Source organism: Vulpes vulpes, chromosome 5, assembly GCF_048418805.1.
Source record: "Vulpes vulpes isolate BD-2025 chromosome 5, VulVul3, whole genome shotgun sequence".
Taxonomy (NCBI): domain Eukaryota; kingdom Metazoa; phylum Chordata; class Mammalia; order Carnivora; family Canidae; genus Vulpes; species Vulpes vulpes.
Genome location: NC_132784.1, coordinates 120,863,476 through 121,007,654, shown reverse-complemented (window position 1 = coordinate 121,007,654; position 144,179 = coordinate 120,863,476). Strand labels below are relative to the sequence as shown.

The 144,179-nt window shown below is 37.2% G+C and overlaps 1 long non-coding RNA gene across 1 annotated transcript; it reads left to right on the top strand.

Annotated features, from left to right (window-relative positions):
- Nucleotides 1-54,709: 54,709 nt before the first annotated feature.
- On the top strand, nt 54,710-120,345 carry LOC140599099 (uncharacterized). The gene is made up of 3 exons (XR_012001832.1): nt 54,710-55,095; nt 118,245-118,455; nt 120,217-120,345. It is a non-coding gene; the product is annotated as an uncharacterized lncRNA (long non-coding RNA).
- Nucleotides 120,346-144,179: the final 23,834 nt, after the last annotated feature.

The following is a 144,179-nucleotide window of genomic DNA, read 5'->3' as shown; positions in this document are numbered from 1 at the left end:
ATTGCAAAATCTGGTTAATTTATTCAAATTATATCTTCTGGTCAAGAATTCCTTCTTTGGCTGAATTAAATATGCTTTTTTAACGCATTCTTTAGGTATGCAGTATCAACAGTAGTGTTTTGCTTTGCTAGAGTCTCCGTTTAGTTTTTTTTTTTTTTAATTTTTATTTATTTATGATAGTCAAAGAGAGAGAGAGAGAGGCAGAGACACAGGCAGAGGGAGAAGCAGGCTCCATGCACCGGGAGCCCGATGTGGGATTCGATCCCGGGTCTCCAGGATCGCGCCCCGGGCCAAAGGCAGGCGCCAAACCGCTGCGCCACCCAGGGATCCCCGTTTAGTTATTTTTTAACCGCCTGATGATACTTGATTTTCTTCTAATCTTTGTGATTCTATCTTCTGTTTATTTAAAGACTTCTTACATTTTTTATTCTATAATCTGTAGCTATATATTTTAATGTATGTATGTGAGAGTAAATCTGTTACTTAATATTCCTCTCCTGACTCCTACTTGTGGCTTGCCTCTTCTTGTGTTGCTGGTGGTGTTTAATTATGAGTTTATTGGATGATCAGACCTATAGAAATCACTTTTTTAAAGTTTTTTTTTTAAAGTAACCTCTACATCCAATGTGAGGCTCAAACCTATAACTTCAAGATCAAGAGTCACATGCTCTACCAACTGAGACAGCCAGGTGCCCCCAAAATCTTATTCTTAAATCGAGGTTTTTGCTTTTGACAGGGAAGAGGTAATGCCGCCAATCTGAGATTACTGTACAGCTCCCCAAAGGTCCCACCTTACTATGAGAGAAAAATATTTGCTCAATGATTTCACCATTGCCCAAGGCCTAGCATCTAGCTCAGTGTTGATAGCAGCTTTCAACTTCACAGAACCCTTTTTTTTCTAATCGACTCATGGCTCCCAACCTCAGCTCCAGATCACTGATTTTCACTGTTTTTATTTTTGTTTTTTTTGCTGTTTTTATCTGTGGTTGTTTTCCCAAGAGGGAAGGATAGTTTTCCTTGAAGAAATTCAGCAATCCATTGAAAAAGACTATAGCATATCAAGGACCTAATTGTTCCATTACAGAAAGATCCCTCTGAGCAACTTGTCATCTTGCCCAAAGTTCAGTTTTATCCTCTTCATCTCCCAGTATTTTTCGTATGTCATTCCTTCTCCTGTTTCCTTTGTCTTTTGAATTTATATTATATTTTATTTCCTTTACTTTCATTTAAAAATTACTGTAGTGGAACAGTGATAAATGAAAAAAATTATTATCTGCAATTTTGAACCAGAAGGTTTTCTTTTCATATAATTGTTTTTTAGAAATTGTACCAACACACACACATACACACACACACACACACACGTCCATAATCGTATGTGGTTCATATTAATGTTAACTTTAATTTATTAGTATTTCCTGCCTTTAAAAATATTTAAAAACATGATACTCATGTGCAAAATCTACTTCAGAACTTCTGAATTCTTATTTTGGCTATTTAAGTTTTTTCCCCCATTATGTAAGATTTACTGTAATAAATACTATGAATATCTTGGAACAATAATCTTTTTGCTTATCACTGATAAATTTTTACTACATAATTCTCAATTACTTTTAAATGGTTGAAAACAATATGTATTTCTATCAACAGAGTATAGTAATAGCTCTTCTACCATATTCTCCCTAGCATTTATTTCTATTATTTAAAAAATTATGAGACATCTAGGTGGTTCAGTTGGTTACTTGTTGGGCTCTTGGTTTTGGCTCAGGTCAGGATTTCAGGGTCCTGAGACTGAACCCTGCCTCAGGCTCCATGCTGGGCTTAGAGCCTGCCTAAGATTCTCTCTTTCTCTCTCTCTCCCTCTGTCCCTCCCTGCCCCCACCACCCGTGTACTCGGGCTCCATCTCTCGCTCTCTCTCTCACTAAAACAAAACAAAACAAAACAAAACAAAACAAAACAAAACACAAGTCTGATTACAAGTCTGATAGATATATATAGGGAGATACATATTGTGTGTGTGTGTCTTTACGTGTATAGTCATTATTTTATATTTCACAGTTTATGCTTCAAAAATTTTCTGAACTTCATTGATTTTTATATAAATTATCCCTTTCCATGATTAGAGATTTTCCCATTTTGTTTCTTAACCTTATATATTAATGCACTGCAGTTAGAAATGTATATATTATTGCATACAATGAATTTTTAAAAGTGAAAATCTTTGTGGAAATATTATTCAGCCACCATTAAATTTTAAAATTTCATTTAGCATCTGTTTTATGCAGTAAAAACCTACAAGTTAAAGTTATTCTTCCTGCTTTGGGTCTTATAAAACAAATGAAGGACTAAACATAACAATAAAGCATACATGTCCAAGTCATTATGAGACACAGAGAAATTAATGCCTAACTCAGACCTGGAGTTTAAGGAAAGCTTTAAGCAAAATAAGACATTTATTTATTCTGAGTTTGTAGAATTCATTTCAGACTATTTGAGTATTAAAAATCTAATCTGAAGGTAATACTTATTTTGAGAAGTAGACATAAAACCAGCTACATACAACTTTCTCACCTTCTGCTCATATATGTTCACCAAGCCACACAATAAAAAAGGGAATAAAATTTTAGGTCAAAACAATCATACTTCGTTTTTCTTAACCTAATGCATTAATTATTGTTGCCCAGAACCTATTCACTGTGAGTGATCATGGAAATCTACTCCATTTCAGCTACTAGCAAGGTAAGAGAACAATGCATCCTAAAACATAATAATAATAAAAATAATGATAATTTTCATGAAGCTGATAGCCCAATCTTATAATATCACAATGTTGAGGACTTAATAAAATTGATTTCACACATAACTCCGCTATTTAGTGGATTTATGTTTGTTGGAAACATTTAAGTGCATGTAAATACACTAAAAGTGTTTTACAGCAAATATCTTCTAATAACTAATTTGTGTTTCTAAGCATCCACTTTCTCCAGGGGAACAATTTCCAAGAGTTGTGCTGACTGAGAGGATTTCAGGTTTCCTGTTCCTTTCTGGGGAGGCTATGATTCTGGTCTCTTTATTGTTTACAATCTCAATACTGCCGCAGAGCAGCACTGAATAGTGGTAGCTGTGGATGTGCGTCCCATGTGGTCGCAAGTATATAGTAAAAGCATTCCTGTAGAACAGCAGCCAAATGCAGCCCTTGCCTCACCCACTTGCATTCAGTCAGGGCAATTTTATAAAATGTACTCTTAATAGAACTTGGTTAGACTCAATTTTTAAAGAGCACTAAAAGCAGAAGGTACTTTAGAAAAAGGCATTCCTTGCCTTACAGTGACTTCTAATTTTAAAAAGTCAAAAGAACTACCAAGAACATTCTGAACCAATGTTTGCCTTCTCTTAATATGAGTCCATTTAGGTCACACACGTAAACAAGAAATTCACCTGCACGGATCCAGAAAGGGATTTTTCTTTTTATAAGATTTTATTTATTTATTTGAGAGAGAGAGAGAGTGAGCGAGAGAGCAGGAGTGTGAGGAGGGGCCCAGGGAGAGAGAGAAGTGGGCTCCCCACTGAGCAGGGAGTCTGATGCCATGCAGGGCTCAATCCCAGGGTCCTGGGATCCTGAAAGATCTGAGTGGAGGGCAGACGTTTAATTGACTGAGCCACCCAGGCGCCCCAGCAAGAGATTTCTGAGAGGAGTATTCATTCAGCCCATCAGTGTTTTGAGCATCTTCAATATCTTGGGCAGCACAGTAACAATACACTATTTATCAAGGCAGACATCACCCCAAGCCTCATGGCAATTCAGCTTTGTGAGGAAAACAGGCAGCAAACAAAACAAACAGAAAAAGAATAATCACAAATCATGATACATGACATAAAGAAAATGAATGGCTTCTCATGATAGTAAGTATAGGGAGAACTAGTTTAGGTGTAACGGATTGGGACAACTACTTAAAGAGAAGTGTAACTTCTAGTGTGAAGAGGGTTGTGAGGAGGAGTGATCTGAGTAAGATGTGTAAAGGCCCTGGGGGTGAGGATAGGAACTAAAAGAGGAACAGGGAACAGTACAGCTGACACATGGGGATCATCGGGAAATTAAAAAAAAAAGAGAGAGAGAGAGAAATGAAATTGGGAAATCAGCTTTATTCTATTGGAGGTGGGGAGGCCTCTATACGAGTATATAATCTATTCTAAATATAAGAGAGAGCCATTGAAACATTTAAAGCAGAGAAATAAAATGATCAAATTTGCTTTAAAAATATCAATATGGTCACTAATTGAAAATTAATTGAGCTGACTAAAAGTTGGCAATTCTGAAAAATGGCTCAGAAAGGATGGCTTACGCTAGAATTACAGAAGTGCACAGATTTGTAATATATTTCAAAGGTACTAATTAACAGGCATTGTGGATTGGGTTGAGCATGAGGATGGTATGAGAATAGTTGAGAATTAATCTGAAGCTCCTAGCTTGAGAAACTATGGAAATGGTATTGTCATTGTTGGAAAAGAATAGACTTGAGAGGAAGATATTTGAAGAGGGGATTAAAGGTAAAAGTAAAAAAGTTTGATTCTGGGTATCTTATATTTAAGATATTTGTAGCACATCTAAATACAACTATTTGACTAACAGGACATCACATGGCTATTGTGTCAAAAAGAGAGTGTTGGACTACACATATGAAATAGTTTTTGAAGGCATGGAAATGAATGTGATCACCAAGGTAGAATTTAAATTAAAGAATCTTCCATCTCCAGATGGAAAATTTCCCACAGGGAGCCTGCCCTTCCCTCTGCCTCTCTCTCTCTGTGTCTCTCATGAATAATAAATAAAATCTTTAGACAAAAAAAAAAGAGAGAGAGAGAGAGACAGAGACAGAGAGAGACAGAGAGACAGATAGGAAGCCTTTGACAGGCCAAAAAATAAAAACGAAAACAAACTTAATGTTACCAAATATCAGCTTTCATAAGTGTTTAAGTCATATTTGTTTAAATAGTTCTTTTTCAATAAAATATAGCAAAGCAAGGATAGACAGAAAAAAAGCACTTGAAACTGCACATTTTTAACTTCAACACAGTGATTCCTGTCAGTGGACATTCGGAAACTAAGACGTTATCACCCATGACTCGACATGTATTTTTTTTCAGTTTTAAAAAGAATAAACATTTTGTGATTAAAGGTAAATGCATTTACTAATAAGGTTAAATTCTTTAGCTCTCTTTCTAGCTTCTAGCCAGACGTGTGTGTGAAAACCCCGGGACTACAACATCCGAGGGAAATAGCAAGTGTTAAAGGAAGGCAGAGTCATTCATTCTTCAGTCAGGAACAAATGGATGGTAGACAAAGAGGTTGGCAAAATCTTCATTTTCTTTCCCTTTTATGGACCTCCTCAAAAGGAAAAGCCCTCCTGAAAACAGGTGGTCCTGAAAATCTGTAGATAATTAAGCAAAATGAGGCTTGTTGACAGCTTGGCACGAAATATGAATCTTTAATTACATTTTAATGACAACTCATAGTATTTTACATAACTACGTTAGGTGGTATAATATGAGATTAGGAACTGCTGATACAGATTTGAATTGTTTTTCTCAACATTTATAAAACTGTAAGTAATAAAAAATGTTTAATGATTCAGTGGCTAGTGGAGATTCCTTTTGTATATGTAACATGTCTTTTTATCATTTTTGTTCTATAGTACTTACATAGTTATTAAAATATTATTATCTTACTTCAGGGACAGCTAAATTGAAAGAGTGTGTTCTGGCTAAAATCGCATCTGAAATCAGTTCTATTAGAATCCTCACTAACACGAGGCAGTCATATTATTTTTGAGCAAAGCACAAATTACAAAGACCTTTAAAAGTCTCTTTAAAGACTAACTTTATTTGACTTTTTTTGATTAAAGAGTTTCAGTTCTGCAGTAACTACACCAAGAATTATAATTAATGTATGTATTTTTTTAAGTTTAATGCTTTAAACTGCTGGTAAACTTATTTATTTTGAATTCCATGTAAATTATTCTAAGCAGCTTATATAGATGAACTTGAATCCAAGCTTTTCCCAAAGTGATTTCAACCATCTGTGAAAATATTGTACCATATCTTATCCCTCATTTATCCTAATTAGGTCTTATGTAATAAATCATCTCTTTGTCCAGTAAAAGTGCTGTGATTTTTTTTTTGAACAAGTCATACATTCCAAGATATTGAAATGAATATAATTTAATAGGCTATATTTTAATGGTATAAACATTAAACATTAAGAAATAATAGAAATCTGTTCCCTCTTTTGGCTAAATCATGAGGATATACTGTTTAGTATTTTAGTTTAAGGGAAGGATAAATTTGGAAAATACAAGTCCCTTTGGTGCTTAGCAAAATGGGCTGCACTTCATTTTTTTGTCTGGTTCTGACAATATAGAAATGGTAACAAATCAGCTAATCATTATTCCGAGAGAGAAAATAACCACATCAAAGTGCACATGTTCAAAATCAAGTTCAAGACTTTTCCTCTAAACCTGGTGCACCATTAAAACTCTCCATCTTGGTAAATTATACCACCGTCAACCATTTATTCATGCCTGAAACTTGGCTAATCCATCTCCTTTCCCCTAAATCCTGTCTACTAGCAAGTCTTGTTGATTCTATCTCCTAAATAAATCTTAATTATATTCATTCTTATCTCTTTCCACTAGCCCCTATTATGCCCAAACATTGCATTTGTCTTCTCTTATCTTCTGTTACCTATTTCCAAGCCATTCCCCATCCTGTAGACAGATTCATGGTAAAAACTATTAAGATGATGATATAACTCCTTTGGAATAAGCTCTCAATTAAAAATAATAATAATAAAACTAAGCATATACTTACCTCATAACTAAGAAATTCCAATTCTAGATATTCCCTTAAGAGTAATGAAGAATATATATATTTTACTAAAAGGCTGGTATAAGAATGTCCAGGGTAGCTTTATTTATAATAGCCAAAATTAGACACAGCTCAGGTAGGCACCAAGAGGAGGATGATAAACTGTCATATAATTATACAACAAAATACTACTCAGGAATTTAAAAAAAACTGCTAATAGGCTTAACATGTCTAAATCTCAAAAAAAGTTATGCTGACTGAAAAAAGCTTGACATGGAACATATTCTTTGATTCCATTTATCTGAAATTCTAGAATAGATGAGTCTATGGCTTAAAAACAATTAGAACACAAACTGCCAATGAAAAGGGGAGAATGGGAACAGGAGTGACTGCAAAGGAGCATATGGCAATTTCTGAGCAATAGAAATGTCCTACATCTTTTTTTATTTCACATATAACTTTATATTAGTTTCAAGTGTAATGATTTGATATTTGTATATATTGCAAAATGATCACCACAATAAGTCTAGTTAATATCCAACAGCTATGTAGTTACATTTTTTTTTCTCCTGATGAAAACTTACAAGATCATTGGATAGGAGTTTGCAGTTGCACAGGTTAGATTTATGCATTTGTCAATGCTCATAGAAAGGTTATCACTTGTGCATTTCACAGTATGGACATTTATCTCAAAAAGGATAAATAATATTAAATAAATCTTGAATTCTAACAATAGGGCTGAGATGTGCTCTGAAAAAACTTAGAAATGCATTAAAAAATAAGACTAAACTGTTGTGTATCTTGATTGTGGTGGCTACGTGACATCACGCCTTGTCAAAGTGCATAGAAATACATACTAAAAGAGCACCTGAGTAGATCAATCAGTTGGGTGCCTGACTCTTGATTTCCACTCTGTCACGGTCTCAGGGTAGTGGGATGGACCCCCTTCTGGGGTTCTGTGCTCAGTGTAGAGTTAGCTTGGGATTCTCTTTCTCCTTCTCCCTTTGCCCTACCTCCCCACTCCCCACCCCTGCTGGCAACCCAGGCACACACACATGGGTTCTCTCTCAAAAAAAGGAAGGAAGGAAGGAAGGAAGGAAGGAAGGAAGGAAGGAAGGAAGGAAGAAGGAAGGAAGGAAGGAAGGAAGGAAGGAAGGAAGGAAGGACGAAAAAGATAAAATTTTCTGTTGTAAATGTTACTTCAACTTTTAAAGTGCCTCAAAAGATAAGGTGGATCATTTTTACTCTATACCTCAATTTTCAAACTCAAAAATAAGGAGGGTCAATAGATGGCTAAATGATGAGGCACTTGAGCAGCTCAGATAGTTGGGCTTCAGGAGAAGCCCAGGTCATGATCTATAGTCCTCAGTGAGGAACCTGCTTCTCCCTCTCCCTCTGCCTCTCCCCACACTCGTGCTCTCTCTCTCTCTCAAATGAATAAGTAAAATCTTTAATTTTTTTAAATAGCTAAATGAATGGACAGATATTTACAGTTAAAGAATCAAGGTAGTGGATATTTGGGAGTTTACTGCATAATGATTTCTACGTTTCTGATGTTTGAGAATTTCCTATAACAATATGTGGGGGGGGGGATATGTAAATCTGGCAGGAATCCATTGTCCCCATACTTAAAAATCTATAATGGCTTAGATTTGCTCTAGAATTATTAACATGGTATAAAGTTTCCACATTCCTGGATCTCTCCCTGAGCTCTAAGTCTTATAGGTCAATTATTCCTCATGCACCAATTTCTAATCATATTCTTCTATGTAAGTTTTTACAAAATAATTTCTTCTTCCCAGGGATCTTGTAATTAATGACAGTGCAAATCATCATATGATTATCTGATTCCTCTGATATTTTTTAAAGCCCATTTGACCACAATCCATTAATATATCTCTAGTGCATATCTCCACACCCGGGACTTGGCCTAATGTAAGTACGAAATAATTACATAGCAAAGTACATATGAAAACTAACTAAAGAGATAGTCCCCTGAGTCATTTCAAAGCAAATCATGAATCATTTGTGTGATCTAATCATTGATTTTTTAAATATCGCCTAGTTACCTAAAAGGGTAGTAATTTCATACAGTGATAATGTAACCATGTTAAATGAGACACTAAGAAAATATATTTTTGAAAATTATCAATTGGCAAAATATCCCAGGTGCTTTATCTTACTAGGGTAAAATAAATAATTCTGACAAGCAGTTTACCTGATTATAATTTGTTGTCTTAATAGGTTTTTGAAGACTTATGTAAATAGGTGTTGACTCAAATATTAATTTTCATTCCACATAAATTTAATTGCTTATAAAATGGTGTAAGAAAACCACACATTTGCATTTTGACATAAAATAAGACAGAAGTTGTCCTTAAAGAGAACAGGTGGGGAGTAGGAGGAGGTTGAGACTCCTGCCTATTGGAATAGCTATAAAGCTTTTCTGATTATAGTATTAAAGCAAATCTGTAGGATAATGGTTAAATTGCTCTATAGACAAATTTCAGTGCTACTAGTACTGATTAATACTCCAGTGATTTTTACCACTAACTCAGCTAAGGGAAATAAGGATAGTACAGTCTCATTGCCCAATTTTCAGATGTATACATCAGGAAATTCAATAGACAGTTATTTACCTTCAAAAAATTAATAACTGGGATCCCTGGGTGGCGCAGCGGTTTGGCGTCTGCCTTTGGCTCAGGGCGCGATCCTGGAGACCCGGGATCGAATCCCACGTCGGGCTCCCAGTGCATGGAGCCTGCTTCTCCCTCTGCCTGTGTCTCTGCCTCTCTCTCTCTCTCTCTCTCTGACTATCATAAATAAAGAAAAATTTAAAAAAAATTAATAACTGAGGGCTCCTGATGGGTTAGGGAGTAGAACAAGAGATTCGATCTTGGGCTTGTAAGTTTGAGACCCATATTGGGTGTAGAGATTACTTCAAAATAAAATTCTAATTGGACATCCACATGCAGAAGAATGAAACTGGACCACTCTCTTTCACCATACACAAAGATAAACTCAAAATGGATGAGAGATCTAAATGTGAGACAAGAGTCCATCAAAATCATAGAAGAGAACACAAGCAACACCCTTTTTGAACTTGGCCACAGTAACTTCTTGCAAGATACATCCACAAAGGCAAAAGAAACAAAAGCAAAAATGAACTATTGGGACTTCATCAAGATAAGAAGCTTTTGCACAGCAAAGGATACAGTCAACAAAACTAAAAGACAACCTACAGAATGGGAGAAGATATTTGCAAACGACATATCAGATAAAGGGCTAGTTTCCAAAATCTATAAAGAACTTATTAAACTCAACACCAAAGAAACAAACAATCCAATCATGAAATGGGCAAAAGACATGAAGAGAAATCTCACAGAGGAAGACATGGACATGGCCAACATGCACATGAGAAAATGCTCTGCATCACTTGCCATCAGGGAAATACAAATCAAAACCACAATGAGATCCCACCTCACACCAGTGAGAATGGGGAAAATTAACAAGGCAGGAAACCACAAATGTTGGAGAGGATGCGGAGAAAAGGGAACCCTCTTACACTGTTGGTGGGAATGTGAACTGGTGCAGCCACTCTGGAAAACTGTGTGGAGGTTCCTCAAAGAGTTAAAAATAGACCTGCCCTACGACCCAGCAATTGCACTGCTGGGGATTTACCCCAAAGATTCAGATGCAATGAAACGTCGGGACACCTGCACCCCGATGTTTCTAGCAGCAATGTCCACAATAGCCAAACTGTGGAAGGAGCCTCGGTGTCCATCGAAAGATGAATGGATAAAGAAGATGTGGTTCATGTATACAATGGAATATTACTCAGCAATTAGAAACGACAAATACCCACCATTTGCTTCGACGTGGATGGAACTGGAGGGTATTATGCTGAGTGAAGTAAGTCAATCGGAGAAGGACAAACAGTGTATGTTCTCATTCATTTGGGGAATATAAATAATAGTGAAAGGGAATATAAAGGAAGGGAAAAGAAATGTTGGGAAATATCAGGAAGGGAGACAGAACATAAAGACTCCTAACTCTGGGAAACGAACTAGGGGTGGTGGAAGGGGAGGAGGGCGGGTGTTGGAGGGGAATGGGTGACGGGCACTGAGGCGGACACTTGAAGGGATGAGCACTGGGTGTTTTTCTGTATGTTGGTAAATTGAACACCAATAAAAATTAATTAAAAAAATAAAAATAATAAAAATAAAAATAAAAATTAATTTAAAAAAAATAAAAAAATAAAAAAAATAAATTAAAAATAAAATAATAACCAGAAAACAAAATTAAAAATATTAATAAAAGAGAGACTAAGTGTACGTAAAGCACTATGAAGTAGTCTTTCAGTTGAAATGTGTGATAAGATAAAGACCGTTTTGAGATTATTCTGTAGTTATGTGAGATTTCACAAATTCCTATAAAATATGAATAGTTAATATTTTTGTAACATGTGCTATAAACCTTCTAAATTTTATATAATCTCAGATGTTGGATTAGAGGGAGAAGAAAGGCATAAAAGCTTTTTTATGTCATTTAGAAAGTTCCTACAAAAGAACACCGTTGAAAGTATTAAAAATTATGTACACTTTAGTTCACATTGCAATTGTCTGTAATAACTACATATTTTTCCACTGGGTGGAAATGAGGTGCAGGGAGAACATTTAAAGTGAACACTGAGCCGTGCGATGCAAGTCCCAACAGCAATCTGTTGGAACTGCGTGAATGAACCAAGTTTAACCTAGTGATTCTAGACGAGGGACACTGGGAGTTATATTTGCAAGATTTAAGAAGAGAGTATAAGATATTTGCTCAGTGTAACTTCCTTTTATTCCTTTATTTTGCCAGAGTTCTGAGAAAAAGCAATAAAGGAAGACACCAACTCTCAAGTGAATAATCCCTTCTAGAGAGCCTGCTAAACATGGAGCTGACCACAAATGGCAAAAAATAAATTTACTTTCTTCTCAAAACCACAGAAATGCGCTCATTAGAAACAAGGCTGATGTTCTGACACAGATCTTTATATTGAATATGTTGCATTTTGAAGAGAAGCAAATAGAAAGATGGGGATTTGCCTGGGATATGTCTTGTAATGGTCTACCTAAAATCTCTCAGGGTAACATTTAAAGGGCGATTTCATTATGGTCTAGGTTTTGTTGAAACTTCTTTACCCAGAAAATCAGTTGTTTCTCAGATGTGACCCAACTCAGGGATGTTAAATTACTACAAATTGAGAGACTGGAATGTAATTCAGAATACCAATTTATTCATTTACAATAAGAATTATGAATTTGGGGATCCCTGGGTGGCTCGGCGGTTTAGCGCCTGCCTTCAGCCCAGGGTGTGATCCTGAAATCCCGGGATTGAGTCCCACATCAGGCTCCCTGCATGGAGCCTGCTTCTCCCTCTCCCTCTGCCTCTCTCTCTCTCTCTCTCTCTCTCTCTGTCTCTCATCAGTAAATAAATAAAAATAAAATCTTAAAAAAAAGAATTATGAATTTGGGGCACCTGGGTGGCTCAGGCAGCTCGTGGTCCCCAGGGTCCAAGGATGGAGCCCTGAGTCAGACTCCCTGCTCAGCGGAGGACCTGCTTCTTCCTCTCCCTCTACCATCCCCCCATTTGGGCTTTATGGCTTTCTCTATCTCCCTGTCAAATACATAAATAAAAATCTAAAAAAAAGAATTATGAATTTATTCTGACCAAATGCAATGCACATGTTGCCATGATCAATATATGCTTTATTTCAGAATTACATAAAAACTAAAACAGAAATTTATTTATTACCCAAGGAATCAGCACTAGTTTCTCTGTACCTAATACATTCTATCTCTCAAAAGAAATAACCTTGCTAGACAATATTGGTCCTGGTGTTTGACAAAATATTCTTCTATCTCATGCTGTATACATTGACAATTATATTTTATGTTCATTGTTTTCCAGGTCCCTATGATGAAAAATGAACCTTTCTTCAAATATGTTTATAAAGCTTATTTGACCAGTCTATATTAGTAGTCACTAAATGTGACTTTACATATTTTTTATTTCATCCACTAAGTGTTTTTTTTTTCTCACAAAGGCTATCTGATTTTATTTCCAAATCTTTCAAAAAGATGGGCTCAAAGGGCATTTTACACTCCCCACACCTGTCACAATCTTTAGCCATATGAAAATCCTTTAGTTCCTATAATCGGATTTAGTTTGGAAGACACCTTGTCCTCAGCAGCCGTCGACACTGCCATTTCTGACTGATCCTTCTCTGTGTAAGCTTCAAGTGTGCCAATGAGAAGAATTTTAGACCAAAGCAGTAGCCGGAATTGCTGAAAAGATACCAGGCTTAGCAAGAAAGCAAGATGAGATTTAATTCTCTGTGAAGAATTTCTGCAAGATATTAACAGTTGTCCCTTACTAAGAAGTTTCCAGAGTCAGAGTCTTGGGAAGCCTTTTTAAAACAAAGCTACAGAGTTCTGTGTGCTGGCCTGTGTCTGTAACTCTGATAAATGACAAAGTATTACATACTATGTCAGCTACTTGACCATGGGATTCTCTTCTTGTAGCATACCCACTAACAGCTAATGGAATGAAGGTTTGGTGCCTATAAGCTAAAATCAAATATTCATATTTAAATATAAATACAAAAATGAACTCACAGTAATATATAAAATGCTTTGGACCTACTTTATTATTGTTCTCTCATTTGGAAGTACAACAGAGAGTTGATTGGAAGAGCAACTATTAGTAGATAAATAATAATAGTAGTAGTAGTAATAGTAGTAATAAGTGATAGTGATATTACTTATTACTTATTACTGTAACTTCTAAGAAGAGTGTTTCTTTAAGTGTGACCTGTAGAGCACAATTATCACAGTCATCTGTGCTGTTTTACAAAGGTGCAAATTCCTAGATCCCTCTGAAGACTTACATCAGAATCTCCCCACAGTGCCTACGTGGCTCAGTGGGTTGGGCACCTGCCTTCAGCTCAGGTTGGGATCTTAGGGTCCTGGGATCAAGTCTCACGTCGGGCTCCCTACTCAGTGAGGAGTCTGCTTCTCCCTCTGCCTCTCCTACCAGCTCATGCTTTCTCTCTCCCTCTCCTTCTCAAATAAATGAATGAAATCTTAAAAAAAAAAATCTCCTGGGGATGGACCACAAGAATCTGGTTTTTAAAGACATACCATGAAATCCTTATGTACACTTGAGTTTGAGAATTATTGAATTGAGGTCTCTATTTAACTTAGAAAAAGATATGGCAAAAACATTTTAGAAGATTTGATAGACCCCCTGGCATCCACCATGCCATGAGATTCAGAAAATGTCTTCATCAAAAAAAGAGAGAGAGAGAGAGAGAAATACTTTTGTAATGATTTTGTAAGCTCCAGTATGTATTAGATTCTCCAATATCTCTCCAATTGTGTCATGCACATCTCTAAAGAGGCCAGGACAGCCTCTTTACAATAATGACACACATGAAAATCTTAGAGTAGGTGGACATATATACCAAGCAGAGAAAGAATATACATTCATATTTCTTTCCTGTTTTCCTAGTTTCTTTCCTATTTCCATAATTCACAAGAGAACTGTTAAGGACCCCAAAGTTATAACAAAACTGAACAGACTTTCAAATCTGATTGTTTGGTAATAAAGGAGGAAATAAATGAAATTTCTAGCCATTCAGGACAACCTAAAAGAAAATGACACATTGGCCAATTTAAACATTTCTTTCAAAAAACATAAAAAGAATTTTTAAAAATAAACATTTCTTTCAGCATTTACTTTAATCAAGCTGAAGTATGACACCTCCTATTATTAATATTAAAGCTCTGTGAGCTCACATCTCTCGAAACTTAACTTTATATACATATCTCAAGGATAAGTATATCCCTTTCTATTCCCCTCAGCCCTTCAAAATTTACAAACATTGCAAACATTACAAATATTTCAACTTGCAAGAACTTTCTGTTTGGCATTCAGAAAATTTGTGATTTTTCCATTGGTGAGTCATTGAAACTATATCTAGATCTGGCTATACCCATTTTCTGTCCTTTCTCAAACCCCTAACTTTTAACATCATTAAAATAAGCTATCTGAAATGAATATTGCTTCATAGTTCCATGCGCTGAAAGAAAAATAAAGAGCATGTTTGAGAAAGATAAGTATTTTTTAAACTTATAACCAATAAGTTTTGGTTCTAAGAAAAGTAATTTCATGTTGAAGAAAACTAGTGTTTAAATGGGATCAGTGGTGAGTTTAGATGTGTCTTTGGTTCAAGTGCAAATATATTTTTTATAAAGCCAATTATAAAGGTGTTTAAATACAAACATGAAATATGAGATGCGTTGATCCTACGAATATGTACCTCTATATTGATAATGGTCATTGCTAACATTAGTTGAAAAATTACTATAGCCCCACATTCTGTTAAGCACTGAATATGCATTAATTTATTTAATCTTCATAATAATTCGAATATATTGATATTATTATCCCCATTTTAAAAAAATATAAAACTATATTGAGAAATGTTAAAGAACTTGTTCAGGTGATTTAGCAAGACTTCCTATTGTAAAAGAACAAATCTACTCTGTCTTACTAAGAAATCAGCATAGCAACTCATAAAAATATTTAATGTGATTAATTTTTTAGTAACTTTAGCTCACAGCTACACCTACTGTTTTCTAAAGTACATCTGCATGTCAAGCCATTTTGCAAGCCATTGACATTTTCCTTTAACTCAGACTTATCATCTTCAGGTAGACAATTATACCACTAGTGTTTGTGAAATATGGTGTGCAACACATCCATTTATATCTCTTCAGCATCCACCCAGGTTTTTTTGGGTAAAGTTTCCCTTTTTAAGGTTTTTGTGGGAATAGCATATCAATTAGACTAAAAACCAAGGGAATGCCCAAATGGCCCAAAATAGGCATTCACACTCTCTGTCCTAAAAATGTAGCTCTTCCGTGGGTGGCACAAAAACAGAAAGTGTTGAAATGAATCATGAGATTGATCTTCCTAGAGAAGCCTGTGATTGAATAAGAGCTGCTCTATCTTTCCTTTGGCTTTTCCTTCAAGTTAGTTTCTGTTTCAACAAAGAACCCCAACTGTAGTCATCATAAACTCATCTAACCATAATTACCTCCCAAAGGCCACTATCTCCAAATATCAACATATTGGGGGGTTAGGGCTTCAACTTATGAATTTGGGAGATATGCAAAATTCAGCCCATAACAGAACTGCACCTATGCCAGAAATCACATTTGCAGATTTGGGGAATAAACACAGAGAATGCCATTGTGTAATCAATAATCATAAAAGTAAAACAAGTGAAGCTCCCAATTCAGAAAATTATTTCAACTCTAAATATGCTATGACCCTGAAAAAGCCAATCCCATTTCTAAAGTAATTATATGTGTGGAAGGAGATATAGAAGTCTGATGATTTTCTCATCCAATTCTAGATAGGAATTCAAATAAACCATTAGGGACAATGAGGAATATAATTCTCATTATTTTGGGGGCATATAGTATCAAAGTGTAATATTTAATGGCACTAATATATCTCTCAGCCTTCAGCCCATGATCCTTAGCTGTGCTGAGAAAAGAAATAGTGGATGATAAAGTATTAAATGGACCTACTGTCTTTTTAAAGAAGGAAGAAGTAGGAAACCTATGTACTAGATGTTGGATACTGCTTACACCTATTTTAAAAATTAATATAGTTTTAAGGTAAACCTTCTTCCCAAAAATTTCAGTGGAGAAGAAACCAAGTTAGCTTGAATTTTTAAGCATCCGTTGCTCAAAGTTACAGAACATACATCTTTTCTTTTTAATTATAAACCTGCTATGTTTCACCAAGCCATTATGAGTTTGAGGATGGGGAATATAATGCTAAAATAACTCAAGCCTTCAGATGCTTTTCAAAGGCTCAAATTTCAACTGCCCTTTGAAGTTGAGCCAGTGAAGAGTTCAGTCAAGCAATTTGGTCGTGAAGCCAGTGACTTGAACCATAAATTATTGAATATTAAATAGATGGCTTGTGTAAAATGTCACAATTTCTACTGTTAATTAAGACTTTGAAAGCAAATTTCAGTAACAACTTAAAGGAAGACTTTGGATGAGAGTAACTGGATTCTAAAATACCAGAAGTTTATCACCCCAAAGGGCAAGTAAACTTTACAGTTTAGTGCTTCTTCCCTCCACAATGCTTTAATATAGCAATATTGTTTTTTAAAGATTGATAGTTGGTATTATTTCCTCTTTGTCGTCGGGAAAATCAGTTCACTCTGAGTATGGAAAAAGTCCTACTGAATGATCCTAGCAGAAAATGGATCTGCCTATAATTATAGTTTTCCTTTCTGTGTGGGTTGAGAGCATTTTTCAGGTGAAATCAGGAAGTTTAAAACTAAAGAGGAAAAATCATCAAAAGTATTAAGTGAACCCGGTCAGATCTAAGCATCTACACAGTGGAGATTAACAATAATTTAAGGATGCTTTTATCTGTGAACTCTATGGTATATCAAGGGAATTGGTGTTCTCAACTAAGTTCCTAATGAAAAACTATGTTCTTTAATAAACACTTACATTGACAATACTTACTTATATGATTTGAAAGAGATTAAAGTTAAAAACCATTTGCCTTTTTGTTTTCAAGCTTTAATATTTTGACATAAAGTGTGAAATAGAGTAGTTATATACAGTGAGTGCCACATACTTTTAGCTATTACTTATAGCTGCTGGATTAATTGTATTTTATTTCCAAAGAATGGACAATTATTTAAAGCAAAAAAACATTTAGCCATGTGGTTCAAAGGCTCCACTTAGAAGCCAGCCTCCTAGACAACCCACAAAAATCCCAGCTTCCCAGAGTTCACACTCTTGTGTTGTCCCCTCACACACCACATCAGGGCTGGTCTATGTAACTACTGGAATAGATCAGAGGTGATGATAGGTCATTTTACAGGCTTCTTCCTTGCTCTCTACCACTTGTTCTGAGGAAAGTCATTTCAAAAGGACATTCCAGGAGCCCAGCAGAGAGGCCCAAAAAGACCAGAAGCTGAGCCACACAATGACCAGAAGCTGAGTAATTTTATTTTATTTTAATTTTATTATTGCTTCAAATCTTGGTATTAAAAACCTATCCTTGATAATAGCTTGAAAATATTCAATCATTTACTCATAATTACCCTTATGGAATATTTATTGCCACTGTATATATTGGAGAACTGCTTTAAATATGTAAAATCTAATTTTAAATTTAAGTGCATATAATAATCTAAATTGTATTTCCTAGTTAAACCTAACTATCATGACCCTAAAAATACATTAGAATATAATTAAATTGTAAAGCCTCAGTCTAAAGCCTTTAATGTGTACTTTGAATCAAGATATTCAAGTAAATATTGTGCATTATGTTATTAATTTTAAAAGTTTGATCTAATAATTCCTTAAACATTTACCTTACTTGCAATTCTAATAATATTGTCTTGAGTAGCAAAAGATTTGTCTTCAGAAACAAATAATTTAGAAATTAATCTAGTCCCAATTTTTTAACATAGTTTCACCCAAACCTTTATTTTCAGAGTGTAGTTCTAGTAACATTAATCATTCTGCTGGACTTGACAGAGAGGATGTGAGGGTCACCATCTAACTGAGCACCTGCCTAAAGAGCGAACATCAAATGCCCACATATCCACAGGACTTCTTTAAGAAACCCAGAAAAGGGGGGGGTTATCATGAAACTCCTAATGAGAACATTTCCTGCCAGATGGATCTTCCCCCTTGCAGGGACTGTTAGAATTAGCTCCAAAGAATCTTCAGCAAGGAATCTCAAGAGGAATATTTAATATACACTTTTGAATTGAATTTTGAAAGCTACAAAGTTCTGGCACTTTGCTGTCTGTCACTCTTCTGACATACTGGCCTCTGGGGCATTTAAATAAAGCAAGCATAGGATTATCCCCGAGTTAGAATGGTACAGTAATAGATTGCTCTCAAGCAGCTAAGAACTTGCAGTGGGCAGTGATCAAGCAGGGTCATGCATCTTAGGAGAAATTTTCTGTCTAATTTGCTTAGTTAGCTAAGATACGGGCTAAAAAATATTAAGTGTACAAAGTGTTCAAGGATTATGGTTCTACTCTAACTTTGGGGCTAGCTAGTTTTATTAATGAGTAGCCTTTTTCTTTTAGAACACTTTTAGTTTACAGAAAAATTGAGCAGAAATTAGAGAGTTCCCACAGTATCACCTCATCCTCACCACACACACACACACACACACACACACACAGTTCTATTATTTACATCATTCATTAGGTGGTACATTTAGTAGAATCAATGATTCAGTGTTGATATGTTATTATTAGCTAAAGTCTGTGGTTTACATTAGGGTCTACTCAGGTGTTGTGTTCTATGAGTTTTGACAAATTTATGATTATGTATCCGTATCATGGTATCACAGAGAGCATTTTCAGTGCCCTAAATCCTCTGTGTTTCCCCCATTCATCCCTTCTCCTCCTCCACTTCCTGTAATCACTGACCTTTACTGTCGCCACAGTTTTGCTTTTTCCAGAAAGTCATGTAGTTGGAATTATGCAGTATGTAGCCATTTCACAGCCATTTCAGATTGGCTTTTTTTTCCCACATAGCAATATGTATTTAAGTTTCCTTTATGTCTTTTTATCAATGAGTAGTAATATTTCATCATCTGGGTGTGCCACAGCTTGTTTATCCATTCATGTATTGAAAGACATCATGGTTGCTTGCAAGTTTGAGTAATTATGAATAAAGTGGCTATAAACACTTATGTGCAGGAGTTTATGTAGACATGTTTTCAGCTTCTTTGGGTAAATAGCAAGGTACATGTGGATCATATGATAAGAGTATGTTGCCTTTTCTAAGAAACCACCAAACTATTTTCTAAAGAGCTATATCATTTTACATTCCCACCAACAATGAATGAGAGTTCCTGTTGCTTCACATCTTTGTCAGCATTTGAGAGTTTTAGATTTGAGGAATTTTTAATAGGTGTGTAGGAGGTATCTTATTGTATTAATTTGCAGTTCCTGATGGTTCATGATGATAAGTATCTCTTCATATGCTTTTTGCCATGTGTCTATCTTTCTGGGGGTGTGCCTGTTCAGATCATTCGCCCAATTTTAAATTTAGTTGTTTGTTTTCTTGACTGAGGTTTAAGAGGTTTTGTTTTGTTTTGTTTTGTTTGGTATATTCTGGATACCAGTCTTTCTCAGATATGCAGTTTACAAAGACTTCCTCCCAGTCTGTGGCTCTGACAAGTTTCGAAAATATCACCTTAAATTTTTTATTTTGTGCTTTCTGGAAAAATTATTGAGTTCATAATACCAGAAGTAATGACTCACCAAGTTTGATCAAATGAGTTGATTATCAAAAACATAGAGTCTGGCATATAGCAAGGATGATGTAAATGTCAACTATCTTTTATATTGCTTCCATCTAAGATTGTGTCTTTATATAAGCAAACCTTGTCTCATAATTTTCATAAAACTAATACAAATAAAATTGACAAACTCATGTGACAAAGTACTTCCATTTTGATGAAATTAATTTAAAAGAACACGATGAAAACATCTAGATGTGACATTTTGTCTTCAAACCTTACAAGGAAGCTCATCTCATAATGCTAATCTAACATAAATAATGTTTCACTTAAATTTAATTGGGTAGTTACGTCCTTTTGTAGTTTCATAAAGATCGGGAGCAGTGATCACACTCTATTGACAAGCAAAAGTGTTTATGAATGTCGAATCAATACATGGTTTAGGAAAAAGCCAATTTCACATATTTCATTTGTAAATTGTCCACAAAGGATTTTATTTACTCTTTTATGAAAGCACTTTAGCTTTGGGGAAAAAATCAATATTTTGTCATCTAAATGCTTATCTCCTAGTTCCCGATGACCTCAATTTATTTCTGAGTGTTCCTATTAATATAGATGTTGAACAGAAAGACACCAGGAAATAAGATTCTTTCTGCCGGAGGAAGTTACAACTCCATAGTTTGGGAAGGGACTAGGGAGATCAATTTCTCCCAAGGACCCTGCCACGGACCCCATGGTAAAAAGCCTGATACCTTATCTTTGCTTGAAATACCACAATAGATTTCCGTTGGTTACAATGAGGCCCTTTCCAACTCTTTGTGGGATAGAGTTATAAGATACTGGAAATAAACGGCAAGGCAGGTTGTAAAAGGACTTATGCCATTCTAAGGAGTTTCAGTGGTATTTTGAATGAAAATAAGAAGCAGCACGTTTTTCCAGTAGGCAAACAACAACTTCAGTCTTTTAAAAGTCTCTTGGATGTCAATTTATAGAATGTGCTAGATGAAGACCGAGAAGCCAGTTAAAGTAATGCTCCCGTATTCTAGCCAAGGGCATTAATGCCTCCAACTACCAAGGCAGTAGAATGGAACTTAGAGGAGATGACAGATCCAAAAGGCATGAAATATGTGGAATGTGCTGGATTTGGCAACTGACTGTGGAGGAAATGAGGGGTGGGAGGGGAAAATGAAATTTAAGATGATTCTGAGTTTTGTAATATGGATCCTGAAATGACTGAAGCTGCCCTTAGCTAATATTGATAATAAAACTAATACAATTAATCTAAGAAATACAGGTTTGATGGCAACACATCTTAAGTCCTAAAAATATTGACATGTACTTGGAATATAAACTATTAGTTATTTCCCCTTTCCACTTGGTAAAGTTTGTAGGGAAAAGTCTACTTAAGAACCTTGGAATTTTTCTGTTGTATGTAATAGGAATTGTTGACTTTAAGTTGAGCCTTATGAAAATGTTAATCAGTAAATGGATAAAATAAAGTGGCAGAAACTGTCTACTTTCTTAAAGGTATTTCTCATGAACAAATATTATTTTTAAATATAAGAGAATAAAGTCCACTCTCCAATCACTGGATCCAATGTGACTCAAGGATAGCTTTTCCACCCACCCCCAATTCTGTTTAATACATGAGATCGACCCAGAATTTATTTCATAGGAACCAAGATTCAACATACTTTATTACTTGTCAAGTTCTCATGCTGGTAGAAACTTTATGCAAACTATGAATATAATTTCTAAAAATCCATTATTACTTTTTAATATGTATCCTAAAAATCTTTTCAAATTACCACTGTACCAGTGGCTCATAGCCTTAGGATGCATAAGAACTATCTCATGCACTTATTAAAATACATATTCCTGGGTTCTACTTGTCAGATTCTGATTCAGTAAATCCTACAGGGATCCTACAAATCTGTATTTTTAACAAGTGCCTCAAGGATTTCTAATGTATATGTTCCCTGTATGACATGGGAGCAACATCCTTAAAGAATGACCTTAGAGGGCATTATGCCTTCGTTAGAGTTTCTGTTTTGAAGTTGTAACTTAGCAAAAGTTTCATTCATTCATTTATCCATTCAATCATTTATCTTGATCATAAACTCTTCCCTTTTAGTTTTAATTTTTTTGGATGGGAAGAGGCACTCACGTGGAACTATTTTCTTTTTCTGCCAAGAGGAAAATTAATGTCTCCTGTGGGCCACATGACAGGTTAACATATTATCTCACTTCCATCCTATTTCCCATAAACATACATAACCTGTACCTACTCTATAACTACATTTTCGAACTGGCCCTCAATGTGTGTGGATTTTTTTTCCTAAATTTGATAGCCCAGGTTAAACCTATTAAGTCCTCAACACCCATATCCAAAGTGTGATTGCAACTTTCCCCGCCCCCTACCCCCTTTTTTTTGTATGACTAAAACTTTACTTCTTGTTTCAAGGTCATGTAAATGCAGCTCTTTCATCCTTGGGGTCAAGAATGTTGCAGCATCTTTCAATGAGGAGAACCACCTGCAAATTCCTTTGAATAGTGAAAGCAGCTGTTCTCAAACTGATGTTTCTCAGAATCATCTGGAAGCTGATAAAAATACAGAGAATCATGTTTGCGGAAGAAGTCTTAGGGTCTGAATCTATGTGTCTTTATCATGTTTTCTGAGTGACCCTGATAGACACCTTAGTTTAAGAACCTGGAGTTGGGGATCCCTGGGTGGTGCAGCGGTTTGGCGCCTGCCTTTGGCCCAGGGCGCGATCCTGGAGACCCAGGATCGAATCCCACATCAGGCTCCCGGTGCATGGAGCCTGCTTCTTCCTCCGCCTGTGTCTCTGCCTCTCTCTCTCTCTGTGACTATCATAAATAAATAAAAATTAAAAAAAAAAAAAAAAAAAAAAACCTGGAGTTGAAGCATGGCTCTTGAAGTTGGCTGCTCACTAGAATCTTTGGGGAGTTAAAACCTACTGATTGCTGAATCCTCTCAGTGATTTTAATTCAATGAGTATGGGGGGAAGCCTGGGTGTTGCAGGGTTTTTATCTTCCATTTCTTTGCTGACACTTTTTTTTTTCATTTGTTTTAAGCATATTCATAATTGCTTGTTGAAGCATCTTTATGAAGTCCACTTTAAAATACTTGTCAGATAATTCTAATGTATTTGTCATATTGGCATTGGCATCTGTTGCTTGTCTTCTCATTCATGTTGGGATTTTTCTGGTTCCTGTAGGATGATTGATTTTTAAATTGAAACCTGAACATTTGGGGTCTTATGTCATAAAATTCTCAATCTTAATTAAATCTCCTCTTTTAGCACAACACTTTTGTCAGTGGCGGGTGGAGGGGAGGAGAGCTACTTCATTACTGACCGGTGGAGATGGAAATCTAGATTATTTGTTGACCTCAGCTGATAGCACTCTGGGGCGGGACAGGTGTGCCTCATTACTCTCACTCATGTGGCCTCCATGGATGCTCTATTTTTTTAATGGCTGTGTGGTGGTGAAGGTTCTAACACTACAGGAGGCTTCCTCGGGGACTCCAGCCTACCACTTTTCCACTCAGCCTTCTCTGGTGCCACCAGGAGTGAGGTAAGGTTGGAGAATCTCCTTATAGGCCTGGTGAAGACATTTAGTTTCCCAACTCTTCCAGTGGGAGCAGTGGGGAGGGTTGGGCGGGTGGGGAGAGCCGTTACTGTCAAAAACTTCCTGATCTGCAAGGTTGCCTCTTTCCCAGACCTTTGGCTAGAGAAAACAAGATTTTCAGGGACTTCTTTGTTTATCGCAGTGGGCAGTCCTCCACCAACCTGTCTGGGACGTGTGAGGCAAAAAGAGAACTCGGAATTCCCATCATTCCCTGGGTGTTGAGGTCCCTGGATGATTTGCCTTCTTTTCTCCATCGTGTAGTCTTTTTAGGCTTGTTTTACATATAATGCCTAGAGTTTGGGGTTGTTGTTAGCAGGGGGAATAGGGACAAGTATGTCTACTCCAGCTTTTTAGAACCTCACTTATTTTTGTTATGCTTTTAATCATGCAAATATTTTCATTGTATGTGTTCTACAAATCTTACTATGACTTTAGACTTAACGTACAGGATATCTTGGTCCTAAAGCAGATGGCTGTAATACCATATTTGCTTTCTAAAACATTTTTCCGAGATGGCAAATCCCTCACTTTTTGTTAAGAGTATGAAAAATTGGATAAAATAGTTGTGAACAATTGGAGAGATTAGTCATTATTTTACCTGATGTAGCTTTTAAATCTTATTTGCCTGAATTTTTTTTCAGCAAAAGTAAAAAAGGTGAATGCATTTCATTTTAGATTCAGCAGTGCTATATTTGGGAGGTAAACAACAGCAATGTCCACCCACTCAGATCTTTGAGTGGAGATCCATTGTAAAAGAAGAAATTTACAGGATCATCGACAAAAACCTTCCTGGTTATCTTAATTCTTTTCAAAAATCTTCTACTTTCATCACTCTTCCTAGTGTATATCTCCCCAAGAAATGTATGCTATTAAAGTATACAGAAAGTAAACCTCTCCTTCAATGACTCAGGACCTCAGACTCCACCACATTCCCCCAGCTCCATGATTCTCTGCACGTTCTCTGCACAGGTGCTGGTTTGCTCTGACTCCTCAGACTAGTAGTTAGAAAGCTTCAGCTGATAAATACCCAACCTTTCTCTGGCCTTAGTAGTGGCTGCCAGAATAATGCAACATCTGGCATCTTCTTTTACTGATTAAACAGGTCATTCCACAGACTTGTCTTTCAGACTGTGAGCATAAAGACCTCAGCCTATGCTGTTAGTCTGTCTTTCTTTCTCTCTTCATTCATGTATTGCAGATGTTGGGGCATTCTACAGATGAATTTGTTAAAATGCATATCATAAATGATAAAAGGCTTACTACATTATTCAGCAAGACATTAAACCAAACTTGAAAATGGTTTAAACACTATGCAGTGGAGGGAGGGGAAGGGTGAAATCTAGACGAAATATGATTTTGTTAAGATTTGAGGGTATCAACAACAAATCAATAAATTTAACATGTTCTCATGTCAAATTAGAATTCTAAAACATTTGTAGAAATCTTTTTAACTTATAAGAATATTAGGATGATAAATTAGAAGCTAGAATGTCCTCTTTTTTTTTAATTACTAAACAAATGATCAGTAAAATGTAAATATTCTCTGAAGAGAATAAGTGGTTTTCTGGAATATCCAGTCATGTTCAGGTGTAATAGGATATTAAAAGAGATTCTTTATTTTAAGGCTTTACTTGTAAACTAAATTTGCTAGTAGATTTAATTAACAATCTGGAAACATGATAAAATTTCAGTGTAAGTAATAGCACATGATTCATTCAGGAAAACAAATCCAAATCTTAATTCCAGTGTGATGGAATTTGGGCTCTCTGTTACAGCACAGGAAATGAATCAGAGATTGAGATTATGTTACACTTTCAATAAAACACTGCAGCTGGGAAATAGAACTTTGCAAAGGAAATAGAAAATATTTTGCTACCCTTTAAAACATGGTTCTGCACTTGAAAAATCTATGTGAAGTTCTGGTCATCACTACTTATGAGAGAGAAAATGGAAATGGAATTGAATTTAAATTAAAAGAAGAAACAGCGGTGGGGGCGGGGGTTGCCTGGGTGTCTCATCTGCCTTGGGCTCAGGGCATGATCCTAGGGTCCTAGGATTGAGGCCCCATCAGGCTTCCCGTGGGGAGCCTACTTCTCCTTCTGCTTGTGCCTCTGCCTCTCTCTGTGTGTCTCTCATGAATAAATAAATAAATCTTAAAAAAGAAAAAAACTGAAATGAAGAGGTGATAAAAATTAACATAAGAGTATAATTTCATTAACAGACTATAAAGTTGTTTTCCTACATGCAGGAGCAACGATTGAGAGACTAAAGTCTTCAGAATAAATCAAAGAAATAAACTGGATAAATCGATCCTCTTTGATACTAAAATTGGGGAAAAAAAACTATTTCATACTTAAAATTACAAGATGTAACATTACATAATAAAAATAAAAATTTTGATCTGTCCCAAACTTTCTGATAAATCATTGCTGGCAGAGGGAGATGCTGCATTGGAACAGTGTGACAATTATATACCTAGTATTGCACTTTTGAACAGGTGACAGGTCAAATCTTCAACAATAAAACTTTGTAGGAAAGTAGATAAAGGTCTATTTACATATCAGGATTCTAAAACTTGCTCAGTGGACACGAGGTCCATTGGATGTTAATGTCTACTGGGACACCAAAGGACTGACCAAGTAGATTTAAGAAATTCTAAGATGAACTGACTTTTCTATTGGAGAGTTCTCAGCACTCTTAATACCCTAAAATATTTTTAACGTACAGAATTTTTGTACATCGTCATTTAAAAAATTCCTTTGATCACAAAATACTTTTATCAGCTATCCTTTAGAACTAGTTATCTACAGTACAGAATTGGGGAAACATCATCAAAAACTAAGAAACATTCCCTATTATAAGATATTTAAATTTCAGAATGTTGTACCATCAATTCCTTGCTTTTCCTGTAACTGAGTGTATACCATATTTTAAGGGAAGGTGGCCCACCATTTCTGTGATAGACACATCGACAATATGTTAATTATAACAATTCTCAGAGATTTAACTAAACTTATGATGAAGTATATTACAATTTTCTGGGATACTCCTTATGTTTATTAAAGCTAGGAGGATGAAGGAATTACCAGTTTCCCATTATTTTACATTACATAAGCTTTAATGCTTCAAAAATGAATGAATTTTGACTGGCTGCAATTCACTCTCATTTCAAAAATTCCCAAAATCTGTAACAGATCTGTTTAGCAAACTTTCAAGTGTATAAATACAGTAATAACTATAGGCACTATGGTGTACAGTGGGTAGAGCTATAACATCTTGCATAACTCTATATCTGTAGGAAACCCCCCCCCCATCTCCCTTCCTCCAGCCCCTGTCATCAACCATTTTACCTTCTGTTTGTATGAATTTGATTGTTCAATATCCCACATATGGAATCAAGCAGTAGTTGTCCTCCTGTGATTGGTTTATTTCACTGAGCATAATGTCTTTCAGGTTCATCCATGTTGTCACAAATGGCAAGGGTGCCTTTCTCGTGGCTCAACGATATTCCATTCCACGTATATCACATTTTCTTTATCCATTCATCTGTTGATAAATGCTTAGATTGTTTGCATATCTTGGCTATTATGAGGCTGTAATGACCATGGAGGTGCAGATAACTCTTTGAGATAGTGATTTTGTTTCCTTTTGATGGATACTCAAGTGGAATTGCTGGATCTCATGGTAGTTCTACTTTTAATTTTATGAACTTTTATACTGCTTTCCACATTGGTTGCACCATATTACATCCCCACCAATGGTATACAAGGATTTCAATTTCTCTACATCCACGTTAAATGTTTTCACCCCAATAGAAGATAAGTCTTCAAAATCTGTCTGGAAAAAAATATTATAGGAATCCTTTCCTAAAACAAACCATACCTAGATAGTTGAGACTGGAGGAAGGTAAATCAGAGCTCTGAGGTTTGTTCATTATCTACGTCCTTCCTATTTTATTGTGCTGTGACAAACTGAAACAATACCCAAGCAGACTTACTTTAAAGTTTTTGGTTAAGGAGATTCTCGACCTCAGAACTGTATGATGAAAGCCTGTGTTCCCATCACTAACTTCTACAGTGAAAACACTTGTCAACTTGTCAGTTTTGTTCAATGAAAATAGTACATCTAAATATCTTAAACTTCTTGGAAACTCTAGTAGTTAGACATTTTTATGAGAAAGGCCCCCAAATCCCTACAAGTTTACTGACAGATAATGTTTAACAGGTAATAAAGTCTTAAAAGTTTTAGGTACAAAATGTGCTGCCTTTCCTAACTTAATGAACTGTAACTTCTATTCTTGTGCTGGCAGAAAGAGAAACCAATTACTTAGCAAAACTCCTTTGTGCCCTTCCTGAAAAAATGTGAGGACTGGTTGTAATAAAGCTTTCTTGCTTTTGGAATAACCTTCTCATTAAAACTCTTCCATAGATTGGTGTATAATCCTCATAAATAATCTTATGTAATACTGGTTTTTTACATAGACTCTAAAATCTTTACTTTGTAAAAACAAAACAAAAAATCTTGATTAAAAAAATCTTTAAGCTGACAAAATTGAAGTATATCCTGTATAATGATGAAGAATGACATTTGAACACTGTACAGATGAGATCTCAAAATTTTAATGAATATTACCCTGTAAAAATGCTGATAAAATGTATTTCTAAGATTCCTGTGGTAACCAAAACCTCTAATTAGCTTTGACTAGAGACACAGGTTACTACATTATCCTCTCCAGAAGATGAGTTCCATAGCATTTATTTTCTAGTGTTTATTTCTATAAAACCTGACTTGGGAACTCTCCGTACAACTCTTCAGTTTGAAGATCATTACTTCCCTTATCCTAATCACGGGTTGTATATTTCAGCGCATTTTATAGAAACTAATAGCACTCAGGAGGTCTAGGATTTTTTATGCTCATCAAAAGAAAAAATCTTGGAGACAACTGATGATTTAGAAACTTAGAAACAGCTATGAAATAGTAGCTCATTTTTAAAAACCTGCTTGTCTGAACTGCAGTCAGTTCAGCATTACTAATATACTCTTATCTCAAGGAAATAGATACTAAGTGATTTGCATAAAGTGGTAATAAACAGTAAAGTGTGTACATTGGCTATCTGATTTTTAGAACTCAAGCTGTTAATTAGTTATTATACAGATAATGTTAATAATCCTCATATTAGGCAGCCCTGGTGGCTCAGCGGTTTAACGCCGCCTTCAGCCCAGGGTGTGATCCTGGGGACCCAGGATTGAGTCCCACATCGGGCTCCCTGCATGGAGCCTGCTTCTCCCTCTGCCTGTGTCTGTCTGTCTGTCTGTCTCTCTCATTCTTGCTCATGAATAAATAAATAAAATCTTTAAAAAAAATCCTCATATTAACTAAGGCTATCTACTGGAACAGCACTCACATTTCAGCTGAATACAATTCAAGCTTATTGTACACTCTTGTGGTAGGTTGTGGTGGAGGAGAATTCTGTGTCATCCTCCAGGGACGTAGAATCCTTCCACAGAATGTCCCCATGATCCTCAACATGAGTCCTCCCTTCAGGTTTGACATGAAAGGGGAAGGATGAAGAATCTCTATAGGGAATTTTTATTGCCAGATGTAGAAATTACATACATAATTTCCTGCCCATCTAGCATTAGCCAGAGCATAGCAACATGGTTCCTAGCTTGAGGGGCTTTGGAATATACTCTAACTGCATAGAAAGAATGAATGATTAAACAAAGTATGTATATATAATCAATGGAATATTATCCAGCCTTTTAAAAGGAAATTCTGACATTTGTGACAATATGGAGGACGTGATGTTTAATGAAAGAAGCCAGGCACAGAAAGACAAACGCTACATACTCTTACTTAAATGTGAAATCTAAGCTAGCCCAACTTCTAGAAGCAGAGCAGAATGGTGGTTGTCAGGGGTGAGGGGGAAATGGGGTGATTTTAGTCAAGAATGTAGAGTTTCAGTTATATGAGATAAGTTCTAGAGATCTAATATATAGCAATATGACCCTATGTAACTGTGTACTGTCTTATACGCTTGAAATTTACTAAGAGGATAACAAATCTTATGTGTTCTTACCAAACCACGGGGGAAAAAAAAAAACTATGTGAGGTGATGGGTAATTTAATTAGCTTGATGGTGGTGATTTTTTCACAATGTATATGTATATGCAAACATCAAGGTGTACATCTTAAATACAGTTAACCCTTGAACACAGGCCTGAGCTGTGCAGGTCTTATATCTGGATTATTATAGCTACAGTACTGTAAATGATTTTCCCTTATGAATTTCTTAACATTTTATCTAGTTTGCTGTGTTGTTAGAATACACTATGTAAGCCATATACAGAGTAGGTTAATTGTTTATCAGTAAGACTTCTGGTCAACAGTAGGCTATTAAGTTTTGGGAGAATCAAAAGTTATACATGGATTTTTCAACTGTGGGCTCCCCTAACCTTTGCATTTTCAAGGGTCAAGTTTATATACAATTCTTTTGTCCACTATACTTCAATAAAATATTACATGTTTGTATTTCAAACATCAAAAGGCTAAAGTGAGCTGTGCCAATATTCACAGAACATTAATTACCTGAAAACTAGATGATTTTTAATTAAAATAATCCAAGTTGATAAAGTTCTATCAGTGTTATTTACTGTAGTTTTTAATATTTGTAGGTAAGTTAGCTGAATTGCAGTATCCTGAATAATCTACCTCCTCCGTACTTCTCACTGTTCCTTTTTCTGGAAGAAAATGTGTATATACAACGGACAAAAATCAAAAACTATGACCCAGGATTTAAAAACCATCTAGATACAGAAGGATATAAAAGGATCAAAATGATTCAGAGTAGGCCTTAAAATGGAAATTATAGATCCCATAGGGCATAAAGTGTGGAAAAGGAAATCAGAATTTGTGTAATTCTGTAGGTTTCATTATACTGAGTTCATTGAATCAAAGTTAACTATAATACATTGTACTACATTGTATGTTGAAACTTAAACATCTTAAGGCTGGAGGGGGGAACCAAGTTACCTTGACTTCTTTACCAACCTGAAAGCTCTCTGGTAGATGAGCTATGCAGCATTTGGCATCTGTTCATGAAGTGCTACTGAATGATCAGATGTTCTCCTCTCTCGTTCTCTAAGTTTGTCCTCACAAGTAAGCATCCTCAGGATTAATTTAGAGAGTAACTTTTCAAAATGTTTGGTTGAATTCCTATACTGCATTCACATGAGAAAATAGAATTAGTCTTTGCTTTAACATAAGCTCTTAAAACATCTTTCTACCTGCTAATAGGAAACCTTATCTTAATAGGAACTTTGAATTTGTGAAGATTAGATCACGTGACCTCTTTCCCCCAAAATACTCTTTCATCTGTAAACATATCATTTTCCAGGTATGTATGTATGTATGTATTTATAAAAATTTTATTTATTCATGACAGAGAGAGAGAGGCAGAGACACAGGCAGAGGGAGAAGCAGGCCCCATGCAGGGAGCTCGATGTGGGACTCGATCCTGGATCTCCAGGATCACGCCCTGGGCCAAAGGCAGACGCTAAGCCCCTGAGCCACCCAGAGATCCCCCTCATTTTCCAGATATTTAAAATTGAGATATTGTCAATGGTTTCTATCAAAATACTGTAAAAGCACAAGTTTCACAAAGTTAACCTCAGGTCTCTCTCAGCTGCTTTGTTCCTTTCCTCATTAGTCTTCAAGTTCCTCCTGCTCACAGTCTGACAGCGATAGCCTAGATCCACCCTCCTCTGGAGGGACAAGCATCGGATGGTGCATGTACTTGATGCCTGTGACTTTAACACTTGATCCCTGAGGCAACGAGACCGAATAATGAAGTGTCAGAGCTGTTCCCCTTATTCTTTTTCTTGGTAATATCAGGAAAAATGCAGAGGTATTTCAATGCCACAAAAGCATGATTAGATCCTTACCCACCCTTTACCCCAAATGTCTGATCCAGATGGATGATTTTATTTCACACATTAAGAGCTCTGACCAGCCACACACTGAGGAGGAGATTTTTTGATAACTCATTTAAACTAAGTAGAACATGGGTACATAGATGAAGAGTGATACAGGTTGGGAAATAAGATCTGGTGCTGTGAACCAAACCACTCCACTCAACCAAAAGCAATCTCAAAAAATCTAGTCTTCAAATAGGCAACTAAGAAGCTCAGTTTATAAGCTCAGTTATAATATTCTCATTTATATTCCTAAATATAATTTAGGAATTATATTTCTAAACTTTTATTTTTGTACATTTTAGTTAAGCCATCTATAATTTGTTTTTGTAGGTTATAGAAGGTAAATGTTTGGGACACCTGGGAGGCTCAGTAGGTTAAGTGTCTACTTTTGGCTTCAGTCCATGATCTCAGGCTTCTGGGATGGAGTCCTGCCTCGGGCTCTCTGCTCAGTGGAGAATCTGCTTCTCCCTCTCCCTCTGTGGCTCTCTCTTGCTCTCTCCCAAATGAAATCAGGACACCTGAGTGGCTCAGTCGTTTAAGCATCTGCCTTTGGTTCAGGTTATGATCCCAGAGTCCTGGGATTGAGCCCCACGTCAGGCTCCCTGTTCAGTGGAAGCGTGCTTGCTACTCTCCCTGTTTGTGTTCTCTCTCTCTACCAAATAAAATATTTAAATAAATCTTAAAAAAAAATGTTTGACTTTTCTTCTAGATGAGTGGCAGCCAGTTGTGCCAGCATAATTTATAAAATATCCTTTCCCACTCAATACCAACTTTTATCTATACTAAATTTCTGTAAATGTCAAGAGCTTTTTCTACTCCATTGGACAATTGGCCCACTTCCATTACCTTCCATTTCTTGATTATAGTAATTTTTGAAAAATGTCTTAATACACAGCAAAACTACCCTCCCTCCCAATTTCAAAAGCATAGAAGACAACATTCTTATGAGGCTGAAAGCCAAACAGGTTTATAGTCCTATTACGTAAAGCCAGGAAACTGTAAAACCCCTCTTGACTAGTGATAACTAGCTTTCATATTTCAAAAGGCAATATGCCATGAAAACTAAAAAAAAAAATTGCAGATGAGGCATGTCCTGCATATTAGGAGGCTGTGAGACTGGCTTTTTCTTTAAGGACATTGGCAAATGTAACTGTATAGTACAAATGGACTCCCAAAGCTCCTGGCTTTAAATCACTGGAAGACCAGTTATTTGTAAGAAGTATAAAATAGTGTATCTTTCAATATAAATGCACATAAAAAAAGTTTTATGTACTGATCTATTGATGAAAAGGCTGATAGGAACCTAACCCTGTATTTCCCTGAGGAGCCTTCATTCCATAGTAGCTAACTCAGTGTTTATAGCAACTTTATAGAACATAACTATAACGAATAACAAGGGTAAGCTGAAATGTTTTATCTCTAGTTGATTTTGAGACATCCCTTCTCTCTTCTCTAGATTCGCTAGATATGTATAGGCCTAGCATTTTATTTAATTGGAGTTCATTATGTTTCTGAATCTAAGGATTCTTAGCCTTTGTTAATTTTGATAAATTCTCAATCTTTTCAAATATTCCCTTTCTCTTATTCTATTTTCCCCATCCAGGATTACAGTTACATGTAACTTGACCTTCTCCATCTTTCAACTTCTTTTACACATTTTTTTTCCTTCTGTTGCATCCTGGGTAATTTCAGCTATTCCGTATTCTAACACCTCCTTCCTTCCCTTTTCACTGTTTCTAATCTGTTTTCCTAATCTGAGTTTTCGTGTTGAGTAATGTCTTGAAGTTCTACTTTATCTTATTTTTTTGTGTACTTAATGATTTTAACAATACTTAGTCCTATTTCTACTTTTTCCAATATGGTAGCCTCTAGCCACATGTAGCTATTCACGTGAAATAGGACTAGTCTGAACTGAAAAGTACTAAAGGTGTGAAATGCCCGCTGATCTCAAAGATGTAGTATTTAAAAATGTCTAATTTCATTCATTGTATGTTGAAATAGTTATGCTTGGAGTGAATTTTCTAGTCATTATTTTGTTCCTTTGCTTTATTTTTTTGTTTCAAGTTTTTATTTAAATTCTAATTAACATATAGTGTAATACTGGTTTCAGGGGTAGAATTTAGTAATTTATAACTTTGATATAACAGGTAGTGCTCATCGCAACTAGTGCTGCCCTTAGTACCTATCTCAACCCATTAGTCCATCCCCATTCACCTCCCCTTCTGCTTGGAGTGAAATTAAATTAAAATCTTACCTGTTTACTTTTAATGAAACTACTTAATAAATTTAAAATATGTACCTTACATTATATTTCTTTATTAGGCAGTGCTGGTCTATAACCTGAAAATCTATTAGCTCAAATGCTTAGCAATCTTATTCTGCTCTTTATTGTTTCCACTAACACATATTTATGGTGATTTATTTCCTCCGATGTCTTGTGGTTTGTGGTTCTTAGCATGTTTTCCTGCCTATTGTGTTAACTACTTCATGTTACTCAGTTTGTGGTACCCCAGCCAAGTAAAAATAGTGTAAATCTTAATCTTAATCCTTGTGTTGACAGGACAGTGGCTACAAACTCCCAGAGGAGACATTCATCCATACATATGGCTCGAGTCAGGGCAAATAACTTTTAGGTGACCTTTTCTATTGAGCACATTTTCTTAATCCATTTTCATCATATAGTTCTTTATTGGGTTCTAATCTATCCAGAATTTTCAGCTCAAACACAGATTCTTAACATACTGCTTTGTTTCCTGGCTTCATACTGTCCTCAAAATGTAAGCCTTTTTTTTTTTTTTTTTTTTTTTTTTAAATACCAAGATGAATGAATGCCTCCAGAGTAAGGGCACTGTCACTAGCTGACTTTTTTTAAAACCAGTTGTCTCCTTGTTTTTGGTTCCTACTGATTTCCTTTTCTTAATTTCAAGCTCTTATTCATTTATAAGAATGCCTTACAGTGTATATAATATTTTAAGTGCTTTCTACTGGAAAGAATTTTATATAATCTTAGGCTGTCATAGTGCTATAAGCAAAAGCCTTTGTAGTTATTTATCTATTAGGTATTTGATCCATCAAATCTGTCTAATGTTGATATATATATTAAAATCACCCATATTAATTGCCTTGTGATGCCTGCCTTTCATTAAAATGACTTTTCCATATATTTGACTGTTTGGGAGACCACAAGTTTATTTCTCATAGCTTAATCATAAATTGTGCTTTTTATCACATTTTTCTAACCTTCAAGTCTATCACTTTCATATTATCTTGTTAGTTTTTTTTTCTTTTTTAGATTGTATTTATTCATGAGAGATGCAGAGAGAGAGAGAGAGAGGCAGAGACATTGGCAGAGGGAGAAGCAGGCTCCATGCAGGGAGCCCAACATGGGTCTTGATCAGAGGACCCCAGGATCATGCCCTGAGCCAAGAGCAGGTGCTCAACCACTAAGCCACCCATGCACCTCTCCTATTATCTTGCTCATCCTTTTTGCTTGGCATCTACTTGCCCATCCCTTTATTTTGAAATAGCTTTGGCTTTAAATATGTATCTTAGAAACTATGGTTCAGTTTGTAGCACACAACTCTGAAGCTTATCCAGACTGAGGCCCTGAATCCTGTTGAATGCAAAAGAAAAAAATACTTAGGTAATGACATGCAACTTTAGATGTCTCAATAAAAAGGGATAAGAACTAAAATAATGGAGGAGAGTTGAGATTATACATAAAACTCAAGGAATAGGATGACAAAAGGATAATGCATCCTCATTGTTATCTTAAACAATATTCCATCATCTTTCAAGCTGATAACAAATATTTCCATTGTTAGGACAACAAGTCGGATCCTCTTGTAGCCTGTCATCCATCATCTTGGAGCCATTCTTTACTTGATAAACTATTTAGTGAATAGAAGCTGCTATGTTCTATAGATAAGAATTGAAGGGAAAATATTATCATTTCCTCCAAACTGGTGCCTAAAGTTGTAATAGAAATTTCTAGTTTGTTCTCAAATTAATGTTCAGAAAACTTTTAGAAGTCAGTCTCGGCCTTAATCAATTTTAAATCTTCTTTTAGGTTCTGAATTTTTGTTTGCTTCTCACTTTGTGTAAAGGGAATGAGATAAGAACAGAGTTCTGATGGGTTGCTCTCTTGATTAGGAGCTATTATCTTGACCTAACGTGTGCCAAAATTTACCTAATAACTTTGGAATAACCTTTCACAGCCAAGAACTGTGCCATGCATCCTAGAAAACTTTCTCCCCCCTGTGTTCTATTCCCTACCCCTGCCGTAAACAGGGATGATTAAAGAAGGAAAAATTATATTTACCAAGTAGGATCCAAGCTAAGTTGACTACTTTCCCTCACACTGAAAATTGTTGCACTAAGAATTTCTATGGGGTACCATTACTTACTCCATCACTGCCATTATTGAGGGCTGTCTGTGTTTAAACATTTGATGCAACATGTCATGTAGCTATACTGAAATATATGGAGGTATTTACCAATATAGGATATCGGTAATATTTCCTCTAGAAGTAAAGATTGATGTACTAAAATATTGAATCCATAGTAGTTCATTAAAGCAGTAAGACATTCTTGAGATTAATTTGGGATGAAATTGTGAGAAAGGAATGACGTTAAAACTTAATACCATCCACCACCTCCACGCTTTGCCCTTCATAGGCTTCCCTTTTCCCCAGGATTTGTTGCCAAACTACATTTTATCTGGGCAAATACTACTAGGTTTTTACCAATTAATACAAATCCATCAAATTTTGTTAGTACACTGAAAACCACTTTTTCTACATCAGAGTCTCTTGGAGTTATAGGCAGACCTTTAAAAGTATAATGTGTTTCATTCATTAATGATCCCCTAAGTGTCAAGTACAGTGTCTGAAATATGAGACATTCAATAAATTTTTATGTTAGAGGGGACATGAATGTTTTTATGTAGTTATTTATGACCAAAGGAAAATGATGTCTAGGACATCTGGCCTGCATTACACTGAAACCTGTGGTAAAACATTTTTCTCTGAGCAATAGTAACTTCCCTATCTAGATACTTGTATATATTTCTGGTTAAGGATTATGTTGCCTAGATTAAGTACAGTTCTGTCCTGTTCAATCAGGTATTAAATTCTGCTCACCTATTTAACCCCTAAATCTAATACTATACCTGGCAATTAGATACATAAGTGAGAGCATATATTAATACAAAATAAAGACAGTATTGAAATCAGTTAGTGCTTGGAATATTGATAATCCAAGGTAATTCTCACTTTGTTAAAAAAAGTGAGTCTCATTTGAATGCCAAGTGTTGATTCCTTTCTTAAAAATCGGTGTATTATATGAATGAACATGCAAAGAAGAGTTCTTATTTGAGAAAGTGCTAAATACAGGGACGCCCAGGTGGCTCAGGGGTGGAGCATCTGCTTTCGGCCCAGGGCGTGTTCCTGGATTCCTGGAATCGAGTCCCACATCAGGTTCCCGGCATGGAGCCTGCTTCTCCCTCTGCCTGTGTCTCTCATGAATAAATAAATAAAATCTTAAAAAAAAAAAAAAAGAGGGGCTAAATACAGACCAGGCCTTCATCCATGTGGTGAGACCTATGAAGGGGTAGTAACCAGGTGTTTAGGATGTAGGCAAAGAACTAGCAGTAATAATGTCAGACGTGTTGGACAGAGGGACCCCCTGCAGGGAGCCTGACACTGTATTAGGTTTTTGAAGAGATTAATGTCACTTAATCCTTTTCCTCAAAGAAGTCACTGCCAGGGATATTTGACTATGAACCTGAAAGAAATCAGTTTATTGCTAATATACAAACCTTAGATTTTTTTTAATGTCCTATCTTAAATTGTCTATATTTCGAGGATGATATCAGCCTAGTTATTCATCCTGAACTATTGAAAACCTTTGATATTTATGAAGAATAGTGTGCATGTGTGTGTGTACACAAAATTTTAAAGTTTGGTGTGAATGTCAACGTAGTTTTGATTAGCTGTATGACAAAACACTGGACTTCAGAAGTCGTAGAGAGATGCTGTTATCTTCAATTGGCCACATTAATATAAAGATTTGGCTAAATTATCTATTAAGTAAAACTTCGTAATTCTACATTTGGGATGTCCTCAAGACCTAATCCATTTTGATTATGAATTGTCCAAGTCTGTTACTGTAAAGCATGAACATTCTCTTTGCTGTGTCTGTGTGAGGAAATTCTCTGTACAGTTTCTAGCATAATCACAAGGTTCTTTATTGAAACTGGAAAGAAAACCCCTTGCACAGAAGTTCGGGGGCTGTTAAGGATTTTCTCCACACCACTGACCCATGCTTACAAACAACCATCTCGCGGGCAGTAGCTAGCCCATCCAGGGCAGAGGATCCTGGCTTTGGAAGTTTATCAGTCTAGAGGCGGAAAGTTGGCGAGCTGTGATTACAAATCAGAAATATCTTCAGCAGAATAGGAGAATCTCCACACTTTTCTAGGAGGTGGAAGTGTTGACCAGACTCTCATCCTCTTAAACAGATATGCAGTCCTGTCTGACTGGGGCAGCTCCGGGGGAATTGAGTGCTTCTCTGAGCACAAAGAACTCTGATTAATACAGAAAATAAATATCGGCTTCTAGGGGATGTCAATGCTGGTCTTTAGATCTTTATCACTCAGATATAGAAGTCAAATTCAGAATAGTATTAACAATTCTGACTTCTGAATTTATCATACTTCCCACATATATTGGTTTATTGCTTCAGTGAGACTTGGATATTTGTAACGACAGAAAATAACAATTTTTAAGAAACTGGCAAAATTAAAGTTAAAATTGAAGATGACTGGGTTGCTCAGGGGTTGAGCATCTGCCTTTGGCTCCTGGGATCGAGTCCTGCATCAGGCTTCCTGGAGGAACCTGCTTCTCCCTCTGCCTATGTTTCTGCCTCTCTCTGTGTGTCTCTCATGAATAAATAAATAAAAATCTTTAGTTAAATTCAATTCTAACTTTTTAAAAAGTTTATTGGACAAGGTAGAAAATTGAAATTGTCCGTGTTACACTAAACACCATTAGATTTACCTTTTTTTCCTTTTCTGCACATGGAATTGTAGGAGTTGGATTTTTTTTTTAAGATTTTATTTATTTATTCATGAGAGACTCTGAGACAGGCAGAGACACAGGCAAAGGGAGAAGCAGGCTCCATGCAGGGAGCCTGATGTGGGACTCGATCTCAGGTCTCCAGGATCACACGCTGGGCCAAGGCGGCACTAAACCACTGAGCCAGGCAGGCTGCTCTAAGAGTTGGATTGATGAATCCTCCTCCTATGCTACTGGTAGCACATAATTAACTACGGCTTTATCTTCATCTCATTTATCTCAATTTGCCTTCCCTTCCCTTCTCCAACCCATGGACACTCACTATCTTGTATTTGATGTGTCCTTCTAAGACATTCTGCGTACTTGCCCTTTAAATATAGCATTTTGTGTATAAGTCACATGAGCTTAACACTTCATTAATTTCCAATCAACATTGTTCTTGAATTCATGAGGTGAGAAATGTATATCCATTCCTTTCCTAATGTATATGAAGATTATTTTGAAATTTTTAATGTTGTCTTATGGATTTTGATTTTGATCTCTGCTGTGTATTCCATACTTTTCCTAATGCACTGCTTAATTTTTCACATAGCATAAAAAACATCTAATCAAACCTGGACTTTTTCTGATATGGTTGGTGTGGTCTTTCATTTTCCTAAGTCCCTGACAACTCTAAGATCGTAAAGATCTCCTTCTAGATTTTCTTATAGTTTTAAAGTTACTGTATCTCTTTTATTTGAGCACACAACACTTCAAGATGAATACTATTATGCCTGCTACATAGATGAAGAGAAAGAGGGCAAACTCGAAGTGGTAATTAGACACTACTTTTGTTGGATTGCTGTGCACATCTCAACATTTTAACAAGCAAGTAATACAGAGATGTGTCTACATGATCACAGTAAAGCTATGTGACACACACGCGCTCTGTACATCATTGCCTTCAAAATCCCATATAGTTACAGGCACAGAAAAATAAAATTTCTGAATGTAAATAAATAGTAAAGATTTGTGTTATGCCTGGAAATGAACTTGCTTAACCTGTTCTTATAACTATTATTACAATCAGATAAAAATCATCGCTTTTGGAAAGGCTTAGAAATTTTTCAGCCAGAAATAAAGGGCCAGTAAGTCTTTATAATCAGCACACATACTTGTCTAGGCATTTTGAGAAATATGTTCCCAATAATTATGCATAAACAATCAAAATTGGAGGAAAATCATAAAATTCTATCTGAAGTAAATTCTATACATTTAAGGTGTTTTTACTTACCTAAATACATTTACTCATAAAATGTGAATGATACTTTACAATTTATGAAATACTATATTTTGCATTCTCTTAGAAACAATGAGGTATTTTTTTCAATTGACATGAGAAAGATAACTTTCTGAGTGCTAATGTAACCTATTCAAAGTCACACAGCTTTTAAAAGGTGGAGGCAAGTATTGAAGTATTGAACTAGTAACAACCACTTGGTTTTGTTTTGTTTGGTTTTTTTCTCCCCTACCGTAAGCCTTTCTCCATTGCATTAGACATTTTAAGCGTAGGCTAGAAGTAGTACAACTTTGTGTTAAAGTAAAACAAAGGTGTGCTAATCTCGGATTTTCCTGAATGTGATTACAAAACTTTCAAAGAGCAAATATAACTTCCACTTAACTACAGTTATTACATAAGGAAAGTTGAGAAAAATATTTGCCATTTAATGAGTTGGAAAGCAGGAGAATGACATTTTTGTTCTAGATGTACAAAAGTATAGGTGTAATTAACTTCTATATAAGGATGCCGTGTTTTAGGAAATATTTTTTTCTATTAACATACACCTATGAAAGAGTGAGTGAAGTTCAGAGTACCTGTTTAAGAATAGCAGTGACCATGAGTTCTCCCTTTCTTAGTATTACTAGCAAGAGTCAACCCCCTGGAATAGTAAGATTGAAACACTTATGTCTTAAGTTGCTCTATTGTCTAACACTTAACCTTGGTCATTTATTCAGTCATTTGGAGTCAGATACTGTAACAGATGTTCTCTCTGGAGAGTAGATATCTGGCAACTCTTTTATGTGAACCAATGTAACTCAACCTTCTGTAACTAAATAATATTTAGGTATTGATTGGTCATTAATTCAATAATCAGGATTTTCCAAATCTCACCCATTTTGGTTATCACCATCTTGGTATTTGCTGAGTACCATTTCTACTATTATTTCTCATACGTGTTACAATGAAGATCCTAACTTTTAACGTGTCTGCCCATGCCTGACCTAGAATCATTTTACTTGCAATTGCAAAAACACCAGCCACATATTTTGGAAACTCTAGAGTTGTAGGTTTTTTGCTCTGCTTTTAAAGGTTCCTGGTTGCAGCAGAATTTAACCCTACATATTTCTTTTACAACCAACCATTAATCATGGCCAAATTACCACCTTGGTAGCAGCAAGACTTTGACAGAGTTGTTATATCTAGTCTTTCAATATTCAGTACCAGTATTTAATAATGAAAACAAGATGGATTATTGCTTGTTACATGTGACGGGGATGATGAAATAAGAATTATCCTAGCTATTTACTACTTCTAAAAGAAGAAATGTGATGGGAAATAAAACTGCTCAATGTGATACTTTAGAAAGGTTGATCAACAGCACCTCATAAAAGTGTCCATTGGAAATGCCTGAAATAATTCTTCCCAAATGCATTTACTTTAATGTTACTTGTAGGATATAAAACTTTTACGCTTTTATTCTGTGCAAAATTTCCCAATATTTTATTAAAAGTGACTCTATGATCTGGGCTTTGGCGTGGAAATAATTTTATTCCTGGTTTCCGAAGTTGGCTCACACAATCAATATAAGAGTTGAGAAAAGTGCTACTTAATGTCCTGATTTGTGACCTCTCATTAAATAACAAAGTATTATGATCCAACTTCCATAGGAAACAAAGCAACATTACTGAAAGTATGGTGAATAATAAAAGTAATACTTAGGTAATTTATATATTAGGAGAAAGGAAACAAAAACAACTGAACAGATTAAAAATCTATAGAAGAATGTAACTTGAGATGTGTCTAAAACCTAAATAAATACAGATTTTTTAAAGCATTAATTTTAATGCATTCAACAAAATTTAGCACTTACCATATGTTAGGCAATGTTCTAGATTTAGGGGCTAGAACAGTAAAAAAAAAAAAAAATCAGGAAAAAAACCTTACTCTTGTTAAAGATTACATCTAGCATCTAGTTTATGGAAACCTATACTAAACTAAGGAAATAAAAATAAACCAGAGTAAAAGATAGGGATGCAGGGGGAAGTGAGCACTGTGATTTATAAAAGGATCTGGAAAGTCCTTACTAGGACAACTATGTAGGGCAAGCTTTTATGGGAGTGGACCTTGAATATCTGGAGGAATAGTATTCCTGGAAATGGAAAAAACACATGGAAATTTCCTCAGGTAAGTATGTACCAAGCATATTTGAGGAAGTCTCAGAAGCTGGAATAGCTGGTGAGCAGTATAGAGAGCAATGGGAAAAAGATCACACAGAACTCTTAAAATATCACAGACCTTTTGCTTTTACTCTGAGATGGGAATCCTGAAGAGTTTTGAGCAGGAGAGAAAAAGTCTGATGCTGCTCAATCAGTATCACTTTGGCTACTGTGTTCAGGTGGATAAGGGTGATAGGCCAGTTAGAAAGCTATTTTTGATAATCTAAGAAACTTCATGATTTGCACCAGGAATATATTAATGGACACACTGTGGATATATTTTGAAGATATAACCAAGAGGATTTGCTAGCCAGTTAAATATAAAGTAGAAAAAGGAGAAGTTAATTAAATATGACTCTTAGGTTTTTGGCCTAAGAAATTAGAAGTTTCCATAAAATGACAGAGATTGTGGGAGAAACCTACTTGGAGAAGATGACTTTCCATCTTGGACATGGTAAATTTAAGATGACTCCAAGTAAGAATGTCCAGTCAGCAATTAGGTGGAGGGATCTGTAGCTCAGGGGGAGGTGCTAGTTGAAGATAAGTTACTATACTGGTTACATTTAAATGTTACTTGAAGCCATAAACATGGCTAAGACCCTCTAGGGTCTAGATATTCAGTTAGGAAAAAAAAAAATCAGACTAAAAGCAACTATTGGTTTTAGTAATATGGAAAAGTTCTAACTGGCGTGGATTTAAGATAGAAAGGTATACATGGCACACAGATGATAACCCTTTAAAAAAAAATTTTTTTTAAAGATTTTGAGAGCAAGTGAGAACACAAGCAGGAGGGAGGAGTGGTTCTCCACTGAGCAGGGAGCCCAATACTGGGCTCAATCCCAGGTCCCCAGGATCATGAGCTGAAGGCGGATGCTTAACCAACTGAGCCACCCATGTGCCCCTAAAAAAACTTTTTTTTTTTTTAAAGATTTTATTTATCCAGGGGAGACAGAAAGAGAGGCAGAGGTAGAGGGAGAAGCAGGCTCCATGCAGGGAGCTGGGCACGGGACTCTATCCCAGGCCTCCAGTTTCATGCCCTGGACTGAAGGCGGCGCTAAACTGCTGAGCCACCCAGGCTCCCTAAAAAAACCCTTTTAATGAGATAACCTCTTAAAAAGAACAGAGAAATGGGATGCTTGCTGAAGGAAAATGGGATGCTAAGAAACCTTGGCTTGCTTGGTATTTTTAATGGGAGAAATAATAGCATGTTTGTATATTGATGTGAATAAATGAGTAAAAGTAGAGATGGGATGATATAATTTTACTCTAGAGAAGAAAAGATTTTGTTAAAATGCTGGTAGGTGAGTAAATGTGGTATGGAAACTGAAGAAGGGGTTTCTTGTTGCTTCAAGTTGCTCAGTGAACTAGGAGTACTCAATTGAGAAGGGAATGTTTGAACTCTGAGGAGAGAGGGGGTGGTTGGATAGAAGAATGTGAGAGTTAGTGAATTGAGGCAACAGAGAATATGCTCCAGGCAACAGTAAGGACCAACTTCAAGATTTTTAAGAAAATTAAAATGTAATTGTTCCACATGGGTGTGTGTCACAAGCCATCCTTTCCTAGGTCTGAGGACAGGAGAATTAGATTTGATGAGTGTTGTTAATTTTCCAAGTAAATGTGATCATATATGTGGGAGCTTTGATATTGGGGGAGGGGGGTGATTTTGACCAGAGAACTGAAGCTAGATATGGAGAGAATGAGATCAAGAGATGGTGAAGGATAGTGAATAGTTATTAGATCAATGGATTTAAGTTTTCCCTGGAGTTGTAGGGTTGATGGAGTTGGCGTGGAGGGAGTATTTTGTAATAGCTTCAGAGGGTAGAAAGCCTGAAGTTAGCATCATGGGTGAATTGTGTTAAAGTCTCCAAGATATCAAAACATCAGCAAGAAAACTAAGTTTATTAGAACTCCTTGCAGTAAGAGAGAACATGAACTTCACAGTCTCAGCCATGCTTCCCAAGGAGGAAGTCCGGAAAGCGTCTTTGGAAGGATAGGAGTGTGGGCTTAAGCTTTAAAGTGAAGTTTTCAAGGCTGAGAATTGAACAAAACTGGTTGATAGACAAAACAAGGGTGGGTCTTGAAGCAGGACCAGATAAATAATTGTTGTAGGGAGATTTTTACCCCAGTGAGCTGACTTAGATAAAGATATTAGATAAACTGATCCACAGGAATTTCCTGAAGAAAACAGTCATTTGACAATATATAATTTAGTCTTAGCAAAGTTTTGCTGAAACAAACAACACACTTCTGTGGATAGTGGTGATCTAAGTCCCAAGTTCTAATAGTGCCATCTTGATCACGTGATTGCAGTGCTAAATTAGTTATACTAATGGCAAAGGCAAGATTTTCTCATGGAGTGAGTAGCTGATGGAGAATAGAGGATTAAATGCTTGGAGAAGTGGATTCAAAGAACCGAGAGGATATTAAAGTGACAAAGAACTAAGTCAAGAACAGTGTTAGAGTGACAGTCAGAAGCCATAAATACTGAGGAATAAGAATGAGGTATCAATAAACAGTCAGGTAAAGGACCTGATACCCTGAGTTTCAAAGCTGAGAAGTTGAGAAAGGAGGGAGGAACACTAAGGAGGAAGGGGAACTCCTAGAGCCGTTTCTAGATCTTATGGTATTAGGTACAGAAGAGCATCGTATTGATATCCTTTATAAAATCGATAGGGAAGCAGAGTCCTAGAGGCAGCTGCACAAAGCAGAGCAGTAAACCAAGCAGCTGAAGTAGGGATCTAGTGTGGGAGGATGATGGAGAAGCTCAGGAGCCAGAGACCTAGGGGCAGAACTAACCAAAACCAGAAAGAGTAGCCAAGCTGAAGAGGCAATGAAAGTTCCCTCTTCCCATTGTGTACTTATTTAAAAAAAAAATTAGAGATGTAAAGAGCAAGGTTAAAGTTTCTTGAATTTCTATCATGAGTCAACTGTCTGATGATGAAGTAAAAACCTCATGCATATTAGAAATAATTCAAGATGTCAGTGAACAACTTGCCTATAGGTGAAACTGTCTCTTTTTGCTTAAATGTTCCATGTGATTAAGTAGAGGATGTGCTATGCATCTCCACTGAGAGCTACTAAGCTATCATTTGCCAAATGGAAAAGCACTTAGAGAAAGTGATTAACAGTTGTGATGGGTAGTGGATGATGGGAGATTCTCATGGCCATTATCATCTTATGAATGCTTAACAAAACATTTGAAGGCTTTCTCTCTTCAAAACCATGTTTTCCACTCTATTTTTGAAGCAAGAGCATGTTCCTAAATTTTTTTTTCCCCTCAAATGATCAGGAGAAAATTGGCTTAGCCCTCCTCTGAAAACAAACAACAAACACCACACACACAAGAACAATTGCATTTATACAACTTCTACTAATATACAACCTACAATCTAATTGTAAAGAGTGCTAAAAACATTAACAAATTCAGTGCAAAAATACACAAGCCAATTCATGATAAAAACTCTTAGCAAGCTAGGAATATAGGGGGACTCCCTTAATACAGTGAAGAATATCTCCCAAAAAAACCCTAGCGTTAATGCCATACTTGTGAGAAACTAAAATTCCCATTAAGCTAAGGAACAAGGCGAAGATGTTCCATCTCAATAGTCCTTTTCAACATCATACTGGAAGACCTACCTAACGTAGTAGGACAAAAGGAAATAAAGAATACAAATGAGATGGAAAAGAAAAGTGTCTTTATAGATGACCTAGTTGTGCATGTAGAAAATCCAGAAGAATCCATAAACTTCTGAAGCTAATAAGCAATTATAATAAAGTTGCAGGATATTAGGTTAATCTACAAGTCTGCAGCTTTCCCATATACTGATAAGGAATAATTAGAATTTGAAATTAAAAACACAATACCAGGGGCACCTGGGTGGCTCAGTGGTTGAGCGTCTGCCTTTGGATCAGGTCATGATCCCAGAGTTCTGGAATCACATCTTGCTTGCATCAAGCTCCCTGAGGGGATGCTGCTTCCTATGTCTCTGCCTCTCTCTGTGTCTTTCATGAATAAATAAATGACTAACCTTTTTTAAAAAATCACAATATCATTTACATTAGCACTAAAAATACCGGAGTATAAATCTAATAAAAATATGTCTATAACAAGATAACTACAAAATTTGACAAAAGAAATCAAAACTAAATAAATGGAGAAATATTTCACCATCACGATCAGAAGATTCAATATTGCTAAAAATGTCAGTTCTATTTTTGATCAACTGTTTCGATGTATTCCAAGTCAACAGCCCAGCAAGTTATTTTGTGGATATTGCCTAACAGACTCTAATGTTTATATGGAGCGGCAAAAGACTTAGGATAGCCAACCCAATACTGGAGGCAGGAGCAACCTTCAGGACTTAAATAAGGCTATGGTACTCAAGTGTGGTATTGGCAAAAGAATAGGTAAATTAATGGAACAGAAGAGCCCAAAAATAGACCCACATAAATATAGTTTTTGTCAAAAGCACAAAAGCAATTAAAGGATAGTCTTTCCAACAAATGATGCAAGAACAACTGGGCATCTGTATGTGACAAAAAAAAAAAAAAAGCTAGACATAGATTTTACACCCTTCACAAAAATTAACTCAAAATGGATCATAGGTCTGTTGCATTTAAAATTAAGCTCCTATGGGCATGTGGGTGGTGTAGTCAGTTAAGTTTCCAGCTCTTGTTTCAGCTCCAGTCCTGATCTCGGGGTCATGTGATCAAGCCTTTCCTTGGGATCTGTGCTCAGCACAGAGTCTGCATCTGTTTCTCTCTCTCCCCTTCGGCTCCTTGTCCCTGCACACTCTCTCACAGGCATGCACATTCTCAAATCTTAAAAAATTCCTAGAAACGGCATGGAAAATCTGGATGGCCTTGGGTTTGGCAATGACTGTTTAGACACAATACCAAAATCATCTATGAAATAGAAGTTGTACTTAAAGAAGTTCTCTGTGAAAGACACTATGTAGAGAATGAAAAGACCAATATTTTTTTAAGATTTTATTTTAGGTTTTTGCAGCGACTAACCAGAAGGAAATAAACTTGACTTAAAAGTACTTGAATTTTACCATGTTGTTTGTTTCAAATCTACTTTCAAATTTCAATAGTCAAACTATTTTTTTCCTGGCAAAAGTATTATGTAAAAAGTCCTCCCAAACTCTTCAAGGTCCTGTTTATGCTTTCTATAAGCACAAGAAAAAAATTCCATTCTGAAATTAGAAATGCATTGTTGCAATTTGCTTTTTTTGCTTCTTACACATCAAATCTCAATAGATTTCTCACATGCATCTCTAAGTGGTTTCCTTGTTTTATTTACAGTATTTAACACAAGTAAAGGAGACTTGATATCACTCGTAGCCTTTTCTGTGCTTAAAAGTACTTTTGAGTCTCTTTGGTGTATTTTTGCCCTTGATGGGCTACACTAATGTATCACTCCTAGCTGCGCTTTGTGGAATGCGTGTTTATGTGTACAAAAAGGAACTTCTTTAGAATTTCTATTGTGAACCCCCAAAACTTGTAACTTCAACTAAGATTTCACTTTTTCATTAGGATGTTTCCTTACCATCAAACTTGAGAAAAAGCTTCAAGGCAATGATGAACCTACATGAGCAAGATCTAATTGTAGGGTAAGATTGCTTTGGGACCTGTATGAACTGTGGGAAGAAGGAGTGAGGGAATTGGAGGGGAAGCGTGAAAGATACTGGGGAAACACCTTTTCTTTTTTCTTATTCAAAACGGACCAAAATGACTATTACTAAGGTCCTTAAAAAAAAAAAAAGGAAACTTAGAGACTCGAAATCTCAATGCTGGATTGTGAGGTCAGCACTTATGTGTACTGCCATCCCTGTGTTTCACTTTTAGCAAAGGGTTTCCGTTAACTTTTAAAGAGAAGAGTCCCATTATCAGGGATTCAAAAGCCACCCAGTTATAAAGAAAAGACAGAGAAAAAACTCGGCCTTAGAAAACATTTTTTGACTTTAGTTAGGGAGAGTGTATACTCCTTAAATTTTGATAAATTCATAGAAGTTATTTATTCCTGGGCCGCTTTTGGACCTACTGTTAGCTCCTGAAGGGTTTTGGATGTTTTTAAAATCCTTTTTCTGCATTTATATCAAAGTGATGTTGCTTCTCCTTTTGTGCATCTCACTATTAAAGGATATTCACCTCAATAGTATGGAAAACTAGCAATTAAAAATTCCTAGATCAGGATCCGAGATAACGGTTTCCTCATTTAAACCACTTTATTTCATTTTATTTGCATTATATAAGTCTTAAAAAAAAATTTAACTTTTAGAGCATGCTGGTGAGTGGGGGGAGGCAGAGCAAGAGGGAGAGAATCCCAAGCCCACTGCCCACTGAGTGCGGGCCTGGCCCAGGACTCCATCCCAGGACCCTGAGATCTTGATCTGAGCCGAAATCAAGGGTCTGCTGCTTAACCCGACTGAGCCACCCAGGCGCTCCCAGCCACTTTATTTTAAAATTGCCTATAGCCCAGACCTACTTCAAGTGCATTTAGTTTGTAGAAATACTAAAAGTCACCAATACTTGAATTTTAAAATCAAAAGTGCTCCAAATTTTCCTATGAAAGAAATGGTCCACATACATCCTCAAAATGGACCTGGTTTCCCCCAAGTGAGTGATGCCTTTGCGGGGAAATCACCTTCTCCAATGTTTCTCTCCCTCACTGGCCATGAGTTAATTTGTCCTAAAATGCAGTGAGCTCTGCTTCAGTAACTTCCACCCTGCAAAGTAAATGAAAATTTTCGGTGTAACGGGCAGGAATTTTGCCACCAATCATCTCTTCGTATTAATTGGATTTGCAAAATGAAATTCCTGCATAGCCTAATGAGAATAATATGCTAAAAACCTCATTGAACTCTTCAGGCAGACAGGCTTCACTAGACAAAGGGCGGAAAACCCTTGCTACCCCTCGCACTCTGGGCCCTCTAATCAGCAGCGTGCACGGCAGCGACGTGCCTGGATGCCCATTCTTTTCACTTTGGGTTAGACGTGTGTTGAAAGAGAAAAATAGGGCCCGTGCTCCCCTTATTTATCAATGAGATAAATACTTCACTATTCCAGTGCATGAGACTCTGGAAAATCAACATAATTCATGAATATTTCTCTCTTTAAAGTTGTGATGAATAACTTTATGTAGTTTACCATATTAGAAACTTATGTCAGCCAATACATTTTTAATCGTTAAAAATACTGCTTCTTGGGCAACACAAAGGTCTAGATCCAGCAGGTATCCTCACAAAAATACGCAACAGCGTTATCCTATGTGTTATGCCATTCACACTGTTTTATGCTCAATGTATGTGAAATAAACTATTTTGTTGTGGAATCTCCAGTTGCAGATTTTAAGGACCTTTTGGGCAAATTTAAAGCCTGCATTTCTGCAACATTCATAAGACTGAAAAATAAGTGAATTTGTGCCTGTATGGTAGGCAGTGTTTCAGTAGCCCATGCTTAATCACTTACTGGAATCACCCATCAGTGAATCCTGAGCAAATCTCCAAACAATTACTTTGAAGTTCCCATGCTAAGCCCTTTAGGCCTATTTATAAGGCTGCAGACATGAACGGTGTCTAGGAGTTGTGGTCCTGAGTCTGTTGGGAGATAAAGACACATAAAGCAAATATTTGTGACCTAATATAGCACATATGAAGTGCTGTTGAGATAGAGAATTGCACCTTTTGAATGTAGGAAATTCTAGATAAATTATATTACATGGAAGGTATTGTTCAATCGCAAATGAGAAATAGGTGCTTCATGAGGTAGTGAAAATGTTTCATCATTGAGTGTCATGCATGGACGCTCTCAGCATGTGTCTTAAATTAGGACCTCAACTTGACAAAATCTTTCCTGGCATAGAAACAGTATTTCCAAATTATTAAAACCAAACCAGGAGGGTAAAAATCATAAAAGTTGAAGATGATAAAATTAATAGAACAAGAAGTTTTTGCTTTGGAGTAACAGAATTGGCAGTTAGCAAACGAGTACATGAACAAACATTTTGCACACATTTTTTCCCATAAAATTATTTGGTGGTCAGAAGGCCACAGAAAGGCCTTCTCCACCTGGTCCTCCCACCTCTGTGGTGGGGCTCTTCTTTGGCAGCGCCACCGTCATGTACATGGCCCCCAAATCCAACCACCCAGAGGAGCAGCAGAAAATTCTTTCCCTATTTTATAGCCTTTTCAATCCTATGCTGAACCCACTGACCTACAGTCTGAGGAACACAGAGGTCAAGGGTGCCCTGAGGAGAGCCTTATACAGGCAGAGGCATATATGAGGGATGGGGAAAATCAACATGCTTGGGGCACTTTGCTCCCCATGAAATATGGTAGATGGCATTTTTCACCTTATGCTATAATAGATGCATTAAATAGATTATTTTAGACCTAAACATTCAACTTGAAGCCATAGAGACTTTAGAAAATAAAAAAGATGAATACCTTCATGCCTGTGGGTATGCAAGGTTCTTGGATCTCTGGAAAAAAACAAGACACAAAATTAGACTTGATAGAGATTAGGTTTAAAAAAAAAAAAAAAGCCTACAAAACAGGCAAAGCAGTAATTCCGACCTCCCATTTAAGATAATAAAACTTAAGCTAAGACACTTTAAAACAAAATTGACCAAAGTCACATAGGCAGTGAGTGACTGGTTAGGGACCCAAATGTGTCTTTTACTATCAAAGGCGGCCACTTTCTACCACATCATACCTCTTTTCCCTGTATCTCGCTCATGGATTCAAATTTCAAGGTGTCTGGAGAGAAAAAAAAAATGTGTTTAAGACAGATAAGTGAGAATTGGAAACCCTATTTTACCTTGAAACATATTGCAAAATCCCATGTCAAAACCAGGGATGGTTCTTTGCGTAGATACGGAATGGAAGAGTGTATAGTATGCTTCAGGATCAAAATGAGCCCCTGATAATTGGCCATGAAACAACCCATTTCCCTCTAAGCAGAGAACCATAGAATTGGAAAACAGTAATTGTAACTGCGTAAATCCTTGAGTTTTTTCTTAATCTTCCTCCAGTGAACAAATTCATTTATCAGATTAGTCCTGCTAATATTCTCTTAACAGGCTCAGAAAGCCCAGCAGTGATGGAATCCAGGTCATTAACCACAAGATCTACTGAGGGTCTCAGTGATGGACTAGGAGTGAGCAAGCAGTGGGAAGGCCATATTGTGTCCCAGACTGGAAGAGGACAACCTAGCAAGGTATCCCCGAATGGGACCAGGGCATTACCAGGAGCAAGTGCTGATGATAGAAAGGCAGAAGGTAAGTTGGAAAGAAAGGGCAAAGCTGGACAAATTGTTAGCGAGGTGATTTCATGTATGCCCAACCACACGTAAGATGTGAAAAACGAGTGCAGGCAACAGAACATTCTGAGCAAAGGATCATAAAATAGAATATTCTTTGGGTTAAAAAAGCCATGAATCAATTATGCTTTGTTAGGTAAGCCACAGTGGATAATGTCTGAAATCAATCAATCGTGAAATCTCCCCAGTATCATAGTTCCTCAAGCCAGACCAGAACCAAGGTTAGCAAGGGTTAACCAATGGATTGCCTTGCTGGCATGGTACCTTTTGAAGTTAAACCACAAACACTATATTAAAAAAAAAAAAATTGACAACGATGACAAGGAAGTCAAGAATAGGTTGTATTTAGGAGCAACAGTTTCTGAAGACCGTTTCCAGAGCTGACGCTTTCCAGAAAGGTTTAGCTGTTGTGATGAGGCTGAAATTGTTCTGACCGCTTTTAGCATCTGTTATTCTGCTGAGAGTTAGGCTCAACTGGGCAACTGTTTGAGGCTTTGCCTTGGTATAAGAAAAGGTGAAATTCATTTATTTATGAAACAAGTATGTATTCATAGCCAACAACATGCTAGGCACTGAGAATGTGAAGGCAAAAAGTTTTTACCTTTAATGAGTTCAAAGTCTAGTGGGAAAAGAAGCATCCAGATGATCACTAAACTACACAGTAGGGGCAGCAATGGGTCATGACTATCTTTAAGTGTGCAAGGCATAAGTACAGACGGGGCCAGGACTCCAGCCTAATTGGTCAGGGAAGTTTTCTAGGAGGGTAATGTCCCGAAACTGAGCCTTTAAAAATGAATAGGCATTACTGCAACAGAGAGGAGGGCGAGAGAAACTCCCAATACACGGATGTCCTATGGATGGGGTCAATCTTTCCACCAATGGGAATGTGACCATGGACGTTTGCTGCTGGTTGAGTCAAGAGGTACCTTGAAGCCCTGAGCACAGGCCACGGCTGAAATCGTTGCTTTTAGAACCAGCTGCAAACAAGGAAATGGGAAATAAAGTTATCTATACGTACCTCTAGATGATTATTTTGATGATTTTAAGTCTACTTCGGAATAAACTTCCCTGTGACTTTGAAGTTACCCGACCAAAGGCTGTCCCAAATAGTCACAATATTTTCCTGTTTTAAGTGCAATATATCTCATCTGCACTGCCGTGTTCACTGCAGCATTATTCACAGTAGCTGAGGAATGGAAGCAACCCAAGCATCTATGGATAGACCAATGGGTCAAGAACGTGGTATACGTTATAGTGGGGACTCAGTCTTATCAAAGAAGAAAATCCTGCCCTTATCAATAACATGGATAAAACTGGTCAGCATTAAGCTATGTAAAATAACCAGGTGGAAAGAAATATACTGCATGGTATCATTTTTTTTTAAGTTGAACTCCTAGAAATGATAGAAGATGGGTTGTTTGGGGGTGGAGGAAATGGGGAGAGGTTGATAAAAGACTACGAAGTTTCAGCTGGAAGATGAATAAGAGCTGAGGATGTAATGCATGGCACTATCCCTGGAGTTGATAAGGATGAACTGTCTAATCGAGACTTGCTAAGAGCAGAACTTTAATGGTCTCACACACAGAAGTGTAAAATGTGAGGTGACGGATGGGTTAATTAACTCGGGGACTCCTTTCTCAATGTACATGCAGATAAAATCCTCATGTTCTATACTTCAAATATCTTATAACTTGTCTGTCCTTCAGTAAGGTTGGGGGGAAGAAAACCTTAAACTACTGAGTATCTAGGAAACTCATAACTAAAAAAATTTTAAACTCCTGGGAAGATTCACAGCAAAAAATTATAAAAGAATGTTATTTGATCCAGTCATTCAAGGCGTATTTTCTGAGAAGGCATACATCTTACAAGTATGTATTTTATACTTTCCTTGTAGTGACTAGCGCTCCAGAATAAATGAGAATAGTTTGGCAGAATGCCCAGAGGCAGAAACTAGCAAGTGTTTAAAAAAAATAATGCTTGGGGATCCCTGGGTGGCTCAGCGGTTTGGCACCTGCCTTTGGCCCAGGGTGTGATTCCTGGAGACCCGGGATCGAGTCCCATGTCGGGCTCCCTGCATGGAACCTGCTTCTCCCTCTGCCTGTGTCTCTGCCTCTCTCTCTCTCTATGTCTATCATGAATAAATAAAAAATCTTTAAAAAAAATAATGCTTTATAAGTGTAACTCCTCATTTCCACATCAGCCTCTGCCCATCTACCTTCCACATTTGAACTGGGGTACGTTACACACCATACACTGTATGTCCACCGCAAACCTGTTCATGCCTTCACATACCTGCTCCTGGCCCCTTCTGAGTTACTTCCCCTCTGCCCACTCCCTGTGGGGAGTGACTCAGAATAAATCGTACTGCATCTGGGTTTCTGTTCCTGCGTGTGTGGCAGTGTAACTCCCTGTCATTAGGTTTATATGAATGCTTTTGGGATTGGGGTATTGGAGTTGTTAATTTGTTAATCTAATTATTTTGATTAAAGTTGGTCATTCCAATTGTTTACCATATTCAAATCACTGTTCCTGCTTTAAAAGGAAAAATTGAAATCTTAGATGTTAAGTTTTTAAGGTACATTATCAGAATTAATGTTAAAGTGTTGTTGCTCCTTGGGGTTAGTGAGATCCTATGAAGCAGTGGGACCCTATTAAGAGATTATCTTCAGGGCACCTGGCTGGCTCAGTCAGTTGAGCATCTGCCTTCGGCTCAGATCATGAGTTCAGGGTCCTGGGATTGAGCCCTGCATTGGATCTCTGCTCAGCAGGGAGTCTGCTTGTGTGCTCTCTCTCTCTCTCTTTCTCATGCTCTCTTTCTCTTGCAAGTAAATAAATACAATCTTTTTAAAAAGGGCTTAAAAAGAGGTCATCTCCTTGAGAACTTGTAAGGAAGTTAAAAAACTCTTGAATTTTTCCAAGGCGTGAATAGATATAAATGTCTCACTGGCTACAGAAGAACGGCAAACACTGGAGTTTACCCAGCACTTTCTTGGCTGGTAATAGAAGTCTAATTCTGGAGAGCATTTGAGAATAGCGATGCTGGGATAAAATGTGTAGCCGGATCAATACCATGATTACTAGAAGGAAAAATTAATGTGAACAATTAACAGAACATCATTCCAGCTTGTATTTTCCCACCTTTCTTTGTGGGGGTGCTGTGAGGTTTTCCTCACTAGATTAGGCTTGGGAGAGTCCAGCCCATTGCAAGTGCTCAAGAACCATCGGCCAAAACTACCCAGAAGCCAGAGGACAAGGGAGCCCATTGGTGGAGCTCATTTCTTTAGCCTGAGGAGCGCAGAGCAGAGTGGAGAAGGGTAGAGAGAAAATATAGAGTCCCGTTCCATAGAAAAGCTAGCAGGCACAATGGTAAGTAATGATGTGTTCATATACATTTATTTAAAGCATATATATTCTATATTAAGCTTCTTAAAAATTATTTACTAGGCTTATTTGGGGTGGGAAGTCTCTTGATTACCGATTTCTAAAATAGTGCATGGCTACATTTGTAAATGTCCCTTTAAAATGAGATAGAAAACATTTAAATGCTCAGTACGTTTCATAGACTTGACTAATCTGTTTAGGTGATATCTTTTAAAATCATCTTATTTTTCTAAATTATTTTAAATAGCCAATAAAATATTTAAGATGGAAAGGTCTATATTGACCAAGGTAAAAATGAAGAGGTGCTGTTTTTCTGCTGTGTGCTTTGCAGAGTTTTGCCTGGGTAGGTTTTTACCTACCTAGTACCAAATCTGAAAAATATTCAAGTTTTCCTCCTATTTCTATGTCCATTGTGACCAGAAAAGGTAAAAATAGCACCTGGTTAATTTCATACCTCATATCACATAAGATAGTGTGGTTTCCTTTTTTTTCCCCCCATGAAAGAGTTTTCATTAAAAGGATAATGAAAAACTCACTAAAGATTTTCTTAAAAAAAATATGACTGTGGAGTACATCTCAGTTATTACACATATTAGCAAAAAGTATGTAGAAGGATCTGTCTAAAAAGCACCTTTGGTTAATTCATCAGAGTAGCAAGCTTTTAAAATAGCATTTGTGGTTTTTTTATTTTTCCCTTCCTTGCAGTAATTCTAGATCAGATGTTTAATTTTGACATGATAGTATGTGGCTCACTGTATAGATAGAAACAGTGTTTTGATTTTTTAGCAGAATATATAAAAGTACTTACAGAGATGCTGGTCTCAAAGGATATAGTTCTGTAGTGGTTTTTAAATTATATTAAATTATATCCTGATCTATATTATGCTATCCTTGCCTATTAAGGAAAAATGGCATAATATTCTTTTTTTATACATAAGTACAATAATTGGGAAATATACAAAAAGCTGCTTTATGCAAATTCCATTTAAACACAAATGGTTTTTGACAATGATACAGGTGTTCATTTTTTTGTTTTATTGGGAAATAATTGGCATACATTAATGTAGAAGTTCAAGGTAGACGGTGTGATAGTTCGGTTTACATATATTGTGAAATGATTACCACAGTAGGCTCAGCTTCCCATACAGATACAGTATAAAGAAAAGAAAAAGCATATTTTCCTCTTGTGAAAACTCATAGGAATTGTTCTCAGCAGCTTTGCTACATAGCATACAGTAGTGTTAACTATATTTATCATGTTGTACATTATATCCCTAGTTCTTATTTCTCTAATAAGTACAAGTTTATACCCTTTTGACCACATTCTTCTAAATTTCTCCTATACTTACTATCTGCCTCTGGCAACCGGAAGTAGTCTAAGCTCTTTTTTTCTATCATTTTCTATCAGTTATTATTATTTTTGTTTATTTAAATTCTGTAGGCAAGTGAGATCATGTGGTATTTTTCTTTAACTTTTTACACTTACCATAATACCTTTCTTTGTTCTTCTTTCTCATCATTTCTTTGGCTCTTCAGTGTCTTTTATGGCTCCATATAAATTTTAGGAGTGATTTTTCTATTTCTATAAAAAATGATATATTGGAATCTTGATGGGAATTTCATTAAATCTGTATGTGAATTTTAGCCCTATTGACATTTTAACAATATTAGTTCCTCTAAGCCATGAACACAGGATACCTTTCCATTTGCGTTGTCTTCACTTCTCTTCATCAGTGTCTTGTAATTTTCTGAGTAGATATTTTTCTCTTTTAGTTTATTTCTAAGTATTTTGTTGTTTTTGATCATATTGTAAATGCTTTTTTTTATTTTGCACCAAACCTGCTGTTAGTGTGTAGAAACACTACTGACATTTGTATGTTAATTTTGCTGAAATTTAACTGAATTCATTGATAAGATCTAATGGTTTTTTAGTTGAGTCTAAATTTTAGTTCCTCTTTTCCTGATACCTTTATTTTTTAATCTTGCCTGATTGCTCTGGCTAGGGTTTCTAGTACTATGCTGAATAAGACTAGTCAGTATGAGCATCCTTCTCTTGTTCCTTCACTTAGAAGAAAAGCATTCTACTAATGCGGTGTATCACACTGGTTGAATTGCACATGTTAAACCATCTTTGCATTCTGGAGACAAATCCCACTTGATCATGGAGTATGATGCTTTAATGTGCTACTGGATTCAGGGATCTATATTCATCTATATTCATCTATCTATATTCATCAGGGATATTGGCCTGTAATAGTGTCCTTTTCTAGTTTTGGTGTCGAGATAATGGTGGCCTTATAAAATAAGTTTGGAAGTATTCCCTACTCTCTGACTTTTTAAAAATGCTTGAGAAGGATTGTTTGTTAATTCTTCTTTAAATGTTTGGTAAAATTCACCTGTGAAGTAATGTGGTCCAGAGATTTTTTGATTACTGATTCAATCTAATTGCTAGTAATTGGTCTATTTCGATTGTCTGTGTCTTCCTGATTTACTCTTAGTAAGTTGTATGTTTCTAAGAATCTTTCCATTTCTTCTAGGTTGTCTTGTTTGTTAACAGGCTCTTATGATCCTTTGTATTTCTTTGGTATCAGTTTTAATGTCATCTTTTTCTTTTATTTTGTTGATTAGGGCCCCTTTTTCCCCTTGGTTAGTCTAGCTAAGAGTTTATCAATTTGCATGTTTTTTAAAAAGACAACTATTAGTTTAAATAATATTTTCTATTCCCTATTTCATTTATTTCTGCTCTAATCAGTTTTTCTTTTTTCTGCTAAGTTTGGGCTCTGTGTTTTCCTTTTTCTACTTCCTTAGTGTTGTGTTTGCATTCCATTTGTCTCAAGAAATTGAGTTCCTCTTTAATTTCTTCTTTGATTCATTGGTCATTCAGGAGAGTGTTTAATTACCATGTGTTCATGAAATTTCCATGTGCTCCTCTATGTTACTGATTTCTAGTTTTATGTTATTGTGGTCAGAGAAGGTACATGGTATGATTTAATCTTCTTGAATTTGCTAAGAGGTATTTTGTGATTAACATATGACTTACAAAATGTTCCATGTGTACTTGAGAAGAATGTGCATTATGCTGTGGATAGAATGTTCTATATATGCCTATCCAGTCCTTTTGGTCTGTAACAATGTTTAAATATGCTGTTTACTTATTTATCTAATATACCCATTGAGAGTAGAGTATTAAAGTCCCTAGCTATTACTGTATTGCTGTTTATATTTCTGTTTCACTCTGCTAGTTTTTGCTTTATGTATTTAAGTGCTCCAATATTGGGTGCATAAATATTTACAATTATATCTTTTGATAACTAATTATAAAATGACATTATTTGGCTCTTTTTTCCATTTTTAGTTTAAAGTCTATTTTTCTGATGTAAGTGTAGATAACCCTGCTTTGTATGGTTACTATTTGCTTGAAATATCTTTTCCATCTCTTCATTCTCAGTCTGTGTCTTTTAAGCTTAAATTAGTCTCTGGTTGGGAGCATATTATTAGATCTTATTTTATTCATTCAGCTATTCCATAATTTGTAAATGGAAAATTCTGTGTACATTTAAAGTAATTTTTGATATGTAAGGACTCACCGTTGCCATTTTGTTGTTTCCTGGTTGTTTTGTAGATCTGTTGTTTTTTATCCTGCTGCCTTTGGTTGTGTTTTGATGTCTTCTGGTATCTGTATGCTTCGACTTTATCACGTTCTTTGTTATAATTAACTACTGCAAGATTTTTCCCTTGTGATTACTATGTGACTTACATAAAATATCTTGAAATTGTAACACCCCTTTTTAAACTGAAAACAACTTTAATAGAATTTGTATGCTTTATACTTCTACATCTTCTTCCCCTCATATTTTAGGTTATTGCTATTAACCATAATTCTAATAATCTGATTGTAGTTACATATAGAAAACACATGTAAATGGTATTTTACTATATATATTTAAACTTTTTGATTAAAGTTAAGAGTGAATTATGTGCCACTATTACCTTATTGCAGAATGTAGTTATGACTCTATATTCACCAATACCACTGAGACTTACACTATCTTTTAATGTTTTTATGGTGTTAATTAGTATTCTTGTACTTCCACTCAAAGAACTCCCTTTGGCGTTTTTTTGTAAGGTGAGTGGTAATCTAGCATCTTCTGTTTGGGAAATTCTTTATCTCTGCTTCACTTCTGAAGGACAACTTCACTATATATTGAATTTTTGATTGACAGTTATTTCAATATTTTGAATATATTATCCCCTACTTTCCTGGCCTGAAAAGTATCTTTTGAGAAATATCCCAATAGTATGAGATTTCCCATGTATGCAAGTTCTCTTTCTGCTCTTAAAACTCCTTGTCTTTGACTTTTGACAATTATAATGTGTCTTGGTGTAGCCCTCTTTGGATTCAATTTATCTAGGACTTTTTTTTTAAGGCCTCATGTATTTTGATGACCATTTCTCTTGTAAGCTTGAAAAATCCTCAGCCATTATTGCTTTAAAAAATACATTCTATCCCTTTCTATTCTCCTGGAATTCTCATAATGTTAACGTTTCTTTCATTGTATCTAAATTTCCATGGGCTTTCTTCATTCTTCTCTATTTCTTTTTCTTTTTTTTTTTGTTCTTCTGACTGGGTAATTTCTAACATCCTGTATCTTCCAGGTCACTAAATATCTCTTCTGCATTGTCAAATCTACTCTTGAAATTCTCCATTGAATTCTTCAGTTATTGTATTTTCAACTCTAGCATTTCTGTTTGGGATTTTTTTTATTGCTTTCATTTTTTTCAAACTTCTCATGTGTTTGTGCATTGCTTTCCTAATTTAATTTAGTTGTCTGTTTTTGTGTTCTTGTAGTTCACTAAACTTCCCTAGGTGTATTACTCTGGATCTGGACAGTTCACAGATCTCTATTTTTTTAAGATCAGTTCTTGGAGCCTTATCGCTTTCTTTTGGTCCTGTTATATTTGCCTGATTGCTTATGTTGAGGTGTACACATTTCGGCAACTGATCTACTGTCCCAGACTTTACAGGTTTGTTTTGGTAGGGTGATTTCTTTACCAGTCAGTTCAGTTTGGGTTTCTGGGTATGTTGCTAGCAACATTATTGGGCAGGTGGGCCTGTTATTGTCTCTTTTGAGGTGAGGCAACCACTTGTGTTCTGAGGATGGGAATGGGAGAGAGAGCCAAGAGCTGAGAACAGTTCAATGGAACTGCTGCCCAAGTGAGGTTATAGGCTATATTCCATGGTTGACTGAATTATATGGTCAGGTCTTACTAGACAATCAGGACTCAGTCTTATATTAATTAGTAGATGGGACTATGAATTAGCTTTTCTGCCCTGATAGGCAGTATGATGGGACCTACAGTCTTCACAGCACATTTTTAGGGCCCTTGAATCAGGCCAGAGTGTGCACGAAATTCTCTGGTCAGATGAGGCTGCCTGTTTTGCTCTGAGGGGGCTGTACTCTCTGTTTAAGTGCCATTGTACATAGGGCTGTTGAATGGGTTACGTAGCTTCTGGTGTGCTCTGGTTAGGTTCCCTGGTCAGACAGGCTGAAAGCTGGATTCAGTAATAAGTGTGGCTGTGAGTTAAATTCCCTGCCTGGGAGTAGCAGGAGAAGCAGCTCATTAACCAAAAAAGCTCTCTATTTTTTGCCTTCATTAAAGCCAACCCACACCCCACATTCCATGACTGAACAGAGCTACGGTTTTATTATGAAAACTGTTGGCTCTGTCACCTGCCTCTTGACTTGAGTACTGCTGGGCCACACAGCCTCCAGGGGTTGTTACCAGCCCTTCTGGTCAGATGGGGCTGGAAGGTCTCTCTACAGTGGGTAGCGTTGTGTTTTAGCTCCCTTCCCTGAGTGGGAGGGTACGAGGCTGCTCCAGAGCTACTCATAATTTCCCAAACAGGCTCTCCAGTTGGGAGAGGCTGGGAGCTACACTCAGCCTTGGCTATGAATTAACTCCCCTGCCTGTACTTAGCATGAGAAGACTCCTGGCACCATACTACTGCCTTTGTTCTGGGGGTGATCAGCTCCGTCTGCCTGCCTCTTCACTCAAGTGCCACTGGACTGCACTGCTTCCAGGAATCCTCGCCAGCCCTTTCAGTCAGACGGGGCAGGAAGTCAGAGCACTGCAGATGGGAGTGTGATTCAGCTCATTGCCTGGGCATGGGTAAGCCAGGATCTAGGGCCAGCAGAGCTTCTTGTTTGATTATCCAAATTAGGCATGTGTGCACCACACCAGTTCCCAGTCAGAGCATACCCTGACCTGCTATTGCAGATGAGCAATACCCCAGGTAAGGATTATTACTTGAGCACAGCAGGTATGAACTCGGTCTGCCAAATCCATATGTGGGTTGCAGTAAGGCCCTTCTCCCTCACAATCAGATTTCCAGTGTTTGAGCCTTGTACATTCCTTCATAATCCCTGTGGTGCAAGATCTGAATGCCGCCTATATGCTAGGGTGCTCCACTGTCTCCCCAGGTTCTCTTTTCTCAGGGAAGAAACTGAAGACTCAGGGGAGACCTCTTTCTGTCATGTTGTACTGGCCTGGAGGAGTGATCGTGCCTTTGTTGGGCCACTTCCCTTACCTTCTAATGCCATCTGTTTTGGTCTCTGGTATAGGGGAGGTGCTTCAGCCCTTGTTTTAGGATTATGTCAGTGGTGTCTTTTTCAATAGTTGTCAGATCTTCTTCCCATGATGGGGAGCAAGGTCAGGAGCAGCCTATGTCACCCTCTTGTGACATCACAGCATTTATTTTTGATCAAAAAATTTTGCTACCGCCAGCCAAAAAAAAAAAAAAAAAAATTTTTTTTTGCTACCCAGTACTGTTGAAAACAAGTATCCTAAAATCTGAAACTGTGATGCTGTATGTTAACTAAACTGAAATTAAAATTAAGAAAATAAAATGAAAAATAAACATCACAGAAAATGATTTGTTCTAAATAACCACTCTGTTCAACTCATATTTATGATCAATTGTTATGCAAGATTCCAGGTAATGCATATTGATGAGATAAATGTAACACAGTAAAGTACCATGCAATTGTGTGGATTTGAAATTTGCAACTACTGTCTAGTTTTACTAATTCTTAAAAATGTTAAAAAAGGAAAAATAAATAGGACTACAGATGACACAAACATTCTAGATGTCAGTCTTTGAATATTAATGATTTATAAACATTAACATTAGAATGAAAATATTAGAATTATTTCCATTTTATGTCTCTTCTTAGTTTACCCTTACATATAAGTGCTGGAAATCGAAAGGCAAGGACTAATCCATATTCTAGATTATTTTTAATTATTTAAAGAGGGAGAGAAAGGTGGGGGGAAAGGCAGAGGGGGAGGAAGAGAAAAAATCTTAAACAGGCTCCAAGCCTAGTACAGAACCCAACACAGGGCCCTATTTCATGACCCTGAGATCATGACCTGAGATGAAACCAAGAGGCAGGTGCCTAACCACCTAAGCTACCCCCCTCTTCTATATTATTAATAGCTCTGTCAAATATTTGATATTTTATGTAAGCCTACAAAGGGTTTATTGTTAAACTGGACACATTATAGATACCATACTAAGAGACCAATTTTCTTAGTTTGTACTTTTGCTATGTTGTCACTTCTGGATAAGGAAAACATTTCATTAATACCTAGGGTTTTTCTAAGTTGTATCTTGGTTTAAATGTATTCATTGACAGTAATTGTACTACATTTATTTAAATGATGAATATATACACCCTTTAATCAACTGCATTCCCAGAATGTAGTCAAAAGAAGAAAAAACAAACTACCAATACATAAAGTTACAAGTAGAGGATATTTATTACTGTGATATTTGTATTAACAAAAAAAATTTGAGAATAAGCTAAATGTCTACCAATAAAGGAATGCTTTATCATGATATAGGCATTGCTTAACCTGTTTCTTCAGAGAGGCAGATAGAGGGAATGTCCTAAAGAAAAGTGCATATGGGGGGGGGGCAAATTGGGAGGGAGACAGATAAAACTGTGAGAGCCTTCAGGCTGCAAAGCAAGTCTGACTCCAGTCAGAAGACCGGGAGAGCAGATTGGGTGGAAGCATCAGACTTCCACACCGTCTAAGGTAGGTTTGGCAAAGCCATCAGTCTTCCAGCCGGTCAGCCTTCAGGGGCGCCCATGTCTAGCAGGAACAGATAAACTGTCCTTGCCACACTCAATCACTGGCAGGGAGCAGCTTGTGGAAGACCTGGCCTCTGTGCAAACACGGTGATGAATTTAAGATAGATACAAGGACTTTTGGTCAATCACACCTGCTACAGCTGGTGGACTACAGCCATCTTCTCAAGGCCATTGCAAGCATCCCATACAATGAACCTATTATAAAAAAAAAAAAAAGATAATGACTTGGAGTATGGATTTATTGGAAGGATTTCTATAATCCGTAAAAATAAATTATAGTGTGCAATGACCTCATTAAAAATTATATATGTGACATTTCCATAGCTTCTCATAAAGTGAAACCATATAAACACCAAGAACAATTAATAGACCTATTTTAACTAAAATGTGGAAGAGAACTAAAAATAATGCTGATGCTAGGTATCAGTCATCAGAGATAGAAATGCCCCACCCTGTATAGATATAGTTTTTCTCCAGCTTAGTTTTTCAGGTCTTTCAAAGACGATTTCTAGCCTGGAAATCTTCCTAGACCCACCTCTCCTTTCTTCCCCTCCTTATCAGTTCTTTGCTTTTTTTTCCCTCAGGATTGGTCCCATATGTTCTCTCACTTTTCTTTTTCCATCTCCTTTTATTACAAACATCATCCCTCTACTAAAATAGAAGTTCATTCATTCATTTGCTTATTCATTTCTTTTTTTTTTACATCTATTTTTAACTGGGGGAAATTTTGTTTTACTTATGTGTGGTCTGAGCAGGACCAATGACCCCTAAAAGCTAGTGTTTCCATAATCGTGTGACCTCTGACTTTTTTTTTTTTTTGGTTAGAAAAGAAGGGTTTTATGTTTTGTGTTTTTGTAAAATTCCTTATTGAAGAAGAAAATAACAAGAATAATGAAGATATCCAGACCTTTAGAATTGGAGTCCCTATGGATATAAATATTGACAACCAGTAGGATGAGTATCTGTTTCCCAGAGTCCTTGAGAGACTTTGGAGTTCAGGTGAAAAAATATATATATTTTTAAGAGGCAAAAGGTAACTATCCCTTCTTGAACTGAGTGACAGGGTGCCACTGCCTGACTGTAACTGAGAGACCCATTTATAATCAAGAGAGTGATCATAGAAACTGTGGACATTTGTTACTGATAGTCATCTGACTACATGTGTTCTCCCAAGCTGCTGAATAAAAAGAAAATCTAACCTGATGCCATCTCAATGTCTGCCTTTTCAAGTTTATTGCCTCACTTTTGTGTAACTATTTACAATACAAACTGAAGATTTTACAATTCCACAGATAATTCCCAGTTTACCTACCTACACAACTGATAAAAAAAATGGACCCTACTAGAGAAGATGGTATTTTTTTTAAGATTTTATTTATTCACGAGAGACAGAGAGAGAGGGAGAAGCAGGCTCCATGCAAAGAACCCGATGCAAGTTTCGATCCCGGGTCTCCAGGATCACACCCTGGGCTGAAGGCAGGTGCCAAGCCACTGAGCCACCCAGGGATCCCTGCTAGGGTCCATTTTTATTCCTACAAACACTACTCAGCCTTCAGGGTTCAGCGCAGATATTATCCACATGCTGGCTTCTTAGAGTGGTTTCTGAAGCAGCAGTGTCAAGGGATACAGAATAAGTGTAGAAGACTGAAGAGTCCACATCCCAACATACTAACTCAGATTAGTAAGATCCTCAGGTGACTCATAAGCACGTTTGAGTATAAGAAGTGCAGTCCTACCCTAAAAAGGTTCCTTTGATATAAAATAACCTTTTCCTGGTGACTGAGAAGATTGCACATACATTTTCTTTTTAGTGGGCTTCTCCTATCTCTAAATGATAATTCTCAACTTGTCTTGAGGCCAGAGTTGATCCTGAAGACTTTTTGTAGAGTCTGGAGTCTTTCAAAAGTGGCGTCTCCACTTACAAATCAGATTTCCTACTTAGAAACTGCACTTTAGGGATGGTTTGCTGTTCCCAGAAAAATCAGGACATGGACAGCACAGCTGGAATGGCTGCCCGGAGACATGGTAACTTTAGCCAGGCTTGTGCTTTCCAGTGGGCCACAGTCCCCACCACCTTTGCAGATGCCCTGATTCACTGCCAGCTTTACTCATTTATGTCGCCTGCCTGGCCTCTGACATTTGGATTGGCAGCAGCTGCATGCAAATAGACCTAGAGCTCCTGCCTGGAGGAGAGGCATGTCTTTGTCCTGTTTGATATCCTGGTTATAGCAAATATCCAAAAAGGTCCCATTAAATCAATGTTACTCTGTAATATCAACATGTTTTGAAGGTGACATAACACCACACCCGACCACAAAAAATTTACAACCTAGTCGTGACCTTAAGATTACATTTGACACCAAATGCTAATGAGGCTGCTAAGAACCTAGATCACTCATACGTGGCTGGTGGGGATATAAAATGGAACAGCGCCTCTGGAAATTGTTTGGCAGCTTCGTAGAAAGCTAACCATGCCCTTACCGTATGCCACCCAGCAATTGTGCTCTCGGGTATTCATCCTAGAGGAATGAAAACTTGTGTTCACCCAAAAGCAGTACAGGAATGTTCCTAATAGCTTTGGCCACAACAGCCAAAAACTGGAAACCATCTAAATGTCCTCCAGCTGGTCAATGAGTCAAAACCTGGTAAACCTACACCTTAAAATACTATGCGGCAATAAAAAGGAATACCACATGGAAAAGCACAAGAACTTGGTTGGCTTTCAACGGATTTGTGCCGCATGGATATAAGCCAGTCACACAAGGTTGTATACTGTAGGATTCCATTTATATAATATTTTTGAAATAAATTGATAGAGGACATATTGGTGGTTGTCAGGAGTTAGGGAAGGGGAGGATGTGGCTATCAAAGAATAGCGCAAAAGAGATTTATGGTGATGGAACAGTTCTCTCTCGTGGTGGTGGTGGTGGTGGTAGTAACAAATCTGTGCACCGGTTAAAATTGCGTAAAACTACACACAGACACAGAATAAATGTGTATAAAATTGAAATCTGAATAAGCTCTGTGGATCGTACCAATACAATCTCCTGGCTTCTATTATACTATAGTTTTCATTTTTTGAAACTGTGTAAAGGATACATAGGACTGTCCTGCAGAATTTTTTTACAACCTCTTGTGAAGCTATAATAACTCAATATTAAATGTAAAAAAAAAATACCCTGTAAAACATACGACATCGGAAAGTATTCATGATTAAAATGGCTATTTTGAGGTCAGAGGACTATTTTTACTTTTTGAAGGGTGGCCCAGGAATCTAAAGGAAGTGAGACAAAAACATAAAAATACATATGTACTTGTGTATCTAGTCTATGACTTCTGTGTCCAGTTACAAAACTCCTACTAGGCTTTGATAAACTACCATTAATGTGACCATCGTTTCTGGGGAGCCCCAGCTGGGTGAAGTGCAGCTGAAGATGTTTATTGCCACACATTAGCATTACATGTGATTCATGCAGCTTAAGAAATGCTGATGCAGGAAAGCTTTCTCAGTTGAGGTAAGGCAATAGAGTTTATTCACTGTATAATAGCTGGTGATAAAGTCCATATTAGGTACGAATAGTTTATTTTGATATGCTTCTTTCAGACAATGCAGTAGGATTTGTTTATTGGTATATGCTTAGCCAGATATTTTATAGCTTTAATAGCAGTGCAGATTTATAGAGTATAAGTAACATTCTTAAGATCCTCACTACAGTATGTTCCTGCTTAAAAAAATTAAAGCCCCAAATCACAAGAGGTCTACCTCTGACTAAAAGGAAAGGCAATTTTGATACAGAATTAATAGTAAATAATCACCCAGATAGTGAGGGTTTGGACCCTTGTCTCTGAGATGTTACCTTGTTTCACATGATTATTTCTTAAGCACCCAAGGTAAAATGGGGCAGGGAGGAGGAAATACATTGAGAGTCCAGATATCTAATATTTTATAACCAGTTTTATCACTATTCTGGTGTCCCCGATTTTTTTAAGATTTTATTTATTTATGAGAGACACAGAGCAAGGCAAAGACACAGGCAGAGGGAGAGGAGGCTCCCTGCAGGGAGCCCGATGTAACACTTGATCCCAGAACCCTGGGATCATGCCTTGAGCCAAAGGCAGATGCTCAACCACTGAGCCACCCAATGCCCCCCAAGTTTCTTTCTTCTATAAATATCAACACATTACTTTACGGGGTTACTAATGAGTGGTAAGTGACAGAAAGGTAGTAGAGGTGGAGTTTTTGTTTCAACAAAGCATTTACTTCATTTCCACAGCAGTGAGTACAATGCAAAAATACTGACTGAATGATAGAAGAGCTTACTGGTTTGCACTTCGGTTGAATGAAGAAACATGAATTAGAAAGCTGATTGGTGTTCCCACTAACATCACTGTGGAACCTCAGGTGGAAGAGCTTTTTTCATGGCCCATCGCTGAAAACCTCAACCATCAATGGCTCATATGACAATACGGTAATAATTCTCAAACTGAGAGTTGGCAGGAAGTTAAGAGGTAAAGCATATATAGGAGATGATGTGAGCTACTCAAAAGATCTGGACAGGATTGATAGGAAAGGTAATTGAAATCAAACAGAATGAACCTTAAACTCTTAAGGAAATAGAAATTTTATGTATCATTCCACAGAAATCAAATAAAAATCTAACGTGAGCATATCAAAATTCATGGTAGTAGATTTCCAAAAAATAACGTAGGGAATTTTGGATGAGTTAGGCCTAACCCATCAACAGAGTAATGTGGCTATTTAAAAAGCCAGCAATAGAGACGCCTGGGTGGCTCAGTGGTTTAGGGCCTGCCTTCGGCCCAGGGCGTGATCCCGGAGTCCAGGGATGGAGTCCCACATTGGGCTCCCTGCATGGAGCCTGCTTCTCCCTTCTCCCTCTTCCTGTGTCTCTGCCTCTGTGTGTGTGTGTCTCATGAATAAACAAATAAGTCTTTAAAAATAAATAAAAGGCCAGCAATAGTCATTGTATTGTGTCCAAGAGAAGGAGGTTAATAGTCCTATCCTACACTGGTTGGACCACATCTGGAGTAGGGAGATTAGTTTTTAGATAGACCAATAAAGTCTATAGTGTATCAAACTGGTGAGTATGGTGATCCCACTGAAGCCACACCATACACAAGACTGTTGAGGTACCTGAGGGTGTCTGGGAGAAAAGACATGATAGGTCCTCAAATACTTCATGGTAACTATCAGGACCACAAGAGACTCAATCAGGAAGCCCCAGGGTCAAGTTCTAGGAAGGTAGCTTTGGGGTGGATATAACTTTAAAATTGCTAACTATTAGAGGTGTCAGGCTAAATGAACTACCTTGAAGAAAAAAGATGGCCTGTTAATAGGTTCTGCGTCAGCTGAAGAAGATGCCTCTTGAAAGATGTTAATACAGCCAAACCTCATGTATAAGTTATGACTCCTAGGCCTTTCTAAATCAACTCTCAATAAATGATGTGATCTCACAGCTACGTGGCTTCTGTGACCACAGGCCATACCATCTAGCTAAAGAATGATTGTTGAATTAACACAGGAGCTCTGTTATGTCTAGTACTCACCCAGCTCAAGACAGGACAATGAATATTGTATGTCGTCATAAAGGCATTGGTGAAAGTTCAGGCTAATTTGCATTGTGTATTAATAAAGTTTAGACTCTAAATGGTAATATTTATAATTATTATTCCAATTGTTTAAAACTCCCAATACCATCAGTAGCACTCTACCTGTAAGACGAATAGCACAGTAGATTGCAGAGAATACCTCCCTGCAAAGGTCTTTTCAGCTACCTGAAGAACAAAACCATTTTTTTTACATATATAAAAGAAAACCTAAGAAATCAGCATGACAATATACAGACTCTCTTCTTGTATCCCTGTTTATCTGTATTTAGCGCCATCGATAGAGCTAGCCTTGTTTTTCTTTCCCTGTTTTCCATGAAACCACACATTTCAGACTTTCTCCTCCTCTTCTAACCAATTATTTTGAGTAAAGTAAGAATTTCTCCTCCTCTTCCCAAACTTTCATTGATTCTATCCATCCAAAACATTTTTCTCTCTATTCTGTACTCTCACCATGGGGTATGGGCATCGCCAACAGGCTTTAAGTGACATCCATATGCTTGTGGTTCCTGAACTTAAGTCTGACCCTAACCTTCATTTTCATCATCATATAATATATACCTTTCCATTGGATACTATTGATTGCATTAACTATATTTTGGGGGGTTTGGGTTTTTAATTTTCTGTATTCTGGTGTTTTGACATCTGGGGACTCCTACACAAAGGAACTGCCCCTCCAAAGGTTAGCTAATTCTAGAGATAACTCACTTATGAGCATGTCTTTGAAATGCAAGCCCACCAACCCAGAGCCCATACTCCCAGCCACCTCCTTTAACAGTTCTTAAATTCCAGGCCCCTATTTCTCTGCCCTAATCACCTCAGGGCCAGATGAGTAGAAGCAACCCTATATTCCAGAGTCTGCTGAGAGTATTTAAACTAGCAACTCCTAAACCTCTTTACCCTGCCTCGCCCATTACCTTCTAAGGAAACCACACTAAACACCTGCCCTCCCCCCACCCTTTGCCGACTGACCCTGCCCTCCTGTGTGGCCCTGGTTGGTGTGCCTTGCCTCCTCTTCCATAACGCTTATGTATGTTTCAGAGCTTGTCTACGTGTCACTTTCTCGGGTGAGACTAACTAGGTTAGATCTTCTTGTATCTTTAGTATTCAGTGCCTCTTTCAGAAGAAATACATATTTTAAAATCTTTTTTTTTTAAAGGGGGGGGGATCCCTGGGTGGCTCAGCGGTTTAGCACCTGCCTTCAGCCCAGGGCGTGATTCTGGAGTCCTGGGACCAAGTCCCACATCGGGCTCCCTGCATGGAGCCTGCTTCTCCCTCTGCCTGTGTGTCTGCCTCTCTCTCTCTCTCTCTCTCTCTCTCTCTCTCTCTCTCTCTGTCTCTCATGAATAAATAAAATCTTAAAAAAGAAATACATATCTATATATTTTCTGTCTCTTGGCCCAGACTGTAAGCCTCATGTTGCCAAGAACAAGGTATGTTTTCTCTGTCTCACCTAGAGTAGATGCAAATACGTTTCTGGAATAAATGTATTAATAATACTTTAAGAATTTTCTGCCATTTGGGGTTAATGACATATAGGTCTTTAACTGGGTAAGATTCTCCTTGGTTTCCAACAAAGTTCAAGAGGCAGGAGTAAAATTGTTTACTGGAGTTACTGGCAGGAGTATTTACTGTTTCTCATGAAGAAGGTGTTGCAAATGTCATAATTATTTTGTGAGGGCTCATTCGCTTAGTGAGGTATGGTGCATCTATTTTAGCCTTATTGCTCAAATTGCGATTCACCGACCAACATCAGCAACACATGGAAGGTTGAGCCCCCAGACCTGCTGAATCATAATCTGCCTTTTAACAAAATGTCCAGGGGGTTCATAAGCATGCTAAAAAATCGACAAGCACTGAGCCCTAGTACCTTCATATTCATGATATTAACTATTTAAAATTTGAAATTTTCCAGTATAACAGAGCACGTGCCTAGGAGAGAATACAGGGAACAACTGATGGTTGGTTTCTATCACCCTCAGTGGATGTCCCTGAGGAGGAAATGCACAGTCTGTGTTTGGCCTCCTCGTGATCAGCTTTTCTCTGGACCAGAAAACAAACCTTTCAAAGTCAAACCAATAGAGAAAGCAGATGGCGAACCAGCTCAGAGTTTAGAATTCAGTGTGGAGGCCCATTTTACATGAGGATGTGCGAGACGAGCAGAGAGTTCGCAGCCTGTCATTTGGAATATACCTGCAAACCAGGTGTCTCTGAAGGTTCATCCCAGTGGCTGCAGTTATTGGGGGTGATTTATAATGATTCTGCTTCCTTCGGGTCAATTGCCAGAGAGCAGCCTCGTTTGCCACATGGTGCGCTGGTCCGCTGATGTTCAGGGGCCTCTACAGGTGCGGTTCACCTGCAGTCAGGTGCGCTGGTCGCTCAGGCCTATGGGACCCACCACTGATCACTAGCTTGAAGAGACTGGTTAATTTTATTAGCCACCAAGAATCTGTGAATGATCATATTTGCTCCATGTGACCATTTATCCCAGAATGTGTATCACAAATAATATTTTTTTAAATGCAGCATCCCCTTGCAACTCACACCAACACTGGTCACCAAATTCCAGGGAAGGGATGGGGTTTTGTTCTGAGTCTGCAATCCGGGGGTGAAGGCCCCCCCTTCTCCACCATGTTTGTGCTAAGCGTTCCAGTAGGTTCTGACCACCTCCCTGGGAAAGCTATCAGTACGCCCCATGGGGCTCAGAATCCAAGCCAAAGTGTTTCTAATAACCGTGTAGAAGCTCGGTGACACGATTCTTTTTCCATTTGTCGGGAACTATACACGGGCATTTTGATCATTGTCACAATTTAGAGAATGGGTAACAGTGAGTGTGCGGAGCACCCCCTTCCTGGGCGCTGAGAGACTCAGCTGGAGGCTCAAAGATCCAATGGAAACAGGGAGCTGGGGGTCGAACCCATTTCCCACTTTCTCCTGCATCTCCTTTTCCTCTGAGCCTCTGGGAGGTTTTTCTTCTTTTTCCCAAAAAGAGTGACATAGACAGGTCAAGAGAAAATTTAGATATTTTAGAATAGATAGCATTCTCAAAATAACCTCTGTCTAGATTCTCTAGAGATCACTTTAAACATTGTGAGCATTTTCCCCCCATAATTTTACCACACCATGAATTGTTGCTTATAAGAAAAGAGATTGCATAATCCTGGGAGGTAGGAGTTCTATTCCAGGCCTCAGATACCTAGATTTTTGTCCCACATCACATGTATCTTGTTGTTATAATAATTCTCTGGACTCTTTGAAAATATTGCCAAGAATGGAAAGAAATTTTGAGGTTTGGTATATACCTATCACTAAGGTGGGAGGTGTTGCTATAGAATAATGGGAGTGATTTCAAGGCCTACATCTGTCAGGCTGCCCTACCTGTGTTGGTGCAGAGACATAACCCGTACCTCGTGTGTGCACTGCATGTGCATGTGCACTGCGGTAACATGTGTACTAAGATGGCACTTGTGAAGAGCACATACTTTGGAGTCCAAGAGAACCGAGGGTGACTTCTACTCACTTACCACCATGACCTTGGACAGAAGCTTTTAACCTCTAGACACCCTGGTCTCCCTCTGTACTGTGGGGGTGCGTAAGATCTCCTTTACAGAGCTTTTAAATGACAGGCACACCTACAAAACCATTAATGCCATATCTGGCTGCAAAGTAAAAAAAAATGTAGCTCTTGATATTGCTTGTGTAGACATATTTCGAAACAAAAATACCTTTATTTGCCTATCTTCAGAAGAGCACAACATGTCACAATGCGGGCTTGCTGGAATCACTGGAATCAAACAATGCTGGCTCACTGGAATCAAACAATGGCTCATTTGGTGACCCAAAGGTCCTTTAGGGGGAAACAAAACGACCCACAGGTGCTGTACTGAGGATCTGTGATCCACGCAACACTGTGTTAGGTTTCGGTTGGAGGATGCAGTGGGAATATAAAAACAGCCTACAAGTGTGACTGAGCTTTGGTGTATGCAAGCTTTATTCCTGATAATAAAAAACATTAAATATAATACATGTTTATAATTCTTTCATAATTTTTTTCTATGAAAAGGGAACAATATATGATTTTTGAAACCAGAATAAAGGTCAGTAAGTGAAGAGCTGATAATTTCATAATTTTTCATTGAAGAGGGGTTTGCTTCAGAGGTGATACCAAATATATGTATGTGTGAATATATACGTATATATGCACGTGCCTACTAGTAAGCAAGCTGTTACCAAGCCTTCACAGTAGGCACATTTCTACTTGTTACAAGTAAAAATGTGTGAGAGATGAAAAACGGTGGTTTCCTCCATTTTCATTATTATCTTGAATCCATTTTTGAAATGTATATCCATTTCCCCCTTGGCAGTTGCAGGCTAATATCCTTCAAAATCAAACAGGCCATGACAGTGAAAGTAGTATTTTTACAATAAACGATTATGTTGAAGAAGTACAACTATGTGAATCACTAATATAAGTTTTTTAACCTTCACATAAGAGAACTTTGTTACACCTGGTCTTAAAATGAGAGCGTACAAACACAGTGATTCTAAACGATATACGAAATGTTCTCTATGTGCATATTCTGGTGGCCCATAGGAAGATAATATGCACATTAAACATTAATACTCACCACCTGCAAAAAAATATCACAAAGGCTTGGTATTCTGGTAATTGCTGAAAACTACAAATTAAAAATATAATTGTGCTTGTTAGAATATTTGAGTGGTGTTTGCTGCATAAAATGGACTCTGGAGTAGCAATGACTGGAGGTGTGCACAATATTCCTGAAAATAATTAATATCCAGGGACTAACAGTCCAGACTCATACTGATTATTTTTCCATCTTCGCACTTGATCAAATAACTTCATTTTACTCCTATCACATTTTTATGGAAAATTCATGTCGATTATACTTCAATAATTTCAAAAAATAAAATTAGATTTCAAGTAATTTTTTTCTAATTATATATATATATATATATATTGCACTATAATGCAATTATAGTTGCATTATAGTTGCATTATAGTGCATTATGTTAGGGTGCAAAGTGATGAGCAACCAAAACAGCCCCATGAAATATTCTGAGTCTTTACCAGACTGTTACACATACCATTTTTTAAATGGGTGATAGACAAGACAGTAGTTAAGAGAAGTTAAAATGTATGTATTTTCACTCTAGTTAAAATAAGGTTTTAACTCCTGTAATTTCAATTAGCTTTTTAGTGTGAATGAGATGGTAATCGGTTGAGATCCGAGGATTGGGTACAGTGTTCTGGATGGTAAAGTGATAAATTCTGGAGCTTTTAAAAGTGTTCAGGCCCATAAAACCTGCAACTTCTATTCATTGTTTAAGCTGAACGGTTTAATTTCCCTGAGACTCCATAAGTGTTAGCTATTACCATGCTGAAATAAAAACTCTGCTTGCAAATTGTCAATATTCCGATACTGAAGTAATTCCATCAGCCTTCATGTTTAAATGATAGTGGCTATAAGGATGTTTAAAGGGGACTATCTCGTTGTTGACTTTCTTCCAAGAGGCCTCCTGGGATCAGATATTCCTTGATCTTTGGTTTGGTCTTTCCTTTTGCAGCCTCAGAAGTTGGATTTTCATCATATCACAGATGACTGTAAGGATTCATACAAACTCACATAAAACAAGCTATAGCTGAATTGCCTAATTTAGTAACTTAGAATGAGAAGTACATCTGCCACGGGGTTGAAAGATGAAGTTAGGCACCCTCTGACCAGAATGTTCCCTTCCGTGTCAGAAAAACCACGAGAAGCCAAATTGTAATCAAAAGATTGCTTGATGATCATCTAAGCAGAACAAGAAAAATCATTTGTGTGATTTGTATATTTAATGGCACCAGGCTACACCAGAGGCAGCAGTCTCCACATTCATGTGTTATCCATCACTGAGAGAGCCCATCCCCGTCCGAGCCCCTGGCCTCCTGAAGAAGTCAGTCTATCTGACTGGCACTCTGCCCCTGTCTCTCTCCTGAATGAGCCAGTCATTCTCGAACTTTCTTCTTCACTTGTGCTCACAGGGCCAAATTGTGCTTCCAAGTGAGTTTCCTGACCTTCAGATCAGGCTCTTTACATAATGCTGGAGTAGAAGCCCTTCCATCTCCCTGCTGTCAGGCTCCTGAGGGCATATCCCTTACACCCAGCAGAGTCTTCTGAATAGATCCACAAACTCACCTGCACTCTCTTAAATGAATCACAGATTCATTTAAATGATAAAATAATAACTTAAATTTGAATAGCACCTTAAAATTAAATTAACTTGGTTCCTTTCTGTATGGTTTTTTTTTTTTTTTTTTTTTTTTTTTTTTTTTTTTTTTTTTTTTTTTTTTTTTTTACTGAAAAGAGCCTAGTAGAACGAGAAATGCATTAAGGGTTGCCATCTAATAACAAAATTCAAGGAAGGAGATGAACTGATGTTTGTTTCCATATGCACTGAGCACCCACAGGAATCAAATTTAAGGTAAAGGTACATGATATACCAGCATGAAAGCTCTGCTAGACGCCTTGTTCCTTCCACCATAAGAAGTAGTGCTACATTTGTCCTAGATTTTTGGCTTTGATTTTGACTTTAATTTTAATTGTGTTTTTTTTTTTAACATGACAGCCATGAACAAAGCAATCACTTGATAAAGAGTATTATTAGAATTTGAGAGGCCACTCTAGTCCCAGACAGGAGGTACAGCACTGTGAAGAAGAATTGTGTAGAATTCGCAATCAGCGTAAGGGGCAGTTTCCTTTAGCTTCAGAGAAATTACAGCAGAACATTTATGTAGCATGTAAGGAAAAGCATTGCTTGTAGAATGCAGCAGAGTCTGTAAGCGCAGAGGTAGATGTGAGGGGAAGTAGAGAGCTTCCCACACAATGGTCACAGGCCCTCAGAATCACCTGCTGACCACCGTTCTCATCATTCCCACTATAGTGAAAGCCTCCATTTGCTAAATTCTTCCCATTTGTCAGATGGGAGACTAGTCTTTTGAATGAATCACGTGATCAAGTCCCCATGGCAACTTGAACGAAAAAGGTGATGTTATTATTATTGCCAACAAAGAAAGTCCTATTTTTAAGTTTTCAGAGGCAGGAGAACTGGGACCTGCAGAATCCATCTTCTCCTGTTCCAAGGCCTCTCCTTGGGTGTTTGCTTCTGCCCTCCTGGCCATGGACCATTGGTTGATTGCCATGTCGCTCAAGAAGCACACCTCATGAGTGCCCCTAAGATTCACATCTGTGGCCTCAGTCTCCCACTGCATGTTTCCACTCAGATGTCCTGCGAATACTAACAACTCACCATTTCTAAAATGACTCCTCTTTTTCATGTATGATCCTGCTTCACCTGACACACCTTTACTTTAACGGCATCACCATCAGTACATTCTCTCAGTAAAATGCTCAGTTGCTTTCTACCGTTCTGCGTGCCTCAGTTCAGTAGGTAGTCACTAAATCTAATTGATTATATCTCAGAAATATTTTCTGTATTTTCCCTCTATTTTCCTCAGATGCTACCACTGTCTTTCTGTTCAACTCATCAGCTTCCATGAACTAGCTTCCCCCTTACTAGTCTTATGCTATTGCACTAATCCTCACACTATATTCATGTGATCTTCACTAACAGCACACCTGACTGTGAAGCTCCCTGACATGAGAAAACCACCAGCCTTCACTAGCATCGCATGCCAGGCCTGCGGCAAAGGTACACCAGCTCCTTACCATTTTTCCATTCATCCTGGGAAGATGGCTAGACTACACGGCCAAGCCTCCCTTGCAATAGGACACGGCCAGGTCACCAAGTTCTGGACAAGAAAATGTGGGCAGAAGTGAGATGGACCATTTCTAGGCCTGGCTTCAAGCTGTATGTTGATTCCAGGGCTATCTCAGAAGGTCTGTGCTAAAGATGAGGGAGCTTCCACCATGTAGGACCCCAAAAGGTCAACCTCATCAGAGCCACTCCCCACCACATCCAGGAAAAACATTTTGTACTACAGGAGAATGACTGAAGGTGTATATATGTGTATTTACATGTATTGTGATAGCTGATGTTGCCAATACAAAACTTAATAATCTTTCCTACTCACACATATCCAACGTCTTCTCACATCATCCTTCAAAGCCCTGTGCTCTGCATCATTGCTGCACTGAACCTGTTGCTCACCACTTTGCATGTTCTGTTCCCTTAACCTAAATGCTTAAAAAATTGCCAGTTTAGGTCCTTCAAACCTGAACTCAAATATTACCTTGTGATGGTTTCCTAGTGTTTTCAGGATTCTGTTAATACGCGTATCTCTGCATTTATGGGCTGAACTGTGTTTGTGAGAACTATGTCAAAAAAAAAAAAAAAAAAACACTCTTGCAGGCAAAGACTATGTGATGGGTTACTATAGAACCAGTGTCCTGTATTTGTCTTTCAAGAAATTTGGTTAAATGAATAAAATTTGGTCCTACATACTATAATTAAGAAAAACAACCACCCAGTAATTAGTTTTTCTACAAAAATCATTCTCCATTTAAGTAGACATAATGGAATAAATTATTTTCTGAGAAAGTTATTTATTGAATTTTCATCATTCAAAATCTTCCCCAGCTTCTCACGCAAATAGCTGTTTGTTTGCATGTTTGCTTATTTGTTTTCTAGGGATGGTTAAGGCTACACTACATCTTTCCCTGCTCCTACAATTTTCAGATTTTCAAAACTACTGAGATTGGCTTTCCTAAGCCTGGCCATACACTGTTAAGCAGAGAGATGAAGAAAGTAGGTCAGTTTTCTGACCTGTTTATCTTGCTTTAGTTATATTTTTACTCAGAGGCACTGGCAGGCATTTAAAATGCAGATGTATGAACAGGAAGCACAATACGAATGGCAAAATCTCTCCCCATTTACATCTTTTCATTGTTCTCACAGCGGGATGATTCTGACAATGTGTTGTACACAGGGAAAAATAGTTTAAATTGCTGCTACTGGCTAGAGGTTCATACAAAACAGACCCTGGCTCCAGGTCTAAGACATTTCAGTTCGCTTTCCCATTGAGCTTCAACAAAATAATCATATGAAGTACCATTTCTTTTCAGAAACCATGATTCTTTCATCCTAACAGGAAATATATAGGAATCATAACACAGTTAATCTTCAGCGGTCTCCTTAGGTGCCACCCATGGAACTAAGCCCCCAGGAGTACGTTGCCAGTTTTTCCAGGATAGTAACTTTGTCTGACTTCCATTGTTTATGTAGCTTTATATACATAGGAAATATATATACAGCTACTTACTCAATTATTTTAATATTACTTGTTTTAGATAAAATCTCTAATGCAAACAATTCAGAATAAAGAGTGTACAGTATATAGCTTTTTTTTAATAGAAGTCATTTAATACTCAAATGCATATCAAATGCCTTAAAAGATGATCCATCTTTTTTGTGTGTTTGCCCGAAATATCAAGAAGATCCTCATTGTGAGGACCTGACAGTTAAGCATCTGACTCTTGGTTTCAACTCAAGTCATGATTTCAGGACCATGAGATCAAGCCCAGCACCAGGCTCCATGCTGGGCATGGAGCTTGATTAAGATTCTCTTTCTCTCTCTCCCTCTGCCCACCCACTGCTCATATCTGCTTGTGCGCTCTCTCTCTCTCTTTCTCTCTCTCTAATTGAAAGAAGAAGAAGAAGAAGAGGAGGAGGAGAAGAGGAAGAAGAAGATCATCATCATCATCATCTTTATCATGGCTTAGATAATTTCTGAAGGCTTAAGGGGTTTGCTTACTGTATTTTTGGCTGAGAAAAAGGGAAATCGGGCCTCTTTATTTTATTTTTTTTTATTTTATTTTATTTTATTTTATTTTATTTTATTTTATTTTATTTTATTTTATTTTATTTTATTTTAATTTTTTGAAATCAGGTCTTTATCCCCATCCAAATTGTGTTTCATCCTACACTGGGCATCATCACAGATTGAAGAATTTTTATTTTAAGACCGTAAAGACTTGGGCTGATGTATACATGTCCTTTTATGATGTTCCCCGGGGTCTTCATATTCTTGCACGTTCTCTCCATTTCTTCCTGAAAGTACTCTCTTGAAATCCAATTAAGTCTCAAAATACTTAAACAGCTATTTAATCTCTTCATGTTTATTGTCCAACATGAGTAAAAGTCCCTCATACCAGAACTTAGTGTGCAGTGGATATTATGCTCCAAACATATGTACATATTCTGTGGATGCTGTTGAGTCTTAAAGCTAATACACTCATAAGGTCATAGGTTAGCCCCACATATGGAGATGGAGTTCCCGGTAGCGAGCAATGCCTAGAGAGCGTAACTCTTAAATTTCTCATAGATAGAACTGTTCAAACAATCACATACAAATTTTAGATATTATATATGACTTCTCAATATTAAAAGAACTAAGCCATATGTGTGTGAATAGATACGTATGTATATGCATTTAAGTCTAGAATTCCATAATAAATTTACAGACATGGGGATTAAAGTGTATAGATATAGATATATTCACTTAATTCAAAATGATGTTCTTAAAAGTACCTAGTTTGTGGTTCTAAGCTCTGCTAAATGATCTTTCTTTAGAGTTATCCAAGATTCTTCTTACTCTGTGTTCTTCTTACGGCAATAAGGGGAAATACACAAAAAATGATGTGTGTAGTACAAATAAATGAGGAAACATTGGATCTCTATGTTAAGCTCTGGACCATTTGAAGGGAAGGATAATTTTTCACAAGTCTGTAGGTTTACGTGATTTCAAATGGGGGTCAGAATCTGCTTTAAGAAGTCCTACCCATAGGGAACAGGAAAAACTTAGTGTATGCGGACCAGAGAGTTAAGGTGAGGAGTAACAGCATTTGCTATTGGCAGTAGCATTAAGGTGCAGAAAGGACCCTCGTTTTGTTTTTAAAGTTAATCACCTGTTATGTGTGCTTGACGTCATAAGCGCCCTAAACCCATTTCTATATTTTCTATTTAGATTTTCAATTCTGACAGTATATTTGAAGTTCAGTTTCTTCTAGAGGACATTCTACCCAGGTCTGAAAGAAATACCTCCTTGGAGACGCCCAGGTGGCTCAGCGGTTGAGCATCAGCTCAGGATGTGATCCTGGAGTCCAGGGATCAACTCCCATGTCGGGCTCCCTGCTTCTCCCTCTGCCTGTGTCTCTGCCTCTCTCTATATCTCCCATGAATAAGTAAATAAAATCTTTTAAATAGTGAAAGGGAATATAAAGGAAGGGAAAAGAAATGTTGGGAAATATCAGGAAGGGAGACAGAACATAAAGACTCCTAACTCGGGGAAACAAACTAGGGGTGGTGGAAGGGGAGGAGGGCGGGGGGTGGAGGGGAATGGGTGACGGGCACTGAGGGGGGGCACTTGACGGGATGAGCACTGGGTGTTTTTCTGTATGTTGGTAAATTGAACACCAATAAAAATTAATTTAAAAAAATCTTAAAAAAAGAAAAATACCTCCTAAATATTTGTACTACATTGTTTCATAATTGATATTTAGAGAACAAAATCCTTACTCTTAGGCAATATAATGAAGAGTGTAACTTATGTATCTTTCCTCTTTACCACCTGTACATCATGAGCACTGTTCCATGGAAGACTTCGGAGAGAGTTGATAATGCCATGATTTCTCAAGCAATGTTCCCCACCCCACCCCGACCCCCACAGGGGGAATGCAGAGGGGGTGGGGGCTTCCGGGCAGGCCATTCCCTCCTTCCTTCAGCCAGAGGATACTATCCTTTCTCTGACTCATCTGCCTGTGATTTCTGAAGAAACAACTTTGTGGCTAGAAGTTTTATGACTACTGCTCTTGTCCAGTCATAGTACCTTTCCCTTAAGGAGACTATAACTTAAAGGACTAAATAACTACCAGGGCCGACAGACCACTTATGACTGAATCAGGACCAGATTTGTATTCCCTGTCTAATGTTTCTTCCATATCGTCACTTGTTCTGCAATCTCTTTCCTAAAAAGGAATAATTCAATATTTAACCAGACTTGGTGCTCAAATGAAAACAGGCAACAGTTTGGCTCGAGAATTTTGGTACATGTAATTTTGATGGTCCTGGGTGGTGCCAAGTGGCTACCCTTGGCTGTTGACCCAAGAGAGTCCAGCAGCCCAGATAAATGGTGCTTTGTACTTTGTAATCATGGTATTGTGGGGAGACTTTTAGAATGGTGGATGCTAATATACTCAGAAGGTCAAATGTGAGCTCAATAAATGAAAAAGCAATAGTTCTTACCAATGAGCAAAAAGATCAGGATTCTTAAACTTCTCTTAGATATTTGTTATTCACTGGGCTACTTCAGGAAGCCCTGACTCAGTTGGAAGCTTCAGGGAAGCCTCAGGACTTTAGGGAGGTAGAGGCTCCATAGGAGAACTTCTCAGGATATGATGGAAAGCATCTCTGGGGTGTGTTAATAAACTTGATAATTTGCACTTTGATGAGAGAAAAAAATGAGAGTCTAATCGTGTATTAGGGTTTTTTTTTTTTAATTCTTTCTGTGACAAAGTGCTACAAACTTTATAGCTTACAAGAACACAAATTTATTACCTTGCAGAGCTGTAGATAAGATCCAAAATGGGTCTCACTGACTAAAAGCAAGATGTGGCCAGGGCTGTGTTCCTTCCAGAGGATCAAAGGGGAGAATTTGTTTTGATGCGTTTTGCAGCTTCCAGAGGCCACTCACATTCTGTGGTTTGGGGCCCTTTCTTCTGTCTTCAAAGCCAGCAGTAACAGACGGAGGTCTTCCCATGCTGCCTCTCTCTGCTTCTGCCCTGCCTCCCTCTTCTCCCGTTAAGAACCTTTGTGATTACATTAGTCTCAACTGGATAATCCAGGATAATCTCCCTATTTTAAAGTCAGCTGGTTAACAACCTTAATTCCATCTGCAACCCTAATTCCTCTTTGCCATGTAATGTAACATTCATGGGTTCTGGGGACTAGGACCTAGAGGTCGTTAGTGGGGGGTTATTATTTTACCAACCACGAGTAGTATGGGCACGGATTGGGAAACCCACATATGTGGATTAGAACTCACTCAGAATTTGCTAGCATTTTTTGAGGCCTGTTAGGTGATAGAATTTGACGGACATCATTGTTTTTTAATAACTTTTTAAATCGATCTGAAGTTTTTAGGATAGAGCTTATACATAGTAGCTTTCAAATGTTAGCTAATAGGAAAATCTGAGTACTCTCCTGGAGTACTTAACTTTTTTTAACAAAGCAATTGAGCAAAAGTTCTTTCTTAGGTTCAACATGAGTGATGAACAGTTAATGGTTACTTCAAAGTCTTAAAAATTTTTTAGTAAAAAATTTAATCATGCAGTTCCAGAAACAAAATATTTTGAAACACAGCACTTCTAATGAAGAATATTCTCTGAAGGACTTACTCCCTGTGCTTAATCATATTGGCCTTTTAAGGAAACCTAAATCCCTTTAGCATTGTCACTCCCAGAGGTGTAAACCACAGCGTTCCTTGACAAGGAATACCATTCTTCTGGCTACAAAATAAGTGCTCTGTGTTAAACTCTGGGGATTTTCCTTCCTGTTATAGAAATCACTTAATTTCATAAATACTTGTGGTGGTCTTGAAATACTTTACCTATAACCAGAGTCTCTTTCAAGCCCTGATACCCAAAGCAGGATCTTATAAGGTGCTTCATTTATTTAATGTAGAGAAAATTTTGCCAGCTTTAATCTGTAAGTAAACAGCCCAGCCAGCTGCTCTTATTGCACAAAGCTGTGTACCAACACGGCTTCATGGTCTCTAAATTCCCTTATTTGTCATATTTGCCATTCATGCTGCCAAACTAAGCTTTCTCTGTGATTGTTGCAGAAAATGATGTATTCGCTTCTCTGGCGCCTTTGGTGCTTTGCTGATCCTGGATTTCTCAGAGCATGTATATGCTTTCTTTTTAAAAAACATTTCCATTGAGTTTCACCTACTTCAAAACTCTGGAAAACTCAATGCTTCTATCGCACTTATGACATCCTCTTACATTTTCTAGCAATGCGGCGGATCCTGTTCATTTTTGTTTCTTTTATCATTTTTATGGGATTTGGAGAAAGTGAGTTTCATCTGTCATTGGATCCAGAGTCTAAACCTCCATATTTTATTCCCATGAATGCACAAGTTAAAAATTTACTTACAATAAGCGAACTCACATTTTTAAAGTGAGTAATGTATTTTCATTGATGTAATTGAATGGCATCGAAAGTACAGTATATATCAAAGCATCTCCACTTAGTTTCTGACATCATTGTTGAGTATCACACTCAGTAATAAATACATGCTACCTTTACATTTAACAAATAAGTAAAAAGAAATAAATTGTGATTATTAACTATAGTTAAAACTTACAGATAATTATTTAATTTCACAAAGGAAAATACCAAACTAAGGTGGAATATAATTCAGAAATTCTTTCTACCATAACATTGGCTTTTTGCCTCAGAATCTTTCCTTTTGGTGAGATTTAGTGAAAGCTATTATGAAACATATAATTTTAAAATTACTCAGGTTATATTTCATATTGAGTTCAAAGACTTATACTGCTCTCTAGTGGCCACATTGAGTAATTTTAAATTATTAGCTACAAATGCATATCACAGCATTGCTGTTTCAATTTTGAAAATGATTAGGGTTGACATATTGTTAATCTCTTAGAAAAACCAATGCAAAAAAAATGCAATTGCTTATAAGCAATGAGGTAAGAACTCTTCCACTGTGAATGCAGTATGCGTTATTAATAGACATGTATTTTGATAATAAAATGTTGAGAAAAGGAATACTGAACAAAGAAAATTTCTGGTAAACATTAGGGCAACATTTAAATAATGATTCCCTAGATACTATAACAAAATAATAAGATACTGCTTATTCTAAATAGTAATAAATTATCCTTGATTTAGAAAAATTTCAAGGACTTTCATTTATTTTCAATCCAGAGATTTTTTTTTTTTTTCATGGCAGCACGAACTGGGTTACATTTTAAGCCATGCTATATCTACAGGACACATGAGGTCAAGTGAATTCGAAGATAATCTTTTCAGGTTGTTATTGTTACATTGTGAGTTCATATTATTAAGGATGATTGAGATTTCTTAAAGCCCAAATTATTTACAATGGAATGAAAAGAAGAATAGTTGACATTTTCCTGACTTGACAACAGAAGTTAGATCAAAACTGAAAAAAAAATGTATTGGTTATTTGGGCTAGCCATTTTTAGTGGCTCTATTGTGTGAACAGTACTGGAAAAATTTGTGTCAAGAAAATTATTGGTAAGAAAACAGCATATTCTCCAAATCTTGAGAATTGTAGTGCTGTCTCCCCAAAAGGCCAGGTAAACACCCACATTTTGTTGTTAATGGGCAACAGGACTATTCTATTTGATTTTTGCCACCCAGACACGTTCCCTGCTTACAATGGAAGCACACATGCACATGTACATGTTATGTGCACACACTCCCTGAGTTCAGATTGTTCCCTGGGCTACAAGGAAAACCTTTAGCTTCCCTCCTGGGGTAGTTTAATCCTAATTCCCTGACAATTAATCTCTAGGATATGACATCCCCAGGAGATAGTCCTGTAATGTTTATAAACATTTTAAGTGGTACATAATTCACCTATTGCTCTATTGAATGTGAGTACATACATACAGTTTTGCATAGATGTTAAAATATGTCATGCTTATGGTTATTATGTTGGATGCCTTATGGACTTTTCCTGAAATTCAGACAAGGAATTTAAATAAAAGTTACAATTTGGAGTTTGTATACTTTCATGCTTGCAAGTCATGAAGGCATCATTCTTTGGCATTTTTCAATAATAAGGCAATTGCATCGTACCACAAAGGATTCTCTCTTAATTTTCATTAGGGCAGAAATCATGCCTGTGTGGTGAAGAGCTTCATAATGCTATTAATAATTGAATTTCTCTGAAGAGACTGGAATACATCCCAAGTCATGTGTAATCAACTACTTCATCAAAAATAATGATATCAGAATAACCATTCCAAAACCAATGAATTCTGGAGTAAAGGCTAACTGAAATTGTTCAGTAAAATCCCGTGAAAGATATTTGTTTGACCAGCAAGTGCAAATTTTGACAGATTGTGTGCTAATATGAAATGCTAGCATGTGGCTACTTCAATTAAATGTTCACTGACTCAACCACAGCCTTTCTGAACATCACACAAATATGGAGAGTGGTCCTAAGCAGTGCTGCACAAAAGGAGGAGTGCTGAGACAGGCTTATAATGCCTTGTTATACATATTTTAGTTTTATCCTTTTTTTTAAGATTTTATTTATTCATGAGACACACACACACAGAGAGAGGCAGAGATGTAAGCAGAGTGAGAAGCAGGCTCCCCAAAGGGAGCCCAGAGTGGGACTTGAACCTGGGACCCCAGGATATGCCCTGAGCCCAAGGTAGATGCTCAACGCTGAGCTACCCAGGCATCACAGTTTTATTCTTATACAAATTAATAAGCTACCTTTGTTAAAAAATGACTGAATAAGACACTTTATGTGCTACAAACCATTTTAACACTTCCATTGAGTAAATAGTCTCCTCTCCAAGAACTGCAAAATGAAGTGGAAGGCAAGAAGCTTGTCTAGGATAAAGAATAAAGAATAAGGAAGAGACAAAGAGAAAACATCTGCTTGGCTGGGGGGCATATATTCAACCTTGTTTTGGATGAGAAGGTACGGAGTTGACTCGGTATTTGGAGATTGGCTGCTGAATTTACCATCTTTCTGATAAAGCAAAACAATAGTCATCTAAGCTTGGTTTGCTGATGTGGCACGTCAGGCAGGAGTGATTCCATCTTTGGCCTAGAAATTTACTTCAGCGGTTCCCTCTTTTGATCATCCTCTTGATTAGTCAAGAAATTTGGGCAAAAATATCAGTCTTGGGATGCCTGGGTGGCTCAGCGGTTGAGCATCTGCCTCTGGCTCAAGGCGTGATCCAGAATTGAGTCCCACATCGGGCTTCTTGTGGGGAGCCTGCTTCTCCCTCTGCCTGTGTCTCTGGCTCTGTCTCTCTGTGTCTCTCATGAATAAATAAATAAAATATTTTTTAAAAAATATCAGTCTTAGTGGGTCTCAGTGTATTTTTCAAAAAGATTATGTCAGTCTCCTATTCTTGGAGCCACTTACATTCTTCTGTTCTCTTTTATTGTTCTAGTCAGAGGAGACATCTGTCAGCTGGCCAATGGCTGCCACATGCATTTAAAACTTTTGAGAGAACTCAGTGTACCAGGAAAACAATAATAATTATTAACAATAAAACAATGCCCATGGTTTGGAAAGAACTCTTGAACCAGGGTCCCCATTACCCACACCAGCTAGAATCAAATGAGAAATTATCCTGAAGGCACGGGAGGTATTTAAGCCAATTCTTCTCTTTATGTATTTTGTATAATGATGTCTCTACTTCTCCAGAAGTGTTTATCCAGCAAACCTGCTCCAGAGAAACTGAAACATTGGAAACCAGGGAGAAGTTTATGATGGTTAGGAAGAACTACAGGAGCACTAGCACCATAACAAATCCAAGACAGTTGTAGGTTGGATTATCCTCTTTTAGTAATGGTCTGAGGTATGTGTACAATGGCATTATCTTTTCAAGCCAGGGCAAGGTAAAGGTGTACAAAAGAGCATTAACACTCTTCATGGTGAAAGATTTAAGAAAAGGGAAATACCTGGGAATAAGCTTAACCAATGAGGTAAAAGAGTTGTATTCTAAAAACCATAAAACATTTGTGAAAGAAATTGAATATGATGCAAACAAATGGAAAGATATTCCATACTCATAGGTTGGAGAAATACTATAAAAAATATTCATACTACTCAAAAGCAATCCACAGATTTAATGAGTTCCCATCAAAACACCAATAGCATTTTTCACAGAACTAGAAAACTAATACTAAAATTTGTATGGAACTATAAAAGATTCCAAGTAGCTGAAGCAATCTTGGGAAAGAAGAAAAATGTTTTAAGATATCGCAATCCCAGATTTCAAAAGATACTACAAAGCTGCAGTGATCTAAACGTGTGTAAGGCAATATCTCATTAATCAAAACAATATGGTACTGACGCAAAAATAGACACATAGATCATTAGAACAGGATGGAGAGCCCAGAAATAAGCCTACACTTATACAGTTGTTTTATGATAAAGGAAGCAAGAATATGTGACGGGAAAAAGTCTCTCCAACAAATGGTGTTGGGAAAACTGAACCAATTTCTTATACCATACACGTAAGTGAACTCAAAATGGGTTAGACCTAAATGTGAGATCTGAAGCCATAAAACTCCTAGAAGAAAAAATAGACAGTAATTTCTTTGACATCAATTGTAACTACGTTTTCCTAGATATGTCTTCTAAGGCAAGGGCAAAAGCAAAAATTGAGGCTTCACCAAAATAAAAAGCTTTTGCACAGTGAAGGAAACCATCAACGTACCGAATGAGAGACATTTGTAAATGATATATGCAATAAGCGGTTAATATCTAAAATATATAAAGAACTTCTACAACTCAGCACTTCAAAACAAAACAAAAACAAAAACAGCCTGATTTTAAAATGGGCAGAGGACCTGAATAGACATTTTTCCAAAGAAGACATAGAGATGGCCAATAGACACATGAAAAGATGCTCAACGTCGCTATTAGGGAAATGAAAATCAAAAAAGCAATGAGATATTACCTTACACATGTCAGACTGGCTAGAGTTAAAAAGACAAGAAATAATCAGTGTTGATGAGGATATGGAGGAAAAGCAACCCTCACTGTACTGTTGGTAAAAATGTAAATAGTGCAGTCACTGTGGGAAATAGTATGGAGAGTCCTCAAAAAATTAAAAATAGAAGTGCCATATGATCCAGGTATTCCCGTACTGGGTATTTAACCAAAGAAACCAAATGTGGATAAATGTTCAGTAATTAATGTTTACTATTTTAACTTACTTGGAAATGATCTAGATGTTCAGTGACTATCCAGTATAGTTTTAAGATTTCAAGTTACTTAAAAAGGTTTTGGAAACTAGTTTTAAGTCGACATACTATAAAGCATAATTATTGTTGAAAAGTTCATTTATAAACTCACACCTATTTAATTTGCTGCTTAAAAATTATGTTCACGCCATTTGTGAACGTTTCATGAGACATTAAACAGCTCATCATCATCTTTCTTGCTGACAAACTGAGTAACAGAGACAACATGAGCTTATTTTACTTTTAGTAAACCTAGGTAGAATAAAAGTATTATGCTTAATGCTGATAACTCAAAGACATTCTATTTTAGTTAAGTCAACAAATTTTAACTACCTTTTATTTATTATTAAAGACTTTCTAGATCATGTGACCCTTAACAGAACTCTTTACAGATACCACTGGAGGTAGAAAAAAATTACCCATGTATATTGTTCATAAATAGATATACATAAACATACGGATAGATGTAAAGAGATGTTATAGCTTTAATCTTACAATTTTAGCCATGAGATAAGTACAATAAAGCAAAACTCATTAGTTTGTACAAGAACAAGTTGGATCCAAATTGTGTTTCTGGCAGATAGAATAAATTCAGGTTACCTGCTCAGAAGGCTAGACCTTTTCACTATTTGTAGATAAGACTTTTAAGATTTTTCCTTCACCTAGTTTCCAAACAGCCTTTGTCTTTTTTCATTCTGATAAGAATTACCTCCCTGAAGTTTGTATTTCAAAGAGAAGGCCTTCCTTCCTAGAGGAGGCCAGGCAAAACATTTACATCTCGAAGGCACAGGGAAAGAATGCAAGTTGCTCCTAGAAGGACCTTTGCTTCCTGAGGCCAGAGTTGGGACAATACTTCAAGCCTTTAGGGGGGAATTGGGGATTGATAAAATAAGTAGACTTTGAGTTGTTTCTGAAGCCACACTTCTGCTCCTATAAAGAAAAGGATGGCTATTTCTAATTCCTCAAAGAATTGGATTCCTCAAAGAATTCCTCAAAGAATTGGATTGTAATCTGAGTGATTTCAAGGCATCAACCCATTCACCCAACTATACTATCTTCAATTTACTTCTGTATATCAGGAAGATCTTCAAATAAGATAAATAGATTCTTATGTTCTATGCTTTGAGCTATTTGTTTTTAGAATGTTTTTCTTACCTTACAGCTACATAGTTTTATTTATTTAGTAGGGAAGAAGGCCTAAAAAGTTCTTATCAGGCTCTGAATATCCGTTCCCAATTAAGCAAACTTCTGACTACAGAACCACTTTCCAGAAATCCTTTAATATAATATTGTATGTCAAGGATACTTCAATCATACTAATTTTTAAAATCCTTTCAAATGTCTCCTCTGGTTTTAGCTAATACAAATAGTAACTATTCCTGGCAGTATCCAATGACCCCATGAACTCAAGAAGCATCCCCAAAGAGGGTGCAAAAGTTACAACAATCCTCCCCAAATCACGAGCGACTCCCAAAGACAGCCAAAAGAAAGATAATCCCCTTAGAGCTGGCAACAGTTGTTGGTACCCTAACTACAAATGGGGTGCAATCCACATTTCGGTCTGGCCCTGTTTTGAGGCCCCCAACTGAAGACTTGAGGTGCCTCTATATGCAAGAATCAGCAACCTGTGTGTTCTAGCCAATCAGAAAGTCAGCCCCAAGTTCTCAGGACACAAATGAGACAAGAAAGCAATAACTATCTCTGAGAGAGAAAGGATCAATAACCAATGGGCATCCCTCAAAACCAAATTCCTAAGTGTGGATTGAAAAGGGACAACATGAAATGTTACTTTCTGTCCAATGGGGGGGAAAAAAACAAGTTAGTAATGAGTTTATGTCCTTTATTCAAGGAGAAACAATCTATAGATCGGAGAGTTACATGCCTCATGAGCAGCGAAGCACTCTGCCTGAGGGATTTGGGGCAAGGACAGAGTTTTATTGAGTGTCAGAAGAGGCAACACAGAAACAGGGTAGGAGGTGGGGAATTTCTTTACAAGGCTAGCAGGTCCAATTTTGTAGAGTAAGGTAAGCTAGTTAAAGCCAAATTGGAGGATTGTGAGTGGACTATGTTATGTTTCCTTGACCAGTGTTTTCAGTAAGTGCAGGCTGACTTCGGTTTAGATTTGTGACGTGCGTGGTGCTACTGCCGCAACCTCCATTTTGTGGGCCCGATATACAGATTATCAGGTCCTTCCTTGGTCAGGCAGGCACACCAAGGAGATCCAGGAAAGTTGACTCTAGTAAGAATCCTCACCCTTTGCTGGCTGAAGCCAATTTTTCCCAGGATCTCACCTGCAGGTTTCTGAGCAAGTAGGATTTAAAGTAGAGAGCATAGCTCTGGTATCTTCCAGAATTTGGCAAAGTTTTCTATTAATTTTTCATTTAGTTTCCCCTTGCCTTTTTTATGAGAATAAGTGACAGATGACTGGGGACTCCACCAACACCGGAGGGGCCCACATGCAGATCCCTCTTTTGAGGACAGATATGACAGCATTTTGAGTGTGTGGGAAAGGATTTGACAAAACCTTCCAGGACAATCTTTTTTCCAGTATTGATTACAAATGAGACACCAATTTCTGGGCTAGGGTTTCGATCCCTAGGTTGGTGTCATGAGGGTGACCCTGTTATTTTCATGTTTTCTGGCCTTGAAGTTTTTGCTGTTGCAAGTCCGTGGAGTTAGTGGTCTTCGTTTTATGGTCTTTTGTGGAAAGGCAAATCAGATAGAGGAGGGTGGACTGTGCATACTCAAGAGGAGAGAGAGGAGTGATCAGAATCCCATCAGGCTTATAGTCTTATGTTTGAGGTGCTTCTTGTATCTTTAATTTTGTATTAGCCTTTTGTGATGAGTCTTTCGAGAAGGCCATTTTGGAATTTTGAAGCATTTTGGAGGCATCTGCATGCCAGTTAAAATAAGTATCCCACTCTGCTTGTTGACTTGGGAACCCTCGCTCTCAAGTACATTTTTTAAGCAAACGATCTTATTTAATTGGAACATTCCTCATGATGGGCCTTAGAATTATAGGTTGTCTTTGTAGGATTTTGCCAGTGTTGTCGTCATCTATAGCTTCTGTCCCCACAGTTATTAGATATAGAATAGGTGTGTGAGAAAGTGGAGCACTCGGTTCTTTGAAATGTGAGGATCTCATTTCTTTAACTAAGTCTGGGCTCTCTCAGAGTTAAATTAATACCTAAGAAGGATGTGCTGCTGCGTTGGGGATTTTGTGGTGTTTCACAGTATGACTTGTCACATGGAAATTTTCTTAATGTTGATGAGTGACCTCATGTCAATCTAAGCCATTCAGTGACCAACTTATCCAAGCAAGAAAATCTTAGATTTAGGTGGCCACTGCTCTAACAGCTTTTTGTTGCATGGCCCATGCCCAACAATCTTATAGCTTTGGCTTCAGAGATTCCCATTAGCAATAGGCTATTATTCCTATTATTCCTTTCATGAGATTTCTTTATAGTGACAGACAACTTGATGGCTTTTAATTTTGATTTTTATGGTCAAAATAGTCCAAGTTTCCTGTCAATTTATTTTCTCAAGTTCCACAGTGGTTTATGCTGTGTACTTCAAGGCTTTGTGAGCCCCAGAAGGGCTGCCACCCATGTGGATTCCCAATATAACAACCTCAGACTCTTTCTGGGAATTTTAATAAATCCAGAACTTTTCCAGGACCCCAGAATCTTTCTGGGAACTATCACAAACCTCAGAAACTTTCCTGGGAAGTGAGGAGGATCCCACCTGCCTCTGAGGAAGAGATTGTGATTATTCATGGAGATCTCTGTATAAAACTCCAATCCTCTGATCAGATAATTGGACAGAGTATTTACCATCACACTTTTATATTTTTAGAATCTTTGAGATATAATTTATAAACTTATGTTTCATAATAGACTCAATTTCTTTAATTCATGGTAATGTTATAAAAATTTCAGTCCTCTCACTGCTATTAAAATTAGCATAAAACCCATAATATTTTAATGAGTGATTAGATCCAAGTAAAAAAAGTATATCAGATATACATATAATCATGTTTTTAATTTATAATTCTCACTTTATAATTGTACAGGGCAACACTGATTTCTAATTATTGAGGTCTGTTGTTAGGATCCGAGCAAAAATATGGCAAATTTGTTTTTGTCTTTGTCATCTTCCATCAATCTAGTATGTAATTACACCAAGGTCATTGTTAACACTCTTCTGCAAGCTATCATGGTTTTCATGCTTCTTCCTCATTGTTCAAATATTATAAATAAGTCCTGAAGTTACCATTTCACTAATATATCAGTCTATTTTCAAAGATAGGGGTGCTTGGGTAGTAAAATTATGACTTGCTTATTTGTCTTTCAACAAATACTATTCTCACAATGTAAACAGTGGACTTGTTTGAAATATGCTTCACACACTAAGACTCTTACGTTTTACATTTTGTTTTGAACTTCACATATTTAAAAGCATTTCATAGATGCTAAATTAATATAGCTTTCCTCTTTTCTTAAGTGTTTTAAAATAACAAAGTAAAGGGACTCCTGGGTGGCTCAGTGGTTGAGTGTCTGCCTTTGGCTCAGGGCATGATCCCAGAGTGCTGGGATCCAGTCCCACATCAGGCTCCCTTCATGGAGTCTGTTTCTCCCTCTGCCTATGTCTCTGTCTCTGTCTCTCTCTCTCTGTCTCTCATGAATAAACAAATAAAATCTTTAAAAAATAAAATAAAATAACAAATAAATATTTATAATTAGTGGATTTATTTCCTCTGGAGAAGCACAAAGCAAAGCAAAATAAGATATCCAGTATTTCTAGATATCTTATTTTTTCTACATCTCTTAAAGGAGGTAAATAATATTTCATTTTTTTAAATAATAAATTTATTTTTTATTGGTGTTCAATTTGCCAACATACAGAATAACACCCAGTGCTCATCCCGTCAAGAGCCCCCCTCAGCGCCTGTCACCCATTCACCCCCACCCCCGGCCCTCCTCCCCTTCCACCACCCCTAGTTCGTTTCCCAGAGCGAGGAGTCTTTATGTTCTGTTTCCCTTTCTGATATTTCCTACCCGTTTCTTCTCCCTTCCCTTCTATTCCCTTTCACTATTATTTATATTCCCCAAATGAATGAGAACATACAATGTTTGTCCTTCTCCGATTGACTTATTTCACTCAGCATAATACCCTCCAGTTCCATCCACGTTGAAGCAAAAGGTGGGTATTTGTCATTTCTAATGGCTGAGTAATATTCCATTGTATACATAGACCACATCTTCTTTATCCATTCATCTTTTGATGGACACCGAGGCTCCTTCCACCGTTTGGCTATTGTGGACATTGCTGCTACAAACATCGGGGTGCAGGTGTCCCGGCGTTTCATTGCATCTGTATCTTTGGGGTAAACCCCCAACAGTGCAATTGCTGGGTCTCTTAATTTAGAGGAGGTAAATAATATTTCAAAGCAAAATACCTGACACATGCTTACATTATTTTAAAAATGCTTGAAGGCAGAGGAAAGAAACATTCTAGCCTTATTTTTTTTTATTTTTTATTTTTATTTATTTATGACAGTCACAGAGAGAGAGAGAGGCAGAGACACACAGGCAGAGGGAGAAGCAGGCTCCATGCACCGGGAGCTTGACGTGGGATTCAATCCCAGGTCTCCAGGATCGTGCCCTGGGCCAAAGGCAGGCGCTAAACCGCTGCGCCACCCAGGGATCCCACATTTTAGCCTTATTGACTGATCACCTTATACCACCCTTTGAGCTGTTTTCCTCATACTCCACTCAAATCACAGATTTCCTCAAAATTTAGTACTCTATGCAAGTTGGTTGACAGCAATCCAATAAAACTAGACACTCACATCAAAGCCTGTGTTCAGTTCAGCAGAAATGAACACTTAACACACCATTAAGTCAACCATTAAGGCCACCTTGTTTTCTCTGCTTCACTGCTGCCTAACATGCCAGGCAAAGGCACCTGAAGTGCTGCCAGGGAAAAAGGCACATCACAGCAGCGGGATAATAGGTTCAAATAGCAAATAAGAGCTGTAGAAGGTGGTTGCTAGGATGGAAAACAGCTGGCTGCCCTTAATGTTCTCTGATTCTGTTTGAGAGCAAGGTTCAAAAGGAAAAACATATACAGAAGGATGGGCCAGTGAGGAAAAAGTAAATATTTAGATACATCTTTCCTTTGTGTTTGCAAATGCTTTGTTAGTGTTTTCTACGTGATCAAGTATGACTTAAGAGATGTGAATTTCCAGCAAGCTGTATTTTTGTATAAGTATGCTAGATTTCTTTTCCTATCTCTATATTCCCTATAACAGAGCCTATAATAACTTTAAAAATAAGGCAAGGAAATTAGTAATTACTCACAGTCCTATGCTACCTCCCTGCCAATAGGCTAAGGTCTTTCTAGGATTTGATTTATTAAATATTCACCAAAAAATCATTTTTTATTTTACAAATTCAAAAAGTAGGTGTCAAAGATATTAAGTTCTTCTGAATTACCACAACTAATAACAACAAAGTGGAGTTTTGAAATAAGTTCCAATAACATTCCCTTAAGTATCTGTGATTCACATAGCATCCCTTTATATACATTTAAAATTTGTTATTTAATCTGATAGCTGTGGATCAAGATTTGTCTCTTGAGATTGGATGCTAAATAACTACAAATATCTCATTTGAAATCGACCTTTGGTAATTTCCATCCATTTGCAACTTTATTGATATATATTTTACATACCACACAACTCACCCTTTTAAAGTGTACCCTTGAATGGTGTTTACTATATTCACAATGTTGTTCAACCATCATTACAATCAATTTTAGAACATTTTGTTCACACCAAAAAGAAACTTTATATCCTTTTGAAGTCACCCCACCATTTCCCACAATTTCCCAACTCGGTCCTAGATAATCATTAATCTACTTTGCAGGTCTTCGTAGATTTACCTATTCTGGACATTTCATACAAGTGGAATTTTAAAATATGTGGTTTTGTGGCAGACTTCTTTCACTTAGCATAATGCTTTCAAGGTTTGCCCAGGTTGCATGTATTAATACTTGATTATTTAAATTGCTGAATACTATTTCATTGTATGAATATGGCATATTTTCCCCATTTATCAGTTGATGGACATTTAGCTTATTGCCACTTTGGGGCTAGTGTAAGTAGTGCTGATCCAAATGTTCGTGTGCAAGTATTTAAATACTTCTTTTCATTTCTCTTGAGTATACATATAGGAGAAGTGCTAGGTCATATAAACTCTAAGTTTGACCTTTTAAGGAACTATCAGACTGTTTTTGAAAGCAATTGACCTCCTCTTTTATTCCCATCTCTAGTAATTGGAGTCTTCTTCCTATTTTTTCTTGGTCAGTCTAGCTATAGGTGTATTGGTTTTGTTACATTTTTTCAAAGAATCAACTTTTGGTTTTGTTGATTTTTCTTTCTCTGTTTTTCTATTCTCTATAGATTTATGTTCTAATCATTGTTATTTCTTTTTGCTTGCTCTGGGTCTAGTTAGCATCTGAAGATGGAAGGTAAATACATATTTTTCAATGAATATGTAAATATTTTGATTGTTTATATGACTATCTTCTTGTAGTCTGGATCAAAGCCTCCAGAAGTCTGAAATTATGACTAATTTAACTTTGTTGTAGTTGCCTAATATAGGCTTTGGCCCAAACTACTGAACTACTAAAACTACGGGTAAGGTACTAAAAACACATTTTTAAAAGCAACAAGGAACTAACAAGAAAATAAGGGATAATCAAGACCAAAATTTAAGTAGGAAATCAGAGGCAAATAAGCAATGGACCATTTTCACCTTAAGAATATCAACCCAAGAAAAGTGAATTGAGCTCTAGTTTCACTGACCTAACAAGTGAAACGGAATACTATCTGAGGTAGGAAGCCTGACAGATTGCTCAAGGTTAATCAGTAAACTGTACATAAACCTGCTTCTCCAAGGTCACAGTAAAGACATTGCCCATCACCAAAGGGAAAACATACGATATAAACATCTATTTAATGTTCAAAGCATGCTAAAATAAACATGTTGTTGATCGGATGTGAAAAAACTAAGAAGACAGTCAAGGGAATGATAATCCCTAAATTCATGGTAATGCTTCCTCTGAGCAGAAAGAGAAAAGGATGGGCTCACATAGGGACATGTGGAAATTCTAAAGAATATAATAAAAGAATTTTCATAAGCTGGATGGTGGAATGCAAGTGTTCATAACATTTTTTACATTTTATAATTTTAAATATTCTTTGATATTTGTATGTACTAGATTTTGAGAATCTATATATTCTTAATTTTATGTAAGTGGAAAGAAACACCTAGATCATTTTTCAAATAAAATAAAGCCTAGAGAGGTTGAATGACTAGCTCAAAGACAAACAGCATGTTAAGCGAGTAAGGACTAAGTTATATTTTCTTTAATAAGTAACTATCAACTTCTAAGAGCCATCTACGAAACAGTATAACTCTAACACTAGAAAAAATAATTTTTAGTACCATTAATGTAATTTGGCCATAACCTGACTAGCGCAACACGTGTTTAGATGAATTATTTTTATTAAGTCTCCTAAAAACTGTGGCTGCAATAATTTGCACTATAATTTTATCCACTGTAGCTCATTTGCTACAAATTTGTAATTCCAGGTTTACTTTTCCTATGGCACAAAACAATCCTGAAAAGATGTACTCTGTCTTGTGCTGTCAAGTTATATAAGTAACTTTTACTACCAGAAAAATAGCATCAGAAATTTACAATGAATAGAATCCCTTTGTGTAAAGAACACACAGACACATAAGTACATATATCTATACATTTTTTTCTTGGTAAGGAATCACAAAAATCTTGTAAATTATGTTATTTTTACCAGAAATGTTTAAAAGTGGTTTTAGCCAACCTCAAAAGTTTAAAGAAATGTCATAATGGAAAACTTAGTGGCTGCCTGAGTGGCTCAGTTGGTTAATGGGATTTCTGCTCAGGTCATGATCTGGTGAGGTTGAGCCCCTCATTGGGCTTGCACTTGGCCAGGAGTCTGCTTGAGATTCTCTCCCTTTCCCTCTCCCTCTCCCCCTCCCCCACCTTGCACATGTGCACACTCTCTCCTTCTAAAATAAATCTTAAAAAAAAAAAAGGAAACTTAGACAAAACAAAATGGAATAAGGGCCTCTGTGCCTGAGGCACAGCAAAGCCAAACACTGAAATGACACCAGGCTTATAGCAAAGTTTAGTTCACAAGGCAGCCAAATGAGGAGATGGGAGAAAAATATCAAATTTTCCTCCCAAGGGAAAAAAAAAAAAGAAGAACGAGATGGGTGGGGTGGTTCTTTGGTAATTGAGCATGGGCAAAGGTGATCGATCATAAGCTACAAGAGAGGTAAGGATGATGCAGTCATTGATCTACTCAAGCTCAATAGATCATGCTTTAATGTTCAAAATATGAGGATGTTGACAGAACTGAGGGTGGAGATTTCAGGCTCCTTGACATCACAAGGTCACCTATTAGACACTTGGGCAGGCCCAGCAATAACATCTATGGTCTCCATAGGTCTAAACTGGATGGAAGTGGGCCTTAGTTGGAGGAAGACAGCTAGGCTTAGAAGCAGGCAGTTAGGGATCCCTGGGTGGCGCAGCGGTTTGGCGCCTGCCTTTGGTCCAGGGCACGATCCTGGAGACCCGGGATCGAATCCCACGTCGGGCTCCCGGTGCATGGAGCCTGCTTCTCCCTCTGCCTGTCTCTCTCTCTCTCTCTCTCTCTCTCTCTCTGGGACTATCGTAAATAAAAAAAATAATAAATAAAAAAAAATTAAAAAAAAAAAAAAAAGAAGCAGGCAGTTAGAACATCTGCTATGAAAAGAAACGAGCCCTAGGTTACCGGTTTTCTTTACCCTAAACAAGGCAACAGTAATTTAGCTTTGTTTTAAATAGATTAAAAGTTAAAACTTTAATTGTGAAGCACCGATTTCAAAAGCTGATCCCAGCATTGCTTAGATAGTAGTTCTCAAAGTGTTCCTGGACCAGCCTTACCATTATCACCCAGGAACTGGTTAAACAGGCAACTTCAACAACCTGTAAATTTGTAAGGTTTAATGAGGCCTCCAGTGGTTCTGGTGCTCGCTGAGGACCAGCGATCTAGAGCAGGGACTTGCCACTCTGGCTGAACACCGGAATCACCCCCAGAGCATAAATCAAGATTTCAAGAGTGAGATGCCTGGAAACACTGGGCCTTGGAGAAGCCCTCCGATGTAAGGTGGTAGTTACACAAAGGGAATGATCGAAATAGTAACAATTACCACATATGAAGTACTAGTTAAGGTGCAAGGACCATCTGTGTGCTTTGGAAATATGTTGTTTCTTAATCCTAAACCACAACAAGGTTGGGATAAAAGACAACACAGGGTCATGTAGGGATGTCACCACCAGAGAAATAAAGTCTTTTGGACTCCACCTCTAAACGCATTCATATTAATCAAGTTTATTAGATTTACTTAAAAGAAGCTCAGAGCCGGCTTATTAATCTAAAATGGAAATGTTCCCAAGGAGGACCAGATGTGTTTTTGTGCAATGTGATCAAAGTGTTTTCTTAATTGTAGACATGGTACGTGAGAAAGCAAATGATAAACAGAAGTTCCTTAAGGAGTATGGATTCTGATGACTATCTAAAGCATCAAGCCACATCTCACAATAATGGTGATTTTGCTAAGAAGAGTGAACTATGAGCATCCTTTGTTTACACTACATCCTTCTCCACATCCAAGGCACACTCACGGACGAGAGCTGTGACTAGAGTCACAGCTAAACCATCCGTGGTCATCAGGGGGATGTTTCTTAAAACCAGATGCACATTAAAACCACCTGCAAGACTGGTTTATTTGTTGGTGTGTTTGTGTGTTTTTAGCATCAATGTCTAGATTCTATATCCAGAGATTTTAAGTTGAAGTGGGCCCTGGACATAAGCATTTGTTAAAATTTCTCCACATGATTCTCATGCATCACAGGGTTGCCAGTCCCTGCCCTAGAGTCCATGGTTCTCAGCCTTGGCTAAATATTAGCCTGGTGATTCCCACATCCTGCATCAGAAACACCTAAGAACTCCAGTCACCGGGGGAGAAGATAACTGGTTATGGGCTTCACGTCTACCAAGCAATAGAAATAGAAACTGGGCATTAGCTGTGCTTGTTACATGTGCCCAGTTGCTGCTCCTAGTTGCAAATGATGAAACTATATTTGAAACAATGCAGATGCCGGAGTCTGATACATGGGGAGCTCTATAAAACAGAACGTATATAACGTATAAGGAAAATTTTGGTTCTCAGTGGAAAACACACATATCTGTAGCTCACATCTAATCTAGTCTCTGGAAGCTATTTTATGGCTCAGAAAGTGTAGATAGCTGATGATCATGGGAATCGATTATTGTTTATAGACATGCACATCCTGTCTGTCCAGAAAAGGATCTAATGATTTCCTTCCTCCACACCAGAAGAAGCCAGTATTACCTCCATGTGCACAATAATTTAACGATAATTTATCGTTATGTGTCTGTTTTTCTACTTTTCCTTCGAACTAGTTGTTAGAGATCACCAGTTTCATCATGAGGCTAAATAAAATTAACATGTTTATTTTTATATCTCTACGGGAGATATGATTTTACCACTCTCTAGAAGTCATTTTTTAAGATAATGGTTTTGATTATTCTAATCTTTCAAATAAGGATAGCAGCAAGAGATGTTTTGTAAAGGAACATTTAAGCTAAACATTTTAAATCACACCAGTTTGATATTCAATAAAAATATTTTCGGTATTATGTGCCTACCAATATGCAATGCATAAAAATATAAACTGAGTGATTCCCAGAATCATTTCATCCTAAAAATGAATATAGTAAATATCTTGTGGTATCTAAGAAAAAAAAAAAAAAGGGCAGCCTGGGTGGCTTAGCGGTGTAGCGCCTGCCTATGGCCCAGGGCCTGATCCTGGGGTCCCGGGATTGAGTCCCACGTCGGGTTCCCTGCGTGGAGTCTGCTTCTCCCTCTGCCTGTGTCTCTGCCTCTCTCTGTGTCTCTCATGAATAGATAAAGTCTTTAAAAAAATTTTTTTTTCTAAAGGAAATATCAGAATCAGCCACTAGGTGGCAAAGTAGCATTTGGGATGTCAAATATCAGGCAAGCCCTGAAGTCAGGTCACTGTTCTGTAATGGAAATAAAGATACTCACTGGGTTCTGATCCTGTGACATATTATATATTGAGTCTCATTCAGATGACACTAACTGTAGCTCATATTCTCAAGAAAAAGCAATCATCTGGCCACAGACTTGAAAACAGCATAAGAAGTTTGAAAACATTGGCTTGAAGGCTTGAACCAGGGCGCCTGGATGGCTCAGTCAGCTGAGCATCTGCCTTGGGCTGAGATCCTGGTCTTAGGGTCCTGGGACCTGCACCAGCCACCGACACCCCGACCTGGGCACACAGGGCGGCTGTCCCTCTCCGCCCTCTGGAGCTTCTCCTTCACCTCCCGCTCCTTCTGGCCCTCACCCTGGCTTGTGTTCTCCCTCTCTCCCTCTCCTACTCTCCCTCTCTTCCCCTCCTCCCTCTCTGTCTCTCCTCCTCTCAAATACATAAATAAAATCTCCAGGGAGCCTGGGTGGCTCACCGGTTGAGCATCTGCCTTCAGCTCAGGCCATGACCTCGGGGTCCTGGGTTCGAGTCCAGCATCGAGCTCCCTGCATGGAGCCTGCTTCTCCCTCTGCCTGTGTTTCTGCCTCTCTCTGTGTGTCTCTCATAAATAAATAAATAAAATCTTTAAAAATATATATATATATTTTAAAAATCTCTAAAAAGCCCACATTTGCTTGAACTATCTATTCCGAAATGAGAGCTGAATTCAAATTTAATATGTGTTTTTATATAACAAAATTCTCAAGCTGAAAGAGACTAGATGTCATTTAGAATAAGTCTTTTTAATATTGTAACTGATTTTAAGATATTCTTGACCATTAAAAAAATGTTCCTGATCATTAATTATCCCAGCCCCTATTAAACAGTTTCACTTAGAAAAAATGCACTGCCTTATGTGGCAGCATAACCATGCAGTTTTCAATTTCTTTGTTTTTTAATTAGGTTTTATACAAACAGTAAAAACATGTAATTAGCCTCCATCTACACACTACTCAAAGATTTTAAAGATACTGATCCTTAGCCCATTTTTAAGCAGTTTTATTATTATTATTTTTTTTTAGAAAATTGTATTTTATATGGAGTAGAATTCCTAGCTCCAATACCTCAGGAAAAAAAAATAGCTAAAAGCTTGAAATTCTAAAGGAGAAAACATTTCATGACCTTTCAAGGTAAACAATAGGGAGGTATCTAAAAGATGTCAGGATGTCCCACTAGCATCTACCTGTAATAAGTCAACATATTTCTCCTTCACCTGAAAATACACCAAAAAAGAAAAAAGAAAGAAAGAAAAAGCCATGGACTATAGATTCAGTGAAGTTATAAGATAGATATCCATGGACACCATATGAGTAAAGGCTCTCAAAGACAGGGGACGTGTGTCAAAAACAACAGAGACGTAATAAAATATGGTAAAAGGTAAAAGGTCCAGCTCTGTCCTATACTTCTATTTTTATTTAACACTATAGCTTGGGGTTTTGTTTTTCCTTTTGATTTTTGATTTTCATTTCAGTTTTTGAAAATGTTCAATTTCTCTTCTATGTCATTCATCCTATTTGATAGATCAATCTTCATCCATCATTCTTCTTAATAGGGCAACTCTAGGGACATTTCCACTAACACAGGAACAAAACATAGGATGCCTACTGTATTATTTTTGCTTAGTCGTAAATTAACACAAACTTCATAGCTTAAAACATCATACATGTATTATTAATCAGTTTCCGTAGGTCAGGGGTCCAAGTATGGCTTAGCTGGGTCCTCTGCTTAGGGTCTTGCAAGGCTATGATCAGGGTATGCTGAGCTTAGAAAATTTAATTCATTCAAAATAGTATAAATCACAAGTTTATAATCCCTTTTCTTAAAGTGGCAAAGTGTCCCACTGCCAAGATCACTGGTACAAAGTTATAATTTAAGAGTATTACATATAAAATTGCAACACACATTCCAAATTCAACTGGTAACAGATATTTCAGGAAGATAGTTGATAAAATCTCTCTCTCTCTCTCTTTCTCTCTCTGACACACACACACACACACACACACACGCACACACACACACTTACCTTGCCTGCGTATGTGTCCATTATGTTCTGCTGGGGGTGTTATTTACCTCACTAAAGCACCCTAAGCCCATTCTCAGTGGCTGTACTCCTGAATATGGTGCTGCGGTAACTCTGTGGTTATTTTTCTGAGGACAAGGAAGTAGAAATGAGACAACTGAAAACTCTTCATAACATCTGCTTTATGCTCCCGACGTTGTCCACAGTTTCTTGCCATGAGACTGCTGGAATGCAAAACGCCAACAGGAAGCGAAAGCGCCATCCAGTATTAGCGAAAGGCATTTGTTTGCCAAAACTCAACAAATGTCCATTTAAATAGCTGAACTTTATTATAAGGACACTATACCTCAATATGTCTGCTAGCAATATAGTAGATATTGGACGCACAGATATACGTCACAAGGATTCTTGAAAATATAAGAACAGAATAGCAGAAGTCAAAATAAGTCAAAATAAGTCAAGAAGTCAAAAGTAAGCAAGCGAAAGAGCAGAGAACTATCTGTGTAGCTATACATATCTTATTATCAAAATGCCAACCTCTTAAAATGATGAAGGTTTTACTTCATTAATTTTTAGTATTTATTGCTGTAGAGCAATGGCTAGTTTTGTCATTTGTAGACCATGACCGTCGCCTGTGTGGATATTGTGGGATTGTAAATTCACCTTTGAGATTCTAAAACTTCTCCAAGTACATCAAGTCTTGGCCTTTTGTTAGCTTTGGTCTTTGGATTCTCCCAATCCCATAAATCTAAATACTCAAATCTATCTCCAACTCAGATGTCTTCTTCCTTTGTGTCTTAGGTAGAAGCTGCTACTTTGTCCACTGCCCTTCATTTCTGTAGTTCCTACTTCATGCCCATCTCACCTTCTGGGGCTGGATCATTTCTCCTATTATATTCATCTCTTCATTCTTTATTGTTTTTGCCATTGCAGCTATCTACACATCTATTCTACTTTTTCAAGATGTTGAGAATTTTAATGTCCTCCAAGGTCATACAGTTTACTTGGCAAACAATTCCTTTGGTCCTTGTTCAGAGCCTATTAACTCTCTCTCTCTCTCTCTCATCATGACAGTGCACTCCTTAATCCTCATCCCCCCACCCCCTACTCACCTTCCCTCTGGTGACCATCATTTTGTTCTCTATAGTTAAGAGTCTGATTTTTTTGATTTGCCTCTCTCTCTCTTTTATTTTTCCTTGCTCGTGTGTTTTGTTTGTCAAATTTCACATATGTGATTTGTATGATGTTTTCTATTTCACTGACTTAATTTGCCTAGCATTGTACTCTGTAGCTCCATCCATGTTGTTGCAAATGGCAAGATTTCATTCTTTTTGTGGCTGAGTAATATGCCATTCTGTGTGTCTTCATCCATTCATCTATCTATGGACACTTTGGCTGCTTCCACATCTTGGCCACTGTAAATAATGCTGCAATAAACATATGGGTGCATGTATCTCTTTCAATTAGTGTTTTTGTTGTTTTGGAGTAAATACCCAGTAGTGCAATTTCTGGATCATAAGGTAGTCCTATTTTTAATTTTTTGAGGAATCTCCAAATGGTTTTCCACAGTAGCTGCACCAATTTGCATTCCTACTAAGAATGCAAGAGGGTTTCTTTTTCTCCATGTCCTCAACAATTTGTCGTTTCTTATGTTTTCGATTTCAGCCATTCTGACAAGTGTGAGGTGATAGCTCAAAAACAGTGTTGATTTGCATTTCCCTGATGATGATTGATGCTGAGCATCTTTTCATGTGTCTATTGACCATCTGGATGTCTTCCTTGGAGAAATGTCTGTTCATGTCTTCTGCCCATTATTTTGGGAGTGGGTATTGGGTTGTATCAGTTCTTTATATATTTCAGATACTAACCCTTTATTGGATATGTCATTTGCAAATATCTTCTTCCATTCAGTAGGTTGCCTTTTAGTTTTGTCAATGGTTTTCTTCACTCTGCAGAACTTTTTATTTTGATGTAGTCCCAATTATTTATTTTTATTTTTATTTCCCTTGCCTCAGGAGACATATTTAGAAAAATGTTGCTATAGCCAGTGTCAGAGAGATTGCTGCCTGAGCACTCTTCAGGGATTTTTATAATGGTGCCAGGTTTCACATTAGGTCTTTTATCCATTTTGAATTTATTTGTACTTATGGTGTAAGAAAGTGGTCCAGTTTTATTTTTTGCATGTGGCTGTCCAGTTGTCCTAATGTTCTTTGCTAAAGAAACGTTTTCCCATTGTATATTCATTCTTCCTTTGTCAAAAGATTAGTTGATCATATCATTGTGGGCTTATTTCTGGATTTTCTGTATGTTGATCCATGTATCTATTTTTATGCCAGTACTATGCTGTTTTAATTACTACTGCTTTGTAATATAATGTGAAATCTGGAATTATGATGCTTCCAGTTTTTTGATTTTTTTTTTTTAGATTGCTTTGCCTATTTAGGGTTTTTTTTGTGGTTCCAAACAAATTTTAGAATTCTTTGTCCTCGTTCTATGAAAAATGGTATTTTGATAGGTATTGAATTTAATCTGTAGATTGCTTTGGGAGTAAAACATGTTAACAATATTTGTTTTTCCAACCCATGAGCATGGAATGTCCTTCCATTTCTTTGTGTCATCTTCAATTTCTTTCATCAGTATTTTATAGTTTTCAGAGTATAGGTCTTTCACCTTTTGGTTAAGTTTATTCCTAGATATTTTATTGGTTTTGGTGCATTTGTAAATGGGATTGATGTCTTAAATTCACTTTATGCTGCTTCATTATTAGTGTATAGGAATGCAACAGATTTCTGTGTATTGATTTTACATCCTGTGACTTTACTGAATTATCGGTTCTGGTAGTTTTTTGGTGGAGTCTTCAGTATTTTCTATATATAATATGTCATCTGTGAAACTTTCACTTTCCTTATCAATTTAGATGTCTTTTTCTTGTCTAATTGCTGTGGCTAGGACTTCCAGGACTATATCAAATAAAAGGGAGTAAAAACGGCGAGAATAGACATCCTTGTCATGTTCCTAACCTTAGGGGAAAAGCTATCAGTATGATGTCGGCTGTGAGTTTTTCATACAAGCAATTTATTTTGTTGAGGTATGTTCCCTCTAAACCTACTTTGTTGAGGGTTTTTATCATGAATGGATCTTGTACTTTGTCAAATGCTTTTTCTATATCTATTGAAATGGTCATATGGTTTTTATCCTTTCTCATATTGATGCGATGTATCATGTTGATGGATTTGCAAATATTGAACCACCCTGCATCCCAGGAATAAACCCCACTTGATTGTGATGTATGATTTTTAACTTATATCTTGGACTCGGTTTGCTAGTATTTTGTTGAGGATTCTTACATCTATATTTGAGAGATATTTGCCTGTATTTCTCTGGTTTTGGTGGTATTTTTATCTAGTTTTGATATCAGGGTAATATTGGCCTCACAGAATCAACTTAGAAGTTTTCCTTCCTTTTGTACCTTTTGGAATAGTTTGAGAAAAATGGTATTAATTCCTTAAATGTTTGGTAGACTTTACCTGTGAAACCATCTTGTCCTGGACTTTTGGTTTTGGGGAGTTTTTTGATTACTGATTTAATTTCATGCTGGTAATTGGTCTGTTCAAATTCTCTATTTCTTCCTGTTTTAGTTTTGGTAGATTATATGTTTCTAGGAATTTATCTGTTGTATAATTTGTAGCATATAGGTTTTCATATTCTCTTATAATTATATTTCTGTGGTGTTGGTTGTTACTTCTCTTTTGTTAGTAATTTTGTTTATTTAGATCCTCAGTCTTTTTTTTTTAATGAGTCTTCTTAGAGGTGTATCAATTTTGTTGATCTTTTCAGAAAACCAGCTCCTGGTTTCACTGATCTGTTCTATTTCTGGTTTAGTTTCTATATCATTTATTTCTCTAATATTTATTATTTCTTTCCTTCTGCTGGGTTTTGGTTTGATTTGTTATTCTTTTTCTAGCTCCTTTGGGTGTAAGGTTAGATTGTTTATTTGAGATTTTTTTGCTTCTTGAGGTAAACTTGTATTGCTATAAACTTCCCTCTTAGAACCACTTTTGCTGCATCCCAAAATTTTGTGCTTTTATTTTCATTTGTTTTCATGTAATTTTTTTATTTCTTCTTTGATTTCTTGGCTGACCAACTCATTGTTTAATAGCATGTCATTTAGCCTTCATGTATTTGTGCTCTTTCCAGATTTTTTCTTGTGGTTGATTTCCAGTTTCATAGTACTGTGGTCAGAAAAGACAAATAGTAGGACTTTGATTATTTTTTATTAGCTGAGACTTGTTTGGTGGGCCAGTATGTGATCTATTCTGGAAAATGTTCCATGTTCACTTGAAAATAATGTATATTTTGCTTCTTTTAGGATGGAATGTCCTGAATAGGTGTGCTAAATCCACCTGGTTCAATGTGTCATTCAAAGCCACCATTTCCTTGCTGATTTTCTGTTTGGATGATCTGTCCATTGATGTAAGTGAGATGTTAGAGTCCCCTACTACTATTGTATTACTATAGATTAGTTCTTTTATGTTTGTTATTAACTCTTTTATGTATTTGGGTGTTCCATGTTGGATATGTAAATATTTACAATTGTTATATCCTCTGGTTACATTGTCCCCTTTATTTTTATATGTGGGTTTTTTAATCTCTTGTTACAGACTTTCTTTAAAGTCTATTTTATCTGATATATATATTGCTTCTGATTTTCTTTTGGCATCCATTTGCATGATAGATGTTTCTCCATCCTCTCACTTTCAATCTGCAAGTGTGAAATGAGTGTCTTATGAGCAGCATATTGTTGGGTCCTGTTTTTTTTAATCCATTCTGTCATCTTTTTTTCTAATTGGAGCATTTAGTCCATTTACATTCAAAGTAATTTGATAGATTTGTATTTATTGCCATTTTGTTACTTGTGGTTATTTTTATAGATTTTCTCTGATTCTTTTGCTCTCTTTCATGGTTTTTTTTTTTTTTTTTTTTTGGCTTTCTTTAGTAATATAGTTGGATTCCTTTTTCTTTACTCTTTGCATACCTATTACTGGCTTTTGACTTGTAGTTACCATTAGTTCTGTATATAACATTTTCTTCACATAGCAGTCTATATTAAGTTGATGGTCACTTAAGTTTAAATACATTCTTTACTACTCTCCTCCCCGTGTTTTAGGTATATGGTATCATATTTTACATCCTCTTATTTTATGAATCTCTTGAATGATTATTATGGAAGTACTTATTGTTATTCCTTTTGGTTTTTTGTTTTTGTTTTTGTTTTTTTTTACTTTTTATACTCTCACTTATGGTCTTTCTTTCCATTCAGAAAGCCCCCTTTAATATTTCTTGTAGGGCTGGTTTATTGGTCATGAGCTCCTTTAGTTTTTGTTTGAGAAACTCTTTATCTTTCCTTCTATTCTGAATGATAACCTTGTTGGATAGAATATTTTGGTGGCAGATTTGTCCCTTGCAGCATTTTGAGTTTGTCATGCCACTCTCTTGTGGCCTCCAAAGTTTCTGGTGAAAAATCCACTGACAGCCTATTGGGATTCCCCCTTGTATATAGCTGTCTTTCCTTGCTGCTTTTTAAATATTTTCTTTACTACTATTTTTTGCCATTTTAATTACTATGTGTCTTGGTGTGGACTTCTTTGGGTTGAATCTGGAAGCAGGGATTTCTATGCCTACTGGGTCTGGATATCTGTTTTCTTCTCCAGATAAGGGAAGTTTTCAGCTATTATTTCTTCAAATAATCCTCCTGCCCCCTTATCTCTTACTTCTTCTGAAATCCTTAGGATGTGGATGCTATTACACTTGATGAAGTCAGCGAGCTCCCTAAGAATATTCTCAATCTGAAGAATTTTCTTGCTTGTCCTTTGCTCAGCTTGGTTATTTATAATTACTCTGTCTTCCAGGTTGTTAGTTCACTCCTCTGCTTCATCTAGCCTGCTCTTTATTCCATCCGGTGTGGCTTTAGTTTCACTTATTGTGTTCTTGATCTCAATTGGTTCTTTTTTATCTCTGTGCTAAGAGTCTCACTGATATACTCCACTCTTTTCTCCAGTCTAGTATCTTTCAACTATTACTTTAAATTCTCTACCAGGCATATTACTTACACACATTTTTCTTTGATCTCTTGCTGTGGTTTGGCCCTGTTCTTTCATTTGGAAGATGTTTCTCTGTCTCATCATTTTTTCTAACTTCCTGTGTCTGTTTCTATGTTTTTATTTTTGGAAAGTCAACCACTTCTCTTGCTCTTAATGATAATAGCCTTATGAAGAAGTGCTGTACAGTGCAGTGTCCCCTCTTCCCCAGAGCCTGCTACTTCAGGAAATGTCCTCTATGTGTATTGTGTGGGCTCTGCTGTTGAGTCTTGCCTCTGTTTCCTTCAGTCCAGTTGTCTGTAGAGGCCCTCCTTGACTATCGTAGGAAGCAAGGTGTGTGGTGGTCTTCTTGCAAAATGAGACCTGCCCCTGCTGCCAGAACTGAGATATAGCAAAATGTGCAGGTCAGGAGATGTGATGCTGGCAGAATTTTTGCTGGTTCTCTGGGAGAGGGGCGCACACCTCCAGGACTGAGGGAAGTATGACTGGAAAGGGGGATTTGCCAAAGTGCATTGTTGGTAGCAGTAGGGGTGTGATGCAAAAAAGTCAGTAAGGAGTGTGGGCTCTGTGCTGGTTCCTACAGGTGACCAGGTGGCTGTTGTTTATGCTAGGGGGCAGGGCATGGAAGTGCCACCTGCTGGCTACTGGGTTCCTGGAAGAGTTCTCCCCATGACCCCTGTCTCTCTAGGCCTTGCTCTGAAATAAGGACATCACTTTCTCTCTTGTCTGCCCTTGGCTGTTTTTCAAACTGTTAGTTCTATACTGTCTCAGCATGAACCATTTATCGTACTGTCTCTTTAAGTGGGGGAGAGGGGCTCAGCTTCCTAATGCCATTCAGGTTCTCCCAGAGCCCAGCCAGCTGATTTTTTACATTCCAATGTTGAAATCCTGCTGGTTTTAAGAACTCAAGAGATTAGGTGCATCTATGGAGATTCACCCTCCCTACTCCTGGGCTCCCTGGAAAGCCTATCTTGTGCCCTTCTCTGCCCCACAGCTGGGCTGGGAGGACAGCCAGGGCTCCTTTTACTCCAAGACCAAGCCTTCACTCATTTTGCTGTGGCCTCTTCCCTGCCTTCAGTGGAGTTTGTTCTGCTGGTCATCGTCCATTTTCTGGGTTATCTAGGCTTACATGGTGTTTTCCATCCATGGGACAAGGTGCATTTAGGGTCTTCCTACTTGGCCATCTTCCCAGCCAACCTCTTTATTCTTTTCCTTTGAGTTCCTTGAAAATTTCTTATTCATGCCTTCTACTTTTCTCTAATATCCATCCAATGTGGTGTCAATTGTTTCCATTGCACTTTTAAAAATAGCTCTGGCTATTGTGGTTTTCATGTCCTAAAGTGTATTGGCATTGATCTCATGTTGTGTTCTCTTGGGCTAACTTTGTTTCAGACTGAGATATCAGCTCTAATTCCTCATATAATTCTCCTATGGTGAACAACAGTATCTTTTTCAGTGTTTGTCCATTGTTTTTTTTTTTTTTTTTATTTCAATTGGCACCAAGGGGTCTGAGCTGCTTTTCATTAGGATTTGTGTCCTATTGCAGGCCAGCGATTGAATCCTCCAGGTCCATACAGAGGGAACAAAGATAGGTGGTCTTTTGCTGTCTTTGTTAAAGGAAAGAAGTAGCCATATTCAGAAGCAAGTAATTTTGCCACTGGTTGGTTTGTTTGTTTGTTTGTTTGCTTGTTTTATGACTTGAGTAGAGAAGCTTAGTCAGGGAAGGGATTTCAGTGTTTGCCTAGTAGAGTTGTCCTCAGCCACAACCTGTGTCTCGGTCCTTCCACCTTTTCTGGCACAGCCACCTGCACCAGCGCACATGTTTCTTACATCACAGGGTCTGCAAATCTAGAGTAAGAGTGTCTTATCTCAAGAACAAAGGAAAGACAGGAGGAAAGGAAGGTGAAAATTCCTTTCTTATTTTCTATTTGACCCCAGAGCATCACTAATAAATAGGTGCTTTAAAACAGAAAAATAAGTAGGTTTAATTGAAGTGGGGTAGAGCAGTTAAAGTATGGGATCAATTCTCCTTCATTCTGGGAGAGTAAAACCCTTCTATTGTGTCTCCTGAGGGCATGAATCTGTTGATTAAACACGAGAGCAAAACCGAGTAAGGCGAAAGGTTCTTAGAGCCCAACCAAACCAAGTGACCACACTGACAACTGTGTCTCCTATAATCTGAACCCGAATTGGATTAGGGCATGGGTAAAGCAGGACAGGTGTGTGAATTTTGGGTGACTTCCAATAGTCTTCTGGAAGAAAGTCTTTGTTATTTATTAGATACTGTGTTTTAGAGCCAGGAGCCTGTCTCCACGTCTCTAGCTGCCTAATCTAGAGGTCATTCTGCAATACTCACATACTCAAGGAGATATATATAGGAAAATATGGTAAGTACACTATTAGGAAGTAAGCACCCTAACTGGCCATCCTGTGCAATGTCATTTGATCTCTTCATTTTTTTTGCTAGATTTACATTTAAAGATTTTAGTTCTATGTACTAAATTGATGAAATATGCTTAGTCAAACTCAAGGCACATTTAAAAACTTTAAGAAAAAAATAAAAACTTTAAGAAATATTTTTTGAACTGCATGTTGAAAAACAGATCTTTTCCACTGAAGCTTAGTACTTTCTTCTCCCTCCCCTCCCCACTCCTTCTTCCTTCCACCCCATTCATTCTTGTCCTCCACTCCTTTCCTTTCTCTCTCTTTCTGGTTTGGAAAAATATCTCAGTGCTATGCTTGTCAAAATTACAAAATATTCTTTACTTGTATTTATTTTGTAAATATGAATGTCAGGATTCCCCCTATCTTCTATAACTTACAATATTTAACATGGCAAGGTGAATAATATTTTTTCATTTTACACATAAATCATTATTTGCAGATGGGTGAAAGATATTTTCTTAGGGAAAATTTAGTAGGTCTATCTTGGTATCGTAAACCAAGTACAGCATGAATCACTTTAATGAAAACTTAGGGCAGCCTGGGTGGCTTAGCGGTTTAGCGCTGCCTTCGGCCCCGGGTGTGATTCTGGAGACCCTGGATCAAGTCCCGCGTAGGGCTCCCTGCTTGGAGCTTGCTTCTCCCTCTGCCTGTGTCTCTGCCTCTCTCTCTCTCTCTCTCTCTCTCTCTCTCTCTGTCTCTCATGAATGGATAAATGGAATCTGAAAAACTAAAATAAATGTTTAAAAAAAAGGAAACTTAAAAAAACAAAATCCAGAAATTCAAAACACATAATCTGGTCCTTGAAGGGAATAAGGTTATACAGATCTCAAGCAGCTTTCCAAACTTGAAAGCATTTAAAATAATTTGTATACCTTTTATAAATGGAGAATCAAACTCATCATAATACCAATAATTGACTCTATATACTTCGAAAAGTGATTGGATCATCTGAATCTCCTGTGACTATGATATTAATATGCTTCCAATTTGTGATTCTGTTTCTGATTTTGTTGTTGTTGCTAATGTCATTGCTGAAGTTACAGTAGACAAACCTGTTTGTGCCTGTCTTGGCCATTGTCTTTTCTAAACAACACTGTGCTCTCTACAGCCACTATTGATATAAACCAGGTGACACTTCTTCCAGACCACAAATAGATGTGACAGGGTCCTATGGCATTTCCTCACAAATAGCTGGGATAATCATATTCTCCTGCCCAGAAATTTGAATTGAAGACATATGAGGAAAATGAAGCCATTATCAGTGGGAAATAAAGCTTAAATAATGCCATAAGTTAGATTTGGGGTCATTGTGGGTATGCTGAGTTTATGAGGAGAAAAAACTCTAAATAGGAAAATAGTGAGGATATGAATAAGCAGGTGGTAAGAGTTAGAGAAATGCAGTTAGAGAAGAACCGTGTTTTCAGCATTTCTACAACCCAGCATACTTGAGGTTTATGGAAAACTTGAGATGTTAAGGCCTAAGTCTCTATGGAAAGGGGCTTGGGGAGACCTATACATTATATATTTCTACATAGCTTAGAAGCTGCAAAATTTTCCCCAAGGTGTTTTGGTATTTATCACCATCTCAACCATCATTATCATTTACAACTGTTTGCTCTTAATGTAGCATTTTAGTCTATATTTTTTATTAAGCTAGTAACAGCATTTTCCTTACACAGTTGCTATTTTTTAATGCCATTTGCAATCTGCATCTCTACCAACTCACTAAACAAATGTTTCAGCTGATTTGAGACTTCCACTCACCACAGAAAGGATCTAAAGAAAAATCCTTCTTCAAATGCCAATTCTTCAGAGAATTGAGGCTTGACTGACCCAAGTAAATAAATTTCATATCCAAGATCAGTGTGGTCTAATCAAGGGAAGCAACTAGCACCAAGTCCCTGATGCAAAAATGAGTTGGACATCTTCATTTTAAGAGGAGAAACTGAGATACTGGGAATTGAGGATCATACGGCAAAGCTGGGACCCAAACCAAAATATTTTTAATCAAAGTACGTTTATCTTCCTAAGGAACAAAGAACCAAGATGTAATGTGCGTGGATTAAATAGTCTCCCTAAGATCACACTTACCTTCTCAAATACTAACAATAATTCCCATGGTAGAAAAAGAACATCCTATAAAAGATAGGAGCATTAATAAAATGAACTATCATAAAAGTCCCATAATAGAGGAGCACTTAATAATACAGGAAATGTTAATTATATATTGTGAAAAGCAGATTTGCAAAGATTATATTGTCTGCCTTTCCCCTACTCTTCTGCTCAAAAGATACTAGAAGAGTGTGAGCTATGTAGGCTGCGGTAGTTGGGAGGGATTGGATCCCCAGTGGGGTATAAAGGGTGTCCGGGGGCGGTGGGCCAGTGTGGAATATCAGAACCCTTATGGAGTGAGGTGGGCATCTATACTAGGAGGGGCCTGACACTGAATGTGGGAACTGCAGCAGAGTGAGGAGGGCTTTTGCATAGAGAGGTGGCCAGCTCACATTGTCAGAGCCCAAGAGAGGTTGAGAGGGCTTCCATGCAGGCATTGGCCTGGTGAAGAGTGTCATAACCCCAGTAGGGAAAAGGTAGTATTTGCACAGGGATGGGTGAAAGTGGCAGGAGATTATATACAGGCCAGGAGTTACATACACAGAGATTGATAAAATTAATAATTATTTTAAGAATAATGAGAGTCTGATTTCTCACAGCCAATGGTGAGAGGTAATGATATGATAAAGGAGACTAGAAGAAATCCTATGGTGTTAGAATTTGGAGATATCAGTGTTAGCTCATGGTTTAGGTAGGAAGGTAGAGCTATAGATATAAATATGTGTATATATGTACACATATACATACATTGTATATATGTGTCTGTGTGTGTTCATCTAGCTCTCAGATCTTGATTTCTAATATCATTCTCTACTAAAAGGAACCAGGACTCCTTGTAAAAATTTAAAAAAGAAAAGAAAGACAAAAAGAAAGAAGGTTGATTTCAACAAGGCGGAAAAAAAGTACAAGATGAATCTAAAACACATTGCTGTGCCAGAAAGAAAGGAAATGTTCAAAGAGTAACAGAGAACTGTCAGAAGGGCACAGAAGCCAGATGAAATGACTCCCACTGCTCATATCTGGGACAATTGGAGCCTCAAAATAAATGATATTAATGTATGATAATCCTCTGAATAAAATAGAAATCCACAAATCTATATTATATGAATTAGAATTTTGATAAGGAACAAGGTATTTATATTATTCATCATAGAGACTTTCTCTTCCCTCATTTTTTTTTTTTTTTTTTTTGGTTTCTTGGTTCCCCTTTGCCACTGTCCCCATCCTCTTTCTGTTGGCATTCCCTGGTCTAGCCTCAGCCCTAAACACTTCTTACACTAGACAGTCAATCAATAAACTCAGATAACCTTGAAATTTAGTTCTTGATTCTCCCTTTCCCTAAATCCCTACATCCAAAAAACAATCATTCTTATTAATTGTATTTTGTTTTACCATTTCTCAAAACTTTACCATACATTCCAATCCAACTCTTTCTGCATTAGTACAAACCTAGATTACTGCCTACTTTCTTAGCTTCCCTGCCTCTAGTTCAGTTATTAGTTTACTCTGACATTCATTCATCAAATATACATTTAAATTCTACTACGTCTTAGCACAAGACAGATAGTCCCCACTCTCAGATAACTTCCAATCTAGCTGTGATTAATGGACTAAATTAATGGGATCCCTGGGTGGCTCAGCAGTTTAGCGTCTGCTTTCAGCCCAGGGTGTGATCCTGGAGTCCCGGGGTCGAGTCCCACATCAGGCTCCCTGCATGGAGCCTGTTTCTCCCTCTGCCTGTGTCTCTGCCTCTCTCTCTCTCTCTCTCTCTCTCTCTGTCTCTCATGAATAAATAAATAAAAATAAATAAATAAACTGAGTTAATAAAGAATTATGAAATTGATCTTTATAGTACAATTGTGTGTTAAAACTACAGGAGTTTGTGATAAGATGTAACAGAAAAAGGACCTAATGAGAAGGATTATAAATGTTGTCATCAAGTAATTTGTAGTTGAGCTATGGTCTGAAAATAAGAGTGGTTATAACTATGGGATGGGTGGAAAGAAAATGCCAAATGATATATCCTGCACATGCAAATTCCTTAGATGAATTTGATGGAATGTATGTTCTGACTGAAGAGTAGTGAAACAGGGAGAGAGAGAGATTTGTGGATTTTGAGGGGTAATTGAAGGGAACATTAACATGGATCTGGATATACTGGACCTAGTGGTGTTAGGGAGAGAGAGGTATCAAGGATGACTCCTAAATTTCTGATTTTAGCAACTAGTTGGATGTGATCATGTTATTTGCTTTGAAAAAGAACACTGGAGTAATCTCAGGCTTATAATGGTAGAGGGGGAAAACGATATAACTTTACTTTCAGTTTCAGGTATTATGACTTTTACTTGCCACTAGAAGCTCTCAGTGGTAACACTGGAGCTCAGAGGAGATGTGATGGACACAGGATTTGAGAGTGGCTATTGATTTAAAAAAAGACTTTCAGATTCCAAAGAGTCGAAGAAGCTAAAGGAAGGCTTTCTAGGTGCAGGAAGTGATCAGTAGCCCTATTTTCTTTTTCTTTTTTTAAGATTTTATTTATTTATTTATGAGAGACACACAGAGAGAGGCAGAGACACAGGCAGAAGAAGCAGGCGCCATGCATCGAGCCTGACACAGGACTTGATCTCGAGACTCCAGGATCACGCCGTGGGCCAAAGGCAGGTGCTAAACCACTGAGCCACCCAGAGATCCCAACAGCCCTATTTTCTGCTGACATATCAGATTAATAACTGAAACACATCCATTGAGATTAACCATGTAAAGGTCATTGATGCCTGTAGAATAAGTTACTTTAAAATTCTAAACATGCCATCAGTAGGTGGAGTGGTGGCTTGGGTTCAACCATGACGTGTGGCACTCCTGACTGACTCACGTCCACCTCGGGGCACTTAATCACATTATTCCTCACTGCCCTCACCTATCAATGCCCCCTCAGAAATATTACCACCCATTCAAATCCTGATCTGAGTTCTTCCCATCAATAACCCCTTCACCCTTAGTGTTTTTACTTAAAGCACCCATGACGCTTGATGTGCATTGTGATTTCTATACATGCTTCTCTCTCCTCATAAAAATATTAGCTCTTTGAGGCAAGGATCACATTTTGTTCATCTCTGCTTCCTCGGTGACTTACACATGGGAAACAAATATGTTTAATTGTATTTTCTTAACTTCTATTACTCACGACCTGCTTTTCAATGGATTTCTTATTATCCTGTTTCTCTTTTCTCTGTGCATTTCTGAAAGAAGCTGACAAGATGTTTCCGAGTGAGCTTTGCCAGGTGTTGGCACATTCGTGGAGTCACCATGGATACAAGTTCTGTTCCTCAGTTTTTAAGTCAAAAATCTTAATTTCACCAATCTATTGGTGGCCAGCTTCTATTCACAACCACCGAGTTTACCAACCATGTTTAGGGCATAAATACATACACACATACATACTCTACAGATGATACACATTCACATGTTAAATATTCCAAATTAAAGGATAGCATGTATGATCATGAAACATAGAAAAGGTAATAGACACATTAAAATTCAGCTTTTATGTGATTTCCATATTTGATGTTTTGACAAAGGGAAAAAAGTGAGAAGACCAAAGCTGTAGATGTGGTGAGGCTACTTGATGAAATGGGAAGAACATAGTGTTTTTGAAATCAAACAAGCCAGGGGAGCAATTCTAACTGTGCTTCTTACAAGCTGCTTTCTCTGTGAACCAGGAATGACAAGACCTACCAAATAGAGTTATTATGGGAATTAAATGATTCAATTTATGAAAAGTTCCTAGGATGCTCCCTTTAATATTGAGATGTACTATAGATACGATTCTCATTCTTTCATCCTTCTTTGCATCAATATACTGTCCTTCCACCCCAATTCTCCACTTATAGGAGGAAACGCATGTTTCCTGCTCTCTTCACATCATTTTCCAGTTGAGGGGCTACTTTATTTGTCAGCATTTTCTAGAATCATTGCAATAAGAGATCCCGGAGACTCTGAAATAACAGGAAAACAAATGTGCCTTTCTATACTCAAAATCCCATGTAAAATGTAAATGGGCAAACAATAGATTCTACTTACCCTCCAAGCCCTGACCATCAAAACATGTTAGAATATCCAGAAGATAACTTTGGGAAAACTCTGTGTGTGCAAATGAATATTCTAGACTTGTTTTTTTTTTAATTTTTTTTTTTATTTACTTATGATAGTCACAGAGAGAGAGAGAGAGGCAGAGACACAGGCAGAGGGAGAAGCAGGCTCCATGCACTGAGAGCCCGATGTGGGATTCGATCCCGGGTCTCCAGGATCGCACCCTGGGCCAAAGGCAGGTGCCAAACCGCTGCGCCACCCAGGGATCCCCTAGACCTGTTTTAACAAGAGAAAGAACATGGGAACACACAGATGTGCTAATGTTGTCAAAAACTGACCTCTGTGCTCCAGAGCCAAATGGGTAACTCCAAGACAAGAGTTTTGGTCTAAAGAGGAACAATAGCTATGTTGGCCGCTGAGCAAAAGAGGCTGTAGCAGGCCAAGAGCTTCGTTACCAAAGGCCCACATGGAGGAAAAGGCTGGAGGGCTCTAGGATATACAGGGTCTAGCGGGGTTTGACAGGAATTGTGAAAGTGCTGCCAGACTCCCTTGTCAGGTTTTCCAGGGGAGAGTGGTGGTTCCTGAACAAAAGACTAAGAAGGGAAGAGGGATGATTTATGGAAGAGAAGAAAAAGTTTAAAATCAAGCTTCGCTGAAGCATTAGTATGGCCATTTTGATTTTTGTTCAAATTTGCTTTTTTAAAAAATTTTAATTAAATTATTTATGTATTTATTTATTTAATTTCAACTTGCCAACAGTTTGAACTTTATGTTTTTAAGCAGTTTCATTAACACAAATTCTCTTAGGCCCTGAGCCTTGCCAACCCTACTGTGATGGTTAATTTTATGTGTCAACCTAACTGGGCCAAGGGATGCCCAGGTACTTGGGTAAACATAATCCCCGAGTGCCTCTAAGGAGGGTGTTTCTAGATGAGATCAATGTTTGAAGCGGTAGCCTGAAGAAAAGGGACTGTTCCCCTTAAATGTGGGTGATCTCCTCAAGTCCCATCAAGACCTGGATGTAACAAAAAGGCTGAACCTCCTTTAAGTAGGAGGGAACTTGCTTTGCCTAATGGCCTGGAGCTGAACATCAGTTCTCTCTTGCTTCAGACTCTAACTGAAATATTGGCTCTTCTGGGGTCTCCAGGCTGCCAGCCTTCAGCTCTCCTGGGATTCCACTCGCATATCTTAGGACTCGTCAGCCTCTGTAATCAGATAAGTCAATTCCTTGTATGATATCTTCTGCTACAGTTATGCATATGATACATGTGTGTGCGTGGGTGTTGGTATATATACGTCTATGTGTGTATTTATATCTAACCCCTATTGGTTGTGTTTCCTTAGAGAACCCTACCACACCTATCTTGGAGAAATGAGGAGAATGAAAGAGCCGGGCAAGGGTTCTCCCTATGGCACAGCTGATGAACAAGGTCACTAGATTATCTTCAAGATTAACGCGCTCAACCACTGTCTCCAGCTCTCTTGAACAAAAGCATACTGTTACTAGACATATTTACAAGTGTTTGCCAGCCTTTAAATATTTTCAGATATTCAGGTAAACAGATTTCTGAGTTTTTCAAAAACACATATTGTAGACTTTTTTTCTCCTTGATGTATTCAGTAGTGCCTTGACTTTTTTTTTACATTTGTAAGGAAATATTAATCCATCCCAAAAGTATTTATTTAAGACATTGTTGAAGCTAATACATGTTTTTCAAAATTCAGTGATTTAAAAAACATCTCCCCCGTGCGCTCTGCTCTCTGCACACATGGGCCCACACTTGTACCAGCCATAGATGTTTAGATGAGAAAAGTAGCACTATGTTTTCTTTAGAATTAAAACACACTAATTATATTTTATTGAAAATAGTTTGAATTTTCGTTAACTAGCTGCTGTCAAAATCTGTACCAGACATGTTTTTTTTTTTCCAGTTAACTTATTTAATAAGCTGTGGAATTCTCCATAGGAAAAAAAATAAAATGCTACTTATGGCTCATTTTATATAATCTTTTGAATTTTAGTAACGGATGAGCCATGGTATAAATTTTTGACTGAAAAAGCACTCCAGAAGCAACAAAATTTTGAGAAAACTAGTCATTATAGATAAACTTCTGTCAATAAAATAATCCTTATTACAGAATCAATTTCCTGATGTGAATCTTTTTCTACTGATACACAGGACTGGATAAATGACAAACTTAAAGACTTCCTTGTTTTCTCTCCCTTATGTCTAAAGGAAAACAAATTTCTTCATTTGTTCTTGTTAACAGTCAACTTTCAAGAAAGATAAAATCATGATTCTCATACGGATATAAAAATGAACAGGTGTTAAGGATGTTATTTGGCTTGTAATCAATGCGAAAACCTGGCAGATGTTATAACTCAGCCTGACAAAAATCCAAAGCTTAGACATATTAATAGATAAGGAATATTGAAATAAATATGCAGATGGATGCAAACTGGTTTTTCTGCAAGATGGAGAAGAATGAGTAGAATCAATTAAACCTTTATCCAGACAGGAAAGAATCTGTATGTCTACAGACAAGAATTATTTTGCATTGTTATGAGTTATCTATACATAGCTGCAAAATAGCTTCCATAGAATCAGAATAAGATAACCCAAAGAGGTCTCCTCTAGAATGTTAGAAATGCATAGTTTTCCACTCAAGCATTAATTTTTCTTTGCATTCAAAAATATCAACTCAACCTGGTCCCTACAGCTGTTGATGAGCAAAAATATTGGCCTTTAAATCTGTTTTGGTTGTTTTGGCATACAACAACCAAAAATTTCATAGCTCTTCAAAGGAACCCTTCATCTAAAGTATTATTGCATCTCAGCCAGAAGCATGTACCAATTCAAGGACCCAGATTAGCTCTAAAAATAGACAAAAAGCCCAACTGCTTCATCTTGTAAGGTTAAAGCTGGCTGATGCTTTCTTTTGTCTCTCTTACCCCTAAATGAACCAATCCAGTATTTAAGCAATAAAAATAAATTTGGCTTCATTATTTAGCGCAATCATATACTCCCACAATCTGTTTGTTTAAATTGTAAAATATACATAATATAAAACTTACCCATGCAACCATTTTGAGCATACAATTCACTGGCATTAAGTATATTAGCATTGGTGTGTCACCATCACCCAGTCACCCATCTCTATCCTAGATGTTTACAGGACATTTCTAAGAGGAAAGTAGAATGAGGTAGGAGGAGGAAGAAGCTCCAATATGTGTGACATAAAGAAATGTTCTCCTTGTCAACATGTGTTTTTAAAAACATCATCTATCACTATTACCATCTGTGAAATTTTGTAGGTCTATGAAAATTGGCCTGAAAAAACAGTCTGAAATTTACAGAGATTATGACAGACCTGGTATCTGAGGCTTGTCTGCAAGTGAAAGCCTTTCGAGAAGACCACCTTCAGAGGTCTACTAGCATAAAAGGTGAGCCTATTGCTATACAATAATAAAAAAAAGAATATTTAAGACTCCATAACAATGTGTGGATATCATTGGCTACACTGTTTTGTTTTTTTGTTTGTTTGTTTGTTTGTTTTTTCTGAATCAGAGTTACAGTCAACCATCTGCCATCATGTTTGTGGGGTTTCCTCACTATGGGTTCTTTTAATACCTGAGTAAATGATTTTACTGATTCCTAGACACTTTTCTCAGCCTGATTCTCCATTGCCCGACTGGAACCCACTACTTATGAATTTACCTCTAAGCAGATTCATTTCCTTTGTTTAAAATAACAGTACTAGGGATCCCTGGGTGGCACAGCGGTTTAGCACCTGCCTTCGGCCCAGGGCCTGATCCTGGAGACCGGGGATCGAATCCCACGTCGGGCTCCCAGTGCATGGAGCCTGCTTCTCCCTCTGCCTATGTCTCTGCCTCTCTCTCTCTCTGTGTGACTATCATAAATAAATAAAAATTTAAAAATAAAATAAATAAAAAAATTAAACAACAGTACTAATAACATAAGCTCTCCTTTATAATGACAACTTATCAAACAGGTGGTATTGTATGGAATATGTGTAGGTGATGAAAATTGAGACTTTGATTCATTAAATAATTGACCCTTGTCATGAGGCTATTGTTTGGTTGAACTTTACTTAATGGTAATTCTTTTCTTTCTTCACTCAGGCTTTTATAAAATATTGCAGCTAGGCGCTGACTAGATGCTAGAGCACAAAGATAAAAACGTAAGAATTCAGACCTTAAGTGGCTCAGTTGTGTGTAGAGTCAAATGTGTTTAACTGGGTAGATTAAATTGGATGGATTTGGACCAGAAAAATTGTGTTTGGAGGAATTCGTAAATTGTTCTAGCTCTTTATAGTGAACACTGAAATATCTTTAGGGATATTCTCTATTTAGTTCTTAAAAACAACTCTTTGATGATAGCCAATAGCGTATGATAAAGCAATTCCCTATGCATTGTCATTACAAGCTCTGAATATTGGTGAGCTGATTTCAAACCACATGGCTTGAATTCACATATAAATGTAGATCATGTGCATCCCTGAATATTCAGAAAATATTTTCTACTTAAATTTGAATTTAGGTTGACCTGTATGTGAAGATTGTGATTTGTTCTTGGGAAATCCTTCTGTTTTCACCCAGGAATGTCCTCAAAAGATAGAATGGTCTAAATCCATAATATGAATGCATAGGAGGGCTATTTTCTACTCATAGTGGAACAAACAGTACAATAAGGAATTGTACCACACTCAGAGAAGGGCTAGAGTAAGTAGGCTTTGTCCTAAGAATTGTGTTATGAAAAGACATATGTTTATGACGTGGAAGACAACACGGGATTCCAGGAGGGTTATCCTTACCCCTACCCCCACACCTTGTATTTCCTGGAGACAGCCAATTTACGACCACACCGCTTTCGACCAGACCAGCTGCGAGCCAAGATGATCCTGTTTGCCTTTGGCAATGCCCTGGTTCAGGCCCGGCGCCTTTATGGGAACCACACTAAGGTTTTGGAGCAGCCGGTTGTTGTGCAGAGTGTGGGCACCGATGGATGTGTCTTCCAGTTCCTGGTTTTACAGCTGAACACCACAGATCTGGCGTCTAATGACGGCGTCAAGAATCTGGTCTGGGTGGACTCGGACTAGCTCCTCTATCAGCATTTTTTGTGTTGCCCAGTGATCAAAAAGAAGGTGGTTGTGGAACCTGTTGGGCCAACTGGTTTCCAGCCAGAGACGTTCAGGAAGTTTTTAGCTCTGTATTTGCATGGTGCTGTGTAAGCCAAGGACCGACCTGAGGTCTGAAGCCCCCTCGTCTGAATAACCTGGGTCTTGGATGTGTGATATTAGTCATCATGTGTGTCTTGATGAGCTCACAATGATGAGAATATGTTACCTGGAATGAAGAGGATAAACCTACAGTCCATCATCCCAGCCAGGCATTGTACTCTGGTCAAATAGTTGAGCCAGTGTCATAAAATTTAGAAATGCAGTTTCATACTGGTGAAACAAAACCACACTCTGTAGGTACGGACTCTGTGCATAGCTTTTTTCCCATGGGTTCTTTTTTTTTTTAAGATTATTTATTTATTTATTCATGAGAGACACAGAGAGAGAGAGAGAGAGGCAGAGACGCAGGCAGAGGGAAAAGCAGGCTCCATGTAAGGATCCCAACGTGGGACTCAATCCCATGTCTCCAGGCTGAAGACAGCACTAAACCGCTAAGCCACCGGGGCTGTCCTTTCCCATGGGTTCTAAGATGCCCCACTTATTGCAGGTGGGTGTTTATTCCAGGTAATGCACTCAGACTATTCCAAGCCTTCTGTAAAACTTAATTTCAAAGCTCAGTCTTAGTTGTCGCATGGTCAGTAAGCACCATTGCTTCTTCCAGGGAGCTGGGATGGGAACATCTGCTGAAATCACCATCAGATTTTGGCTATCCCTATTAAGAGGTCAATCAAAGCTTTTCATGTGTTTCTTCCATTTTTGTATTTCACGACAATTATTTATTCATTTATACTTGTCTATTTACATCTGTATTATCTTTCTCCTCTGGTCAGACTGTAAGTTCCTTGAAAAAAGTGACCATTTGTGTCTGGTTTGTTTAGCACAGTGACTAAAAAAGAAGAGATGTTAAAAATTTGTTTTTCTTGAATGAGAAAAGCTGTATTATTTACATTAGAGGTGGCAGTAAGATGATAAGAAATCAGCCAAAGGAAAAGAAGAAATGTCAATTTAAAATAAAATTTGCTTCATTTTGGAATTGAAATAGGAAAATGTCCATAGGGATTTCAATAACCAAAACCAAACAGAAGTCAAGTCATACTTCAGTACAAGTCTGCATCCACGTGTGAGGGAGGACATGGTTCCAATAAATAAATTTAAAGCAGTGGTGGGAGTCTAAATAATAAAATTGCTTTGTGATAATATTGCATGAAATACTACAGTTCCCTGTACTTATGATGAATGTTCATATGTGTGAGCCCCCCAAAATTCTTATTCCTCATATACTTTCAAGTCATGGGCATTATTAATAATCTTAACTAGTAGCTAGTATGAACTAGGAGATTTAAGATAATACATGTGTTTTGTTTGTTTGTTTTTATCTTTCTTATTTGTTTGTTTCTTAGAGTGGGCAAGGAGGGGAAAGGGAAAGGAATAGAGAATCTTCAGTAGGCTCCACATTCAGACACTCAGTGTGGAGCCCAACAGGTCTCTATCTCACAATCCTGATGTCATGACCCGAGCCGAAATTAAGAGTTGGACACCTAACCGAGTCACCCATGCATCCCCATGCTTTTTTGTTTTTAAAGAAAGGGACTTCCCAAGGGGGTTTCCTACAAGTACGAAATAATTGTTAAAATGTATTATCCTACTGTTTTAAAGAGTGAGATTATATTGTGGTTGTTTCTATATTTTAAACGGAAATATTTTGGTTTCCTAGTCTGTTTGGACTGCTGTAACAAAAATATGAGATACTGGGTAACTTATAAACTACTGATTTTTATTTTTCATATTTCTGGAGATTGGAAGTCTAAGATCAGTGTCTAGTGAGGGCCCTCTTCTCAGTTATAGAAGGTTGAAGGGATCAGCAAACTCTCTGAGGCCTCTATGTATAAGGTCACTAATCCCATTCATGAACCTACACCCTCATGATCTAATCACCTCCCAGGGGTACCAACTAATGCCATTACCTTAGGGGGCAGGATTTCAATGTATGAATTTTGAGGAGGACATAAGCATTCACACCACCATGCTCAGTTTTGTCAAAAGTAGGAGTGTTGGAAAGCTAAAAAGAATGAGGGCAGTTTAAAATAGTCACAATATTTTATAATCCAGCGAAGAGCGGACTTGGTGTTTTCATCACTAATAGAGTCAGTCAACCAGAACACACCATCTGAGACCATTGCAAGGGTACTTCACATCCCAGCAAGTTATCCCCCACTCTAATACTGCAAGTGTAAATTCTTATGTGATTGTTTAGGCATTAAATTACTGATTCAAAAATATATATTAATCTAGAATAAAAGTTTTGGCTTTCTTACTTTCAAAATCTAGCATTCTCAGTATTCACGTTATGGATTTATTGTCATTACCTGAGAAGCAGCAGAGAGAAATTTATTTTAAAGTTACAGAAACATGAAATAAAGATTAGGTCTCATCCATCTGATCTCTAAGGAGTTTCTGAAAGAAAGAGAACTGTAACGGAATTAATATCAAGGGCATTAGTTTCCTGAGTCTTTAATTCATCTTCATTGTCAGAGGCTGCCTTGCAGACTACAGGGAAGGCACATGTTTTTCTCTTTTCAAACCCTGACATGCCAGTGCTCTCCCGGAAATAGCACCTTTATTATCTTCATTTTACCTGCATTATTTTGTGTGTGTTCCTCATGTCTATTTGTTATCTCCTTGGTAATTCATTTTACTGTCCATGTTCTATAAGCAAAATCAAGAAAGATGATTTGTTAGATTACACAAATGGACTGTTTTGTGCAAGGTAGAAGTAGAAGTGGGCCCCTCTCCCCCATCCCACTTAATAGATTTTTCAGAAAATTCATCCCCAGAAAAGCATTTATCTTCTGTGGCTTAATCTTAAGGGTACCAACAACATTCTCAATAATTACCATATTCTGGTTCACTTGTTTGATTGCCTTTTGTGCTTTTTGAGGAAGAACAATACAGCCTGTTTTCTGTTCGTGTTTTCCGAGAGCAATTTTATATCTTTAGAACAGGCTTCCAAATATCTTCTTGAATACAAAGAACTCTATTCTTCCATTCAATGTGAAAGAATTGTACAAATAACCACCCATACACATCACTGGATTTGAGGAATAAATAGCACCCTTAAAATATTAAACACATTTAAAATTACTCACATCAATCATTTAAAATCTATTGTCACACTTCAAACATTTGAATTGGAAAATTTAAGCGTTATCATTACAAAACATATGAAGAAAATACCCACTATGAACAATTTCCGACCTAATAAAATTCAATTTTAAGGTCCACAAACTTCTAAGACCTTATATTTTCTCCAACAGTTTTAATTATAGCAGAATTTGTACTTTTAAAATTGAACTTGAAAATGAGAGACCCACCAGAAACTGTTCTCATTTGCGGATTTGTAACAGTATTGCAAGAAACAAATGCATTAGGCCCCAAAAAGATGTCTGGTTGGACATAATTTTATACATTTCTAAACCACCTTAAGAAGGTCACCAACACATTGACAATAGTATTAGGATTATGTCTCTGTATTGCATATTTTCTATTTTAGTCAACATATAAGTATTTACAACACACTAAATTTGACCATGATGTTTTTTTATTGTTCAAATAAATATACTTGGGTTCATGATTCTATTACAAAGCTTATGTTTGAAGAATAAGGAAAGTATTAGACTAATATTATGTTTAATTTTTAATGATAGTCATTTATAGCTATTTAAGGCTTTGATGAGTTTTTCTTATTATTTAATACATTACTATTGGGAATTTTATAAAATATTTTTCATCTATGTGTGCCAAAATCCCAACAGAATTTGCAGACTAGATTCTGTTATTTCTATTGAAAGTAAAAGGGAGGTTGGATGGAAGACACTTTTGCAAATAAGAGATGTGCCAAAAAAAAAAAAAATGTGTTTCAACAAGAAACTATGCATCTTCTATACTATGCTCTTCTAGGTCATCAAATTCTAATCCTATTCATTGTGATTGAGCTATTTTTTGCAATTTTTAAAAATGAATTGTAGGTAGCTGATAATTGCACATTCTGTCTCTTCCAGAAATGCTTTCATTCATTTCCTCCACCCTGTGGAAAAGCTAGTTTTGTCTCCATTTGCAATTCATCTTGACATACTTTAATTATATATTAATTCATACTGTTTTGACTTTTCCTTTGAATCACTTGTAGCCTCTGCCTCATATCATGAGTAAAATAAGTTCTTCAACATATGTTCACTATCATAACTGTATCAGAGTCATTTCGCCATTTTCTGGAAATGATCTTTCAACAGAATTTTCCTGAGATTATTACCGCAGTTGCAGAAGCAGATGATGCTGAGGCAGAGGTGAGGTTATATGGTATTTATTAGAGACTAATAAATGACAGTGAAGGAGACGAAGCAGAATTGGGCCAAGAATAAGTGGGATTGCAAAGCAGGCCTACAGTTGACTCCGCCAAGCTGATATGTGGCCCGTTAAAGGTCCTGCAATCCTTGTACCCATCCTTCCTTCTCTTCCACATACCTAACACTTGAGCTAAAGACACTTCCATATCACCAGATAACTTCTGATCTGTACTTTTGGGGTGTTTTGCAAGGCCAGTGAGCCCACACAGGAGACAGCTGGAAGCTATTTCTACGTGGAACCGCTAGGCTAACAAGAACACAATTGTACTTGGAAGTGACTTTGAAACGCTTCAGTATAGCCCCATACTCAACCTGTCCCCTTAGCCAGATCCCAGAAATGACTGCAGCTCCCCCCAAACCATGGGCACTAGGGGAGGGCAAAGTAGGAAAAGGTGGAGTGAAGAAAGATGTGACTTGTCCAATTACAGTTTTTGAAAATCCTATATTTGCCAGTTTCACAAAAACACGTAGCACGTGGGATCCCTGGGTGGCTCAGCGGTTCAGGGCCTGCCTTTGACCCAGGGCGTGATCCTGGAGGCCCGGGATCGAGACCCGCATCGGGCTCCCTGCATGGAGCCTGCTTCTCCCTCTGCCTCTGCCTCTGCCTCTGTCTCTGCCTCTCTCTCTCTCTCTCTCTCTCTCTCTCTGTGTGTGTGTGTCTATCATGAATAAATAAATAAAATCTTTAAAACAAAAACAAAAACAAAAACACGTAGCACATGAGCCTGTGGGAGAAGCCTCCCTCTGGCTTGGAAGTGGCTCACCTTGAGACTCAAGCATCATGCTCTCCACAGCCAATCCGTTTCCAAGGAGCAGTGCCAGAGGGGGTTACAGAACATGGAATGGCTCATCCTGCCTGAGGGACTACGAAGACCTTCCCCAGGAGAGCCCTGACGTTGCAGGCAGAGCAGAGAAAATACTGATCTTAAAAGTCAACAGGAAACACTGATCATGGATGTAACAGTAAATATCTGCTATGGATAAACGTACTAAATTTGAATGTTTATCCCAACTCTAGCTGTTTTCTGAAAATGAACTACATTTGGCAAACTGGAATGTAAATATTCTGGGAATAGACTCTTTCATTTGATTGTTCCTTCTCCTATGAACTTTTGCCAGAAGAACCCTTGCCTTGTTTCAGAGTAAGGATGAGGCAAGGATTTAGGCTAGATTTTTTTTTCAAGGTAGATATAGGTTATCAATAATGTTCTGTTTGTAATAATAGTAAAAAAAAAAAAATCAGTGTATCATTAATGCTTCTCCCAGACTCTATTCCTTTCCTGTTTTTGTTTCTTTACTTTCCATCCTCCAACTCTTTTCTTTTTTTTTTTTTTTTAACAGACACCATTTCTTATGGACTGAGTTTGTGTCCTCCCCAGAATTCATATGTTGAAATGAATCCCTAGGGGGATGGTATTTGGAGATGGGGCCTGTGGGAGGTAGTTAGGTCATGAGGGTGGAGCCTTCTTGACTGGGATGAGTGTTCTTACCAAGAAGTGGCCCTGGGGGTAACTGTCAGTCTTTCCATCCTGTAAGGCCACAAGAAGCCAGCAGTCTACATCCTAGCAGAGGGTTCCCACCAAAACCTAACCATCCTGGCACCCTGATCTTGGGCTTCCAGCCTCCAGAACTGTGAGTAATAAATTTCTGTTACTTAAAAGCCACCCAGTCTATATTGCTTTGTGATAGCAGCCTGAACTAAGGCACCAGTTGGATAAGAATTCCAGTTGTCCTCCTTTCCGATCCTTTCCTAATATGTCCTCTGGAAGACCTTCTTCAGTAAAGAAACTTCTCTACATCCGTTATATCTTCCTGTCATAGTTTTGCCTTAATTGATAGCTGATTCCTTTTCCTATTGAAGGAGATCATTGATCTAGCTCCTAAACTTAGGATAACCATAGATTTTGCCATCCTAACTGGAAAATTGCAGAGTGCAACAAGGAGCTCTTGTTCATTATACCAGGATAACAGGCATTAGCTTGCACTGTCTGGAGCAAACAAAGATGTATGTTGCTCTATCTCAATCCCAAACAACAGGGGACTAGTGCCATATAACAACAGAATATAGAGTCTCTCAAACTTCCATTGCCACTTCCACAGTTTTTTTCACTATTAACAATTCATGATACAGAGCATTCCATTGCCAACCTAGAACAAGGCTCTTAGGCTAAATCCAGTGTCAGAAAACAGCCACATTCTTCATTCATATATTGTTTGGCCTATTCCAGCTACAATGGCAGAGTTGAGTTAGTTGCAATAGAGACAGAATTAATTGCAAAGCCCGAAATATTTACCATTTGTTCATGGAAAAATGTTCTGTATCCCTGGACTTTATGAGCTCCATAAGGGCTGGGGGTATGAATGTCTATAGGTCTTATTCACCATGAGTATTTAAACATTATGCCAAGCACTTATTCACCATGAGTATTTAAACATTATGCTGAGCACATTATGCCAATTTGTTTTGTGGATGAATATCAAAATGCAAAATAAAGGCACAGTAACTAGTAGAATGTGCTATTGTACATGAACAGATGAATCAATTAAACAGAATAGGGAATCTCTGTAATTTTCTCAGTATTTAGTATATGGAAATATAATATTTCCTACAAAAGGAAACAGATGGTTTATAAAATAGAGCCAAAAACTATGTTAGACCTTTGGTGTGCAAAAAAAAAAAAGTTTTCTAGTTAGATAGGAACCCCTACTCTATAAACATCTGCCCACATATTAATGCTCCCTTCTCTCACCTGCACAAATGACTTCATTTCTGCTCTGATGGGATTCCTCTCTCCATGTGAACTCAGAGCTTTCACTCCATCCTTTTGCTTTCTCCCTCTAGGACCTGCTACCTCTGCTTATCCTCACTTTTTCTCAAGAGGCAATGGATAAGCATGAAGGCTCTTGAGTCAAACTGCAGGTTTGAATCCTGGCTCTCTTTCTAGCTAGTTGATTTAGCCAAGTGTCTCAAAATTTCTTTACTTGGCTTCTCTTAAGAATGAATATAATTATCTCACAGATGCTTCATAAGTTTGTAAAGTGCTAACACAACGTCTGATAAATAGTAAGCCCTTGATCAAATTAACTACAAATAAAATAAAATATAAATTTCTCTTATCTAAAAATATAAAATGTCTCATGACCCTATATTTTCCTTCAAATGCCTTTCCCTTCACAATCAAGAACTTTTTTCAGAGATAATTGCTACTAATTTGGGGGTCTTTATTTCTATTCTGTGCATGTGAACCGGATGATTCTCTGCATGCTCTTTTGAGAATTTTTTACATTAATATTTTATGAACATTTCAAGACTGAATATTATTAACCATTCTCCATACTATATAATATAAAGGACATTTTAATATCTGCGTATTATTTTATCTTATGGATATGTCATAAATTATTTAATCAAAACCATATTATTGAATAGGTTTGTGGTTGCTTTTTTCAAGTAAGATTGGTTTAATGAACCACCATGTACCCATGACCCAGCTTCAATAATTACCAACTTATGGTGAATCATATTTCATCTATACCCTCCTCTGTTCCCCACTCTACTTTTTTTTAACATGACCATAACACCATTATCACACCTCAAAAAACTAAAATAATTGTTTATATTATCAGATATCAAATATTTAAGCAATGTTCAAAAATCTTTGATATCCTGTCCCTCACTCGTTTCCTCCCTCTCTCCAAATTATTTAAATCAACATTCAGATAAGATCCATGTACTACAAATGGTAAATCTTTCTTAATCAGTAGATTCCTCTTCATCTCTCTTTTTTATTTCCTTGTAATTTATTTGTGGGGGTAAAAAAAAAAGAACAAGAAAAAATAGGTCAATGGATCCATACTATTTGTCCTGTCCTGGTTTTGCTGATTGCATCATCACTGGTGTCATTTGACATAATCCTCAACCAATTGTACTTCCTAGAATAGGTACTTGGATCCAGAATTCAAGTTCCATATTTTGGCAATAATGTGTCATAGATGGTATTGTGTGTCACCCTCAGATGGTACTTAATATTGTGCTGTTCATTTTTTTCTGATGTTAGCAGCTATTGATGATCAATGTCTAGATCCATTAATTCATCAGCATTGTTAAAATGATATTATAATTATAACAGTTTTATTAACAGTATACACGAGCTAAAATCTCACAGCTAAATATTTGTTCATGCTCATGTGCATTTGTTTATATTTAAGAAAAATTTCTAAAAATGAAATAACTGAATCAAAGTAAATTTATATTTGGAAATTTACATCACCATACGTATTACCCAAATGCCCTCTGGGAAATCAAGAGTTGCACAGTTAACTGAGACAGTGAGGTACCCTTGTTTTAAATATTTCTGTTAATCTGTTTGCCAACAATGAGAAACTCATTGTGGTTTACTTTGCGATATTTTACTTATCAAATATGTTACTTACCAAAAAGACTCAAGGTGATTTCCTTGAATTTAAATTTGTATCTCTCTCCTTTTTTGGTGAATTGTCAGCTGTTACTCTTTGACCATTTTTCTGTTGGATGTCTCTTTTTCTTTCTTCCTGGTTTGTTTGATATATTTAGTTAGATATTATGAAAGCGTGATTTCTGATGAGTAGCTCTCCTGTAACATACAACAATACCACATACATATAATATCCATTGTTATCCGTGCTTTTGGAAGACTAGTCCTGATGAACTCTAATACTCTTTTTTACCTCCATCTTTCCAATGAACTGTATTTCAGGAGGGCCAGGCCACTGATGACCTAATTTCCAATGTGAAGGAGTATATTTTAATCCTTACATTCTTGTATGTGCTGTTGCATTTTGTCCTTATGAACAGTTAGATTTTCTGGAAACTCTTTTGTTTCTTACTATTTGTAAAAATAATTTCTTTTAATTGTCCTCCTGCCTATTTGATTAGTCTTAGTCTCTTTTGTGGATCTTTGTGCCTCTGTCAAAGGGTGTTGTTCTTCAAATTTCTGTCTAGGTCCTTTTATCATTTTATACCCTCTCACTGAAATATTAGATGAATAACTCTAAGTATATCTGTATCCAGAATATGTATCTTTTGATCTTTGGAGTTGCATGTATAGATACTGTTTAAATATATTTGATTGGTTAAGTCACAGGTCCTCATCATATACAAAATTGCACACATTATCTTTTACCTCTGCCCAATACTCCATACTTTTATTGATGGCCCTGCCATTTATCTAAATTGGCCAAGTTAGAAATCTAATAGTCTTACTGTTATTTTGTAATTTTGGAGGAATTATAATATGATTGGGGAAAAGTGTGCAATTTGAAACCAAAACAACCTGGCTTAATTCTAGCTATCCCACTACTTATTGGATAATCTTGTATCAAACACATTCTTTGATCTTCAATTTTCCCTTCTGTCAAAATGCAGCAGCACTAAATTTGCAGATTTGTAAGAGTAAATGATAACATAAATAAAAGTACCTAACATGGAACACATAATAGGACTTCAAAAAATAACCAATTTGCCCTGCCTCTCTCTTCATTGACCACACATCTAAGCCATCACTTCCCCAAACTTCTTCCTATTTGTTTTTCAAATCCGTTCTTCTTTCTCAATTTCTATGAGCACGGCCTTACATTAGTCTTTTATTGTTGTTTCCTTAGATGGGCAATATCTTCAAATAGTCTTCTAATTTCTAGTCTAAGCATTTTCCAATTCATCCTTTATTCTATGTCCATAATGTGCTTTTGAAAGATTATACCTAATTATATAAGGCCATTGTTTTAAAATCACCAGCAATTCCTAATAACCTTCAGAAAAATTAATCCAACCCTTCTTAGCCATGAGATTTAATGTTATGTTCTATTGTCCACCTATTTTTCACACTGCACGTCTTACCACAGCCCCCTCCCAACCTGCACAGAACCCCCCTCCAGCTTCTATTTTTTGCACAAACCATACCCCTAAAATGCACTTTCCCAATTCTAAGGTTACTTGTCCTACAAAGCAGATTCTCACAGGGTGGGATGGAAGATACTCATCTGCGTGGTGAAGACTTTTTCATCTAAGCCCCCTCCACTTGGGGATTCTGATCCATTGCCTATAGGATGACACATTATTCCACACTCTTAACTGAAAATCGTTGTAATAGAAATCCACTTCCATAGAAAAAGAATGCATTGCATCTGTCAAATGAGCCAGTGCAGAAAAACAGTGTAAGAACCATTGTTACAGAGATTCAAATAAAGCATCTCAAATTGAGTTACTTATCTTACCTCTCCACCCCCACAGACTCTTGTAGGTAGCTCCATCATGTCATAGAGGAAATGAAATTATCTTTTAAAGTGTAATCTTATTAGACTGTGAGTTCCTTCAGTGCATCCCAGTTTGTGGCCACGTGACTAGTATATAATGGGTACTTAATATCAATTTCAAAAGTGAAAATTGACTCCAACAGACATATTTATTAAAAGTTCAGTCAAAACTAATTGAAATTATAATCCTGGTATAATAAACTCTAAAAGATATTCTTATTAAACTGGAATTTCATGGTAGTGTACATTCTAATACTTGTAATAAAGATCACAAGGGATGAGAAAAAAACAGAGCGGGCACCTAACTTTCTAGACTTTTGCAGATGAAGATAATAGCTATGAAATAGAAAAGGAAAAGCTTGTTAAACTCATGACACAAACAAGTTCCTGGTTTTCTTGCGCATACCATATTCTTTCCATGGGCCTCCTTCAGGAGAAGTCAAGAAAGTGCCAATGTGCTTGAAGGAAGACCATTCCTCTCTGTAGTCAAAGGATGCTGGATGCCCCGTGCTCATACTGCTTTCTTGCCACATAGGAGGCTTCCTTCTCCATAAATCAAGAGGGATAGATTGCACTAGGATTAAGACTCTAACCTGGAGAAATCTGTGCTTTTCTGTTGCAGGGGAAAAGTGAGGGCCCAGAGTAAGTCCTATTTCCAAGACTTCCCCCTCCTACTCATAGCATGGCCACCACCCGCTGCCTTGGAAATATTAAGACTACACTCTAATCTTCTTCCTCGTCATTTTCTGACTTAAAATGTGAGAGTTTTCTAGAGCTTGGTCCTTTTGGGATCTTATCCCTTTATCAATCTTACTTCTTAGAAAAATCCTCTTTCAATCTCATCATATGACATACCATTTATATGCAATGATTCCCACATTTTTATCTCCATCCTGGCCTCTCTTCTGAAATCCATCATAACCAACGGCCTTCTCTATATCTCTACTTGGATGTCTGTAGCCTCAAGTTTAAATGTTCAAAACTGGTTCAACAAATGCCAACCCTATGAAGGTATATTTGAAGAAAGTGGAAGCTGCAGTTTAAATGTAATTATATATTAAAGCTAAAGATTCAGGGTGCCCGGGTGGCTCAGTGATTGAGTGTCCACCTTTGGCTCAGGTTGTGATCCTAGGGTCCTGGGATCAAGTACCACATCAGGTTTCCTGCAGGGATTTTCCTTCTCCCTCTGCCTATGTCTCTGCCTGTCTTTCTGTGTCTCTAATGAATAAATAAACAAAGTCTTAAAAAATAGTCTTAAAAAAATAAAGCTAAAGATTCCATTTCACTAATAAGGATATTATTTGTATGGATTACATTAGTAATATCATTATTTTCTTATATAACTTGAAATGAAAGAATTCCTATCTTGGTTTGGGTTCCTTAGGAGAAAAAAGATCCTGAGACAATATCTACATGTTAGCATGTTAGTTAATTGGCAGTACAATCCCAGGGCACCTAGAGGGAGAGAAAAAGGAAGTGAGGCAAACAGAGTTAGGAAGAAAATAAAAGAATGTGTTGCTGTGCTGGCTGCCACTATCTGACAAGCCTTGAAGGGACATGTTTGGAAAGCCAATGTAAGAGAACAGTCCATTAGCAGGCATAACAGAGAGGAAATTGTCTGCTGTCTTCTGTTTGTTGTCAATCATTAGTCAAAGTTTGCCACATGAGGAGAATTTACAGTGCACCTCCATGTTGTATGACCTAGTCTCTCTGGCAGCCTTCAGGGAGCCAGATCCCATATTTTGCAGTGGTGGCAATGGTGGGGCAAGCAGTCTGGGCTCTGAAAGCTTGTCAAGGCCAGGAAACTCAGAAGAGACATAAGAGAAGTGTTTGAAACATCCCATCTAACTAGATCAGCAGATTTGAAAGTTAATGTCTCCTAAAAACCAATGGAATTTATGTTTCCTCAAGGAGTACTACCTATGCTTCAATATTTTAGAGTAATTTTAGGTAATTTTTTAACTTGAAAAGTAAATGTCATATAGCAGTTATTTTTCTTAGTTGATTTAAAAATAGATATCAAATTAATAATTGGCTTATAATTGTGGAATAGTATGAAAATAGACATTTCAGACCATCAGCTCATTCTTTTATGAATATTTACAGCTCATAGTTTAAGTCATTTCCTAAATTATTTTTCCCAAATTAGAAATTACCTGATACTATATTTTTTCTAATTATACCTTTCAGTCTGTTTGATATTTAGAATGTTAATGACCAAAATGAATTACATGACTTTTAATATCTAATCATAAAGTAATATTTAATATCTAATCATAAAGTAATATTTTACCTCATACAGTTTAGTCTGAATTCCTACAGAAAGGATTTTTTTTTCATTTTTCTTTCCTGTTTTTAGTACCAACTAAAGAGAAAAACATTCTTATGCGAACTAGTAGGTGTACACAGATTTACAGATAAGATTTCACTGTTAGAAGACTTATTTGGGCATTAAATGTTATTGTAGACTATCACTGAGTAATCACTTGCCTTAAAGACACCTTAAGACAACCTAAGTAATTTAAAATCTCAAACTTTGATTACAGTCTGGTTTTAGTTACCTAAATGAATAATTCTAAATTCTAGGTATAGGTAGATCTATGAGGTTACAAGATCTATGAGGTCTTTTTCATATGAGTAATTGAGTTAATCTCTATAAAGAAAGTATGAAGATAAATATAGTTGAACCTTGAACAACATGGGGGTTGGGCACCTCCCTCTCCATGCAACGGAGAATCCATATATAGCTTTTGACTCCTCAAATACTTAACTACTAATAGCCTGCTATTGACCAGAAACCTTACCAAGGACATAAACAATCAATATATTTATTGTATTACATGTATTATATACTGTACTTATACAATAAAGTAAGCTAGAGAAGAGATGTTAAGAAAATCCTAAAGAAGAGAAAATACATTTACAGTGCTGTAAAACATCCACATATACATGGACCCATGCAGTTCAAGCCCGTGTTCAAGAGCCAACTGTATCAAGTATCTGTTTAAATTATACTGATAGCAGGTGCACCTGGGTGATTTAGTTAGTTAGGCATCTGACTCTTGGTTACTGCTCAGATCATGATCTCAGGGTCCTGAAATCAATTCCCACATCGGGCTTTGCACTCAGCATGGAGCATGCTTAGGATTCTCTCTCCCCCTACCTCTCTTTCTTCCTCTCCTCTTCCCTCTGCCCCTCTCTACCCACTCACACACTCTCTTTCTCTCTAGAATAAAAAAATATTTTTTAAAAATAAGTGAATTATACTTATAGGAAAATTTTGATATTTTTAAGAGATTGTAATAATTATTTCAACTAAAAATCACCATTAGGCCTGCAACTTTCAGATAGTGCTTGTATAGTGTCAAGAACTTTCTAAAAAAATGATCAATTTCTGTATCCCCTGGTTTTTTATGTGTTATTTACATGTAACAAACATGTTATGATAGGTACATATGCAAATCATGGGTATGTTGAGTTTATACCGTGTAACCAGCCTCCATATCAAGAAAGAGAATATTAAAGTTCCTCACATCTAGTAAATGTGTAGCTAGATGTGAATATGAATGTTTAAGTCAATGATTGCCATCCAACGCACCTCTCAGTTCCTTCTTAGAATTATATAAAAATCATCTTTAGAGTTGGAGCACAGTGATAGCGATATCTGAGTTTTACGTGTAGTGTTCATATGAGTGAACAATGTTATGAAACAAAAAGGAAATCCCTGTTTTTAAAGCTTTAAGCAGTCTCACGTTATCTTCTATTGGTCATGCAAATAAACACATGCAAGTATCAGTTTGATAGAAAAATATATTCTATTTTTTTTTTACTAATTAATTCATTTACATATAAAAGACAATATTTTATTTACCTTTCCTAAACCAAATTGGTTCATGCCATACTTGGTCATAATAAATGACAGATAATGTCACTATCTTTTTTCTAATGGGCACTATTTAAGAAAGTTTCAAACATGAATATATTGTGGTCAGGTGTCCAGACTACGAGGCAATAAGTGAAAGCATATCCATACTGTTAATGCCAAGGGGTGATAAAATAGCTTACATTACTCTTTTCCGCTTTAGAAATAAAAAGGCAAATTTTACTGCCTCCAAGGATGAATCTCTTTACAGTCCTTTATTCTAAGGTAGTCTTTCATTTGATGTCTTAAAAGTAATTTATTTTTGTAGCAGATAATGAATAATGAGTATTAGCACCATCTACATATAAAGATTTCAGAGTAGCTTAGTAAGAACAGCACTGTGGACATTAGGTTATGTGTACAACTACTAAATAAAAGATCAATTTAATATGAAAATCTGAATCTGTACAGCAGGAGATCCTAGTAAATCTCACTAGCAATTGAACCAGCTGTAGGCAAATAATAGTAGCAAAGACAAGTTAGAAACAGGAGGAGGATTTTTATAGACCACTAGGTGCCACTGTTTTGTGTGAAAAATTCAAATGATATAATTGATCTCTAATTTAAATTCCTTTAATTTTTTGTAAGTCACATGTTGAATTGGGATATTGGCATGTATAGTTCCAAAATGAGTATGTTTCTTTGCCTGGCATTAGCTAAACTCACACCAAAATAAAGTAATAAAATATTTGAAAGAAATGATAAAGCAAGATATTTAGCATTATCCACACAAATCTTTGACTGTTATAGCTGAACCATTATTGATCAATAGTTAAAGTATTTGTGAACTGAAAACCTAAGTGATTTGAATATATGTAATAACAAGCATTTTTAAACTGTGGCGTATCGCTTAGTTCCAAAAATACTTTGTTTCCCTGCATGATTGCTTACCGAAAGTTAGAAATGGGATTACATATAAAAAAATTCTTTAAAGCAACTCTCCTTAATTCCTCAATTGGAACTGACCCAAAATTGAATATAAATAGGCCCACTTCAAAAATAAAGAGGGTGAAATTATCTTCAAAGCTATCAACCCATTGATACCCAAATTAAGAAGACTCTTTTCTTATAAATATGCTGTTTTAAGGCCTGAATCCATTTGTTCCCCAAATATGAGCCTAAATAAAATCATTATACAATTTCTTATTGATTCCCTTTTGCTCTGGCATATGACATAGTATTTTAATACCTATCAAAGTTTGATGGAAAGTTGTAGACAGATGAGTTGTTATACTTTCCAAATTGATCTAAAGTCCAAGACATTTATCAGGTATTCCTTTAAATAGATTAAGGATTTTTCAAATCTAACAAGGTAATTATAGCAGCTAATGTTGACTAATAAGATACTATCTTTAATAGACAACTGATGTCTAATAAGCTGCCATCTGATTAATTTTTAAAATATTCAATATTCAATATTGTCATTGCACAAAGTATTCTGTTGCCTATTACTGCATGGCATGTAATCCCAAAACTTAGCAGCTGAAAAATAACAAACCTTGATTATTGTCTGTGTTTCTGAGGGTCAGGAATCCAGGAGTGGCTTAGCTGGATGACTCTGGTTTAGGTTGTATCACAGGAGTTATAGTCAAGCTGTTCTCAGGGCTGCCGTCAACCAGGGTTGTAGAGTCCAATTCCAAGTTCATTTACATGTTATTTGCAAGCTGCAGTTTCTCTCTGGCTGTTGACCAGACTTCATTTTCTCACTATAGACCTCTCCATAGTATCACTCATAATCTGGTAGCTTGCTTCCCAAGAATGAGTAATATGAGAGAGGGAACACCCAAGAAAGAAGCCACAGTCTTTGTGAAACCCTGTCCCAGTAGCAACATTCCATTATTTCTTCCATGTTTTAATTGTGAAATGTGTGTCAGGAAGTTTAGCACCCACTCAAGGGGAGGAGATTGCACCCTGGCACAAATATTAGGAGGTGGTCACCTTCGGAGCTGCCTACAGCACCCACCAACACCTAAATCTAAGATACCTATCACATATCTCCTCAAGTAACTAAAAGATTTTCCAAAACTAATGTTGACTATTTAAAGCTATCATCTTATTATTAGGCAACTAATACAATTTTTAAATATTCAAGGTTAATGTCAGAGTGTAAGGGTACAGATTTCAAAGAGTCTATAAAGAGAAGCAGTGCATTCTGTTATGGTATCTTCATACTATCTAGGCAGTTTCAGTAATAAATAGCTGAATGTAGTAGTTTGAGGACATTATTTCCTGAAATCGCCCAACTTTCTTCACCATACTATATATTCCAGACAAACAATATAATCTTGGCAAATTTTTAGAAAGTGCCAATTAAAACTTCTACATATCATTTTACTTAACTCTGATGATTCATATGAAGTAATTTCCCAAGGTGCTAATAACCTCTGAGTCACCTGATACAATTATGACTCTAGCATGTAATAGATCCACAACCCCTCTCTGGAAGGACTAAACGTGAAAACTGGAGGACAAATCTGACCATAAATATCCTTGCTCCCCCACCCCGCCTTTTTTTTTTTAAAGACTTTATCCATTTAGAGAAAGCATGCACACACAAGCTGAGGGAGAGCCAGAGGGAGAGAGAAAATCTCATCCCAACTTCTGTGCTGAGTGTGGAGTCCGACGTGAGGCTTGATCTCAGGACCCTGAGCTCATGACCTGAGCCAAAATCAAGAGTCAGATGCTTAGCCAACTGAGCCACCCAGGTGCCCCTTGCTTCCCTTTCTTTCAAAGGATATCTAACACCCTTTTAAAACATACTCTCTTCTTTTCTTTTGATGGTTATAATAGTTTTAGAGATTATCTTCCTACAAACACCTGGTTATCCCAACAGCCCCACCAGCACACTGTATGAATATGGAGGAGCTTCTGTGGCTTCCTAGGGAAAGGTGTAGGTTGGAAGGGATTCCATTTCATCCTACTGGCTATGGTAAAGATTGCCTGACGATTATAAATATCACAAGAACTAAACTGGGGAAAGGTGAGAGTCCTTGCCTCCTTTGTAAAAACTCATTACAGCAAGTCTGTGCCCAAAGTTAGCAAAGGACGGCGAAGTTCAGACCTGAGCTGGGGTGTCAGAATCAGACTTGTGAGGAAAAACATGGTGGGGGAGACAGAGTTTACAAAGACAGGGAGAAAGGGAAAACATAGTAATTATACCTGAGGAAACACACACATATACAGAGGGCTGCCATTCTTTTGGGTAGGAGGTAGAATCTTTGTGTCCTCTCATGGCCACTTGATGGCCTTGGAGATGTCCAAGCTCTTTCCTGGCTGTCCTGCAATTGTCTCCCCTTTGTAGGAGCAACTAAAAAAATATGGTAGTATTTACTATAGGTAAAGAGCCTGAAAGGCAAAATTATTTTACTTTAAGTGGGTCCTTAGTTGATAAGTTGTCAATATCAACTTTGAAAAAAAATAAGCCAGAGGAACCTGCTATTATCTTCTGGAACTTAAGAAAAAGAAAATCACAAGTAGGATTATCGCAGGGAAATCTTGAAAACACACACACACACGTACACACACGTATGCATGTACAATTAACAGTCTTAATTATGCCTTTGCTGACTATGGAAATATAAATTACATAACCAGTTTGTAAGCTTGAGTTTCTTCCTCTACAAAGAACATTTACTTCACAAAGTTAACATATTCATCATTTAATGTGCAGAAAAATCTTTCCTGCGTTTCCATGGAAAACTGTGTATCTTTTATGATATACCCCCTTGGGTTATCGTGTTCTAGCCCTTTTGCTTTTCTTTGAGCTGATTTGCAGCTCTTTGTAGGTTGTAGGTAACTGAGAGAGAAGTAAATTCTGTCTCGCAAGGTAGTGATTTAATTGATTTCCAGCCTGCTGTGGAAAACTAGTCTTGTCTCTGTTTGCAATTCATCTGAACATAGTTTTATTCCATAATAATTTATGCCATTTGGACTTTTCCTTTGAATCAGTAATACATCAAGGACCCCTCATTGTAACTCTCCCTTCTCTTTATCCAGTGTGGACGGGTTGCCCTGAGGCTGCCTGGATGGCCTGTTGTCCTGGTACTTCCCTTCTTTGGCATCCTCACAAATTTTGCCATTTTTCTGGGTTTGGTTCATGGCTTCCCATATACTACATCTGTGTCTTTCCTAGTTTGCTCCATCCTCTGTGCCAGCATATCCTCCAGTAGCTCCTCACGAATGAGTGCCTGAAAGGTACCTGTACGTGTTGAGTCCTTGCATTCCTAAACATGTCTTTATTTCCCTCTCGTTCTTGATCAATAGCTTGGCTGAGTATAGCGTTGGTCATCAACTGCCATTTACATTAAGAAATTTAAAGATATTTCTCCAAAGTCTTCTGTTGTTCACTGTTGTTCTGAGAAGACTCATATAATTCTGATTTGCTATATTTTCCTCTGGAAACTTTTTGTTTTCCACTTTATAGCAGTTATTTTGAAAGTCTACATTTCATGTGTTTTGTGGGGTCTTTTTTCATTTTTTTTTCTATTGGTCACTTGTACTGGACAGATTCTGTTTAGGGTTTTATGTCCCTCGTGTTTAAAAAAATAGTTTTCTTGATAGTTCATTCTCCTCTGTTTTCTCTGTCTACAATTCTTTTTAAATAGACTATAAACCCCACCAACTTATCTACTAACTTTCTTCCTATGCTTCCTCTTCTTTATTTCTTTGTTTTTTTGTTTTACTTTTGGTTCTGGGATTTATCTTTCAATCCTTTTATAATGTTATTTCTATCGTAATTTTGTTCTCTGATTTTTCCTTTCCACAGCATCCTATTCATAGATCTATTAGACAATATAATTTTCACATTTAAAAAGAATAGAGCCAAAAAAAAAGAATAGAGCCTGTATTATCTCTGCTTCCTATGGATTGGTGGGGGGTTTATGGCTTTATTCCTTTACTATTGTTTTAGTATGAGTTTGTAGAGGAAGAAAAATAATATGTGATCATTTAACAATAATAAATTCCTTTTCCCTTTTTACTTTCCAAAATAACAATTTTTGATTTTCCATTTATACCAAGGTGAAAAGTGTCTCCTCAAAGTATATCTTCCTTTACAGCCTGTGAATGTGATCTTATCTGGAGGTATGGTCTTTGCAGATGTAATCCACTTAAGATGGGGTCATACTGGATTGAGGTGTGCCCTACATCCAAAATATCTGGTGTCCTTTTAAGAGGGAAATTCAAGGGCGCCTGGGTGGCTCAGTGGTTGAGTACCTGTCTGCCTTTGGCCCAGGCTGTGATCCTGGGATCCTGGATTGAGTCCCACATGGGGCTCCCTATGGAGAGCCTGCTTCTCCCTCTGCCTGTGTCTCTGCCTCTTTTTCTGTCTCTCATGAATAAATAAATAAATCTTAAAAAAAAATAAGAGGGAAATTTGGACACAGTGACACACACAAGGGAACAGGGATGTGAAGACAGAGGCAAAGATCAGAGTGACACATGTTCAAGCCAGAGACCACCAACCATTGTTGGCAACTGCCAGGAACTAGACGAGATAAGGAAGCATCCTTCCCTCGCATCTTTGGAAGAAGTAAGGCCCTACTACTCCTTGACTTTGAATTTCTAGCTCATAGTACTGTGAGAGAATAAATTTCTGTTGTTTTAAGTCACCCAATTTTTGGTACTCTGTCACGACAACCCTAAGAAACAAATGCATCTTTGCCCATTAAAATGAATGTAGAATTTAGCAAAAACAGAAAGATTAAGTTGCTTTTTAAAAACCGCTTTCAGGGATCCCTAGGTGGCTCAGTGGTTGAGCGTCTGCCTTCAGCCCAGGGTGTGATCCTGGGGTCCTGGAATCAAGTCCCACGTCGGGCTCCCTGCATGGAGCCTACTTTTCCCTCTGCCTGTGTCTCTGCCTGTTTCTCCCTCTCTCTCTCTCTCTCTCTCTCTCTCTTTCTCTCTCTCTCTCTCTTTCACATGAATAAATAAATAATCTTTTTAAACAATTAAAAACTGCTTTCAGATGAGTACCTTTTAACCTTCCTTTTGGAGAAACAGGAAGCTCACACAGTTGAGAAGTTGACACCTCTTCTCTGTAGTCATAAGATGTTGAGAGGGTTAGTTGTTGTGCCTTCCTACTTAGTGATTTCTTCTGGTTGGGTCAGTTCAAGAGACCAGTGATACGTGCGTAGAACAAAGTAGTTATTCCTAGGCTGATACATGAAGATAAAATTATGGTTTTGTGCATTTAGCTAATTTGAAGTATAGATAATGACTGCTTTTCGTATATAATTTTAGGGTCTGGGCAATTTGATGCCATTTCCTGTACAATCAGATTGGCATTTGTTTTCTTTTCATATGTAAGAACTTGCTCAACACTGCACATAATTGTATTTAAATATTTTTGGTTCAAAGCTAATGTGAGATGGAAGAAAATATAGAAACAAAAACTGATATGCCAAGGAGGGAATGCTTTCAGGAAGGGAAGACTCAACCCTATTAAATGCCACAAATTCCAAGTAAAATACTGTCTGGCAACTGTTTAGTAGGAGAGAGTTACTGACCAGGAGTTCTGTGAGCAGAGGCCAAACTGCAGTAGGCTCTTAATTGAATTCAAGGTGAGGAAATGGAGTGGGGAGTGCTCTACTTTATGAAGAAGTTTGGTTTGGAAAGGAAGGAAAGAGAAGACAGTTAGAGGATATTATTTTTAGAACAAGAAACTGGGAGTATTTATGTTCTGATAGGAAAGAGTCTGAAAAGAAAGAGCAGGTGGGACTGGAGAGGTTGAAAATACAATGACAGGAAAGACAGAGATGAGATGGAGATAGGGGTGGAGAGTTAGGGAAGAAGGGGGGAGGGAGGGAGAGATGGGGATGGGGAGAGGGAGAAGGAAGGAAGAGAGGGAGGGAGAGAGGAATATGAAGATATTTTCCTGAGCAGGAGGGGGCCCTAGTATCTGGACAACAACCTTGATTAGCCTTCACTCTGGACAGAAGCACAGCCCCTGAAACTAGAAAGAATACTGATGCGCATACAAGGATGCTTTCAGGGAGTTCAGTGTGAAGTTAGAAAGCAAAATCATGTGCTGAGAATCTTTATAGAAAGCGACTAAACTTAATAAGCACACTTACTATTTTACCTCAAAGTCAAAACAAGAGAAAGTGACTAAACAAATGTTCTAAAAGCCCTCTTGACGGCAGCAGGGAGAGAGAGCCATTGAGGGACATCCAGTGTCCTAAACACAGTTTCTTAGTAGACCATTAACAGAAATTATGGATTTCACATAACCCATCAATCTCTTATTTTTAGTTCATTTACAAAACTGTAAGTGACAGGTACAAACTGTGGTTTCAGATGCCGTGAGACTGGTAGGTTCTGCTGTTTTATCTCCAAGGGCTCTAAGTATCCGGCTTCGATTTGAAAAATAGAAAGTGCTCCCTCTAAAAGTCCTCCACGGAGGATGTGGCTTTAGAAGGCACACTTTTACTTCACTTGCCTAAGTGCTTGCTTTTCAGGGTG